Source organism: Lycorma delicatula, chromosome 4 (genome assembly GCF_047948215.1).
Source record: "Lycorma delicatula isolate Av1 chromosome 4, ASM4794821v1, whole genome shotgun sequence".
NCBI classification, from domain to species: domain Eukaryota; kingdom Metazoa; phylum Arthropoda; class Insecta; order Hemiptera; family Fulgoridae; genus Lycorma; species Lycorma delicatula.
Genome location: NC_134458.1, coordinates 44,029,844 through 44,146,130, shown reverse-complemented (window position 1 = coordinate 44,146,130; position 116,287 = coordinate 44,029,844). Strand labels below are relative to the sequence as shown.

The window sequence follows — 116,287 nt, the reverse complement described above, 5'->3', positions numbered from 1 at the left end:
ACTCACTGACATTTCTATACATGTCTGGCTTGACATGAATTTGAATTCATGAAACAACATTCGACTGTTATGTATCAAATATAGGTCTACAGCATGCATCACAATATAAATCATATGTGAATAAGCAGACATACAGACGTACGTACTAATTTGTATTGTTTGTTCCATGAATGATGAAACAAATAAATTTAAAGGGTTGTAACTTAACGTTACGTGATGGGTTATTACATATTCAAATTCAGCATATAAAATTTTATTTAGAACACCTACTCAATTTTCAGTTCCAAATTTTATGTTGACCAATATAATTAAAGCATTATTTGCTCAATCTTTTACGAATTTTCCAAAAATAATCATCTATTAATAGTACATTATGCAACGAGCTTATAATGATAGCCTTTGATGCATGAGTGTAAAGTAAGTTACGACACGAGCCTCTTGGCGAGTGTCGTAACTTACTTTGCAAGATTTAATTTTTCAAAAAATGTATTAAACAATACATTTTTATAGTAAAAGGCTATTAGTCATAAGCTCTGCCTTTTCTTTAATATCTATCGATGTTAAAGACATTTCTTCCTCAGAATCCGACATAATTAACCAAAGGATAAACAGTCTAATATAGAAACTTCGTTACCTACTGGTGTACTTTCAAATGAACCTCTGCTTGCTAACTACTAAATTGGATTAAAATCAAAGTAAAAATAAAAAACAGTTGAACACTAAACAAGCCCGCTTCTGATTGATCAGTGGTGAAAAGAGTAGGATTTTGATCTGTTGAACACCTGTATCTTAATGAAAATTTGTTTCATAATGATCCATAAACTATCCATAAACAAACGGCTACAAAATAGGTCCAGAAAATCTAATTCACGAAAAAAATGTAAAATTTGACATGAAAAAGTTAATTTTTGCTTCTTTTCAATGTAAACATCGAAATTAATGTGCATTTTTAAAAAAAAATGTCACGTAATTAGCCGCCTGTGTCTACTGACCACATTCTTGTAGTCTGCTATCACGCAAAATCTAATGTTCCGGTACTGGAAAATTAATACACAAAAAATTAAGTTAATAGGGTTTCGTATTCTTCAAGTTTTGGACTTTTTAATAAAAACAGTAATACTACTTGACTGGCGAAACTTTGACATTAGGTAGTCGTTTATACATTTCTTTCAAAACCTGACTTAAAATTGATTTGAAAGCGCAAATTTTATATTTATTTACCGGTACAAAATGATTTTTTTTTTAGTTCAGTAGGTTAAAGACATGCAAAAGAGGTAATATATTTCAGCATTTGAGTGCTAAGAGCGGGTACTTCAGCAAATCGAATATTAGTTTGGAATTATATCGTCCTTTGGGATTCCGCCTTGTTTATTTATGAACTAAGTTACTCGGTACACTAAATTTATCACGTATAGAACTTTTTTTAATTTATTCCTCGCCTAAAAGTTCTACCCACACTTTGTGTTACGAACTAGTTAAAATTACTATAACGACATTCTTGCTAGTTAGAAGTAATTATCGTAGGAACATTACGTAATGGTCTTTTTCACGCACACGCGCGCGCGCGTGTGTGACAAAGAAAGAGAAATAGCGTATGTGAAAATAATATTTTAATATGCCTTAGTTATGTTGAGGTACATGGTAGAAGATACTAGAAATGAAGTATTCACAGTTTCGGCTGCATTTAAAACATAAATTTTAGCGAGCTCATTGAGACTTGACAGAGAGCTTAAAAATAACTAGAGAGGTTCATTAGAATAGTTAGCGCTAAATATAAGATCGGGTGTCATTAAAGTTAGTATTTCTCCGAGTAAATCTGTTTAGTATAAAAATCAACTATCCTTTTAAACTACAATAAAAGTACAATAAATAACAGGAGCCCGCCTCTATAATTCTATTGGGTCGTTAAATAAGCCACACCTCCTTTTTGGAACATGTGTCCTTAAAATTCCCACATGTGTTCTTTTTCATTTTAAGAACTCTTCAGTTAATTTTTAGTTTACGTGTCGGTAAGTTTGAGTCGCGTATTTGTTGTTATAAAATATCATTTTTTTATTCGAATTCAAACGGTGGTGATTTTTTTAAAAATATACATATTATTTTATCAATAAAATTTGTGTGGTTTGTTTTTATATGTATATATATATTATTTTAATAGGTAGAACGTTACATATTTTAACCTAAGGTTTAAAATAATAACCATTTTTTATATTTGTAAGAATCTTATTAAAAAGATTGTATATATATATATATATATATTTATATTTATAATCCATTGATTAGATAGTGATATTGTAAGACCCTGGTTCATAAGCATTTAAAAATTTAATTATTTTTAATTGATATAAAGAACATACGTTTTACCCTGATTATTTTGACTACGTGCGAGTTCAAGTTATAATATTATATCTCAGGGATCGACACATAAATTTAGTTAAACCAAATTCTGAAAAAAAAAATATATATATAAATGTATATATCGACTGTGGTGGGAAAAATTTTCAGACGTTTTATTTGGGTAAATAACAGGAATTGGTAATGTAGAAATTAAGAAACTCGGCTAATCGTGTATAATCTAAAAACACATTAATATTAGTTTTTTTAAAGTTATAAAATATGGGCTGAAACATTAAAATCTAAATCAGCAGTATTTCGCTTATAAATCATTTTTTTCCAGTTGAAATGCAGTGGAGAACCGATGTAAATTAATTAAGTACTGTATTTAAAAAAAGGATGTTAATTTTTTACTAATTACGTATTCAAATGGAGATGTGATAATTTAATTCAAATTGAAATTGATATTATTTAAATTAATTTACATCAAGATAAGAACCCGTAAACTTTATGTTGTTCTTTATGATCTTTGAAAGAAGATCAAAAACTATTTATTTATTTAAAATACGGACTTATCGCTCATAAAATATCAGTTTGTTTCAACCATTATTTTGGCGATGGTATAAACTATTTAAAATTAATCTTTTCACCTCTAGTTACAAGGATTTTTTTAATATTAAAACAGTTTTAATAGAAATTTTATTTGATGTACCATAAGAGGGTATTAATATTTATTCAAGAAATTAAAAAAATATATATTTTTTTTTTATAAATTCTGATATTTTATTTAAGTATAATGAGAGAAGTATAAAAGTTGACGACATCGTGTATTGTTTTCTATAATTACAAAGAAAGTTAAAAAAAGAAACTTGTAAAAAATCGCTGATAATTTTAAATAATTAAATTTTTGTTTTACTATTTGATAAACCACATAGTTTTATTACAATAAAATATAATTTTAGCCAAAAAAAGAAAAAAACTGAATTAATTATTGAATTAATTAATTAATTTTCAACATTTACTTTTGTAACATTTAAATAAACCTACCTATTAATTAGTAAAAATTATTAATATTTAATCATGAATATTGACAGGTTCGTGTAATCGTAGATAGTCAATTTTATGGGTTTTTTTCAATTACAATTACTCTTTTTATTTTTTGTTCCTGTAAGACGTAACATTAAGTAACCACTTTAATATTTTATTAAAATGCACTGAATTCTATTCCAGACTGTAATATTAACCGTACAAATAATGTAAGTTTAAGAAGTAGCCGTAAAGTAGTCTTATATTCCTTGCAATTTCTATTTGTAATTCTATTGTTAATGTTTTACTTTTCAAGCCACCTGTCGGTAAAAAAAAATATATTGGAAATGCAGACGTTTTGCAATGGGGGTAAACAAATAAATAATAACAAAAAAGTTCTGCGAGTATGAAACACAATATTTCCATTTATGAATGCGCAATCATTCAAAAATTATAATAAATATTAAAAGAAACTTAAAAAAGTAACAGTAATGCGTAATGTCATAGTATTCAGCAGTAAAGTAAATAATTATAAGCCGTACAATTTTTTATTTTATACCAAAAACAACTAATATTTTATTTTGAAATACTCAGAAATGGATTTCAGAATATATTTAATTTTTTTTTTTTTAATATTTAAATTATGGATTGATTTGTAGCAAATGAATTTAATACATTTTTTTCTGTAGATTAGTGTTTTGATATCGCTATAAAACGAATGATCTGATAAAACTTTACATTTAAATTTAATAAATTCATAAATAATTTAATTTCCGCTTTAAAATTATTAAACGACGTGATTATAAAGTTAAACGAAGCGAAATTTGAAGAAGGTAAAAAAAAAAAAATCATATTTTTAACATATATGATAAATACACTTTTTTTTAGAGCTGTTTAATTAAAATTACGTTTTTCTGAGATTTTTTTCATATAAAGGTAATATTATTTATTTAAATGAATTCTTAATAAAATAATTTAGAAAAGAACAGGAGTTTGGTGTCATATTGACTAAATTCAGGTGTTTTTTTTTTTTTTTTTTTGGTAAACCAGAATATAATTCAATAGACATTAAGTTGTTAAAATTTTAACAAAAAAAATGAGTGTATTAGATGTGTAATCATCTCTCATATGTAGAGTAGAGCAAAATAATTTGTTTACTTTTAATTGTTTTTAAAGTAAAGTATTAAAATTACTACTTATAGAAGCTTTTTTTTTTACAAAATGTTGATTAAATTAATAACTTCATACTGATAAAGATTAAAATAAATTTTTTTATTTTTTTGGTCTTATATTTTATTTTTGATCTTTAAAATCTGTATTAAAAAAATAATTATTATATTAAATTTTGAGATTTGAGAAAATATTAAAATTTGATTTTGAGGTTTTCAAACGATAGCCTAAGAGAATACGTACGCGATTTTATACACTCAAGGATAAGAACAAAATGTCAAATATTTTCTATATCTTTATCTCAGTCAAGTAAAAATAAAATTAAAATTACGTAAAATATCCATAAAAAAAAACAATTTTCGAAAAAAGAGAAGAAAATATCTCTTTATAAATAATAATAATAAATATATATAAAATATGTATTATAATCTTACAAATTATTTAAACAGTAACTTTCCTTTTTTTAATAATTTTTGAACGATAAATTTGATAATTTAAAGAAGAAAAAATACAGTTTGACATTACTGATATGTATGTAAATAGAATTAAACTAAATAATGATTTTAAAATACAATAATATAAAATAAATAATTAATATTTTATTATAAGTCATCAATCAGTAAAAAATATAGTTATTACTCAGGGAAATAGTTTAGCATAGTAAAAAGAGAAACCAATTATCCATTATAGCAATTGTTTAAAGATTTCACAGTCGTTAAAAAAACAAAAGAATAAGATAATAAAAATAATTATCTAATATAGAAAATAGAAACAATAATGGGGCAAGGTAGAAAAAATAACGAAAAAGTAAAATTTATATTAAAATTAAAATAAATGTAAAAAAAGAAATAAAATAATGACGCAGTGTTTTTCACCAAAAGGATAATTACAAGTGATATAAATCAGAGTTGGTTTCCAAAGAGTAATGGTGTTCATGAAATAGCCGATCCCATTTGGTGAAAAAAATTGTCACTTGTAGAGCAGAATTTTCGGCGGTTTGGCATATATGATAAGCATAGTGTATTTAGTTCATCGAAAATTATGAAGGGAAGACACTTCATTCCTCATTCTTCTTAATGTAAGCCTAGCATGGGTTTCTTGTTATACTTAAGAATAAATTATATTATTTTAAGGAGTGACTTATCTTCTGTCTGATTGCCTATAACCAATACGGTTATAAGACTCAATATATATATATATATACATACAGACAGATATTATTTAACATTACAAAATAAATAGATATAATATTTATTTATTTGTAAGAGAAAACATAAAAAATTTCGTAGTCAAAGATGAATCTATAGTTTTTTCTTTCTTCGCTTTCTCTTATTCCAGTAAAAACAAAATAATAAATACGTAAAACCTTAAAAAAACGAGGAACGTGTCATTTAAATCGTAGTCCACGAGTTTTTGTACCTTAGATTTCTTGTATGTCCGCCGCAAAAATACTAATAATAATTGGCTGCTTTAATAAAGAAATTAAATTCTTTAAATGTACCGTTATCTATTTTATTAACTAGTCATCGAATTAGAAATAAAGAACGTTCAACTTGATAGTGATCCAATATTGCGGATTATTTTTAATAACAAGCGTTTGATTTGAGAAAGTGTTCATAAAAATTTGACTTTAAAAAAAAATAAGGAAATTTTTATATTGCATTGTTAGAATTTATAGTTTGTTAAAAAAATATACCTTTTCATGATAGACCCTACCTGTAAATAGAATTTTAGGTATTGTTCTTTATTTCTTCTCCAGACAAGCAAATACAGTTTATTTCCTCATAGGAATAATAATTCATGATATATTCCATCTTTGACTAATGAAGATGCATTTCTATTTATTTTTATTTTTTAAGCATATTCTACTTATAACAGAAAGTAAATTATCATATAAATTATTATACACTAAACACTTAGTGTTTATTAAATTTATTAACCTATAATAACCTCTTTTCATTAATAATTACTAAATCGACTGATATTCCAGTATTTCTAGTATTTTAGTTGATCGACTAATATTCCAGTATTTCTTTTTAAATATACTAAATATCTTCAACATTATTAGTTATTTGTTAATTACGTGCGTTATGACGAATAAACTGGTGATTTATATAATCAATAAGTTTCGGTTTAGTAATTAATTATATCTAATCTTTTTTTTTTTATACGACTGCCCAAAAAGGAGTGTAATGTTTTTAGGGTGTTTGTATGTTTTTTCCACCAACGGCCGAACCGATTTAGATGTATGACACCGCGTTAGAATGCTTACGCTACGGGGAGTGTCATTGGGTATATAAAGATGTGTGTATATATATAAATGAATGTATGTTTAATTGTAACTAAAAGGCCACAAAAAATCATATATGCGATTCTAAATGGATAATCGATAGTATTTTCAGAATCGATTCATTTGTGTCGAAAACAGTTGTGTTTTAAGATCTGCCACGATACTGAATGAATGAATTACGGTAGTAAAATTTATTAATTTATTATAAAATTATTATTACTGTTGTTATTTATTGTTTATAAACATTTAAAAAGAAGTCTTATGATTTATTGACGGACAGTATGTTCGATCATGTAAGCATGTTCTTTATTACTAAATATTAAACCTTCCTTTATTAATAAAATTAATAAATAAATAAAAATACAATATGAAATATAATTAAAAATAAGCTATGCTTAGAAATTAAATAAAATAATCCGTAAATTAATTGACAACGGAGTGCTTCTAGCGGGAGAGAGTCGTGGAGGGAGCCGTGTGCAGCCGTCCGGCGCACCACCATTGGTCTTTTCTGCGCCATAATTTTGTTGCGAAATATTAACTAATAATCCCTTTCTTTTATTAATAAAATTAATAATTACACGACTGCCCAAAAAGGATTGTAATGTTTTTAGTGTGTTTGTTCCACCGTAGCAGCTCAACGTCCGAACCGACTTAGATGAGTTGCATTGGAATTCCGCGTTGGAATCCTTACGTTTCCGGGAGTGTCAATAGGCTACAAAAATATGTATATATATATATATATTATATACATGTATTGATATTTATAAAAATATATGTAGCAGTGAAGATTTGCCGGTTGAAGCATAAACTTTAATGAATTGAATGATGAACTGTGAACTGTGAGCTTCTGTCACTATGTTACCTGGATTTGAATTGAATGATTCAAATCAATCGAATAATAAAATTGCAAAAATAGTAGAATTAAATTTACGTTAAATAAAATAAAATAGTATTAAATAAATTTAAAAAATGTCTGTTTAATAATAATGAGCTTCTCGTGGGGACTGCGTGTGATGTTAGGGTGGTGAGGTGATGCGAGTACCTGATCCGAGGCTAGACGAATCATCACCATTAACTGGTAACAATTGGAGTACCCCGTTTTTGGAAGGTGCAGTGGGATGCTCTTATAATATCTCTGCAAACAATCGTCCGATTTTCAAAATTCCAACGGGGTATTTGCCAGTAATACAAGATCACGATGCAACCAAACCGGAACAAAAGAGCAATGTTTGTCAGCAATTTTTTTTTTGGCAGTCGTGGTTTTTAATATTTATTTCTTGTTTACTTATAATAGTTTAATGGTTTTACTTCGAAAATAATATTGATGATAAAATATTTGATTTAACTATTAATTTTTTTTGCGTCGAAAATATAAAAAAAGACAAAAAGTTTTGTTGCATGCTGTAAAATTAAAAATAAATTATTATTTAATATACGCTTTTTTTAAGACGAGCATATATAATTTTACTTTTAGCGTATATATATTTTTTATGAAATATGTTGCATTATTTTATTTTGTGTTATAGTAAATTTCTTAATTTACGGTACTATACACATAAAAAATATTATTATCCTGTTTTGATATATTTGAAGAAAACGTTTTATAGGGTATATATTAAAAAAAAATATTTTGTTTAAATTTAATATTAATTCAAATCTATACTATTATATTTATATAAGAAGAGGGTTTTTATTTGTTCGGGATAAACAAAAAACTACTCGTTCAATCGCAACCACATTTTTATCCATGTTTCTTGCCTTAATTGAGAAGGTTTTTAGAAATATTTCATCTTTAATATGTATATATATATATATATATATTTGAAGCACAAACGTTAATGAATTGAATCAATGAACTGTGAACTGTGAGTCTCTATCACTGTATGAGCTGGGTTTAACTGAAAGGTTCAAATCAATCTAACGAAAAATATTACAAAAATAATGAATAGAAATGATGGCCGCCCTACAGCCCAGATAATTGATCTCTGTGGATCTACATTGTTATAGATATTATCTCTCTCTCTCTCTCTGTGCGTGTGTGTGTGTGTGTGTGTGTGTGTGTGTGTAAACTCTAATAGAATTAAATTTACGTTAAATAAAATATGGGTTTCCCGTGGGGACTGCGTGTGAGAGGCTAGAGCGGTGAGGTGATCCGAGCACCTCGTTGGAGAGTAGACTATTATCACCATCAACTGGTAACAAACGGGGTGTCTCTGGGTCGCTCTTTTGGAAGGTGCAATGGGTTGCTGTTATAATATCGTTGCAAAAAATCGTCCGACTTTCAAAATTACGGGTTATTTGTTAGTAGGTTGAAGCCTAACCTTTGCATCCATCAGGTACACTCTCGATCTAACAGATTTCTATAAAGCCGAATACTCTAATTATTATTTATCAGTATTATTCTCACAACCGTGAGGATAACGGTCAGTGCGGGTTCCAGGGGGTGGAGCCCTCTGGGTAGATGGAAATGACGACCAAAGCAAGCTCTGCGGTTGTCCAAGGCCCCGTTCCCCCTGGCAAATTGGGAATGGCGAGCTCTGCGGCCATGGGAAGACCCTGAGTTTGTTCCGGGATTCGTCTGGGCTGACCTGAACCTCGAGGGTCCAGGTTCTATATCTATAAATGTTGTATATATGTACGGGCCAGCTAGTATATCTATATAAAAAAATTATTTACAGACAGCCATTTTCTATTGTGTTTCTTATATTATCAAATTCTACTACTGAATGTTGTATACTCTTTAAGCTCTTTTAATATAATCCATACATCATCAAAACTTGAAATACTCATTCAAATATTAAGTAAATAGATTTTTTATTCTGATCAGCTCATTGTAATAAATTATACAGAAAATGTCAGGAAGGGGTAGATATGCTGATATACGATAAAAAAAGGAAATACCCAATCATTTGTCTAGAAAAAATAAGCAAAATCATGGTAAAACCGAAATCAGAGAAGTATAAAAAAATACATTTAAAATAAAATATTTAAGTGGTTAAAGTCCATATTAATAATTTAAAATATATATATATATATATTATTATAAATAAGTTAAAATAATATTAAAGTAAATTTATGAATATACGAGTACTATATTGTAAAATACGTGTAACTACAAAATAAATACTAATTCTCAAGGCGATAATAAAATTATTTATGCACATCTTAAACGAAGACGCAGAAAATTCAACTTGTTTAATCTTTTAATTAAAATTATTTACAAATTCATCTTTAGAGAAATATTATTTTATTGTTTATACAAGAAAAATCGTTTAATTTTATTTCAAATAAACTGGTAGGAGGGTCTTTGAGATGTTCGATAATTTATTAAACATTAATAAGATTTAGACCCTTTTTCATTAATAATAATAAATTTGATATGATATTTTTTTGCACGTAAAGTACCAGCAGTTTATTTAAAACAAATAAATTTAAAAAAAGTTAAATTATGGTTTTAATTACTTTAAGAATTTCACTTAATTAATTTATGTTAACTAAATTATTTAAATAATCGTTAAAAACTTAAAAACTGAGTAAAACTTAAAAGAAAAATTTAATGTGAAATAATTTTACGATTTTTTATTTTATGTTAAATGTAAACAAATTTATAATAAAATGGAAAAGAAGTAGTAATTTTAAAACATTTCAGTAAAAATTGTAAACATGCCTGCTGTTCAACAAACCAGTCCACTAGTGAGAATAGCTTCCACAGTTCTATTCTCACTCCACTGTAAATTAATTTTTCACTAATAACAATTCTTTTTTATTAATTCGTATTTAGTGCAGTTCAATAGAATATACCCACAAAAATTACAAAAATGATTGATTTTTTACCTACTTGAATTTTGACAAAGATAAAAGAGTAGTAATCCTTTTGATTAAAAGAAAAAAACGTATATATAAATATATAAAACTTGAGATCTATGTCTATTAAGTGAATTTATGTATTTCAGAATATCATTTTTATATAACATTATAAATACAACGTATGTAAAAATAAAATTGAAAATAAAACCATAAAATAAAAACAGTAATACACTTTTAAAAAATTTGAAATGTTCATGTTAATAAATTTAAAAAAGTAATATAATTGAAATACGAGTAGAATCAATGTAAAGTTTATACTCGTAAAATAAAATATACTAATAAAATGGGAGGTAAACCGATAAAGATAAATATTCGTAAAATAGTAACTTGAGTTAATAATAAAACTGTTGAACTTTGTGTGAAGCTTAATTTTAAAATATCTATCTAAAAAGTACACTTACACTTTAGTCTTTATGTAATAGAAAATGCAACCGGTTAAAATGAACTTTAAAAATCTAAATTCTAGGAAGGGTTGTGCGACAATTGTGTACAGCAAAAATTCTATACACACCAGGTTTAAGAATATATAAATATGTGGAAGGCCGACTCCTTGCTCTAGCATTCATATAGAGACTATGTAGATTAAAACAAAATATAACATAATTATGTAAAAATATTATTAACCCTGTAACAATAATATGAGCCTACTGAGGAATACAAATTAGTTCTAATAGAATGTGCGTAATTATTGTTGTGCGGGACTATCGCTGAGCATAATTGTTACGTAAATTAGAAAGATGATGGGTGGATGGAAATATATAATTTTTTCCTGTAAGTGCTCTAATACAAAATATATATAAATATTATTAAATTTATAAATGAATATTTGTTTTTGAAAATTTATTGCAATAATTGAACGCTTAAAATAGATTATATCCGCTTAAAATTAAACCGACTATCGGCAGAATCTGAACAACAAACTACCAATTCAAAAACGTAAAAATTAAATAATATAATACGCTGAAAATGTGCTGTCTTAAATATTTATAGTTCAGTTATAACCTAATTGGTTTACTGGTTAGATCTGAAATAGTTATAATTTTTTCTATTATTTAAACTGTCTTTTAGATTTAAATCTGAATATTAATTTATATATAGGGCAACGATTGGATTTAACAGCCCAAATTTAAAATTAAATTACAAACCAATAAAAATATATTTGAATTGATCAAATATTTGATCATTGACTATTTGTATATTTATAAAAATATGCAAATAGTCAATGTTTTTGTATAAACAAATGAATACAAATAATTCAACCATGCTCATACCTGAAATGTATTTTACAGCTCACGCAATATGTTAATAAATAGTTAAAACAAGAATTAAGCACGTTTAACAACGATTTAGCACTAAGAGCACGGAACAAATTAAAAATATTAAACTGTTTTAAAAATATATATTGAGTGTATCACGAAGTTCACCCGAGACTTTCATAACCTACTCTACGCTTGAAAATAATGAAAGAAGTACATATAAACATACATCCTAAATTGCTTCGTTTGCCAGTTTAATTTTTTAGGACGTTAATTAAGGGACAGAATTAATGATTTCTTATAGTCTTTGACCTGAAAAATATAATAAAATAGGTTCCAGAACCATATCTGCAGTAGTTTTTGAAAAATGTAGGGTGAAAACCAATAAATTGGGGGTAAAAACCCCGTTTTTTATGGTAGACGTAAAATAATTTTGTTATATGGGTTATTAATAAGTAAACATTTTGTAATAAGTCAAAATTAGTTTTTCTAACTTTTCTTTGTTTTATTCAACTTACCTTACAGCATTTTGTTCTGAATTTTAATTTCTCTACAACTTTGTCTTTAAAAGTTTTGTATGTTTATTAAACATTTAACAAAGTCTTTTTAACAGGGTTTTTTACCCCAATTTATTGGTTTTCACCAAAGATTTCTCAAAAATTTTGCAGATACGGTTCTGAAACCTATTTTTTTCGATTTTACAGGCAAAACCCATAAGAAATCCTACTTCTGCCCATTAATTAACAATCTAGAAATTTCAGTGCGACCTTTTCACCAGGGTAGCTGAAATCCGAACGAAATCTTTCGCTAGCCGTAACTCCCAAGCGAAGTATTTTAGGACATATATTTATAAGAACGTCTTCCATTATTTTCACAAGTAAAATACGTTATGAAAGTCTCATAGAACTTTGTGATATATTCGATATATTATAAACACTGGAGATTCGATAAAATAATATATTTTTATTTTTTTGATATCAATTAAAAAAAGATACAAAATAAATTAAGATGGGGTATATATTGAAAATCAAAATTACACGTAACAATAATTAATGATTTGATTTAATCCCACACATTCACCCCATCGAAAAGTAATTTACTATGGTATGGAATCCTAAACTAAACAATAGAAAATGGTTATAATAAGAAAATATAAATTAACTAATTAATATATGCCAATTTAGATATAAAAATATAATTAATAAATTCAAAAATTAAAAGAAACAAAATATAATTTTTATATCCCTTTAAAGTAAAATGCTAATTAATAAAAAACATTTAAAATCCTTTTAACTGACCATAAAATTATTTTTAAAACTAAAGCAACAGAATAAAAAAAATTAATTAATAATAGTAAATATTATTTAATGTTAATAAAGAAGCAGATATTTATAAAATGAAATTCGTTGAGTAAAAATGTAAAAAATTCTACATAAACATGAAAAACAGAACGTTTACAAAACTGTTTACGGTAAAATTTACTATATAAAAATACAATAAACAGAAATCTAGTTATATGGGTCATAGGAAAAACAACAATTTTTTTATACTTCAGAAAACGTGTCACTTTAGAAATGAGTAACCACAAAAAAATACCTACACATAAAAAAATGTACATAATAAAAAACAGAAATTAAAATTTAATTAATGGTTAAATCACATTTGAATATGGCGAGTGGCTTAGGAAAATGTAATTTAAATTCAAAATTCATAATTTATATTTAAAAATAATAATAATTATTCCTACAGTTCTTAAGTTTTAATTACGTATGTTATTAATTTATTATAAAAAAATCCGTTCTGAAGTAGTTGATGTCTGAGAAAGTGCTTAAAAGATAATAAAAAAAAACAATAATTGAAAAAAAGTTTAATTATTTTAATAAATGAGTATACATTTATTTAAATCGGTTCCGTGGTTCTCAAACCAAAATTATTTATAAATAATTTAATATACGATTGAATTAATAACGGTAACATTTTGAATTAAGTAAAAATTGTAATTAATGTTTACACTTACTAGTTGTAACTATTAACTGAAAAATTAAAGATCCAAAACAATCAGGATTTTTTATTTTGATTAACGATCGATCACTATTTGCTTTATAAATATAGTTTCTTATAAGAAAATTGTTTCTTTTTTTCAATATTTAGCTAAAATTATTAAGAAAAAGTCGTTTTAAAAGCTAAATAATATGCTTAAATTAATATAAAGATACTGGAATTTTAAAATTAGTGAAAAAATATAAAATATATCAATTGAAATGGATACTGACGGTATTAGTACGTCGTTGGCATCAACATCAACAGACACTTGTGAAGATTACAATAAAGTGTTAACCGAAGACGATTGTGATGAGAACGATGATGATGTTGATGAGGACGGTGATGAAGAAGACGTCGATGATGATGAGGATGATGAAGTAGATGATGGTAGTGAAACTCGTGTGCAAAAAGTGCCTCAGATTCCGTTTTCTATAGATACTTTGTTGTCATGGAAACCATCAAGAGGGAATGGTGTATCCTCTTTAATTTATTCAACACAAGAAAAAGTTAAACAGTGGTCATCTATTCCTAGACCATCTCATACTGTTGAATATATCACGCCGATTCCAGGTAATTCTTATGTTACTTAATTTATTATTATTATTTTTTTATTATTACTGTTATTGTATGGAATTATGATAAGAATTGCTGAAACATCCTGAGTGCCAGTAAAGCCTCATATACTGTAGAAAATTTATTATAAGCTTTCGAGCTTCCATTAAATTAAAAAAATTCAACCCAAGATATATTTACAATACGAGTATACTACCTGTAATTCAACTTCAACTTACCTTCAGTTCTTATGACGTTTATCCTTTAGGAACTAACTTTCTATCCTGAGATAGCTATTTAATTTTTGGATAAAAGAAGTATATAGCGTGTAGTTTTTTTTAATAAAGAGTGACCTTTTCAATCAGATCAACGCAAAATGTGATGATTTCTAATATACTAGGATAAAATTTTCCTAGCTGCTTTGAGGGGCTTGGACTTCTTCTATATGAGGTTTTTGTCTTGTACAGCTTTTCTTCATCGTCACCTCTCAGCCCTTTTCTTAATCTTTAATTTCTTATTCCCCATAATAATAATACGAACAAAATAAAAAATATCGATGGAATCAAAGATTAGTTTTTATAAAATCAATAAAATAACTTTAATTTTTCAACCATAAGTTAATTTTTTTATTTTTGTTTAAATTTATGTACACTTTTTTCAAAAAAACATTCATCAAATTTTTTTTAAGGGTTCAAAGGGTTTACATGAAACTATGGAATTTTGATTTATATTCTAAATAGAGTTAATTGTTTTTACACGACTGCCCAAAAAGCAGTGTAATATATTTAGTGTGTATGTATGTTCCACCGTAGCAGCTCAACGGCCGAACCGATTTAGATATATGACCCCACGTTGGAATCCTTACGTTACCAGAAATGTCACATGCTATATATGTAATAGTGAAGATTTTCCGGTTGAAGTATATAATGTAATGAATAGAATTAATGCACTGTGAACTGTGAGGCTCTATCACTGTGTCAGCTGGGTTTGAGCTGATTTGAATCAATCGAATGAATAATATTATAAAAATAATAAACTAGATTTACGTTAAATAAAATAAGATAATATTAAATAAATTTAAAAATTTTGTATTTAATAATAATGGGTCTCCTGTGGGGACTGCGTCTGAGGCTGTAGTGGTTAGGTGAAGCTGCGAGCACCTCCTGCGAGGCTAGACCTATCGCCATCAACAAATGGTAACAAATTGGGTAATCCTTAGGCGGTGTTTTCGAAGTTGCAATGGGGTGCTCTTACAATATATCTGCAAAAAATCGTCTGATTTTCAAAATTCAAACGGGGTATTTGCTAGTATAATAAAAAAATCACGATGGAACCAAACCAGAACAAAAACTAACTGAATATTTAGAAATGGACGTTATTTGGCTGTCATGTTTTTTTAATTTTTAATATTAATCAGAAATGCGTTGAAATCGGGGGTTATAAAATGTAGAATATTTAGTCAGGAATAATCTTTTAACATAATACTTCCTTATTTATTTGATTAAAAACAATTAACTTTTATAAACAAGTAAAGAAAAAGAATTTCACTCTTTTAACGATTTATTTTAGTAATATATAATAATATATAGGTAATAATAGGTATTTAGTAATATAATATATATAGGAATTAATAGTTCTATAATTTATATTCGGAGTATTTAAGTATTTAAATTAAGGGAGTATGTATTTTGTGAGTGAACGGCCGTCATGTACAGGAGAAAATGTTTTTATTCCTGTATATTATTTTATTTCCTGATAGCCACAATTACAACTCCATGTAATATCTTCATATGCTCTTTATAAATCTTATTTACCAGCAGTAAGTTTATAAATTATTAACTGAAAAACAGCATTAATTATGATTATTTTTATCGAGTTTTTTAATACTACTGAACAACTTCACATTGTAAATAAATTTATAATAATTTTAAATATTCGGCAACGCCTACGGAAACAATAGTTATGTTTTAAAATAAATAACAAATAAAGGGTAGGTAAAAGTTATAATAAATTATAAACATTTCCAACAAAAACAAATTTGTAATACATTCTATCTTCTTTCAAGAAAGAGAGCGTATGAATTATTTGACTCATTATATATTTACCAATGAGTTTGAAGCTTAATTACTCACTTCATAATTTTGATTTATACCAGTTTATTATTGTTTACCGATAGAATTTAATTTGAACATCAAGATTTTTTTTGAAAACCCCGGGAAAAATAAGAAAACATATCTTATTTTTGCTACTTTTAAACCAAATTCGACTTTACTTCCATGTGAAACCCGTAAAATAAGTCTAAACATATACCCTATTAATTCTGTAAGAACTAATCCTATTTAAAGATTTTTGAACGTATGATTTTCAATTATCGACCATTTTTCAAAAAAAGTTATTTCATTCAATCAAGAATGGTTTTTTTAAAAAAAAAGAAAATTTTGTTCCTTATTTTAAATGTGCTGTTTAAGAAAATTTAGTTACAATCCCTATCCACTTTATCCCTCAACCACTTTAAAAACGTACCACGTAGTGTGAATATTATGTATTATTGCATATGATTAAGAAATTTTTATGCGGTTTATCTATCCATTTAATTACTATGAAAGTAGAATAGACGCAATCTCAGTTAGAGTGCAGAAAGCAAATCGATGTTTATAGGTTGTACATACCTGAACAGGACCAACGGTGTTTTTTAAAATCATATTTTCGCAATAGATTGCGTACTCTCGACGTGTCGAGTATTAACCCCCAAAGAAAATTAAAAAAGCTTTCTGAACACTAATCGTTTCATTAGCGTAATGCATACAAACATTTCTAATCCATTATATGCACACCGTTTATCTGGAGTAATTTTTGATACAGGGTGCAATTCTTTTAATAGATATCGGCATTAAAGTTTTAGCCGTTCTGTTTTCGATTGCAACAGGAAATATTATTTTGACTAGTGACAAATTCTATCGAACACCTGTTATTCACGCGTCATACGTCCCGCATCGAATATTACGACCAGCGAAAAGCAATTTATCGATTTCAACTGTTATTCCCGGAGCATCGATACCCCTTCGGCGTTCAAATGTTTGAATTTGAAAACTTCCCTAAGATTATTACTCCGATGGTGTGATATATTCCTATTTCACGCTTTCAAATTGTGACAGACGTTAACTCGACCGACCAACAGTATATAAACAAAAATATTTTATCCAACTGCAAACGTGACAATTCTAACCACGTATTTTGAAGCACATCGCGCGTATGTTTGGACCGAAATTATTAACTTCATTGTATGTCCATTTCGACATATTCTAGCACGATGAATGCTACACTGCGTTCCGAAAGTCGCTGAGTAGTATGCTTTAGAATTGTGTCGTGCATTCTGTTTCTTCGGCGTTATGTTGGTCGCCCAATGGGTTCTTTGGGCATTGATCAATAATAAAGTTTTTGAGTCGTGATTGAAAGAACTTCGTTTCGTTTCGTGTTTTTTTTTTATTTTATCGTAATCAATAGTTAAGAGAAGCGTAATGGTTCTTTCGGTAAAGAAACGAATTTTTCTCGTTGAACACGTCTTTCATGAAGGTGACAAGTATACTGATTTAGTGAAGCACAAGTTTTCTGAAATGTTTCCAAATAGTCTTCTACCTCACCGCAATGCAATTCGAACTCTTACCTAAACATTTCGGGCTCTGTTGAAGTCGCTGATCGAAGTAGAAGACTACCTAAACTAACTAACAGAAGCTGCTTGATATTTCGGATGCTATGGCCGAAAGTCCATCAAAGTCAATGCGATCATGCATGATCATGCCTAAAAAATAAATTATTTTAATTGGTTTAACATTTTATTGACCAAAATTCTGTAGGTATCCTCTACATTACGTTTTTTTTTTTTTACAAATGAAGCGGGTTTCATCTGGGAGGGTATATTAATTCACAAAATACACGATTGTGGTCGACATCTATCCTCCATAAATTACAAAAACAATTTTTTCATAAAGCGAACACTGGGGTCTGGGTCGGTGCGAGTAGAAAGCGCATTATGGTCCAATCTTTTTTTTAAACACAGTTAATAGTGATCGTTATTGTGCTGTTTAAACAAACTTCCTTAATAAGTTAACTGAAGTGGAAATCAATCCAAATCGGTTCCAAAAAATGGCGCCACAGCGCACACAACTAATAAGTCAACGACCTTTTTACGAAATGTCTTTGGTGAACGAATCATTTCGAAAGATTTGAGGCCTGCACGATCGTCCGATCTGATTCCTCCAGATTACTTTCTACGGGTGATAGCGAAACAAGCTATAGCTGCATACGTACGAGGCATTTCAGTACATCGACTGGTTAAAGTGTTTGAAAACAAATTGAAACGTGTGCAGTGTTGAATTGATGTAGGAGGAGGTCATTTTCAACACCTTTTATAAACTATTCCAGTTATTGTGATAACCGTTTCTATAAAATAATGAAATAAAAAAATTTTAAATAAAAATTAAGAAAGTTTCGTTATTACGCTTATAATTCCAGTGCACAACTTTCCAGATGCTCTGTATTATATCCTTGAAAATATTTAATTACGTTTTGCTCGTTTTTTACAAAATTTATTTATACTAATGAAATTATGCCACAACTCAATTTTGAAATAATCAGTAGAAAAGAAAATCAGCGATCATAAAAAGAAATTGAAATAGTAAATGGAATAGTATCAAAATGGTAGCAACAAATTAACATTTCAATACGTACAAGTCTGAATAAGTACTGAATCAAAATTTACTGACTACAGTTGTATCAAAAATAATATATCTTACCATGTCTTAAGAGTGAAAAGAAAACAAATAAAAAATAAGTAATAAGAGTGCGGAAAACATAAAAGAATAGTAAATAGTAATGTAGAGGGACGTAACGGAATATAACTGAACATGTGAATTATAATTAAAAATAATCTTTATTTCAACGTGGTGGTACTTAAAATAAAATGTAATTAATTATTTTAGGCCTGATTAGGAAATAATTAGAAATTCTTGTAAGAAAACTATTAACCGACGCTTAACCTTGTAAACAGCAGCGCACAGTATCATTTATAAAAATCACAGTACTTTTCTCACTGCAGGTGTTATAATAAAAAAACTTTTTTTTTGTAAATTTTCTCCCTTCTTAATAACGTCTAGTTGATTTAGCTCTTTCGAAAAGTTTCAGTAGATTAAGTGTTCAATCGATCATTTTGTTTAGAGTGATGGACTAGAAATTCCATCATCGGTATATATTTAAAGATACGATAGACTAGTGCTGGCCTTCTTAGCGCGAGTGGTAGCGTCTCGGCCTTTCATCCGGAGGTTCCGGGTTCGCATTTTCACATTCTACAAAATTGTCATTTCATCTCATCCTCTGAGGCAATGCCTAACGGTGTCTCGGAAGCTAAAAAAAAGACTGGTAATGAACCAGTGATTGAATATGTTGCCGTTTTGAAAAGCATTAACAATAATCATATGATGTTAATTACTCTGAAGCGACAAAATGTATGAACGTATGAGATACTGGGCTGTAACTTAATTTTTTTTTATGTCTATATTATTTTAAACTGATTAAATTAAACGTACTAAAATATTGCAGACATACGATAAAAATTAAATAAGTAATTTCGCCAATTAGAGTTCATTACAACATGTGTTTGACGAGTAATTGTGCTCCCCACCCTAAATTATTAAAAAGATTTCTATGCTTTATTAATATTATTTTCAATTTTTTTGTACTTTTATATCAAAATATCCATTATCTTTGTCCCTAACGGCAGTTGGCTGTAACTAATTAACACACAAATAACTATGTAAAAAATAACAGTCGGTCTGGTAAATATTATGAAAGTCCATTATTTTTTATAAGTGTTACGGGATAAATATTACGTTATACAATTCGACCAGTATAAAATAAAAAATAGTCGTATTTACGTTAAACCTTATTGGTACGCTGGATTTTACCGTAGCCTACCATAACCTATAGATTTTGAGAAATGAATGTTATGCTTGTAAAAAGAATTGGATTTAGATAATCGGTCTGATAGGACAGTCAACCGGTCGCCATTTTATAATTTGTATTATAAATTTATTGATTTTATTTATATTAAAAAAAAAACAGTAGAAAATATAATTATGCGAATATATCCGATCTCTTGATCATGATCGTCAATCGGTTAGAAGTAACCGATCACTATCCTCAAATATTATAAAATATTTTCTTAAAATCTTGAGTTGCTGAATTTTATCACAGCATATAACTTTCTACAGATCTTGTGGAAAAAACGGTTCGCTTTTATAATTATAAGCTGCGGTCTTTATATAGCCGGACGATCATTAAGGATTCATTCATATCATTTATCACTGAACTCATCGAAAATATTTAGAAACAAAAATTTCTCATCTGTTGCACTGCTCGTTTTTTATCTGATTAAAAATATCGGTAGGAAATTTAGATATCTACTCTCTTGAGCTGGACGGCTTATTGGTTGATATGTGTAATCTAATATTTATTAGAATAACATTTTCAATTACAAATTCTTAAAATCGTATTCGTTATTTAATTTTACGATATTATTTTTCACTAGATTTTATAGAATAAATATTTTGCTTTTAAAATTCGATTGAGCTATCAAGGTTCCGTAAGCTTTCACTGAAAATCGAAATATTTAATCAAGAATATCAATTCAACAAACTCGAGATCTCACCTGCCTCGTATAGAAAATAGATATCACAAAGGCCTTAAATAGAATAATTGTCATCGCGATAAATTTCATCTGGTTAAAAAAGTATCAGAAACGATATTAATAAAAGAATTGAAATATTTGAGCAAATTAGAATTGAAGAAAATCAAAGTTTATTAACGACGTAGATTTTCTGATAAAACATATTTTATGCTTATTAGATAATTAAAAATAAATATTTTTAGCTGTTCAATTCAGTTAGGTCTGATAGGTTTTTTTTTATAAAAAAGTTTTTTTGTTTTTTTTATTTGATTTTTTTAATTTAGTTAATTGTACAGTAATTGTTTTGTAAATTAGGTGACTTTAAAGTGCAATTAATAGATTTTTTTTTATTAAAGGAAAGATAACAGTATTTGTTGGGCAATAAAATAATTACTTCTACTTAATTTATGATTGAAGTTTTAAGAATATATAGTATATTCTTCCGTCAAGACAGAGTACCATCTCACTTTATTTTGAACGTTTATTAATTTCTGAACATTAACACACCGATGAATAGCTATCCTGACTCCCATAGGAGAAGAAATCCGCTTTGTGATGATGCCACATTACCCTCTCCGTTCCTAGCCCAGATGGGCTTTACCGGAGATCGTCTTTTAGACTCTCTAAAATTGATAACAACACAGTTATCAATTCGGCCTCAGGATATCAACGATGCAAATGCCACCGCAGACATTTTCATCACTGCAATTGCTCAACCTACTATCGCCTTCGTATGACCTCGTCCAACCACCACCACCCACCATAACTTACAAGCCTATCAAATTAACCGATTTGCGGAAGCGCAATTCCCGCTCCTTCATCTAACACCGAAAGTTTCACGCAAAACCTCTTCCTATATCTAACTTCAATTAGAATAAGCATTCAGATCATTATTTATTTGATTGAGTCTTTAAAGACCAGAAATACTATCCTCATACCAACAAAACAAGTGTTGGTATGAAAGTGTTGGTAACAAGTGTTGGTAAATTCAATTTACTCAAAGTCCTCTTGGATGCTTAAAAAACAAGAAACAGATTTTAAATTTAATAAGCCTCTAGTGAAAACACATCCTATCTCTCTCTGCTCTGATCCGCTTTCGGGAGCGAGGTCAATGACTACACCCTCCGACATCGCAGCTCCATCATTGAGTTCTCCACACATCCATTTTATCCTAACAGCGAATATCTCAGCTAACCGGGGCTCAATGCCAAAACGCCTATCTTGGCAAAGTAAGCACCCACGAGACTCTTAGCCTCCCGGGTTGCTTTTCTATCTATACATCTACACATATAACAGCATCAGGGACCCTCATCCATCCTCCACAAGGCTAAGAATATAAGGAAGCCAGCAATTATGTTCTATTCCCTTTCGGTTTTCCAGTTAACTTCTAGATCAAAACAAGAACTGATCTTTGCAAGTTCTCTAGCTACTTTGGTACGTTCAACTTCGTATCTGAGGCAGATATATAAGACAAGGCGCATATCATCAGTGGCCCTACACTTCGGACACCAGCCTGAATTAATCAAATTAATCAAACAAAATCTGGCCAACCTATCTCGAAAAGCACCATGTCCAGAAAGAAACTGTTTAATATGCCGATTGGGGGAAATCCACCTAAATACCTGCATACTTCTCAAATCAGGAAAATACCATGCGTGTATGGCATCGGCCATCGGACGATTCAGTCCGATGAATAGCTAGGAAAAAAGCAGCCATATTCCCACATTTCATTCCATTCAGCTACCTTCTCTGAGCTTGTACTGAAATTAGGGTTTACAAAACAAAGCCGCAACGTATGTATGAACTGGACAACGTGTAATTCACTGGGTGGTCATAAGGAATACAATGTAGAATGAGGGGGAATTCAGGCGTATATTATGTTGTATGTAGATTGATGTAGTTTATGTACATCTACATAATATATTCGTACATCTGTATTATATTATATAATATACATCTATTGAAGATATTGTAATAATAATGTAGATTGATAGATTATATCTTCTACGTATATAAAAGAAGAACCTATCTTGACTGATAATCAACGCCCAGCAAAAACTATTGAGGATAAATTGATGAAAATTTGTATACAAGTTCTTTTTACGGTGAAAATGCACACTAAGAAAGAATTTTTGAAATTCCGAGTTTAAAGGGTAAAAACGGAATAACAATGAAAATTACTATTTTTTGAATTTCTCGGTAAAAAATGAACACATCAACTTTTTCTATGTGTATGTAATCTTCATTTGAATATCTAAAAATAAATTTATATTTTTTTTTAAATTCGACCTTGAAAGGGGTGAAGAAAGGTAAAAAAAGTTCGAACAATTATTGCAAGTTTTCCCATTTCCAATTGTACTAAACGAGATATTTATTCGATTTGAGCTTGCAAATACTCTTCAGATTAATATCTAAAAAATATTTCTTGATTTTAGAATTTTAATATTTTAAGAGATAAAAATATAAGTAGCTTTTATATTTTTGCTTTTTTATGCTAGCGCTATTGTATCAATCTTTATGAGATTTGGCAACATTGTGATAGTAATTTATGTTTGTTTGATTATGTATTTCGCGAGCAAAGCCGCGATGGAAAATTTAAAACCAATTAGTGGGTCCTGTACTGACCAAACTGTGGCGCTGAAGAAATTACAATTAACCGATTGTTATCTTAATTTTTATTTATGATTATTATTCTTACAAGCTGAGTTTAATGAACACAGGAGGTCCAGGGGGCAGGTCTGCTGGATAGACAGGAAGGGCGAGCGAAAAGAGCCCTAAATGGCTAAACATCCCCAGACGGCGACGGGGATGCTAGTTATATAAAGTTTACCACAATGCCAAGCTATGGAGAAAAAACATTTTGAACGGTTGTGCTAGAAATAGCCAATTAAGATTTCGTTTACTCGTTAATTTACGATGTGCTAACTGCATAAATCTTTCTTGATTTAAAAACAAAATAATTGTAATTTAAAGTCAGCATTTTACTAAGTGTGTACTCTAAAATACAATGAAATAATTGTTAAATAGTAATTACCTATTTAAAATTTTTGAATAAACAGTAACTCCAGTATATTTTGTCTTATGACTTTTTCATTTTATTGAAAACTTATCTAAAAAAATTAAAGTAAGTTAATGAGATACTGAATATTTGAAACCTTTAAAACAAGTTATTATTCAATTAAAGTTTATATTTAAAATTTTTTAATTGCCTTCAAAAAGGTGATTAAGGGTAGGAAAATTATTTGCTTCGGCTTGATCTTGATGTAAGATCTGATTGTCGATACAGCGACGGTGTAACTAAATTCACGGAAAATTCTTAGTTTCAGTGCGGTTGTTTTTTAGAAGAAAGCGGTATATTGAAGAAACCTATCGAGACAAATACCTTAACATCAGAAATGTTAACTTGTACCACAATGAGGTTAGAGGATTACTAATTTAATAAAACAAAAAACAATTAATTTTATATCTATCTTACCAGCAAAAAAGATGTGTTTTCTCGAGATCTTTCGGTTTATTTCAAACCATCATCAGGAGATAAAAATAATATAAGTAAAAATTAAAATAATACACAGTCATGACTAATTGAATGCCAAAATTATGACTGAAGACAATATAGTGAATTCTTGGGAATTAAAGGAAATTATGTCATCAAAAATGATATTTTAGTTGTTTATGATTATTATCTGTTTGAATTTGTATTTAAGACGTATTTGAATAATTTATCTTCTTTAAAAAGTTTTGTTCGTTAATTAAATTATTATGGTTACTATATATGTGAAATTTTTCTAAATTATGTGTATTAAAATGATTACAGGAAATATCTAAATTTTTATAAAGTTATTTTGTATGTATGTATGACCATTATCTAAGACGCGTTTAGCAAAATTAGAATTTTCGGGTTTATTGTTTTTAATACTATCAATGTGTTCTTCCGCGCGTATGGAAAATTTACGGTTGGTCATATCGATACATATCGTATCACAATCTTTACAACTTAAACTATATACACCTTGTTTATTAAATTTAGAATCGTTATTACTTAATATTTTATTATAATTATTATTAATTTTAATTAATTTATTATTTGTAGTATACACCGGTGTTATGTTAATTTTTTTGTAGAATTTTTCAACTTTTTGACTAATGGCGTGAATTCATTTTTATATATATTTTTCTGGTAATAATTTTATTTTGTTTATAATATTAATTTTATTATTTACTCTATTATATAATGTATATTTTATTCGGCCAGAATTCACTATATTGTCTTCAGTCATAATTTTGGCATTCAAATAGTCATGACTGTGCAATTATTTTAATTTTTACTTACATTATCATTATCTCCTACTGAAAGATCTCGAGAAAACACATCTTTTTTGCTGGTGAGGTAGATATGAAAGTTTTAATTATTTTTTATTTTATTAAAAAAATTATCAGCTGAAACCATGTTTAAGATTACTAATTTATAATGCAGTTTTTTGTGTCGGTAAATAGAAATGAAGCAATTTGACTTAGGGAAATAAGTGCTTTTGATGTAATATTGTGGAAAAGCTTCCGTTGTTTCTTCTTCTTAGAATTAATGGTTAATGATGGTTCCGTGGTGGTTGAGAAAAATGAAGAATGCTGACCCACGGCGACTCATATACCCTGAGATTTGGGACTCTAATGCTATTTCGTGCACAAAAGGCTCACTACTTTTTAGACTACCTATTATTAAAAAACATACACTTCAACATGTATTTTAAAGATTTTCACCCTTTTAAAATTAAACTAAAAATAAAAAAGTGGAAAGGAATGATTTTATTTATTTGTAAAATTGTAAACGTTAAGAAAATCAGTAAGAAGAATCAGTAAACATTAAGAAAATCTTTTTTTTTATTTTTGTAGGCTTAAAATCTACTTTAATTTTTTCCGGACTTTTCGGACATGCTGTATATACTCGTATTTTATAGTCTTCTTCACCTTGTATTAAAAGAAGGTTTATTCTTATATAAGAAAAGAAAGATTTTGAAAATATTTCCTATTAGTCCATACAAAAGAGATTTGTTTTAAGTAAAACAGATGCTTTAAAAACTAACAAATATATTTTATATTTACAGGGTCGTTGCAAGAGAAAAGCCAGGAAGAGTGGACAAGATGTATACAAGTAACATCCCCCTGTGCCAGCTCTTCTGGTTCTAAAGACAGCGATAGTAAGTGCATTTTAAAAATTACAGTCCAGCAAGAATAAAATTGCCCTTGATTCATATAAAAACTGAGCCGAAGAAAAAATATTTAGGAGTCGGAAGTATGATTAAATACTGTAATGGGTTTCCTTCTCCTATCTTCGCTTAAATAATTCTTATAGAAATCGTTGTAGTCAAATGCAATTCGGTTCTTCTTGGACTGTAATGTTAATAAAATTATACAATTGTTTTATAGTGTAGTTAGAAAATGTTTCTTTTATTACACAAATAATCCAGGTTATAATGTAGCTAGCTTCTAGCTAGTCATAATTATAGGCACTTCAGTGACGCAAATCAAGTATAGATCGAGAATGGGACAGATATTTCATCCTGGGTTAGGAATTAGTGCCACACTTTTTGCTTGATGGGAATAAATCACCCGGTGCTAACATTATAACAAACTATTTTCTGTTACCGAAGGCTCATACATTACGCACCTCTGCTAATTATGAGACTGGCCAGTCAAAAACCAGCATTTCCAGCGTTTTACCGTAAGTTAAGTGTATAACGAAAGGCACGATCTTCTCAACACACGCAATTGTTTTTATATCACTTTTATATCAAAGTAGTATTAAAACTAACATTTTATTGAAGTATATTGTCTTCAGGAAGATACGAGTAATGTACAGAGTGATATTAAAATATGGAAACAGCGTCATATTTCAGAACTGAATGATAATAGGAGATAGAAACAAATAGGAAGCGGATCTACATAGTTACAAAATTAGTATTTTATGGTGGGTTTGAAATGTTTGTCCACTATTTTGGATCCGCCACATTGAATCATATATTTTACCGTCTTTTCGAAGGAATATAAGATATTACTTTCGGTCGCACGGTGAGAGTGAAGGGAAAATGAATTTTCCTTACATTTTGAGATATGAGGAGCATGAAACTACCGTTCACTTAAATTGCGGTTTCCTTATACATTTATTTGTTGACATATATAAAATTTTGTGGCTCGAAAACCTCCAAAACTATTCTATCAATTTCATTAAAATTTAAATATACTGTAGCAGTGTATCTGAAGTTGTGCATGTAAAACTTTGATGAAGATTGGTTGAGTCATTCTTGAGTTACGCTCAATTTAAGGTCGAAAAAATTCGAGCGGGGCAAGTTAGAAGTTGTGATACTGCAAATTGGAACGCTGACGTTTCTTTATCTGCGTTTTCTATTTTTAGCAATATTTTTCGGCGTATTCAGGTAGGTTTATCTACTTTGAGGGTTATCATAACTGGGTTTGTGTTTTTTATCTAAGGGTTATGTTGACTGTGTAATGGTATAATTTACATTTGCGCTTATGCAGTGAGTCACAGTGGTGAGTTGAAACTTGATACTTGTTTGTAGGGTCTACTGGTTAAATGAATGTATATAATGCGTTGTACTCTGAAAATCAGTGCATTTCTGACTGCGAAATAATGAGGGTATCGGAATTATTAATTTGTCACTGATTTTCTTATTACAGTATATTATTATTATTATATATTTGTGTATAATTTTATTTTATTTTAATTTGTTTCTTTATTGTTTACTTATTTCTATTTCGTATTTATTTCTTAATGTTTAAAAATTTTAGATTAGAATGAGTTGATTCTTTTTGAAAAGGAAACAAAATAAACTAACGTCGAAAAGTCGGTCTTCTTGCGCAGAACTACTGTTTTTTTTTTTTTTTTCTAAATAGGAAGGAGGACAAGTGAAAAGTGTTTTAATGTAAAAATTTACAAGAAAAACGATGGTGAAAAGCTTTACTCGATAAATGTCTTCGTTTTCGAGTTATAGGCAATCACATTTACAAAAACGGAAAAATCGTTGTAGTAATAAAACGAGGTAAAATGCCACGTATAAACTTTTTATTTCGTATTACTCTCAGAATTACATCCAATAACAAAGTTAAAAGGTTAATGTTGGAATTAATGCCCCAAAAACTAATAATAATAATAGATAATAACTAATAATTTGCAATACTACTACAAATTAAATGGCTAGATCAACTGATATTATTTATTTTAATTATCGCAATATTTAATTTTGAAGTTTAATAAATGTATTACAAATCTAGTAGTAAATCAACTGTAACTTTACAACAATGAAATTTATATTACGTAATAATGTGGTGGAAAAGAATTTCAAATACACCATAAAGTAGTAGTAATTTTATAACTATATAGATCCACACTTGATTCTACCTTCCATGAAGCCGTTTCTATACTTTAATATCTCTGTATATTTTAAAGAAATAATAACAATTTTTTATTGAAGTAACTATAAATGGTGATATAATAGATAAAACTAGAAAATCATTGATAAAACTAAAACACCCTAACTAAGCGGGGACAATCAGAAAAGATTACGCAGTTAATAGATCATATTTTTTTCGAATTACATATACACATAAATCGGTGTAAGGTCGAATTAATACTTCCTGAAAGATGTATTAAGGTCGAACAAACATCTTCAAAGAAGATAATTTTCTTTGATCTTTCTTTAGTGATTTTTTACATTTTTTTACAAATTATTCTATAATGAAATGAAATTGCCTTGGTTAGCAGAAAAGTTATTGGAGAATGAAATAAGATTGTCTTCAATTTTTTAATAAGCTTTAACCTCATTGGCTAAAATATAATGCTACTGTTACAGGATTCTAAAATCATAACTGTCACTGTATTTTCGATTATTTCTCTAATACGCAAGATTATTTCACACAGATACGAGATTAAGTTCAGTTAAAAGAAACTCTTTCCTGAAACCTGTAATAGGTGTAATAATTTACGTTTTTATTACCATATTATCCCAATTTAGATTAAGTTTTATAGCAAATGTAGATTATTTTGCTTTATTACACTCGTTAACTGGGAGTCGCAATCGCGCAATGAAACCAAAAGGTTATGTTAATTTCAATCTCCATTTAAAACGGTTTTTAAGTTGGTTACACTAAGTCTGTTTTTTTTTTTTTTTAATTTAACTTTCAAAATAGCGTAAATTCTGTTTTAAAGGAGTAAAATAAAGTTTGAAAAGATTTAGGAAAAAAAATGTTTGGAGGATAAAATTTTAAATAATTTTTAAGTCAACTGCAGTGCGGTAGGAACCAGTTCAGACCAGTTATTTACTTCATAGCTACTATCTATAGTTTATCGATTTGGTCAGGGGTGTACTCGTAAATTTTCCAGTCTCGGAATGTTTGATTTTATATTATACCAGACGGCAAATAAATGATCCACAGCCACAAGCGGCTGGCTATATGATAATGCTATGAAAAATGGACATTCATTTTCATGTTTGCTTTGATAGGAACCAAAATTTATGTTTTTTCCTTTCAAATGATGAACTTTTTTCTTTAATTTAATCGGTTATTAATTATTTATTTTGTTTATCTGTGGATATCCAAAAGCAAGAATCATTTTCTTGCTGTCTGCTTTTTATAATTTATATCATCATCATTTGTCACACACGCAATTTAACGAAGTGCTAATATCATTCATTAACAACGAATACTTAATGTTAAAATAAAACGTAGCCAGAATTTAAGTTAAAACCAATTTTTTCGTGAAAGGACAATTTTTTATTTTTCCCCAAAAGCAGTACCGGAACAGCATTCTGGCACCATTGCAGCCCTGAATTTAGTAAGAACATTTTTGTAATATCAGTAAATAACTTTGGTAAGAGAAAATTGTAAAGTTTAGCTAGCTGTATAAATTTGAACTGTTTTACAGCTTTCCTTTAATTTTATAAAAGTAATAACAATATTAGTTTTAATGATAAATATTGTCTAAATTTTCAATATCCTTTACAACTCTCGGACTGTAATAAATATGGTTTAAAATAGAAAAAAAAAATAGATAAACTAAATAAATTTAATTCAATAACAACAAAAATGGATGATATTGACGAAAAAAGGAATAAGTTAATAAGGGAGGAGGTGGGAAAAATTTAAAAAAAGTCCAGTGGAATAGAAATAAAATTAATTCCGATTTTAGGAGGACTAAGATCGTAATTTTTGGTTTATGGTATCACAGCATTACGAGATTTAAAACGAAAAAGATGATACCAGTTTTAACTGAGCTAACATCTACACGTTTTAGAATTGATATTTTAAGGAATAGGTGTAAACTAGTAAAATAGAAAAATAATTTTATCAATTTATATTTTAATTATTTATTGAAATAGAAAAAATTTAATCAGGCGAGAAGTAAGACAAATGTTGATATGGAAGCAAGGAAAACTCGAATAGAATTATTTCCGTATCGGATTGAACGTAAGTAGAAGAGCTTTAAGATATCGATATTAAAGGAAATTGGTCGCTGGTAAATTCTTTAAGTTATCAGATGAGATATTGCTGAATAAAAAGGCAATGAATTGAGGGAAATTTCCCCAAATGGGATGTAGTAGAAAATATGGAAATTAGAAGATCAAAACCAATTGGGAGTGATGGGAAAAGATGAAGGCATAAATGTTTGGAAAGGAAATGATGGAATAAACAGTAACGAAAAATAAATAAAACCCGGACCAATAAATATAAAAACAAACAAAGATGCAGAGAAATCAAAAGGTAAATAGCATATAAAGGAGCGGCATAGGATGAAACTACTAGTTTTATGAAGAGAGAATATGGAAAACAAAAAGTTTGAATTAATTAAACGGAAAACTTCAAGAATTCGCATGTCAATTTACGATTGTGAGAGAGGGCAAACCTAAATCAATCTGATGGAGGTTTGTGGGACGCTAGGAAAAACATTTTTGTATTTGAAGTATTTGTAAAAGTGATTGATCAGTGGTATATTCAGGTAAATAAATACAGTTATGTTAGAAAGTTTTATTCAATTTAAGAAAATACAACTGAATAATATACCCTCTTTTGTTCAGATATATTAATTATACTTCAGCCCTACAGGGAAATATGATAATAATATTTTCCAATACTATTTCGATAATTCCTTTAATTTGTTGCAAATATTGCTAAAATTCCACATCTATATGAAAAATGCACTAGGGGTCCAGAGGTACGTGATGCTCCGGAACCTTCGATATCGTTTTTGCCGGATGGGCTGCTCGGTGCGAGGCTGGATCTTTTACCTCTTTCGGGAAGATGTGAACAAGTGACCGGTTCGCGGTCTTTTCAGTTCTTGTCATTTATGATTCTGGCTGGAATGTGGGGATGGTGTATTTATAAATGATATTGCTCCAGTATGAATTTTCCTGGACACAACTACCTCGGCCCTAGAAACCCAATCGATAACAGGCCCCCGATCGACATTGATGATTAGATCGCGTTTGAGCACTACCTCGCCTACCAATCAGCTACAGAACATTATTATATGCGTGCGGTTGATAGACAGGCGATCGGCGATTTTGCTGGGGATTTTTTCTGTCGGACTGGGAGTCGGCATAGCCTCGTTGGTACAGCTGGTTTATCCACAAAATACAGAGTTGTATCAGTTACTGGTGAATTCTATCCAAGAATTTTGGGAATCCAATATAACCAAGAACATCGGTCACTGAGGTAGTTGATGAACCTCAAGCAAAGCTAGCTAAATTAACTAGTAAAATATCAGGTCATGACTCGGCCGCTGGAGCTGCAGATCTTATACACCGACCGATTTCCAACTTTAAGACCGGCAAGCTGACTCAACCGTCATCGATTTATGTGATTCTGCAGTTATCAATTCAAATTTTACTGACCGGTAAGATACAATGGACATAAGTCTTTCCAGATACATCTAAGGCGGCCGCTGTTCCATCTACTTATAAGAATATCGTGTACATGACAACTCCACTGGCTTACATTCCTGTCGACATCATACCGTGATGTATGTCACCAGGAGAATTTAAAAACCTCTTACTTCTGAGGTGCGTAAAGTGAAGTGTTGTGTTAGCCCTATCGGTTTCCGTTTACCGTTTGCTACAAACAGTGCACAAATAACTAACGCAAACAGTGAACAATTTATGCTTGTGGAGGTAGCATACGGATCGGGTAACAAATATCAAAGTGTAAACTGTAAATATAATTTTTCAGATAATCCTACGTTGCCCACGGAATTACATTTACATAATCCGTGCGATGAAGTTTTTAATTGGGACGGAGGACAATTGGTACAGAATTCAATGGATAAATATGATGTGGATTCACGTTATATATAACGTGAATCCACGTTATATTTATCCACTCAAGTTTTTATTTTTAACGAAAGTATGTTTTTGAAACAATTTATTTTCATTGGTGTGATGGTACATTAGATGAATTTAAAAAATTTTATCAGTAATTAGGAAAGAAAACCTCTACTTTTCTCTCTTAGAAAGCTCTACCGTGACTTTTAACACACACGCATTAGGGTGTGTTTTTATGTGTGTGTGGGTAATTAAATGCATTAAACTGCACACTGTTAACACATTCCATCTTAATATTAACTCATTTAATTTACACAACATTAACATGGATATACATGACCCAATCTTAATCTATTATTTTAATTAAAAAATTACCTAAAATCAACTTTTACATGACAATTACTCAATTACAGTTTACTTATTTTAATTTTGTTATACTATATATACAGTGTAAGAGTATACATATACATATATATATAGGCAGTGTGTGTCTGTGTGTGTTAAAATATAAGTTTTAGAAGCTGTAAAAAATGGAATGGCGTTTAAAATGAAGTTAAAAGCGGCGTGGTAGTAAACGAGCAATAGATTGATGCGAAGTTGGTTAGAGTTGACGTGTTTAGAAAACATGCCACTTTACGGCTCGTAAATCTCTTGTCTCCTGGCGCCCTGACAACACGCGCATTCGGATCCATCACCCCAAACCTCTCTCCACACTTGTAGAAGTCTTTATACTTTACAACATTATAAATAATATTTTTGTTTTAGATTCATCTCGTAAAGGTAGTTTTTGTGTGAACGACATTCACTATTAAAATTTGTTTTGTGTAAATGTACAATCTATTACAACTTAATTTGGTAAAAAAAATATAGAACAAATTTGAAAGTGCATCGTACATCTTATCAATTACTAAGTAATTACAATAAAAAATATGTTTTACTACTATTATTTAGAATTATGTACTAAGTTAGATCAATACAATGATACGGCATATACGCGTAACGCAGCTTCTGAGTAATGCAGAAACTGAGGAATGTTTTTATTCACTAGAAAAATGATGAATGATGGACAATGCAATACAAATATGAAGGGTTACTTATTACAAAGAAGACCTTATAATATACAATGCAACGTTTCATATATAGTTTCATACATAAGTTTCATATATACATATGCCTAGAAAAAGGATTTTTCTAATAATTCATTTCTTAAGGATGTACTGGTACTCGTATATTTTCAGTTAGGAGCAGTTTTTACACGACTGCCCAAAAAAGAGCGTAGTATGTACGTATGTATGTGTGTGTGTGTGTGTGTGTGTGTGTGTATATATATATATATATATGTTTGTTCCGCCATAACAGCTAAACGGCTGAACCGATTTAGATGTATAACGCCGGGGTGGAATCCATATATATATATATATATATATATATATATATATATATAAATATACGTAGTAATGGAGATTTGCCGGTTGAAGCACAAACTTTAATGAACTATGAACTGTGAGCCTTTATCAATGTGTGACTGGGTTTGAACTGAATGATTCGAATTAATCGAATAAATAATATTTCAAAATTAATAGAATTAAATTTACGTTAAAATAATATTAAAAAATGTTTTAAATTTCTGTTTAATAATAATGGGCTAATCGTGGAAACTGTGGGTGAAGCTAGAGTGGTGAGGTGCTGCGAGCACCACGCACGAAACTAGACCAATTGTCATCATCAACTGATAATAAACGGTGCCCCTGGGGGGGGCCATTTTGGGAGGTGCAATCGGGTGCTCTTACAATATTTCTTCAAACAATCATCTGGTTTTCAAAATTCAAACGCGGTATTTGTTAGTAGGTTGAAGGCTAACTCTTGCATGCTTCAGGTTCACTCTCGATCTAAGATATTGCAGTTATTCGTAAATCTTCGCAACCAATCTAAATTTAAAAAAATTGAAAAAATTATACTTTATACAAATACTACATACAAAATTGTTACCCGCACGCTCTTTAACATTATCCAATATTAACAATTAACCTATATTAAAGAGCAATGTTTGTCAGCAATATTTATTTTTTGGAAGTCGTGTTTTTTAATTTTTAATATTTATCTCTAGTTAGTTTCTTCGGTTGCTTTATGGGTATAATATTCCGTTGTACGAGATATCTATTTTAAAGTGATTAGAAATATTAATTTAATGGTGTTAGAACATTTTTTTATTTATTTTAGAACTTTTTGCAATTGATAACTTGTGAACTGGCGGTCGGTTTTACGACTACTCGATATTAAATCTTAGAGGAATAATTAAATTTTATGTTCATACGGAGATATTTTGCAATGTTCAGTTAAATAAAGATTTAATTTTTTTTCTGTCAGTAAAGAGTTTCCGATAGTCAATATAGGTAACAGATTCGAAAACCCAATAATGAATTTTTAAAAATTAAATATATCGTTTTTTATTTTTTATATCATACATGACGTTAAGTAACATAATGAATGTAGAAAGATATAATCTGCATTTTTTACCGTTTGTAAAAATAAAATTTTGACAATGATAGCAGAGTAGAACTACAGGTTGGTGTAGCAAAAATATATTTATTTGGGAAAAAATTCGCCATCAAATACCGACGGTGTTAAACATCAACCTCCATTAAAGAGCACTTTTTTCTGTAAATGGTGCTCTATGGTAAATTTTTTTTTGCGTCGATAGGCAAAACTAGTATCAGATTTATCGACTTAGTTTCACAAAAATATTTTTGAATGGTAATAAGTAACTTAAATTCAGATTAAACTCCTGTACTCTTGTAAATATAATGCTGTGGCACGTAATATATTGAAATAATGCAGCTAACGGCTTCACTGAATGTTAATTTACTAATAATTACTTCTACTTTGTGTACAATGCAAATAACTTACAATGAAAAGATAAACAAAGAAATTATATAACCTCAAAAAATATATAATCAAGTAACGCTATCTGTTGACTAATATCTTAAATTGAATTGACACGTTCTTTCATATTCAACACAGTTTAAATCGCTTCTATCGTTGCAGATCATTATTTTATAATAACGTTGAATATTAAATTAAAGAACATAATATATTCTTACATATTTCGGTATATTTATTATTTATCATATGGAATGTAAATAATTTATATTAAATTAAAACATACAATAAAATAAGTGTAAACAAACTCAAAATTCCTTTTATGTACCTCTACCATTTAGTGCTAAGCTCCAAAATCGCTTTCCGACAGCTACCCATAAGATAGGGATGCCTCTTAAAAAACGTTTTGACCATTTTGAACTGAAAGGAAATGCAGCTCGATTGATGAACTGTTTAGTCACATCTTTATTAATTCTCAGCCAACCGAAATTTTACTAAATTTTATAGCACGGACTGAATCCAGCCTTTCCATTCATATCCTGTGAATAACCGTGATTCGTTGTATAAAACTTTTCGGATTATGAAAATCAATTAGCAGTAAAGGAGTAAAAGTCCTCGATACGGATATTCTGTACCCTCCGGATTCTTGCGCACCATTTCAGTCTAAGTAGAAATTATAAAATTAGGATCCAGTCGTTATATTAAAAATAAAAAAAAAAAATATCTAAACTGAAAATACAGTATGGCAGAGTTTAGAAAATAGACTGTCAATTATGATCTTATCTACAATACGGCGAACCGACTGTATCCGCATCGCAGCCGCATTGTAGAGATGAACAAATAATCTCGCATTTAAAATTCTTTACATTTATCATGATCGGTCCTGATACAGAGTATAAAGCGACCCTCTTTGTAGTCCACCTTGAGTAAAACTAATTGAACTAGTAAACCTTTTAGAATGGCATTGGGATAAGATGGCAGCCTGTTGCAGACATGGATGTAATTATAGATGGGAATTAGTTCGAGAGTTCAGTTATTAAGATTCTAACTAAAAATGATCATAATGTTATGTATGATAATGCAGCAATATTTCACCTTTTTAGTTTCAATATTGATGGCAATGATATAGTTTTCCAAATGATTCTTTCTTCATCAATTTGCCGCAACATCTCTTCATTTGTCACTTTATCCACCCAATTGATTTTTATCATTCTCTTACAGCACCGCATTTCAAAGTCTTCTGATCTTTTCTTCTCAGGTACTCCGATCGTCCAAGTTTCACTTCCATATAAAGTTACGCTCCGAACATATACTTTCAAAAATGCTTTCCTGATGTTTAAATTAATTTTTGATGTAAGCAAATAATATTTCTGACTGAAAGCTCGTTTCGCATGTGCTATTCGTCATTTTATATCGCTCCTGTTTCGTTCATCTTTAGTAATTCTACTTCCCAAATAACAAAATTCTTCTATCACCGTAGTCTTTTCTCGTCCTATTTTTATATTCAGTAGTCCATCTACTTTATTTCTATTTAACGTACTTTATTGTTATTACTTTTTACTACATTACTATTTTATTTAACGTAAATTTAATTCTACTATTTCTGTAATTTTATTCACTCGATTGATTAGAATCATTCGGTTCAAACCCAGCTAACACAGTGATAGAGGCTCACAGTTCAGAGTTCATTAATTCAATTCATTAAAGTTTGTGCTTCAACCGGCAAATCTTCACTACTAATATATACATACATACATTTATATAATTTACATACATTTATATAATTTATATACATACTTATGTAGCCTATGACACTCCCGGAAACTTAAGGATTCCAAAGCCAGGTCATACATCTAAATCGATTTGGCCGTTGAGCTGCTACGGCAGAACAAACAAACATACATACATACATATATACCTACATACATACATACACCCTAAAAACATTACACTCCTTTTTGGGCAGTTGTGTAAAAAATGATGTATGTAATTTAAGGATGGGGCATTTGCTAGTATAACACAAAATCGCGATGGAATCAAACCAGAACAAAAATTAACTGATGTACTCAGAAAAATCGAGTGGCCTGCGCTACGCCGAGACTAGCTTGAGGCCCGATGATATACACGCATGTTGACAACACTGTCGTTGTTTGTATCAGTGTGTATATCATGTATGTTTCTGTAGACGATTTTTTACATGGGCTACTTTTTTTGTGGGAATACCCTATTTTAAATAAAAATAAAACAAAAAATTAAAATTAGGTCTACAAATTTCCCGCAAAAAAAATATATGACTAACTTTGAAATCCCATCTGAACTTTTAAAAACGCTTATAAGGGAAACAAAAAGTCAATCAATTCAAATACATTGGGAGATAACAGAACAAAATGAACCGGAAAAGAAAATTGTTGAAAAAGAATAAGTAAATAAGCATTACAAGCCTTTTAATTTATTTCAGTTTTAAATTATACATTATGAAGGATTTTATACATTATAAATGAATTTTAATTTTATATAAATGAACAAAATTATACGAACTTTTTTGTACATAAAAAATAATGCTTGAGCTACCTATTAGATTATATCTTCATTTATTTTGGTGTCATTCGTTAAACTTTTTCATTTGAAGTTAGGCCTATTATATTACTGAGCATAGGCCTCTCCCCCAATATTCCATGCTTCCTTGTCTAATGTTGTTCTGTACCAATTTATTCCTGCAGCCTGCTTCAAATCATTTTCCCATCGTTTCTTCTGTTCTAACTTTTTCCTTTTCTCACAGAAAGGTTTAAAAAACGTAGAATAATAAAACTAAATAAAACCTATGCATTACTGAAAACCTTTATAACACAAAATCCTTAATCAGAAATGAAAAATAGACGCTATAACAGTATATTAAACCCAGATGTTTTATTTCCCTCTGAATGCTTATCTGTCCTTAATAAAGGTTTAGTAAAAAAAATATGAAAGAAGAATCTTGTGGAAAGGTTTTCCATCTATAAAAACCGAAGAAGGGTGGAAAATACAACCGATGAAAATTTATATGAACAGAATGAAAAATCTCTAATACAATTAAAAGGGACATTTCAATTTTATAGCCCCTTTACAGAACGAATGATAATAGATTAACAAAGAAAATATTCCAACCGTCTGCAAATAAAAAAGCGGAACTAAAATATTTGAAGAAACCTCTAAACGTTTAAAGGAAAAACAAATAACGCAGAAGATATTGAAAATAGAGAAATATGTAGAAAAATTATCAAAAGTATGAAAGATCTATGGAATAAATCCACTGCCAAATAAGAAGGAGCAAAATGGACACCAGAAAGAATGAAAACAATGTGGGAAAAAATTAAGGGTAAAAAAGGAAGGTAAACGAAAATTAGTACGTGGTCCATTAACTAACCAAAATGGAAAAAAAAAACGAAATGGTCAAGCAAAAATTAATTTGATTATTTTGCATGGTATCATCAAAAGCTGATAAAAAATTGTTACAAATGTTCTATAGAATGAATAAATATCTACAAATGATTCAGATCTTGATAGAATTAAAAAACAAAATTGATATAAATTTGTTATTTTTCCCATATAAAAATTTCACTCTTTCATTTACTCTTTTGGAGGCTAAAGCCAGCTTTAAGATTAGAATCTGTTCGAATATATATATAAATTTATCATTTTTTCTGCACCATATATTATCCCATATTGGGAATCCAGAAAGTCCCTTGGCATTCCAATTAATTTTTATTTTGCCGATTGGCAACACATATTCTCTACTTATGAGTCCCATTAAATGGGTTAACGAAATGGTTCACAGTTAATTATATGAAGTTCATACCAGGAATGTTTTCAGTTCCATGATACGAAGCACACACATCTGAAATAATGGTCGTATCTGTATTCGCGTGCCATATTACGATGAGTATATATGTCTATAGTAGAAATATAACGTTATTATTTTCCTTAGGAATTCATTCAAACTAATTTCACTCTTCCGCACAATAAAATTTTAAGCTTTAATTGTATCATACGTGCTAGTAACTTGTGTATCCAGTAATGAATTCCCTTATGTATTTATGTTTAATTAATAGACACGAATCGTGCTGAAAATTATTCGTTCGGAAGGGGAAACCGGGTTTAATAACTAGCGTGCATAGTCATAGCATGCTCATCTAGAAATTCAGTAGTTTCACGCTTTCGATAGACATCTTCAAGCTAAGGCAGAATAACAATCCAAAAACAAAACGTATTAAAATATAACTATATCTGTATTTAATAATCTAATCAATTTTAGTTGATTACATGTACGCAATGAGTAAAGAGATTTCACAAAAAGTTCATAATGATTAACAACTTATTTACATATTTGATACGAGTTATTAACTTTTTCGTTAATATTGTTCTTCTTTAGAAGAGTGAAATTTCTGTATTAGCTAGCAAGTTGTGGTGGCGCAGTTACGGAGGTAGAAATTGATTAGTGAGGGGATAAATTTACAAAACGATGCGCATGCTTTAAATAGATGTATTAGATAAAACACTAAACTGATCGATATTACCGTGAACTTTTAAAACGGTAAAGTTTTACTTTAATGGAAATTACAGAGAAGAAATTAAAAACTATATTAATTATATACTTCACATGTGTTTCATAAAAATTAAAAAAAAAAATAAGTATATAAATTGGAAAATCAGAGGCTGTTCGTAGATCGTAGTGTCGCTTAATAAAAACCATATGCCAGTGATACTAACAAAATATACCTAAATTAAAAGTAATATCCATCTAAATGTCAGCTATTATATTATTTTGTCATGGGGACATTTGTTTTAAATTAGAGACCTACAGTTAAATTTATATAAATAGAAAGCGGTTTAAAATGTAGCCGTATTTCTTAAGTATAATTGGCTTGAAAATACACTATATAAAATGGTTTTAGTGCCAAATTATAGGTCGGGAGGGAATCGAAAACTGTCAAGACATTAACGGTGGGTGATACAAGAGTACAGGCTATGTATCTTCTGGCTAACACAGTAACGTCTTTTGCTCCACACTGTTATTAGTTGCCAACTGTAATATGCAGTATTTAATAACCCAATTTAAATAACTGGCAAAAAAAGTTCTTTACAGTTAGCTATTTAAATATTAATATACGGACTACTCCGTGTTATGAAAAGAAAAAAATAACAACAGTAAATTATAAATATATGTTAAAATACATAAAACGATGTATTTATGCTGAACTGGTAGCTTTAGACCGTTATTTTTTAAACTGGGTAAATTAAATGAATTATAAAATAATTTTTATAAAACTGAAACGTATTTGTTATTTTACTTTATTTTTTATTATGATATTGTGTATATTTGGCTTCACGTCAACAAATAATACTGTGTGAATTATTACGTAACAATTTTAGCCGCTTAATAATATTTTCTTCAAGTTAAAAAAGGACAGGGTTTAAATACAGGGAAAGAATATATATTTAGCATCTATACAAGAACACTGAATTGTACATAAATTTCTCGAACAAAATGCAATTTTTTAGAATAGGAACATGATAATCATTCAAAAAAGGTCCACACCCAGCTCTAAAAACAGGTAACATATCGAATTAAAAGTGATTTATCAAGAGAAAAGTTGTGAGGTATCTCGAAAAAAAGGGCTTTCGAGTTCTGTAGTTATCAATCTTAACAGTACCCTTGATAAAAATCCCAAAATGGTGAAATATTCATATCGGGAGATTTAGAAAGTCAGTATATTTGTTCCACAACAGCCTCTTTATTACAGAAGCATTTTAGTAAAGCAGTATAGATTTTTGGGTCATTAATATTACATTACAACAAAATTATGCTTTCTCACAAAACGATCTTCCTAAAATATTCGCAATTTCATGATTCGTCACATTCTTTGAAAGTTCACTTCAATGTTAAGCAAATGAATCTTCTGATTTTTTTTTTTACAAATTTGCTAATATTGTCCATCGTTCGAAAAAGAGCTCACATTTCTTCCTTTTGGTTGTTTAATTTTTAAACTATCTACACAAAAAATTACTCACTTTGGTAAAAGACAGATGAAAACCTCTTCGTCCTAATTAGGAAGACGTAATTCTAGAACCGTATCTACTACCCTTAAATGCTTAATGTTGATTTTATGGGTTTATTTTCCATAAACCCACATGGAAGGTCTTCAAACCCTACTCGTGGCACATTTTACTCTCTTTCATGTTAAAGATCGTGAAAAATTCTTCGTCAATGAAGATTATTTCGTTTCTTCAGAAGAAAAGTATAAGTTGTTAAATTTTCTATTAATTAATACTTACACATAGATCACAAGAGAATTGCAAAATCTAAAATATTAAAAATCGATCAAAGTTTCCATATTTTTTCATTTTTACTTTCCTGGCATCATAGCTCTAGAGCTATGCTGCAAGAAGGAAAGTATGGTAATCAGTCAAAAAATAGGGTATGGGTTTTTTTGCATTTCTCGACATTTCATGACCCAGAACCCCAAAAAACAAAAACGTATGTATGTATAGTGCGTACAATGACAATAAAAGCTTATGTTGGAGAAGGTGGAGACTGCATTACTACCGAACCTGAAAACATTTACACCCATCTTATAGGACAACAATAATAATGGTTGCACTTTTATTCATTCGCATTTAATATACTACCGTTTTCATGTTTTATTGGTTATAATTAATTATTACGTAATTAGTATTAATAATTCAATACGTGAAGATTGCAAAAACAAGAATTTTAATTTAGGTGTATTTTTAAACTAAAAAAATCTTAACTAGTCCAATAATCCTTATGGTTTCCTTACAGGTTTCCAATAATCCTTATTCATTTCATTCATCTTTCCTCAACGAATTTTAATATTTGACATTAAAAATGTTTTATTATTATTACCAACGTATCTTTTCAGAGCCGACCTTACCATCTCGAATCGGATTTAAATCGGAATATAAGGGGGAAGTCGCAGAACCTGATGTTCGTGTTTTTTTAAATAATTTATCAAAATGTTACTTTAATTTTGAATATCTATGTGATTTAATTACGTTACACAATTATGGTTTTAACTCTGCTTTATTAAACCGAATATTTTCCTTTTCTAACCAATTAATCATGACATTTTTCCTATCGTTTGAATTCGGATGTTTCTCTAAAAGTGAATTGTGGTTTCGCGATTACTGACTGAGTGGAGGGAAGACTAGGAATTAATTTTTCCGATGCCCACGTCATGAAATAGTTGTTGACACTGTCGTGATAGTCACCGCTTTTTGAACTCGTTTAATGAAAACTCGGCGAATTAAATTTTCAATGTCTATTTTCTAATATTTTTGTTTAAATTTTAGATATTTACTGGTATCTTTCGGTGTATTTTTACATAGTTCTTGGCTGTTAAAAACGTTTGTAAGTAATTTTTTTTTTTTTTGTACAAAGAGAGACGGCTTTAATTCCTATTATTAAATCAGTAGCTTGAATGGGATCACAAAATGTTTTTCTGCAATCACAATATATTATTGGTAATTCCTTATTCGAATTGAAATGAAAAAGATGTAGAGTTAAGAGATTATAAACCTGGTAACTAGCTGGATATGCGGATTTTTACGTAAATATTCTGATCCTTTGGTGAAAATACCGTAATTATTTACATTACATGCACGATTCATAAAACAGATTACAATGGGCTGGTATTTGAGAAGTTCCTGAATCCATGTAGCCTGTCTTTTTTCTGAGAAGTGATACTCAAAAATAGTCCGAGGGATATTAAAAGTGATACTAAATTGACAATTGATATGAATTTGAGAAGAGAGTATATGAAAAAATTATTAAGATGCGTGGGTGTTTTTCTGCCCCCTTTTTTTCAATTAAAGTCATCTGATAATTTATTTTTCCATTACAATTCACGACAGATATGAGGCTTGATTCGCTGTTATGCTATGAACTGTTTTGGAAATTATTGTACAAATGACAGCAAACGAGAAAATATTTTAGTTCAATTTAAATAGCTTTCTGTTTCGATAGTGTCTCTATTCTTTTATTAACGTAAAATTTTAAGGGTTTTATAAAAACATATTTTTTAAGAGAAAAGAAAACCACCAAACTGCTTAAATATTAAAATATATCGAATTGGGGGTCTTCTTTAATCGATCCTTTTATCTTTCCTTTTGTATCAAAATCTAAAATTTGCCACAAAATCTCTTAAACTGATAATTACAGAAGATTTCCTGTTATTTATCATTATAAAATTAATCCCCTTAGTAAATTGTATGCATGCACTCCTTCCTACAACATTTGAACCGAGGTTCGTATTCTAGCCAAGAGAGAATAGTAGCTCTGATGTCAAATTGTGCAATTAATTTGTTCATTTACACGGAAATCTTGATAAAAAATAAAGATTCCATACAAGAGAATCTTTAAGCGGGTATGGCTGATTTTTAAATGATTATACAATATAAATGATAAACGGCAAAAGAAATAAAACCAAAAGAAAGTACCTTTAAATCCATATTAACAAAAACACACTAGAAAACCAGAAAAAATGAAACAAAAGATGTAAAAACACTCAAAAGGTGATTCAAGACTCTTTCACGGCAGAATTATCGTCCTGCAAACGTTTCCAGTAGTATTTTAATGGTAGAAATTATCAACAACAGTTTTCTAAAGCCTATTGTATTTTTTCGTGTAACGAGCTTTATTGTTGATAATATAAGTAATATTATACACTAGCATCTCCGATTGTGGCTTCGTCCGTACTCTATGCGAATAGAATTTAAAACTGGAAATAGCTTTAGCAATTATGTTGGTGGGCTGTTGCTCTAAGAGATATTGCTATTCACAACTTACCGGATAATATAGATTAATTTGAATACTCTTATTTTATAAGAGTACTATTTTATCATGTTTTATGAAATTTCTATGTAAATTATATTTCCTGTTTTCTTTACCTTTTACATAAATTACATTACCTGTTGATATCAAGATTATTTGGTTGTTAGGATTTCCAGTTCTGAAAAATTCTGGATATAATTGGGCAGTTGGGAAACACTTTCAACATAGATCCACTCCAACATGAATGAAAGTTTGGACTTGCGACTTGTTAATAATAGCAGAAGAAACTCTTTTGGGGAACTGTAGAAGTCTAAATTGAGATGGTAGTTCTGTAGGAATCATTAATATTCAAGGAGTAGATGCAATTTCTTGTGTCACTAGTTTGGTAAGAATTATATCCTCAATGATATTGTTACCCATGCTCTGATTTGTTGTCTGGTACCACTTCACAAACTGGAAGTTTGAAGTTTACATAACACAATTGGAAAACCAACCTTAAATTTCAGTGTATGATTTGAAAATCATCCTTAAATCTAGTAAAACAGATAATAACTTTGTGAAGAAGTCGATATTGATATCGAAATTCAATATTATTCAGACCATTAAAACTTTGTTAGATATGTAAATAAATAAATAGTCGTTATTCCCTTTAATTTTATTATCAAACTAATTTGTTTGTAGGTACGATATTACTGTAATAATACAAATTGATATATTATATATAATATTAATAGATTTAGTAAATTATATAATAACTATCTGAGGAAGTCGATATGTCACCGTGAAAGATCTATATTCATATGTCGATATTTTCCGGTGAACTTTAACACATACCAAATACGTCGGTGAAACACCCAAATATTTGTTTATTCGGATATTCGCCGGTATATGTTGAATTCAGCATGAACTGATGGTGAAAGTTGAATAAAAATATTTTTATAAAAAAAACTGAAGAAAGGGCAAACCATCTGACCATTTATTTGTTCGTTATCGTTCATCGATGCAGTTAACATATTCTGTATATCCTGATTGGCCCTTTCAATTTAGAAAATGCTTAAAATTTGATTAAAGTTTTTTATAATGCGGTGAATTTGATTAATTTCCTCCAATACTGAAGAATAACATATAATTTGTATATTTAACGTCAATTAGACAAGGTTAGCGTGCGAAGCGAGGGTAGGTTATGTTTGGATTAAATTTCATTAATTTAAATATAAAATACAAATATAATAATAATTTAATTAGACGAGGTTAGCGAACGAAGCGAAGTAGGGTATGTTTCGCTTAAATTTAAACTTCCTTTTTTACGAGGGTTTCTCGTAATCTATTTAGGTTAGAAACCGGTATCGGGTGATGTTTTTTTAATTTTTAGTTATCGTTTCAACCCCCACTAGAGCTTATCTATGTCGACATACATGTACTGGCGAAGGTCCGAATGTATAATAACACAAGCCATTATTTCGGTCTTTCACCGACGTATGCCTTTCGACGTAAGCTTTCACGGTAACAGATATAACTATAGAGAATTACATTAAATTTGATAAAGAAAGATCTAGGTTATTTATTTATACGTCTCTTTTTTAATATAATATTTATGTAGTAGTAATATTGGTGAGGTTTGAACTGTAGTAAACATTCATAGGAAAACATTTTATAATTTTGTAATTGAGGCACTGGCACGGGAAAGGTAGTAGTTGTCAAAAATTTAATTTTACAGGGGAATCAAAAAACAGTTTTGACGCTGCTAAAAAAAGATTTTATTTGCAAAAAAGTCAAAGAACATCCACATTAATTTCACAAATTATGTTTAAATCTTGTGTTACATTTTAAATATTTTGTCGTATGACATTTTTATAAAGAAAATTACATGAAAAAATCATTAATCATAAAAAATATTAAAATTACTAATTACAAAATGAGTATAAAGAAAATTACATTTTACAAAGAAAAAATATTATATATAAAGGTTACAATAAAATTCATGGTATTTTGGAGATATGAATTCCAACATAGAAAAGAGGTCCTTTTTAGAATCGCTAATGATTGATCTTCTTCCAAACGGTGAGAGACAGTGAATTTCATAGATGCCTTTAACAGATTTGTCCTTTTTCAAAATGTTGTACTCCCTCCGTGACTCCATTTTATTGAACGATTTACTTATTTTTATGACAGGCAGATAATCCCTCGAAATACTAATCCAAGAAGAAGAGCTGATCTTTATCGGTGATGTATTTAAAGTTATCAGATAAAAATGAGAAATCTTAGAAATCTTCTTCTTTCATCATTACAACATTGAGTGGTTTCACATTCACTGCCTCGCTAATAATTTGAACTATTTCTTCAGGAATCATGGTCTTAGAAACATTTTTCCTCTTTTCGATAATGCCGAAATCTCTGTCGCATGGCCCATATGAATGTCCCAACATTACAAGTTTCAAATCGATATTATCGAAAAAATGTTTTACATTTTTACATACATGTTTTACATACAACGGCGTAGATTAAAACTATCAGAACCATCCGGTTTTTATTTTGACCGGCGCATTTATCACAGTCAATTTATCAGAGTCAATGTTCTTTTTATAGTTATATTAGATGTGATCGCCTTTAGAAGAGAAGAGGCCACTTCATTCCCTCCGCGACCAGCAATACCCTTATGTCATAAACACATGTTACTTTTAGTAGTATCCCCGACGTGAATACAAAGGTTAAAATTGGACAACTGACGAGGATAAAACATATTGGAGTGTATGAACGTGGGAGTAAATAACAAAATAACACCTGCGTCATGTTAATGTTGATGGTGGATGCCGCACTTGAGGGCATGCGTGAAGAAGCATTGTAACTATGCAAATGTTGCATTGCTTTCTCAGCTTTCCTGGATGTAACTCTTTTTTTTAAATAAGTTGTAGTTTTTCTGGTCCCACTGTAATGTTTATTTTATTCTTCATTAGATCACACGTTGAACAAGTGTGAATTTTCTAAAAACCCTTCGTTAAAATCGCTCGTTAATGTTTGATTCGGAGTAGGCTTTTATAAAGGCGCGATACATCCACTGGATATTAAGATCCGGACTCAAATATTGATTCGAAGATTTTTGCCGCGAGTTTCTTCAGTGGGAAACGATGAAATGTGTGCCTTTATGAACTGTCTGTTTATTTAATTTTATGGGTATGGGATCTGGAGTTTTGCCTCTATGACTTGATTAAAACATTTTCCTATCTTTTTTCTCAATCACGGTGTAAACACGCTTTAGTGATACTCCTAAGATATTTTTTAATGTCTTCGCGCAAACTTGAACGTGCCCGTTCTTTGATGGTAAACAGTAGGTTGTAGATATCTGTATTCGGTTCAAAGCGGGATCGTCAATTTTACGAAACCTCCTTCGCTTTACGTTCACTATGTTCACCAAACCAGACAAAAAATTACCTTGGCTGTCCTCACTTTGGTTCCAAAAATCTTAGTACAACTTTCGTACTTCATTCTCCTCAAATCCAGGGCAGCCATAATTACATTTATAAGAAGCCTGCACAAAAAGAAATAACACAACGACGGTAAACAAATCTATCAGTTACCTCTCACTGTAAATAAATATTATATTTCATAACAGAAAGAATTAAAAGACTTACTAATTTGTATGGAAAAGGTTTTGGAGGCATACTGCTCAACACTGTAACTATAACTATAACTATAACTGATATAACACAATAAACGCACAACTAATAGGGGTTAAGTTGAGTTTTGATTTACTTCCATCTCAATGCCAATTCATGTGTTCTTGTTACCAGTCCCATCTTCTGTCATTCATAACAACTAAATTACTCCCTAATCTCACGTAACGCACTTTCTATGCTATTGGCATATACGCTTTTCTACAAAAAATCTGAAATTTCTTTTTTCAATTTTACCTTTCCCTTGTTTGCGTTTCAATTATTACTTCAATATTTTTCACGGTATCGAGAAAAAACGAAAAAAACGTTTCTTTATGTAGCAGTGGTGTCTACCTAGATGTAGGATAATTATTAAGAATACAATTCTCTTGTTAAATAAAATATTTGTTTACTTACTCGTGTATAAGATTATGCAATACAATTCTTCTATGAAGAACTTAGCTGTTAAAACCTTTATCGATGCTAATACAAATATTTATGAAAATTCACGCAGATTTGGTAAGTGTACAGTTATAGGAGAGAGTGATTAATTATGAATTAAAGAAGTAAACGTTAGCAGGATACAATTAATACAGTTACTTCTTATGATATCCTCTCATGGAGGTTGGCCTTTAATCACGGTAATTTTTAATTCATTAATCACCATCTAAAATAATTAGACGGAAAAGGACAGAAACCACCAATTGAAAACCAAAGTAGGCATTATTTCGAATTTCTTAGTTTTTAAAGCATATTAATTTAATATCTCTAATTAGTAATATCTCTTAATCGTAATAAGTATTATTACCGTTATAAGATAGTAATTTTTGAAATAACGAAATAAAAAACACAACGGATCATCGAGTCGTTGTTTGGGCTTAAGTAGATATCACCACATGTGTTTGCCCAAATAGTGCTTTTTATTCCCTTATTTCGAAAGATTAGTATCTTTATTCTGGTAACTATACTTATTCTGATTTCTAATTAGCGATATTAAATTGATATCTTTGAAAAAATAAGAAACTGTAAATGATGCCTATTTTGATTTGCAACTGGAGGTTTCTGTCCTTTAAGGACAGAGTAAAATATTAAGAAAGCAATGAATATTGTTAGTTTACTTAAGTATAGACTATTATTTTTAATATAAAATATAATAATCACAAAATTATTTAATTTTAAAGCAACACAGCGTCATAGTGACATTTCTATTTGGAAAAAATACGAGAAATTCCTTAAATACAAATACTGGTATTTGATATTAACTAAAAATTACATTAAAAAATGATAAATATTCTATAATCAAAATTTCAAATCGTGACCTAAAATCCTTTAATTAATAAAATAAAGTATGATTTATTCATTCGCCCGTCGTTTGTCATGCGATTTTATAAATCAAATGCTAAATTAAATCCAGAAAATATTTTCTTGTTTTAAACTAATACTAATAATTTTCTGTAATAAAATACTAATAAAAAAAATATTATTATTAATAATATTAATATTTTCTGAATTTTAAATACGAGATAAAAATTTACTTTATATTTTAAGAAGGGTTTTTACTGAAGCATTTTAATAGTAAAAATAACACTAACGATAAAAAAGAAAAATTACTTAAGCATAATTCACAAAGTTGGGCATTCAAAAAAAAACTACGATGTTAAAATTTTAACATTTCAAATAGGACATTGAAATTTGAAATGTTTCATTCATCAAAAATTACCTTCTTAACGTTATAAAATCCGAAATGTTTTAGTGTTTTAATCCAGTATAATATTAAAAAAAACATCATAATTGTATCAGGAAACGATTATAATTATCTAAAAATAAATGCTTGGTCATAATATTTCTTTATTTCCGTTGTTCAGAAACCTAGGACATGGCTGGTGTAATGCTGTGTCTGTTACATTAAAGACTAATAAAGTTTTAATTCCAAGAATGACGTCAGAAGTCGGTTGTGGTTTTATATAAAAAGCTAATATATGTAGTGTATAGCCCTAGGAAAAATATTTCTCTATATCCCACATAACTTAATGTAGATTTTTATTTTATAGTAAGCAAAACGGAAATAATTATTTGCTTAATTCATTACTTAATACGACGGTTAGACTATGAAATCTATTACTGAAAAATTTTACGTTGATTATATACATATTAATTTAAAATTATTTAGATTAATAGTTGTTTATCAATAAATTCTTCATTTTAAAAACTGTTTTTTTTTTTTTTTTTGTATGTGTTACAGCGTATACACATTACTTTTTCGTTTTTTCCTCATGCTAATTTCATGACTCATCTTTTAATATTTATAATATTCTTTTGTTTACAATAATTGTAAAACCTTTTGTGGCCGATTAGGTTATTAATTAGCTAAAAAAAAAAAAAAACAAACAGATTTAAGAAATCTTCGTTTTGGTTATCTAATTATTCTTGAACAGTTTTGTCGTCAGCTTGTCTGAAGATGTAGTTAACCCGTGTTAAAACTAAAAATAATTAGACGGTTAAAAGTAAAATAGTAGACTGCTACTGGTATCGTTGTTCCCTTTGATCCAAGGAAGCACTAGATCACACAGTTTAAAATTCCTTGGCAATAGTACAATGATAGGACTGCCTTCTTAATTAGTCAGGTAATCCTTCAAATTGCTGCCTGCAATTAGGAACTAATTTGCGACTGTTTATTTATAAAATTTGGCTGATTTCCAAGAAAGAAAAAACTAAGTGACTCTTCTTAACATGCAGGTAATGTATAATATACAAAAAAAAGGAAATGTAGATTTTTCAAATAATATTTTTTTTTTTCTCTAATTCATTAATTATCTTATGATTTTAAAAATAAATGTATATGTCAGTGAGAAAAATGACACTAATAACATAAGTAACATCGATAACTTCATGGAATAAAGAATTGTTCATGAAACGAAGAGATAATTATAGACTTCTTTAAATATGTTCGTATAAATAAACTAAAATACTGCGTCTGGATTTGCTCTCTTTTTCAGTTAGGTTAAAACTTTGAATAAAAGAATACCCTGATAAAATTAAAAAAGAAAAGAAATACTTTACACTTCATATATCACCCGATTAGTTTATGAAACAGAAATTTTATTTATTTACATGAAAAATTTGTCGATTGAAACTTCCCGGTTTTATATATATAAAAATCGAGGGGAACATATTTATACTAGTCAGAAAATTACCTTCCCCGGATTTTTTCTTTGGTACTTGTATTATCAGAATTTATTCTTATCTTCCCAGTATTTATAATAAATAAGTGTTTAACGGATCAATTGTACCCTTTATCTACTGACTAAAAAAAAAATCAAAAATATCGGTTATTTCTTTTTTATGCTAATTATGAAAGGATGAAGAGACGGCAAAATACAAGCTACTGACTGGAAATGTAGCACAGGATCTCTTTTCTGAATACAAGCACGCTACGGTAACAATGACTAGTCCTTGATCATTGCAAACATCCTTCAATAATAATACGTCTTTACTTAATTATAAGGCTTAATCCAATTTCTGACTTCTTAACAAGTATTACTTAGGAAAACACACGTTTTCAGAGATGAATAATCATTCTGTGCTGTAAATATACTTTTCAAGTGGTTAATTGCGTTTAAGTTTTATATGTGGTAAATATCTATCAAATTCCTCAAAATCGTCGAGAAATACTTTCTAGATTAGACCCTATCAATTTGTTAGGTCTATTTCTTCCTACAAGCTGCATGTATATTAATCCAATTTTTCCTAATCTAACTGTAGATGTAATGAATCCTGGTTTATGTTTTATAGTTGTTTTTACCTACACTCGATCCTGAGTTCTAGATCAGCAAAGTTGATTAAGCCGATCAGCAATCTCCACTTTACAAACTTCCGTATTTTTTTAACTCCTGGGGAAAAAAAGTGAAAATTTGAAGAAGTTCTGTTTTCTTCAAATTTTTCCTACAATATTTTTTTCCCACCAACTATCTCAGCTAAGACAGCAACCTTGCTATGAACTCAGAACAATACTTACTACTCGAGATGTAATTTTATCCTTAAATTTTAAGCATACAAACTCGTTTTCATAATGACGGTAAAAATTGAAAGTAGTCATTTTCTTTATTATTCAATTTTTTGTTTGTTAACAATTTCATTTTATAACTAAAATTTTACTTAATTTTTTCTTTAAAAAAAACGAGAAAAGTATGAAAAAATGAGAAAATTGAGAAAAGTAAACTTTTTAATCTACCTCAAATTTAACTATAAAACAATTCTAAATATACGTGTCTAATAAAAAACCTTCTCTCTCTCTCTTTTTTTTTTACCAACTGTATTGTAATAATTGACCATTTCCACAAGTAATCAATTATAAATTTCCTTTAATAGAAGTCTTTTTGATATATTAAGTAAGGAAATATACACAGTAATGAAAAACAAATAATAATTATTTCGTAAATAAGTGGTGTAATTAAATAAAGTTTTAAATATTTATTATGCGGGCGATAGTAAACCTTTTTAAGGAATTATAAGTTATTTACCGTATCATTGTCTACGATAGCAACTAAGTAGTCTGTATTAGTAAAGTGATCTACAATACGTTTTTCTTTCCATAGCAAAATGAATGTGGTAATATATTTTTTCTTTTTATTTATAAAAATCAATTCGATTCCATTTTAAACATAGTTGTTTTGAATTTTGTACATATTTCTTTGTTCATGTTATAAAACAATATACCTTAAATTTGTTTGTTAATTTATAATAACTACTATTTCGATTGAGTTATTTCTTAAAATAATTTATAATTATAATTTCTTTAAATAGTTATTTCTTTTAAACTAGTTGATAACGGTTATTCCAAATTGGATGCGGATAATCAGAAAAGGTTAGTTATTAAATATGGATATCATTATTTGATATCGATTAAAATTTAAAATACATTAAAAAGTTAAAAGAGAAAATGAGGTAATCGCTTTGTTTTATTTTTAAATCTGTTTCATTTTTACAGAAATTTTAGTCGGTAGGGAAATCTTTGTTAAATTTTAAATCTGCAGGTGAGGAGATTATATAAGTAATCAGGATAATTAAAGTAGATTAAATTTATCGGTTTAATCAATGTTATCTCTATTTAATATTACGTCAATACTTGCTTATAATAGTATCAAATAATATTTATCGTATTTAATTTTATTATGTATATAACTTGTTCATTTTTTTATGTCATGACTACGATTACTCGCGAATAAATTTTTTACTTATGAGACTGTTTGAATAAGTTGTTTTTCTTTTTTTTTTTAAATAAATAAACATTTATATTTAAGTATTTTCACGGAAATTATTTTGTTGTATTATTCTCTTCAATTGATGTTTCGCACATTTACAGCCGCTGATGTGAGATGAAGTTTTTTAACGTATGAAAAAGCCAAAGCCTAACTGGGACTCGAACCCAGAGCATACCGTATGTAAGACAGAGATACTACTATTCCACCACGGTGATCGGCTAATAATAATTGTGAGTTAAATTTAACTTTCACATAAGACATGACCTATAAGAGTCGTCTGCCGGGTTGGTAACTGTCTAGAAAAAAGAAGCTAAATAAAAGTAACAAAATAATAAAGAAATATTTGCATCACACATCAAGCCATTTACTAAAACATTATCAATATAAATTTTTCAAACAAACAAAATTATTTATAAAATGGTGAGAGAATATTCTATTTAATGCAAGAAACAGATTATAATAAAGCTTTAAAAATAGAAGTAAAAGGAAGTAAAATAAAGGTGCTCAAATCTAAATAAAAAATTAATCTTATTTATTAGCCTCTTTCTAAAAGATAAAATGTGTCTATCAAATAACCAATTAATATTTCTTAATTTGGACTACTCAGGAGACCTTTTACTTTCTCGTCTAGATAGCGCTACAGCAGAGCTATTGCTCTAGAAGGGAGAATATTGTGATACATCCAATTTTGGCATATGCGGTTTTCACCGGATCTTGATGTTTTGACTCCTAACGAACCCAAAAAACCGGATGGAAATTTTGCGGATGTTAATGTTCGTATGTACATGTGTTCGGTGTTGGCTTCTAAATTACCTTATAATTTTTCTAGTCCAAATCTCTGTCAAGTCTAGTAATTCTTAAAACTAGCCGACCTGTTTTTCTGATTAACCTATCCGGCAGTCTGAATTCTTGCATGTTTCAAATTTTATTTACATATTTAAAGTTAATATCTAACGTCTTACAAGACTTCAATTTTGCATTTACTTCTAAGTGTAAAGAAAAATTGGATGTCGAAACATTTTTCTTCGTGCATTTATCGTTCATTTATTGCTAGCAATGTTATTCACCGGGACACACAATTTTCAGCTGTAGCCGATGGGCGTCGCAAAGAGAGAAGTGTACAGAAGCATTGGGAGCGATAACTGCCGACATTGTCGCCAAGATGCTCCACAGTCCGGAGAATTGGTCGACCGTAACGAAAATGGTGACCTCGATCATGAAGATGAATTCAGAAGAGGAGGTATCGGCGTAGCCTGCGGTGCTAATAAATTGGTACCCCTGCTTGCGAGGGTAGATGAACACACCGTCATGTATGTTTCAGTAGTTGACGGAGTGCGCCTACCCATTTTAGTGATATATGACAACTGGGAGGTGGGACACGCAAGTAAGTGGTGTATGGCACCACGCTTCTTCCGCTCACGCTTTTAGGTTATCTCTAGGAACACTATTAGGACACTGTTCGCTAAACTGTTTCGAGGCTCAGTAGCGGTTTGTGGCACAGACATTTGGTCTTATGGTTTAGGGCGACTGAATGGGGTGGTGGCGGGAGAAAAGCCAAGCAAACACCGCAACGGAGTACCGTTATACACTCACGATGCTGTGTAATAACAGATATGGTGGATCCGGTATCTTGAAGGTGATGTGGAGGTTTTAGAGCCCGACACTAGCGTATGTACGAGCATACGGTGACTGGTTGAGCTTTTCCCTCCTCCAACGCAAGAAAAAGTACGAAGAGAGCTGTCCTTTTTTTCCCTATTTCAAAAAAAAAATTGAACATAAAAAATACAACATAATTTTGCCTTTCAACTTGTTAATATTAACTCAATCTTACTGGATGTTGTCATCTTTAGATATATGCCCAATAATAGGTTTGCCGCTCTAACATTTTCCTCAAAGAGTGCGCATTTTGTATGAAAATTTCTGGACTAGTTTTAAGAACATAAATACAAAACTCTGGAACATTTCTGGGGTGTACTATACTTAACTCTCTACGGCTAGGGTTTCCAACCCATGTCCGCGGGCACAATGGTACCCGTCAACCAATTTGTGTGTGCCCGCCGCAATGTACTCAGGGGGCCCAATTCAGTAATGGTGCGTAGAAATAGACAGTGTCAAATTCATTAAAAAATCGAATACGAATTCGATATTCGGATAGTGTATGCGATAATTTTTATTCGAATGCTTCCGATACACAACCCGATATGACTTAAAAAAACGGAATTCACAATACAACTTGGATTCGTTCTGATAGCTATACGGTTCTATGTTATTTGAACGCAGCTTTCCGGCCGGTTCCCCGTATCTTACGATATTTAAAAAAAGCGTTATCTTCGCTATAAGGGCTTAGGAGAGGTATATGCTGGGCTAGGAGAGATATGATAACGGCTGGGCTGATAGTTCAGCTTGATTGTAAAAATAAAAAAATATCTCAACCCACAAAAATGAAAATTTCGATGAATTAACTGACTCTTGCTGGCTGGTGAACTTGGACTTTCTCACAGACAACATAGAAAAATTGGATTCTTTAAGCTTGGATCTGTCAGGAAAAGACAAAAATGTTGCTAAAATGATAAGCTCTGTAAACTCATTTAATACAAAATTGCTTTTATGAATATCACAGCTGAAACATCTTGAAATACTTAGAAATCAGTTCGAAAATAAATATCACTAGTTAGTTTACTGTAATCGAGCCAATAGTATTTTTTTTACCAATCTTTTTACTTGCAAGTAAATATAATAGAATCTACGCTTCGGTACACTACAGAGCTGGTATTACCTGGCTTCGTACATGAAAGAGCTTGTTGAAGTAAGGACTGAAGAAATGGAACTAGAAATTCTGGATCTTCAGACTGACATTACGTTAAAGTCATGTTAAATCATTGTTTTCAACAAAATCATATATTAAATCAAAATATACATCTCGACTCATTGATGAGCAACTTGATTGTTTACGAACAGGAATATCATACTATCCTAATTATGAGACACGGACCATTGTAAACTTTGTATGTATTTATTTAACACAATAATTGTTATATTTTATAGATAGAAATAAATGTTATTTTGTGTATTATATACAGAGTAATTCCAAATTGCACGGCAATCACTGGAGATGATTCTATAGCCGAAAAAAAAGAGTTCATTTAAACACAGGTCAGAAAACGGTTCATTTTCATTAGGTTGTTCAAACAATGATGAAAATTGTTCTGTTTAAAATCGTAGCGCTTTTCAATCCAGTTTATGTATTTTGTTTCTAATTAAACTTTAACTTCTCAAATTTGTGTTTAATTTCAACGAACGTTATTTATATCAATTTTCTCAGGATTAAATTTTCTACAAATTTAATTAGAAATTTTTATTGCTTTATCGGTAAGTTAACAAAGTTATTTTATTCTAAATCAAAAAAAGAGTATTTTCAACAAAACGTTTTCGTGTCTTACCCCGTTTTTCTTAAAACCTAAGTGAAGTAGAGGTCTGGAAACACTTTTGTTCAGTTTCTTTGATAAGAAAGCACCAAATTTACCCTCTTGATTTTTACGTCAAGAATTTTAGTACGGTTTAATTTTACAGGAGTAGAAATAAAAATACGGCTAAAAAATAAAAATACGGGCTACGTGTTTCACGAGTCGAAACTTGCTAACTAACCGATTTCTGATCTACGTTTATATGAATTTTTTTCTTATTTTCGGCTATAGAATCATATCCCGAGAGACTGCCGTGCAATTTGGGATCACTCTATGTATTATTAACTATATCCAACCTTAAATTTTCTTTGAAAAAGTAAATGGTGCCCGCCGCTCTTCCGGTATTTATAATGTTCTCTAGGGTACAAACTGGTTGGGAAATATAAGGATATAAGATGACTTAGATTTCTCGTTTAGTATTTCTGTTGATACATATGTCCTTTTTTAGTTATTTTTTTTTTTTTGTAATTATTTTATTCTTAACCTTTTGATGCGGATGGCTAACGGTAGTTTTTTTTTAATTTTTGTTACGCCAGAAGGATTTTTTTGCACTCAATTTTGCTTTGTGGTTTTTATAGTTTATACACAGTTCTTCACATAATCTTAATAGTTATATTTTTATAGTCTATATCCGTTGTGGGCCTCTAAACCCACGCTGGTTTTGCCTTTTGATTTTTTAAAACCTTATCTATGATACTTTTGTTTTTCATTAAAGAATAAATTTATTGTTTTTTATTGCAAAGTTTTTTTTTTGTTATTTACTTTATCATTTATTGTTTAATTAAATTATTTGCCTCCAATAGATGAAATAATGGTCAATATTTTTTATCGTTGGAGTGGAAAGGTTTTTGTATTAGGTAAATTATTATGCAACTAAATGTAATATAAATAAAAAAAAGATTACAGTTTCTCTTCAACAGTAGTAGTATGTTATTTCATGAACCCACCGGGTTGGTCTAGTGGTGAACACGTCTTCGTAAATCAGCTGATTTCGAGGCTACCACGGTATTAGCTGGAAAGGGAGGACTCTGATAGGTCACGTTATTTAATAACGGAAACGAAAAAAACAGGAAAAGGAAATTTTTTTATATAGAATTCTAAGAATGTTTAAAAATTATAAAATGTATTATATGTATATATGTATTTTTAAACTTCGATAAAAGAAATCAACAAACATATATTTAAAAATAGAACATATTGAGTCATCCAGAATACTACTCGTATTCGTAATATAATCTATAACTGAGGTGAATTTGTTTACAGAATATCATTTATCGTTACTAATAATAATATCGTCTATATAAGCACTGTATATTTATCAGAATATAAAACCCAACACACATAAAATTAAGCTGTAATTTTACGTAAAAGAAAGAATATTAAACTCGGTCCAATTTAATAATAATAAATATTTTTTTTAATAATTAATAATAATAATTTTTCAAGATTACTAAATTCAAGATTTACTTAATTTTACGAAAGTCAATGTAAAAAAAATCATAGAGAACAAAATTACTCGTTCTGAATTAATCCAGACAATGCTGCCAACTCTTTTTGAAAAATAGTTTTTAATCTTTCGTGCTTGCTTTACTGTGTTACAGTAATAAGCCAAACTCCTCACTAACCGCAATGTAAATTTTTTGTTAGTCCCTTCAGGACAATTATAGTTTTCAAAACCTTCATTTGCCAAGATTTCCATTTCTCATAGATATTTCACTTCATTCATTCAATTCACCTAATTCCCAAATAATTACATATTCACCTGAAAAATTAAAGAACTGTGCTAAATGGTCTCTGAAAAAACTAATATAAAACTAGAAAATGTTTAAAGTTGTTTAAAGTAAAAAAGATTACTTAAACTTAAAACTAGATGGTCATTTCAATTGTTAACATGTAACATCAATAAATAATGAGAAAATGACATGTGGAAAAGTAAATAGATAATACTTACGAATTACAATACACGAAAACTGACAAATTAGTCAGTTTTGTGCTACATATTATATTTAGCATTATAGTTATTTATCATCATTATTATTTTTTTATGATTATTACTGTATTATTATTCTTTTTATTAAAGTTTTAGATGAATATCTTTAAAAAAAAAAAATTGATTAAAATGTTTCTAGAAACTTGATTTGATAGTGTTCTGTTCCACTTATGCCGTCGGGTACTGCTATCTAGCGAAGGGCTAGGGCTCAAGCTTGGTCAGGCGATCTGATCACGGGATGTCCTACGCCATAATACCGCAAGGAATGGTCATTGTAACGTTGTGGCTTCTATCTCATTCGGCGCTCGAATCTGACCCAGAGAGGTCGTGTTGTACATGCAGTCCAGATGGACATGTTCGGATGAACGATTAGTTTATTAGTATAAGTTATATGTCATTAAGTTTAATTATATGTGTAAAGTTATGTATTAAATGTTCAATTACACGTTATCGCAATTTCTAGACGACAAGTAATTAAATAACAATTCAATAAGCAACAAGGCGTTGTTTAAATTTGTCACCTATGAATATACAGTTCAACCCCGCTCTAAAATCTACCACGTATTAACGGTCTTCAGGCGAGATCATTCATAACAGATAGCAAATCTGTCAAATCTTTGATAACCATCGGTCAAGATCCAAGAATTTATATGTAAAACAAATTTATTTAACATCTTGCCGATTGAAAACTGGTGAGAATATCGGGTCGTAGATGATTAAACGTGTAATAATATCACTAGTCTTCGTGCTTGCAGGATTACGTTTTTTAACATACCCTAATTCATTGACTGGTAAAAATCAGAATAAAATGAATCTTGTGATACGCCATAATTTTATACCACGTTACCGATATGCTGTATATGCAGAAAAAAAAAATACAAAGTTTAGGTTTAAAGAAAATATATTTAATACAACTAGTATCTTTAAACAGAAAAAGTAGTAATATTAAACGATTATTAAAGTAAATTAAAAAATATATATTTAAAAAAAAACTATTAACAAAGACTTTACTTCAAAATTAAAACTAGATGATAATTTCAGTTGTTAAACAATTTTATCATCAGTAGATATTGCCGAAGTAATATGCAAAAAAGTAAATAAATAATTAAATTAAATAAAAGATAAACAATATTTACAAAGAAGAGTAAAACGAGTACTTCTAATAGCTTAAATACAATAAGACACTAATAACTATTTTCGTTTTAGAAATTCCAATCGATATCTGAAGAAAGAATTATAGTTATGAAACTTTATTTAACAATATTGCAGAGATTTTCTCAATTTCTGTGATATGAAAATCTTTTTGTGAGAATTTTCCATTGTAAGAACATTCAAAGGGTTATCCCATCCTAAATTTTGCCGTACTTTAGGGTGTCTGTTTGATTTAAAGTTCATGCTATTTCTACCTTTCTTGTGAAAAATTTTTATCTTAACCAACCGTATAAGGAGCTTGCATTAAATAGTGGTAGGCACACTAAGTTAATGATTTTTGGTATTTTTAAGCTTTCTTTTGGGATTGCCAAAAACGATAATAGTTTTTTGCATCAACTCTTTGAGAAATATTCGTCCTGTAGTGTTTTATAGGTATTGTTTTTTTTAAATTTATTTTCGTTTTTTAATATATTATTTCCTCAATTTCTACTGATGATGGTTGTTTAACAATCAAAATTACAAACTAGTTTTAGATTTTACCATTTTAATTTTTTTATATGGTTTTTAAGAGTTTTCTTGTTTTCTAACTGTTGGAAATGACCCTTTTGTTCGTAAATACTGATACACCGAAGAATGCTTTAAAAAGAATGTTTATCAGGTACAGAAAGAATAATATGATTTTCTGTCTATTTTCTATTTTTCGTCTGTTTTGCTTCAAAAAAGTATTTATAAAAGTTTTTATTTACGTTTTATTGGCTATATTTACATTAATATTCTCAAAACTAAATTCTCTACAAGTTTTTTTTACTGAATCTTCCACATTTATTAGTCATTTAACAAAGCTACTGTACTACAAACCTAAAAAAAACTGAGTTTTGACACCGAATTTTGTGTTTTATGTCAGATATCTTAAAAGCTACTGGAGTTATAATTCTGAGACCTGTTTTATCCTATTTCATAGCTCAAATTACATAAAAAACCATCAACTTTTCTCTTTAATTTGATTCCTAAAAATTACAGTAGGGCTTCTTTTTATTAGAAGAGCTGAAATCCGGGCGAAATCATTCGCTGGTCGTAACTCGAAAACAAATCATTTTCAAATCTATGTTAATAGAATTTTTTCATTATTTTCATCAGTAGAACATGTCCTGAAATTTCTCCTTTTCTTCGGAGGATACTGTATAATAAAAAAGATCAAGTATTTAAAAAAGAAATTCCCGAAAGATGTTAATGTTAAAATCTAGGAAAGGGATGCTTAAGTTATGGAGAACTTTGTCCCCCCCCCCACAACAAAAAATCTTTATGTATTTTTTTTTTTTTGTTTTTATAAAGTTTTTAATACTAATTTTTTTTAGGACAAATTCCTCAAGAAGACCGAAAGAAACGTCCAAGAACTGCATTTACAGCTACACAAATAAAAGCTCTTGAATCAGAATTTGAAAAGAATAAATATTTATCTGTGAGTAAACGTCTACATTTGAGCAGAACACTCAAACTTACAGAAACCCAGGTAATTTGATTTTCCTTTCAGTATATTTTTAAATAATAATGTATAATACTATTAAAATTTAATAAATAATATTTCATTTCTTCTTTGATTTTAGATATTATAATTTTTTAGCTTTTATATATGAAGAAAATAAATAAATAAATTCAGCTAATGGGCTGAAAATAAACTTTATTTGCTACTTTCTATTTTTTGCTACTTTTTTATGCTACTTACTAGCAGCATGATAAAGGTATAAAAAAATATATATTTATATAAATTGCTCAAGATCGAAAGAAGAATACTAAGGGAAATCCATGGACTAGAGGTAATAGAGCAATGATACAAACTAAAATCTAAAAAGGAGATCTAGCCAAATCAAGAAGACCTAGAAACAGATATAAGGAAAAGAAGGTTCAATTTCTTAGAGCATATGATCAGGATGAACCCAAACAGATTAAATAAGCAAATCTTTGACAAGCTGTAAAACATGAAAAACAAATAAAATTATCTGAAACAAATGGAAGAGGTCCTCCAAAGGATAGGCTTGAAAGAAGAGGATTGCTACAATACAGATAACTTCTGAATAATAATTTATAATACAGAAATTTTTGTGGCAGAAAAAAAAGGATAGGAAGAAAATGGACAGTTGAATAAAAACGAAGCCATACTATTTTTTTAATTTTTCAGTAACAAATGTAGACATCAACTTGATTTTTGGTGTGTGTAATCCTCACGTGAATATCTAAAAACTAATTTATACATTTTTCGAAATTTTACCTTGAAAGAAATGAAGAAAGATAAAAAAATGTCGAACAATGATGGAAAATCTTTCCCATTTCCGACTATACTAAACGAAATATTCACTCGATATGGAGTTTGCAAAAATTCTTCGGCTAAATATATTAAAAAAATATTTTAGGGTGTTTTTAATTTCGATTTTTTAAGGGTTGCGACGGTGTATGGCGTGATAGCTCAATCAACACAGCCACTGACCGAAATGGCTGTGCGAAGCGACTGGCTGCATACGGTTACTGCCTAAAAAACCCTAAACCCTAAAAAAGGGTTGCTTGACTAAAAAACATAAAATATATTTTTTTTAATGAGAAACGAAGTACGGCGACCTCCTAGTGGGTTTTGTTGGGTAACGCTAAAACCGGGCAAAACACATTTTTACTCGTACGAAGTACGGGTAACCAGCTACAACTAATATTTTTTAAGATGGAGGCCGATTATTTTGAAACCCACATTCTTCAGACCACTGAAAGTTTGGGGTCCTGTACTGACCAAACTGTTGCTCTGAAGAAATTAAAGTACACAGATATTTTTTATAAATTGAACTAGTTTTTATTTTTTTCATCATTATTATTCTCACAAGGATGAGCTTAATGAACACAAGATAGGCAAAGGGCAGAGCTCCACGGTTTGACGGGAAGAACGAGCGAAGCGAACCCTGACTTGCTAAATATCTCCTGACCGCGACGGAAACGCAAATAACCAAATAGTGCGGGCGAAGCTGCGACGGGGATGCTAGTAAATGTACATAATATCCAGTTAATTGGATTTGAAGCTACAGCGTCTTATATTTAGAACAAAAATTATCTATTAATAAAATTAATTTACTTCACTTAAAGAATTTATATCATTATTATTATTTTAAATCGTATCTATTCTTTTGAGAACGAAGATCGGTGAACGAACCGAGCTGAATTATACGTATATAATAATACAATAACAAGAATAATCAGCATTACTACAAACAATAACAGGAATAGGGACGTTCAATGCAAGCTCCGCCTCTGTTATCTCGTAATTCCATCAGCAAAAGCTTGGTATATTTTCATGAAATAGGGAGTAAAGAGGTGGGAATAAAGGCGGAGCCTGGATAGTATATCTGTGTAAATAACCATATTCTGTCTTGTGAAGTCCCTAACATTCCGTGCTAATAAACAATGAACCTTTTCGATTTTCCAAAAAAATATAGATTAAAAATAATAATTAGATTATAAAACTTAATAAGTGTTATATTTCTATATTACACAGATTCATGATATGCATCTACATTAAGCGATACTTATTTTCAGCGATATGCCATCTGAATAACTCGTTTTTACCATAAAAACTGTTTGAGTTCTATATAAAAGTATACCGGTTAGATATTATTTGTTGTACACGACTAAACAAAAAAAAAGATTACGTCATCTTTTAAAAGTGAAATAAAACCTAACCTACTATATGATATTATTTTTGTTAAAGTTCTTTGTGCAGATTTTATATTATGAATTTTAATGTCCAAGTAAATAAGATATATTTTAATATAGTTTTGTGGAATGTATACTATTCATAACAAAAATTAATCGCTATTAAAGGTTACGTTACAAATTAACTACGAAAGCAGTCTTTTTAATTTGCTGTTTGATTTAAGCTAGATAATTAGTCACGACGATTTTCTACCATACTCGTTTTAATTTATAATTCCATTATTATCAGTGATATTTTCATGAAAAAGTAATTTGACACTGCTGATGAAATAATCTTCGTATTACAAGTAAATAAATGAAATACCGAATTGTAAACTTTATTTGTTTATTATTATTATTATAAAATAAAATAAAAATATAATTATTAAATAACATTTATCCGGTTCTTAATTATCTCAATTATAAAATTTTCATTTATTTTATGTGATGATTTCTTATTTATTTTTTCATATTACACAATTTTTATTTCCTACAAAAGATTTACATTTTTCACTTCTACATTTACTATTATTCTTTTTTAAACTACATCGACTGTTAAGGTCATCAGATTTTATTGATGCAGAAGGACGCAATGAAACTGCATCCGACGTTGTTTAAATTTGATAATTTACCGGAATCAGTTTAACCAACCGAGGTTCTACAACTGGAATCTTAATAATTAGTTTTGTACCCTCCAATTTTCCGGATGATACTCCCCGAGACGTTCCAGGTTTTGCGAAATAATCAGTTGTTCATCGTCTTTCTCAAGATCCTGTTTTTACTATATTATCACTATTTACCAATTGATAACTTTTTGGTAAAATTTAGCATATTTAATCTAATTTTTATTTTATTTTTAAATCATTACTCTGCAATGAATTCATCATCCAGTTACAAATTCATCTTCAGATACATCTTCCAGTTAAATTATATAAACGATATATAACTTTTATTTTTATGTTTTTACTTTTTATTTTTTATTATTAATTTATCAATTTTCCTTAATTTTACAATGAATTATCTAACATAGTAATTGACAAATGTACCCGTACCAGGAGACAACGGTGTAATCCGTCTTAAAAACTAAATGAACATTAAAGAATGGAAAATGTGTAATTACTGAACAAAAATTCAAGTTTTAGATTTATTCAGAATTGAAATTATTAATAAGCTATTTATTTTCCCCCCCTAAAGAACTCGTAAAAACGTAATCGTGATTAAAAAAATAATAATTACTAAGAAAAAATAATTTAAGAGATTGTTTACTTTTTCTGATTTATCTTTTGAATACTCTACACAAACATATGTAAAATACAGAAATACGTTCACATATAAGAATATTCCTTAAATACTGTATTACGAGAAAAAAGCTTTTGGTCGCTATTATTATACTCGTATGCTTAACATATATACGTAGTCATGGCGGCACGGTTAGTGATTAAATTATAACAATAAATTAATTATTGACGATACATTTATTTATTTTAACTCATTTATAGAAAAAAAATATCGTACAATGCAGTAGACTACTTAAAACTTGCAAATAAGGGCTTGACAGTAACTTACCAGTATATAGATACATATTAAAGTTTTTAAAATTTTAATTAAAACTTAAATATTAGGACATATATTAGGAGATTCTGGGTTAAATAATTTAAATAAACAAGAAAGTGTAGAAGGTTAAAACTGTAGAAAATAAAGAATATTACAAAATATTAAACAAAAATTCTCAAACAACTTTTAAATATTACTGAAGTACAATCAGAACCGCAAATTGGAGAATTCCAGGGAGGTTTCAGAAAGGATCGTTCTTATTCAAAACAAATTTTTAGTTTAAAAACAATTATTTGAGGTTATAACAAAAGCGGTAAAAATATTGTAATCATTTTTGTGAAATTTAATAAAGCCTATGATTCAATAGATAGACAAGCTCTTGTTGAACTTACAACAGGAATTTTGAGATGAAAAGTTGAATCTAGTAAAAGAAGCCCTTATAAATACTTTCTCAAAAATAAAATTTCAAGAACTAAGCTCTGAACATTTTAAATCAAAAGAGGTGTGAGGTAAGTGCCAATGATGGCAAAGTAAATAGGAAATGGAACAAACAGATGGAGATTTCAAGGTTAGAAAATGTGAAACTACAAAGCAAGGGTAAGAATCTCAAAATAAATTGTTTGGCCTTTGCAGATGATATGGCTATTTAGTCTCCGGATATTAAAATTGGAGAAATTCAAACTAATCTTTTAAAAAAATGTTAGTTTGAAAAAACAGGTTTACAAAAAATATTTTCAAAAACCTAAATTTATAAAAAATATTAAAAATGCTACAAAGACTTTAAAAACCGAATACGGAAAAATTAATAAATTAATTGAATAACTTAAAATATCTAGTTGAAATAATTAAAACCTAACGCTTTAGGTAAAGACTCAAATAAAGTTAAAGCTAGTAAAATGGATCTTGCGTATCGTTTAACAAAGCATTTATACAATAAAAAATCAGTTTCCAGAAACACAAAGTTATGCATTACAACACAGTTATGAGACTTGAATTTTTGCATGCCTCGGAGTGATTATGTATGAATAATATAGGCGAAATTGAAGAGCTGTAGAAATAATAAATATGTAAAAAAAATTTTAAAACACCACTCTTAAACGCACTAAAAGGTAAAAAACAATTTTAGGACGGTATCTCAGAATGAATTTGACAACAGGCTTTGATGGTGACATGTGTGAGTATGTGAAAGTCGTAGCTTCAAATTAAAAATTTAATGTTTTTATCAATTTTTTCATATGGGCGATGAATTGTATAAACAGTGGGGTGTAAAGATTTGTTCTTTTACATGAGCTCTCCACTCTTTAGGTCATTCATCACGCATACGAAAAAATTGACAAAAACATTAAATTTTTAATTTGAAGCTATGACTTTCACATAATCATACATATCACCATCAAAGCTTGTTGTCAAATCCATTCTGAGACACCGTCCTGAAATTATTTTTTACCTTTTAGTGCGTTTAATTTAAGAGTTGTATTTAAACATTTTTTTAATATATTTTTTATTTTCTACTTTTTAGAGCGTTTAATATAATAGTGGTTTTTAATTTTCTAGTCTTCATAAGTTTATACTTTACAGCTGCGCTAGCCTACAGGTTTGAGCGATCTTTCGAAATTTTCATGCCTCCAACTTCCAATACCGCAGACAAGAGTATAGGCAGCTCTAAAAGTTCATATATCTTAAAATATTACTGTATATACTTATATACACTTCAAACATCACAAATCTTAGGTCTCTGGTCTCACATATTAAAATTTCTCATGCACTAATACACTGAACCAGTCAGTAATGTCACTCAATACACCAAAGGAAATTCCGGATTTCCAAACTCCAGCCATAATTTAAGGGCAATTTTTTTTCACCCTGGGTGCGTGCGGTCGCGTGTTCAAGTTCTGTCGGCAGCAAAATTACTTTTTTGATTTTTTTTGTACATTTTCGAACATTTTTGATGTATTTTTTTTGCAATTTTAAGGTGATTTTGATCTTAGTTTGTAATCTACGCGGGGAAAATGAGCACTTCTCACTTATGGTCGAAGAGGAGTAATGACTTTTATTTACTAGCTCATAAGTATCATGAATCATCAGACATAAATATTGAATGTAACCGTTATATGAAATTTGAATTTTTGCCTCAGCCGCAGAAAAAATATTTTCGTTCAATTTAATGAATCGAAACGACAATATTACAAACATGGATAATTCTTTCACTCAGAAAGCATGCATGTAAACGAGGTTGCACAAGTTTGAGGGACATTTTTTCACTTTATTAAGAGGCATTTTTTTCACTCATTAACAAATTCTGCGACTTGAAAATGTTGCTAAAATGTGTTGTCATCTGGAGGAAACTTGTATGCAAAATTTCAGAGCGAATGGATAAGCGGAAGTGCTTCAAAATTCGACTAAAAGGTTCCGCACCATGAATCTCATATACGTAGTCCAAGAACGAGTTAATACAAGTGGTAAAAAGAGAGGAAAATATTTAGAAAAATATTAGGAGCAGTTAAAATTGAGGAGAATAAATGGATGATTAGAAAAATTGAAAATATTTATAAATTTAATGACGGACTTTCAAATGTTATTTGGAAAAGAAAACTGATATTTTAGACATCTTTTCAGAACGGAAGAAAAATCTGACTAAAATAATTTTTTTATTTTGTCTATAATAAAAAAACTAAAAACACCTGGTTTAATGAAACTTTAAAGGATATGAGAGAACTTAAATATCGTGGAAGAAATAATCTTAAATAGAAATAGTATTTTAAGAAACAAGGGTTTCCAAGAAAACCCCCCAAAAATATGGCTACAGATAAAACGGAAAGAAAGAATGAAGAAATATTGGGAAGAAAGGAAATCAAAAGAGAAAAAATGATTAAGATATTTATTATGGTCCTAAGTCGGCAATACAAGAAGAAGAAAAACAATAAATTACATTGGATGTAGAAGGTTTGATGTTGAGGATAAGAAAACACAGCTTATGTCTGTTGATAGTTATTTGTACAATAACTAATAATGATTCACAATGTCTTTTTTCTTACATCTAAAATATTTATACTTGTTTTGTAATTTACAAGACATATTTCTAAAAAATAAATAAATTTTATTAAAAAAAATTTTTCATTTATTTTTGTAATTAATAATTCAGGAGTAATTTTATTATTTTTGATAGTTTTAACTTTCCTTTTTTTAAATTAAAAAAGATCATGTTTTAAATGTAAGAACAAGAGAAACATCTAGAAATAGGAAAAAGGGGTTGGAAACGAGTGTCTGTCCTTTTAAAAGGCAGACGAATCTCTGTTAGATGTTAGTTATGTCATAGATGGATGAGGGCGGTGAGATTTAAACCCTCATTAGCAGCTATTTGATTAACATTCTTGGTTCCATAATGTTTTTATTTATTACATCTCTAACTAATAAATGTCTACACCAAAAATTGTAATTATAGAAAATATACATTTAAAAGAATTAGTACTATAATATTACAATAATTTTTTTTCTAATTTCGTAAATATTATAAGGGATACTTACTGCATTAATACGTTCAAAAGAAAAAAAAATAGTGAATTTTATTATCAATCGTTCGGCTAGTTTAATACTAAAAAAATATTTCATTTTTTCATTTCACGTATGAATTAAGCTTACCCATTCAATCTCATTGCTTTTACTTTATCAGAAAAAAAGACATTCTTAATTATTTACTAAAATTTCCACTACTTTATTTATATTCTCTAAAAGATTAAATATACACGGATACTTCAGAGTATGACCCCCAGTTAACTAACTTTTTATATACAAATAACACGTTATAAAAACGAAAGTATCATTAACATTACTGCGATGAAGGTGGTAAAATAAGGCAACATGATTTTCAATGATTTCTTTGCCTGTAGAATAACAAAGGCTTGAATAAAATACATTTAAATTAATAAGATTACTTCATTTTTCAAATAATTCGTAAACCTTTTCCTTTTCAAAAGGTAAAATCTATAGTTACTGTGTAAACGATTCGACAGTAGAGGATCTCGTGTTTAAAAAGCCATGTGTAAGGTATTTCTAAATTAGAAGTTTGTAATTTTTCATTTATAGGGTAAAATTTAAACATATGTTAATTCAGTAAGAAAAATCTGCGAGACAACGGTATTCTCACGGAACTGTAGGCGCCTTTAAGGAGATGGCGCCAAGGAAGTCACAGCGACACATAAGTCACGTGTTCTAAGACACGTGTCAGTTTAAGAAATAAATAACAAGTTAAAAGGTGTTAGTATATATCTTACCATCATTAGTATGTAATTATATACTCCTTGCCACCCAACCACCCCCCCCCCCCCCAAAATACTTTGTTCATATTTAATTAAGGTAAATAATCTTTTTTTGTTTTTAACTAGAAATGAGAAAGATTAAAAAAAATATTGGATAAAATTATAAGATTTAAAATATGAAGGTAGATTTTATGAAAAAAAAAAATCTCTTCATTGTTTTTCATTCGAAAAAAGGATTTTGTAAAGCTTTTGTCAGTTCCTTTCAGTTTTTCACATATTTACTTGCTAATTATTATTTAAAGTATTATAAAATAATTTCGAAATATCCATGTAATAATAATAATCTAAAAATGCATAAAACCGAAAAAACAAATACTAAAACAGAATCAGCCGGAAGGGTTTTAGTTCTTCCCTCATTTTGTAACTTATTTATGTATAATTACTCTCCTACGAGTTGAGACGGTGAACGTATCCCTACTGCCAGTTTACTTTTATTGAATCAAGACATAATGATTTCGTCTCGTAACAAATAAAAAACATTAGTTTGTTGCTTCACACTATCTGTTCCAGTCAAAAATATGATCAAGCTGTATGTAAATCATCCAAGAAACAAGATGCATAAGTGATAGTTCCTTTAGAATAGAATGAGGTGTGATTTACACGGTTATTTTTTTAGGCTTGCTATGTCGGTGTACTAAAGTACACTGGGCTCATTGAAGAAGGATTAATTTTTGCAGTTACCTTGACACGTTATATTATTCTTGAGAATGGGTTCACCGTTTTCAGGAATAATTTTTAGTTAATTTTAGGTCGCGATCACGGCACCAAACAAACATAAATCATACTGTATCACATGTTTTTATAACAGCGGATAATTTTAGATATATTTAAACACAATAAACGTTAAGCGTAATTACAGTCACATTTTAGTAGGCAGATATAAATGTCCTCAACGAAGAAATAAATTACTTCCTTCAAGTATTTACGAAGTCAAAAGTACAAGAGAAATTACGGTCCCCGTAATAGTTACTAGATTTTGAAGTTTATAAAATGTTTAATAAATATATTTTTATTAGGAATAATCTTAAACCACAATTTTTTTCTTTGTTTTTCTGTCTGGGTTTTTGTCTTTTGTTTTAAATTCATCCTAAAGGTAGGATTAAAATATTCAGCCGAAATTCTGCATACGCATTTAAATCGACATTCTCTAAGAAATGAATAAATAAATTTTTTTATGTTTTCAAAATTTCAAAATGGTGGTAATTTTAACTGTCGAACCATTAATATCAATTCGAAGCATTTTAGGATAAATGTTTATATGAACTTTTTCCACTTTGGCAGTGAAATATAGACAGAAAAATCAGAGTAAAGGCTCTGCTGTTAGGTACTATAAATACTATGTGTTAGGTTTTTAATACATTTAATAATAACCGTAAAAATAGAAATCAAACTATTGAGAAGTTTGTGGCAGAATTTTTTATAAAGGACAAAAGTAATTGCTTATTAAGGATCTAGGATTATTGAATTTGGTTCTAGAAGTAAGTGTAGAAGTTAAAAACAGTAAAGGAGGTTAAAGAATAGCATATGTAATACAAATAATTACGGATGTAGGGTGTAAGAAGTATTATGCGGCTTTTTAGGCTGAAAAAGTGCGTCTAACCGAGAAAAAAAATTGGAGAAGTGTATTGAAGTTAAAAATTTTATGATTTATTTTCAAAACAAAAATAAATAATTAAAAAAATGTATTTTCCAATGTCCTTTTTTAATAACAGGATTAATCCATTAAAGTTTAGTCTAACTTGTGTAGGCGTGACACATACAGCATCTAAAATTACACACACACACTCAAAGAGTGAGAGAGAGGCTGACATGAACACACATGTCAGTAATTACTTACCAACATTCGAATATTGACTGATTAAATATTTCGATTAGACTATAAGGAGTAAACATATTGAAAGTATGCAACAAGGTACATAGAAAATTATAGAGGCTGCTAAAATATTGGCAACCCCTAAAATATCAGAGTAATATTACCGATGTGAGGACGTAGTCTATGGTAACAGGTTTTATCAAATCCTCGGTTAAGATCAAACGAATAAGTAAATGAATATTAATTTTTCAAAATCATTTTTGAAACTGACAGAATGCAACAAACTGGTTTTGTATTTTATCAATTATTTCAAATTTCATGTAGCGCGATTTGAAATTAATGAAATATCAACATACAACTATCCGATCAACCGACAATTCTAGCAGAACAAGGGAAGCCGGATATTGATGAATCTCTGGAAAACTTAAAATCATTCCTCCTTATGACTAAATAGCCAATTATCTCTTCACATCCTCTTAATGGTCGCTCCCAAAATATTGGTTGATGTCTTTATAGGTTCGAACTTGAAGTTTGCGATATAAATGTTTTCACTGCTTACACAAAATTCTAAATGGAGTTCACCATTATAAATAAGATTCTCCTGGCTATGCTTTCCAACAACACCACCAAAGTCCTCTGTATTGTTAACCACGTGTGTATGGAGATCATGTACCAGTTTCGTATATCTTATTTCATGTTTTGATTTACTAATACATCCACTCTAACTCTTTTCTCGCTTTTATTTACTTTGCTGTAGAGGAGAATAAATTATAACTCATCTAACTATTGACATCAGCTATTTTTTCGACTCCATTCATGCAAGATCCTTAAAATCCTGACTGTACCCTTGATTATCTTTTATAATTCAACCTTTTCTCTGTCGGATTCTAATATTTCACGATCAAAAGATTTTTAATTGTAAACTTCTTTGTTTCAGAAACCATGATTCCAGTCCGGGATTCTTTTCTTTTAGTTTTTAATCCTTTTTAAAATGGTTCTTTTTAAATACTTAGAGTTTTAAGTATGGAGGAGAGCCTGTCTCCGTAAGACCTCAATATATGTCTGTTTATGAAAATGGATAGAAAGTTTCAACTCCAATCCTCCATTAGCTACAAGACAGGAATAAAAATTATGTAGGGACGACAGAAATAATAGATACATACGACATAAATAATAAAAGTAATACTAGCTCAGAAAGAAAGTTCCAAAGTAAGAAACGTAGATAAAAGTCAGGAAAAGCCGATTTAACTGTCATAAAATTTATTATTCAAAGGAAGGAGGGCGTTCTGAACGCTACTTCTTTATTGCTCCCATAGACCGGCGAGGAATATTTGCAGCGTTAAATTCGTGAGTGTCTATGTATTCGGCGGATTGTGTTCTTGATCAGATCAACTCGGCTGTTTAACTATAAGAATAAGAATTTGCAACGACTAAAATTGCTGTAGATTTATTTCGTCGTTAACACCGTTTTTATTGTTGCGAATATTTTTGATACTTAAGAAGCCTTGCTTTGAAAAATAAAAATGTCTGTTTGTGGAAAAGTTAATAAAGTTTTTACGTAAATGTCTAATTTTATAAGATAGATCGCACAAGGATTATAAGAATGTAAGGAAAAAAGACAAAGTCTTAAATTTCTTTGTGATTAAATTTAAAATTTCATTAATTCAAATATTGTTCATTCTACATCCTTTCTTAGCTGTGACATCAAGCTGAAATTATTCATATTTGTTTCTTTCTAGATTAATATAATCGACCTACTTCCGTTTATTCCTTAAAACGATCGAAAAAATGTCAACACTTTCTGTAAATGTTGCGACAAATTGGTATAAATTTACAGATTTTGTTGTCATGGCAGCTCGGAATTTTTCGTTGCCGCTATTTACCTGCGAATATTTCGCGCCGTCCACGGATAGGTTTTCACTAATATACTACTTCACAAATATAATATGTAATATTAAATCTTAAATTACATTATGTTATATTTCATCACATATTGAAATTTGTAATGTATTATAATCCGTAATCTATTATAATTTTTTTCACTATCAGTAACATTTATTTAATATACATTTCAGAACTAGTGATAATTATCATAATAGTAGTAACTACGTTAAGAAATTATAAGGTTAATTCATAATACGAATTAAAAAAATAAATTATTGCCTTAATTTTTAGTTACTGATTTCCAAGATTATTTTATGATTTTCACCTTTATTATAATTATAAGTTTGTTGTGTTATGTACGACTTAAGTTATATTAATCAGAAAAGAAAGATGGTAAATGCTGAATCAGGTGATTTATATTTTTATAGGTTACATATTGTAATTGATATGCGTTTAGCGTTGGTCAAAATATATTCGGTTCCCTTGTTGCGGTATTACCAAAGATGATCTACAACTAACTTGAATTTAAACATCCATTTTTATGTAAAACATCACACAATGAGAGTGTATACACCGATGATTTTTTCCCTGCTGGAGCCGATTTCCTACCTAATTCTAATCTTCATTATCACTACCATCCTGCTTCGGATCCGGCCGAATACCAGACCGTTCGGCGCCCTCGACGTAATGACATCAGGGTGTGATCGACTTACTAACCCGTCAAGAACAAGCTCGTCGAACTCGAATTAATCGCTGAAATTGTGACAACTCATAGGGTAAATGGATAAAAAACGTTTTTGCTCATTCATATTTTGGAGTGATAATACTTGTCATTTTCGGAATAATATGCAAGACATGGCAATTGAAACGAAACAACCCCCCCCCCCCCCAAAGTCCGATTATTGTTTGAGGTAAAAATGTACATATACCATCTCTGTTATTATTTTCACTATTCTTTAATGTAAACCCCGATTACAGGTTATATTTTCGAAATGATTGAGGAAATATCGAGAATTGACAAGGAGTTAACGATATAATTCCGATATTTATTTGAAGCCTTAAAATTATTATTAACTATTAATTATATAATGCATGTAGTATTATTAATGTATTATAAGCAGTAGTTGCTAGGTATCACATGAGATGGCTATGACGTTTTGTTTTTTCCTGTGATACCGATGGAATTTGCTTTGATTGAAACTGATAATATTCAATAATGTTCTCTCTTTTGCATTTTTATAGATAATATTGTTTATGTTTTGTTACATAATTTATCGCTACATTCTATCGTTTGTTAATGAAATATATAAATTATTCGTTATTACTTTTTACACTATTTTGCAAAACAATTTTCCGATCAATTTTTTTATATAAAAATAATCTAAACATAATTTTCAAATTTTAATTTATGCGATTTATTATTTTTTTTATATCCTTATGATTGATGTACATATTTACTGCAATAACTATATTTGAATTATAGTTATTGTTACATTTTTATAATAAAGATGAATTTTATAAAATTTGAAAAATATCATGCCTGAACAAGATTCAAATGAAGGACCTTCTGTTTAAAAGGTGGAAATTGTCATACCTTAATGGAGATCAGTGGAGATGAGATTTTTAATTTATCATTCTATTTCCCTTAATTTGTAAGAAATTTTATTTTGGGTTGTTGAAATCTTTTAAGAAAATATTTTTAAGAAAAAACAATTAAACAGTTGAAATGGAGATGAAAGATTTTTCCCCATTTCATCCCTGAAACGGTTTGGAGTAAAAAACTGAGATTGAATTTAGTGGCTCATTTTTGGTTGTGGTCTGGCTTAATGGCTTATAGTTAATTTGGACAATTTTTTTCAAAGCACGCAGGTCTAGCAATGGGCTAGGTCACTGATCTAATGACTGCACTATAAGCTTATGTTGAAACCTGGTTTTACCGTTACAGAGGATAAGAGAGATTAAAAGATTTATAATTTTTCTTTACTGGTGTCTAAAAGACTTAGTTGTTTTGATTCGTACAATGTATAGTAAAACACCAGGTTGTACAAAATTTTACGGGAAACTCATTTGGATTATGCTGCTTTATAAAAAGTGAGGACTATTTTTTAAATAAAAGTTATAATTTGCAATATATCATATATAACTTATTGTACCATAACTAGGTTGTTCTGGAATAGAATCAAATTTTCCTATTATTTTTTGGCTGTTTCCCATTAATATATCAATACAAAACAGATGGGGCTTGTTTTTGTAAAAGTTTTCATCATTAAACTCTGTGATGCAAGAAGTGAAGATAAAAATGTTAGAAAAAGTAAAAAAATGATGACAAACTACTATTTTCCTCCCTTCAATCAATGGTAATTTTAGCAATTAGGCTCACTGTTGCCACAAGCAATAAAATGTACTCCAAAACAGCATACAGGTGACCACTCCAAAGATGTTACCTGCAGATCCCCATTCTCATGTATACCGACTAAATATCAGGCCCAGGTCCACTGAATCCAAGCAGGAAAGTAGAGATCAGGGATTAGACAAACGAGGTGGCAAATATCTCCTTTGCATGTACCTAATCAACCCATAACACTTTTGGAAACAAAAGTGTTTCTAATAAATTTATAAATAAATTGTGAATAATAATAATATTATTATTCATTTTTTCTTGTTTCAGATAAAAATTTGGTTTCAAAATCGTCGCACAAAATGGAAACGAAAATACACAAATGACTTAGAACTTCTTGCCCAACAATATTATAGTTCACTTGGGGTAGTTGCTCCTCGACCAATATTTTTAGGAGATCGTCTTTGGTAAGATGAATAAGTATAATTACAATAACAATAATACAGGATAAAGTAGTACCGACCTTGAATTACTTCAGTATATAACAAAATAAAAGAATATGATGAAATATATCTGTTTAATATGCAACAAACCTCAGAGAAATATCAAACATAATAAGCTTTTAATCTTTTCTTCCTGCAGGGGTTACGTTCAATGGTATGATAGCAGTATGTACCAGAGAATATGTCACAATAAGTTTCATTTGTGACTATGAACCCTATAACATAATTATTTCAATTTCAGGTTGTTTTTTACAGTATGCTCCTAAAAAGTAGATTAGTTTTTCACAACACTGTTTTTTTTTTAAAAAGAACTTAAAATGTACTTTTAGAATCACTGTTAAGATAATGAATAAAGGAAAACAAACTATTAGTATTACAGTAGATACCTTTTCTAAGCAAAGGGAAAAAATAAAATGGGTCGTTTTAAAAAGAGATATATTACCCCTCTATTGCTTTACATATTATCTCTTCTAGTCTTATTCTTTGCTTTAACTACGTAAAGGATCTGATGGAAAAGAGGGGGCTACTTGTAATTTTTCTTTCAAAAGGTCATTAACAGCCAGTTTCTGTAGTGAATGAATAAAGGTGTCTTGTGTAGTGCAGAACATCTTTTGAACTTCAAAAGAAAAATACCAATTTCAGTGAAATTGGTATACCGATGAACACAGTATGTTTGTTTGGTTCGATGGAAGCAGTAAGAAATAACATCACTTCTTGCATTTCTCTTAGTTCACATAACAGGATACTTGTCTTAAGAAAAGGTAGGCTAATTTAAGGAGTGAGCTATGAATATTTGGAACATATCACATTATGGCACCCAATATGGATACATTATTATTATCAAAAAAAAGTGTATTATAATACGTATGTATTAGAATACACTTTTGCACCATTATAATAAACACTTATAAAATACTTAAACGAAACACCATAAAAAGTAATAATTTATCATCCTTCAAGTATATTGTGTCTAATACCTTCGTAGTTCAAAATCCTGTAAATGAAAAATAACAACTCTCTCATACTGATACAAATATAATAACTACTTATCCCTAAAGTAGAATGTTTTCAAGGAAATCTCATCATGATTACACCTGTTTACACCAATGCGTAAAGCAGTTATAAGTTAATTCAACTTGTTTGGTATTTGACTTATTTTCATCTAAAATTTAACAGTATTTCGATGTAATGAATATTTCAATTATAAATAAAAAATTTGTCATACACTGAAATTTATGCATTCCATTCAACATACATATAAATATATGCTCAGCTGATTTTTATTTATGCCTTTTGTATTGATTATTTATTAAGATTTAACTCTGTATTATTTCATCATGTATTATTTCATAATGTTTAAAAAAATAAATAAATAAAATAATAATAATAAATAAAAATACGTAAACATGTTGCGTGAACTCGGCTCCTGATGATTCACTCGGCTCCTGGTGGTTCACTCGGCTCCTGGTGGTTCACTCGGCTCCTGGTGGTTCACTCGGCTCCTGATGATTCACTCGGCTCCTGGTGATTCACTCGGCTCCTGATGATTCACTCGGCTCCTGGTGGTTCACTCGGCTCCTGGTGTTTCACTCGGCTCCTGATGATTCACTCGGCTCCTGGTGGTTCACTCGGCTCCTGGTGGTTCACTCGGCTCCTGGTGTTTCACTCGGCTCCTGATGATTCACTCGGCTCCTGGTGGTTCACTCGGCTCCTGGTGGTTCACTTGGCACCATCTACACTATAAAGCCGGCTCCCCACTAGATTCAGTCTTTCTTTCTTTTTTTTCTTTCTTTTTCCTGTTTAGCTTCCGGTATCTACCGTTAAGATAATACTTCAGAGGATGAATGAGGATGATATGTATAAGTGTAGTCTTGTACATTCTCAGTTCGACCAATCCTGAGATGTGTGGTTAATTGAAACCCAACCACCAAAGAACACCGGTATCGACGATCTAGCATTCAAATCCATGTAAAGATAACTGGCTTTACTAGGACTTGAACACTGGAACTCTCGGCTTCCAAATCAGCTGATTTGGGAAGACGCGTTCACCACTAGACCAACCCGGTGGGTTACTAGATTCAGTCTGTCTTTCTGTCTCTGACCAGTCTCTGACCATCAGTCTCTCTCAGTCTCTCTCTGATCGTCAGTCTCTCTCAGTCTCTCTCTGAACATCGTCTCGCTCAGTCTATTCTCGTCTCGTCTAGTCTATCCTCAATCTATCATTTGAAGACTTGTATTGTTCAGTCAAGATTTACACATCATACAGTATACAAGTACATACATTAAATTATATATATTTTTCAACAATTTGTTAAGCTGTCTTTGTGAACATTTCGTTTGTAAGGTACATTTCATTTTTTGTTTCGTACGTTTAAAGATTTTATAAGTTTTCTAGTTAAAAAGTGTATGTTTCAATTAACTCTGAAAGTATCTTTTGTTATGTTATAATACCTATGAATCTTTGTTGTGTGAACTCGGCGAACATTCTTTATGTTTAATACTTATGAATCTATGTTGTATGTCAAAAATCCTTTAAACATTATGTTTGTGATTCTTCGTCTCTATAATTGTATGACAAAATATTAAACTCAAAGGAATTTAGGTAGACATATATAAAATCCACAATTGTAAGATTATATTTTGTGCAAGTGAATATCAAGATGTCAATGTTTTTCATTCTACAGTAATCGTCTGTTAAACTCTCTGTTATGATAATCCAGATTACATCCTGCGTAAAGTGAATACCAAGATATTAATGTTTTTCATCCTACAGTAATCGTTTGTTAAACTTTCTATTATGTTAGTCCAGATTACATTCTGTGCAAGTGAGTATCAAGATATTGTTTTTCATTGAACAGTAATCGTCTACTAAATAATAAGGTAATCCTCTGTTAAATAATAAGATATTATCATTATACTCTGTATTGTTATCATATACTGTGTGTATGTAAAAGAAATATTTAAGGTAACAAGTTTACCTATACTTTACCTAAGCATTGTTGTATATAAATTTCGCACAAGGAGATTTTGTGCAAAGCATTTGTCTTAACAAAATAATAATATGTAATAATGTATTTATGCATTTTTCTTGGTTTTATGAATATGGTTATATAATTCTGATTTCATTCTGTAAAAAAAATAAAGTCCAATATTCTTTTGGCAAATACGAGCTGTGTAATTTTATTTTTGTAACTTTCCCCAACAACCCCTCATAATGATTATAACGAATGTTTCAAAAAGGACGCAACTTTAAGATTAAGAACTTAGAACTGTCACGCATAGGTAAATTTTATTTCTCCCTAGATGATAACTGGCAACACTATACTCAAGGTTAGCAGCTTGTATCAGCTGAAATGTTCTTCTTATGCATTAGTGCTATAACAGTATAAATTCGTCTCTCTTCTGTTAATCATGTCGTTTTCCAAGGACGACCGTGTGTTTATTATTGAGACTTATTGCGCGTGTAAGTCTTACGAACGAGTGAAAGACGAGTTTCGGATAAAATTTTTCAATTCTTCAGTTTCTAATATGTCTACGATATCGCGTTTGATAAACAAATTTCGTGAGATTGGGAGTGATGATCGGAAAAACACAGGTCTATCATCACTGTTAGCAATAGAAGTTCTGGAGGGTGTGAAAGAACGTTTGATTCGCTCATCCAGAAAATCGCTCAGAAAGTTATCTTCACAGGCTGGGCTTTCACTATCAGCTTTCAGGGCTACTAATAAATTAAAATTGCATGCTTATCGTATAGGTGTCGTTCAAGAACTGAAGGAAGTTGACCGCGGAAAACGTTTACATTATTACCGTCGGTTTTTTTCTCTTGTTGATGACAAAGGTATTGAAAATTTGGATCGTGTTTATTTCAGCGACGAGGTATGATTTCACTTGGATGGCTACATTAACAGCCAAAACAACCAAATATGGAGCGCTGAAAATTCTCACGTGTTTCATGAATGACTATTACACGCACGTAAAATTGATGTTTGGTGTGCGATCTCCCGGCGTCGTACAATAGGCCTTTATTTTTTTATAAATTTGTGTGGTTTATCGGTATGGTTTATCGCAACTTAATCAAACAGTTTATTGCCATGATAGATTAAAGCGAACGTGAATGTTGGTTCCAGCAGGATAACGCAGCGTGTCATACTGCTAATGAAACGCTGAAGATGCTACGGAAATTTTTTGGCCATCATTTGATATCAAGAGGGTTGTAGCCTCCAAGATCCCCAGATCTTACATCAGCAGAATTTTTCCTTTGGGGATGATTAAAAAGTGTATATTTAAAATATAATCCTCATACACTTAGGAATTGAAGGCTAACAATGAAAATAATATTTCAAACATTACTGAGAATACATTACGAAAAAAGGCTGCAAGTGTTATGAAACGTGTACGAACCTGCATAGGGATCACAGGAAATCATTTTGAACATCTTGTAAGGTTATTAAAGATAATTTGAATGTTGTTGAATAAATATTTTATTAACATTAATATTTTTATAATAAATTCATGTCTAAGGGGTTGCGTCCTTTTTGAAACACCCATTAGTACAACTACCAATAATCTAAACTACACCTACCTTATTTTTTGTTCATTTATAAATAAATTTGAGAGAATATATTTTTCCTTTTTTTTTGTTAAATTTATTTATAATTTTTCTAGATTTCCCCCAACCTCATTTGTCCCAATTGTCCGCAAATGTGCTTCAGTCTCCAAAGCATTTCCAGAGGTGCATTACTAATCCTGCCTCAAATTCTTTCAGTAATACATTTTTCTAGTACTATCTACTCTTCATACAGCAGTTTATGGTTTCATTTAGAGGTATCAAAGAAATATTATACCGGTTTATAAATACCAGCACATAGTTAGAAATCAATTTTTTATATTTTTATTTCATGTTCCATCTTAATTGTTGGTTATTTATTTTTCAGGTTCTTCAACTACCCAGGATTTCCAACAGCACAACCATTACCAAGTAGCGTCCCACATTTTTATCAACCTATGCCAGTTTTTCCATCTCACTGTAATCAACTAACTCATCAGTTAAGATGAATTATCATCAAAGAAGCAAAGCAACAATTTTTTTTTCTTTTGGAAACATATTTTTTATTTATTTTTAATAATACATATTTTCCCTTTTTTGTGACAAATTTTGTAATTGAACATTTGAGAAGCTCTCTCTAATAAAACTCTTACGACACAATTTAATGAGTATTTTTTATGAATATTTTACAGAGAGGCAACTCTATTAATATATTTTTACGATTTTTCTTTTTATATAAGCATGCTATTATTTTAATTTTTTATTACCATCTTGTTCACCAATATTTTAGTGATTTCCATAGTCTAAAAAAAGTCTCTTCAATAAATTCATAGAAAATAATTTATAAAATGTTATCTTTGTGATATCTGTTGCTAAAATCACAATTTTTATTATTATTATAAAGAGATTAATGGAATTTTATAAAAAAAACCACATATCCGTTTAGAAAAAGAATTTACTTTCAGAAAGTGTATCATACAGCATTATTCAGAGGGTGACTTCAATTTTATATTTTTGAACTTATGAATTTAGAAGTCTATATAGGCAGTATCTTACATTTTACGTATCTTTTACAAATAGTTACAGCTATTATTTTCATATATGTTTGATGTATTTGTGTTAAATATATGTTTTATTAATATTATAATTGATGTTCATGATCATAACTGTCTAACATTAATACAGTAAAGCAATTTTCATTAATTGCTATCATGAAAGTTATTTTTTTTATACTGTTCATTTATATTTTTATCTATATTGTTCTTACATTTGTATTTGCATTTTTTGTTCATTCTGATTTGTACTTGGTTCATTTGAAAAATAAGAAAATGTTTTTTAAAAAAGTCTTTTTTGACTTTTAAAATCTTCTCATATTGTTTAGATTGTTCTCAGATCTTGTTCACTAACTTTACAGTTACTACAGAAATTCCTCTAGCCGCATATTACAAGTGTTGCGCAGGGTACTCTTAATAATGGGACTGCCATCTTTGTGCAACAAGGCAAATATGATTTTTATTCAATTTCCACCCTTCTTTCTCTTTCCTGTTTAGCCTCTGGGAATTACCATTGAGGTATGACTTCAGAGGATGAATGAGGATGATATGTATGAGTGTAAATGAAGTGTAGTCTTGTATAGTCTCAGTTTGACCATTCCTGAGATGTGTGGTTAATTGAAACCCACATCACCAAAGAACACCAGTATCCACGATCTAGTATTCAAATCCATATGAAAATAACTGACTTTACTAGGATTTGAATGCTGGAACTTCCAAATCAGCTGATTTGGGAAGATGCATTCACCACTAGACCAACCCGGTGGGTTTCAATTTCCATCCTAGATTCTTCCGCCTTATTGATCATTTGGTTTTCCCTGATCTGTTTAACCTTCATCTCATCTCTTTAATGTCGACTAGTTTTCACATGTAACTCTAGGCAGGAGCTGTATAACTGGGTAGGGATTGATATAACTATCTGAAGCCAGATGGATCCAGTTTTTTAATGAGGTGATACCTCCTTCACTGCATTTCTCCATCCTCTTTAATGAAGTGTGCTAGTAGTGATTGTGTTCTATTCATCAGATCTTATATAATAGAAATGATTTTATTGAATTTTTATATTATTTTAAGGCATATGGAAGAGAATATGACATCAAATTTCTAATCTCACATCACTACAGTGCTGCCAAGCAAACTTTAAAATGTTGTTGGTTGACTAAATTATATAAAGTATAATCTTTGATTGACTTTATTTCACTGCTATATTCATTTTACTTGTTAAACTGAGATGTAAAAAGTAGAAAAGGTAATCACACATAAACAACCTTCTTCATTCTGGGAACATAATTTAATACAGATTTACATGATGAAAAATATAAAATTTTATTGTGTTCTATTATTTTCTTTTCAAAAATGATAAGTTACAATAATTCGACCACCAAAACAGATATTGTCTATACTTGTACTATATTATATATTGTATTATATTGTACTATAAGGAGAATGTGATCTCCCACCCAGTTTATTAACAGGATAAATAACATCATCTGTTACTTGCATGAGAAGGGTTATGGGAGAAGATCATTTAGTATTTTAGCACATTAGTGTACATGTCACTGGTTGACTTAATATTTTACAGAGTATTATTGTAGCATTAAAATTACTTTTATTCTATAATGTTCAGCATTATTTTTTTAATAATATTAATTTCTACCTTGCTCTGACCCTGATCTTTTATCATAGGTAGACATTGTAGACTGAAGGACCTGTGGCTCTGGTCATAAAACAAATTGTTGCGCATGTAGGAGGTATATCGAAATGAAACGAATGGTACTAGATATGGAATCTTGGAGAACTGCATCAAACCAGTCAAATGACTGAAAACAAAAAAAAAAAACATTGAGAGGTTGAATTCCATAAATCATTTAATGTTCTTTAGTTTATATCAGTGAAATACACATAGTAAGATACATAACACATAATAATTTAGTAAATTTTTATGAATCTATTATGCATGCATACATGGTAAAAATACCAGAATTCTTTTGACTATTTTTAAAATTACTACAGTTGGAGGGAGTGATGTGGAAAATATTTTATTACTGACACTAGTGCTCTCAAGCATATTTACAAATTTCCTAACTATAATTTAATTTTTTGGCATTAGAAGAAATAATTACTGATATACATTGTGAAACATACGTGGTTGACCTTGAATATTAATTGGCTGAATAATTTAACACATGTCATAAAAGTTAGGATCCATATTTATTAAAATCTTGCTGATTCACTCATTTTATTACTAATTTTTTTTTTTTTTTACAAAACCTTACTGCTTTATCTATGATACTTGATACACTTAAAAGAAAGCTTTTTGTCTGCAACTTCCTCACTCAAAAATAAAAATACAAATTTTTTTAAATGTTATTTGTTTCTCATAATTAGATTTTGTACATTTAAAAAAATGTTTACACTGCTAGAACTAATGCAATTTAAACTAATGATAAAATTTTTACTAATTTAAAATAAATTTGAAAGCAAATCAACAAACACTATTAAATTATGTCTAGCTTTGCAAGTGTGGAACTATAATTAGTGAGTTGAAAAGGTTTCACTTTAATCTTAAGGTTTAATCTTCTCACTATTGCACTGTTATCCAGCAATTGAATGGCTTCACCATTAATATTTTAGTTGGTATTTTATTAATCTTTTAATGTTGTGCTATCAGATTATCCAGTTCACCAGCCAAAAAATATTTTTTCTTGTTCCTACAAACAACTAGGGATTACACAACATAATGATATAATTAATATTTATAAATAGTAAAGAATAAATGAAATAAAACAAAATACTCAGAGAAAGCTTCAACCAATAATTGACAAACAAAACCAGTCATAAGTTATCAAATGAATGAAAGTCGTGAAATAATTCCTGATAGGGGAAACTGACAGGTCTTGGCATCTATCAGTTTTTATACATAATCATACTAATACATCACCTGGTGTAGTATTTTATAACTGATCACGAGTCCATGGATTTGAAAAGCTTATTATATAAAATGGTAACTTTATATTAAGCTTGATATTTTGATGTGTTCATAGGTTAGTTTTTGTTAATTATTAATTACAGCATACAAGACAAAATGTTCAGCAACATTTTTCACAATAGACTTATGTGATAAAAAATGTTTATAAATTTTTCTTTTTATTAAATTTAATCAGGTTTTTTATAACAGTAATGATTTTTTATTCAAATATTATCAAATGTCAAGGAAGAAAATATAGTACAAGGAAATCAGTTGGTTGTTTTTAACTGCCAATTTTTTATAGTATCTTCACATTACTATTAAAATTTCTACACATATTCAAATATTTTTTGAGGAAAAACATTCTCATACACTTTTTGAACTGATTGTGTATTAAAAATACATGATAAAATGTGTTCCATATAACTATAAAATTTTTTTTCCTAGCTTCAGTTAAAATCTAGAGAATTTTTATATTTAATACATTAAATCATTTGCTTGTAATGATAGCAGTTCATCATCAATTGTTTTTTTTTCTTTGTATATAATGACTGCAAAAAGTCTTGTATTTTGTTATTTCTTGTTAACAAAGTTAACTTCTGACTCAACAAATACATCTTGGTGCAATACTAAAGTTTTAGGATTTTAGACTCTTTTCATAGAATTTATGTAGTAATAATAAATTTTCAAACAGACCAGTAAAACTAAACCTGAGGTAATGGTAGTGGGAAGACATTCTGATCCAACTGGGATAAAATTGGATGAAAAAAATTGAAAAAAATACAACAGTTTTCTTATCTCAGAAGCAATGTTGCAAAGAATGGCTCAGACCAATATGAAGAGACCAACAGAGATAATAAAGGTTCTAATCTCTACCAGCAAGTTAGAAAACTATTATAGGATGAAACGGTACCTAGTAAAGAAAAAAATGCCAAGTCATGTTTTTTACCAATAATATTCCACAGTCTGGAGACCTGTGCAATAAACAAAAGAGACCTGTAGACTACAGTCGGCAGAAATGAAGTTACTAAGAACAGTAATACAAAAAACAAGAAGTGATAGACTTAAAAATGAGGATGTAAGACAACAAATTTGACTCACAACACTCTCTGGCATCATAGGAACAAGACTGATGTGGTTTGGTTGTGTTAAAAGGTGAGTTGCAGTAGAGCACAGCAAATATGGTTGAATAAGGAAGTACCGGGCAAGAGAAATGTAGGAAAACCAAGGCAGAGATGGATTGACCAAATAAACTGTGATCTTAACCTAAGGGGAACTTCACTTCCTGAAACAGAAATGGACAAGATTTACCTGGACAACAGATTGAAATGGAAGAAGCTACTAAACAACATCCAGGAAACTGGAATTATACAATGATGATGATGCATAGTAATAATTCATTTTACAGAATGTTCATGACCTGTTCATTTCTGCCTTTTTTTAAAAATGGTGTGATTAGATTAATTTATTATATTTTTATTCTAAACATAATAACTGAACTGAATTTATTACATTTGACTTAGATTCATAAAAATATGTTTTTTAGAATAGAAACTCCCTCTTATATTTGGCATGATAGATTTCTATTTTCTTAGCCTTGTTTTCATTTCCTGTTACATGTGATTTCCTAATGGGAAAAAAATATTTTTGTGTTATGTAAAAAATAGTCAGGTCAACTCTCTGTTCCTCTATAAACTCTGCACCTTCTAATACCATACTGTTATTCTACTTACCTACCACATAGTCAATAACAGATTTAAGTTTTCTTGTTGGCTATATCCAGATATACTTATGGATTTAAAAAATTATATTTCAACTACAAACTGTGGCTGAAGAAATTATTCTATATATAGATGTACTGCTACCGGGCTGGTCTAGTGGTTAACTTGTCATTGCAAATCAGCTGATTTTGAAGTCAAGAGTTTTAAGATTCAAATCCTAGTAAAGGCAATTGCTTTTATATGGATTTGAATACTAGGTCATGGATACCGGTGTTCTTTGGTGGTTGGGTTTCAATTAACCACACTTCTCAGGAATGGTCAGTCTAAGATTGTACAAGACTACTCTTCATTTACATTCATATATATCATCCTCATTCACCCTCTGAAGTAATATCTTATGGTTGTTCCAGAGGCTAAACAGAAAAAGAGAGAAAGTATTACTCGCTTAATTCTATTAATCTTTCTTCATAATTATTTACAGAATCCTCTAAAATTTTCTCATTTCTTTACCTTTATACCATTTACACACTCTCCATTTTAAACCATCAAATAAATAAACCATCAATAAACATCTGTCCTATTGCTAATTCCATCAAATATATTTGTCAAATATTTTCAAATACTGTTTTATTTAATTCTTTAGTATTGTCTATAGAAGAGTAGGCATCAGCTAGAACTACATCATATCCTTAAGGTAGTAAGGCAGCTCATATTAGGGGTTTGTTTGCAAAGTCCAACTTCTTAATACACTTCGATTTTTTCCAAATTGCTATAAATGCATCTTTTGCAGCTTGAAATCCTTGTTTCATCTACTGAATATATGATTATAATTCTGCACTTACTCTCCACCTTACCTCTTCTTTGTCTCTGACAATACTGACATGTCTACCTTGAAAGTCTCAAGTTTTTTGAACATCATTTATCAATTAAGGCCAAGCCTTGTACATCCCAGACACTGAAATGGATAGCCTTCTTCCACTTAACGTATTGATGATGCTTAAATCAGATTTTAAAACATTTTACTTGATTCACTTAATTCCCACATTTTACTTCAATCCAGAGACTGTTTGCTCTCTTCCCAGTAAACCCACCGGGTTGGTCTAGTGGTGAACTTGTCATCGCAAATAAGCTGATTTCAAAGTCGAGAGTTCTAAGTTCCAAGTCCTAGTAAAGACAGTTACTATTATACGGATTCGAATACTAGATTATGGATACCGATGTCCTTTGGTGGTTGGGTTTCAGTTAAGCATATATCCAGAAGTGTTCAACCTGAAGCTGTACAAAACTACACTTCATTTACATTCATACATATCACTTTCATTCATCCTCTGAAGCATTACCTTAAGGTGGTTCTGGAATCTAAACAGAAAAAAGAGCTGGATTCCCAGTAACAAGAGAAATCTTCTGGCTGCATTATTAGCTCTGAGCAGTAGAGGTGGGAATTTCTCTTATTTCTGCCAAACGAAAACAAACTGTTTGCTGAGGAAAAAAAAACAACTGTTCGTACAAACTGCTGGGATAAAGCAGGTTAATTATTAATTCGTTAATGTTCATGACTCATTTCTCCATTACATTGCTAACTTGCTTGTTTTTTGCATTTAAAAAAACAGTTTCATTTTAGTATTTTTCACAGTGCTTTGGCTGTGGGCTGTTTCAGTCGATTCCAGTGAATACCATAAATCATTTTGTCATAGGTTTTTAGTTTTATGACCCTTTTATTATGTTACTTTAATATTACAGCATTTTCATGAATAAGATTATTTGATTAAAATTGTTTAATCTTAGCAGTTAGCTTACAGCATATTTAATATTGATAAAACAACAGTTTTATCAAATGACCGGTTTTATTGGGCAAATGACCTGCTCTCAGCAAACAGCAAACAGTTTATTCACTTCATCTATTTTTGTTAACTTAACTTTGCTAGAGTAAGCTGACAACTCTGTTTGGTGATTCAATGTGTTTACTATGCAGTATTATTATTAGGCAGAAAAAAATATTTTATACTTAAGTGAGACTACAATTAGTTTTTTCCCTGAGAAACATCAGTTTAATCAAATTGATGTTTTCCGATACATCACTATGGAGCAGGGCACTCGTAGTGATGCAACAGCCATCTTTATGCATCCAGGTTAACATGATTTTCACATATGTTTTTCCCTAAGATTCTCCCAACTTATTGATCATTGGGTTTTCTCCACATCTGCTTAACCTTCACCACATCTGATTAATGTTGACTGGTTTTCACCTGTAACACTAGGCAGTGTTATAAGTTGATGCTATATCAGGAACCAGATGGATCCAGGATTTTTAATAAGGTTGATACTCCTCCTTCTCGACACTTTCTAATCCTCTTATATGATGCAACCAGGTTGCGGCACTGTTACGATTATTGCATCAGACTATTAAAGAAATGAATTTAATAAATTTTTGTAGTATTTTAAGGCTTGAGGGAGAGAGTAAAATATCAAAGAAAATTTATTTGACTTCAATTGCGAATTGGATTGAATGCATCCCTTAGTGTGTATTTTGTAACTGATGATGAATCTGTGAATTTGAAAAGCTTATTCTATAAAATAGCAAGTGTAGCTTGATATTTTTATGTGTTTGTAGGTAATTTTTGTTAACTATTTATAAGAGAATAAGAGACAACATGTTCAGTAACATTTATTACAATATAGATGCATGTGCTAAAAATTATTTTAGTAAATTTAATCATCAGAATTTATAAAACTGTATTGATCTGATTAACATATTATCAAATTTTAAGGAAGAGAATACAACACAAGGAACAAGTTGGTTGATTTTGACAATCAATTTGCTGTAGTATCTTTATGTTATTAATATTATGTTCATCAAAAAATGTTTTCTTCATGTGGATGAATATACTATTTTTTTAGTTAATACTAATATTATGTCTACGTAAACAGTAATGTGTGCTCTTGAGTAAGATCAAATATGTGGAATTTGTACTTTTAGGAACAACATGACTGTTGGAAAGGCATGAATGTAATTACATAGTTAAATAAATATTCATACAATTAATATGAAGTATACAATACCTTGAAAAGAAGGTACATCTTGATTACTAAATGGAGAGGGCTCTGATCTGCTGAACAGACTATAAAGATGTGTCATGCAATGATGCTGCTACAGTACTCGCTTCTAAATAGAAACAAATTTTTTTATTGCATCAGAGGTGTTTATATTGATAACCCAACATATACAACAACACATTAAAAGATTATTGATATGAAACTATATTAATTTTTATATGTTTATCTCAAATAGTAATTGTTTATACATTTTAGAACTACATTAATTTATAGATATTATATATAAATATATATAAATTATAATATAAATAAGACACCTAGGCGACCTAGCTGTCTTTTGACTTCGTAAAGAAAGAAACTCAGACTCTATTTTTGCTTTTTCTGGCGAACTCGACTTAGACATCTTAATATCAATATCGGAAACGTGTTACGAGTTCCTAATTATGAGTTCTTAGAGTACCCACAAGCTCCAAAAGGAGGGGCGACTGGGGGTGGGGGGGTCGGGAAACCAAAATGTATCAATCCAAAAAAGGGTCGAAAATTTAGTGGGGTAATTTTGGGAGTGCAATGGAAAGTAAATCCTCCAATTCGCACAGAACCCATATCGTTCCTGGTTTGGGTCAACCGAAGTGGAGTTATTCACCAAAGAAGAACTCCCTTATAATCTCTTCAACGACTTTGAAAAATTCTTGCGAATCCCTCTTAGTAGAAACGGAAAAGGAAAATTTCGGAGTCTTTTGCGATTTCGAGTTAACGCTAGTGTCATCAACTTGAAAAATCATCTTATTAATTCTAAAAAGAATGAATACTTCTTACATAAGTCCTGACATTCAAAACGAGATTATCGAAACAAGTGCTCATCAAATAATACAAGAAAAACTTATAAATAAATTAATTCTGCTGTTTTTTCTATTTTAAGTGATGAAACTACGGATGTTTCAAATACTGTGCAATTGTGTTTATGTGCCAGATATGTTAATTTTGAATCGCAAAAACCTAAATTTCCTAATTTTCCTTGCAGGAAATTTTTTTATGTGTTGTCCCGCTTTACGATGTAGGTGCTGAAAATGTGACCAAAGTGGTTTTATAAAAATCTGGTATTATCGGGCTGGTGTTATTGAACATTGTGTCGGCCAAGGTTACGACGGTGCTAGAACATTTTCTGGGCATTTTAGTGGTGTTCATACCCGAATTAAAAGGGATTATCCTAACGCCATATATGTACACTGTGCTAGTCATCGTCTTAATTCAGCCATTATGTATGATATGAAAATTCTCGCAATTAAAAATAGTATGATACTTATTGAAGAAATAATTTTTTTTCACAGTAATTTACATACAACTGATGTGCTAAAAAAAGCAGGAAGTGTGTATGGACCAAATGAGAAATCAAAAAAACGACTTATGGGCTTGTGTGAAACTAAATTTATTGAGGGTCATACGAGTATTGATGTGTTCGTCGAATTATTTGAATGTATTTGCGCGAGTGTAAAAGAATTCTCACAAGAATCAAAAGCAACGCATCGCCTAAAGCTTATGCTTTTCTCGCAGCAATAAAAAAATGTGTATTTATTGTTTCATTACTGGTTTGTGAAATACTTCTTAATGTTACACTACCGTTGTCAATACTACTTCAAAACAAGACTATTGAATTAGAAGTATCGATTTAGAAGGGATTGAAATACTGGATCACTGCAATAAAGAATATTTTCCGAATATCCATTATCTCTTGCAAGTTTTAATGACTCTTCCAGTAACAACATGTATTAATGACCAACGCTCGTTCTTCGCAATGAAGAAAGTCAAACCGACTGCGCATAACAAGTCGGGCAATGGAAGATTAAGTTTGTTAGTTTCTTTGTCAGTGCATAGAGATATTACTGTTAATCCTTATGAAGTTTTAGATATTATGGCGAGAAAGAAAAATCTACCACTACCTTTCTAATAATTCATAACTTTTATTGGAGTATAAATGTCTGAGCGTGAAGTATAAACGTGGATTATGAAAAATATTATATACTTACATTATGATTCTTATTTGTATAGTAAATGATATATTAAATCTATGCATATGTTTTGTATTTTTCAAACGCAATAAAGTATAAAAAACCGTTTCAATATAAAATGATTTTCATTATTATTATTCTATCATCAGCCTCCTTAGCCCCTCCCGAAAAAAAATCCTAGCGACGTGCCTGTGTAGTGATGGTCAAATGCAACGTGTGTCTGAGTTTCAACGTTCTTTATGATTCTTTACAATATCCCCTTATGTTTGAAGGGTAAAGATGTTTATTATCTAACTATTCCGCTAAATAATAATGAACAAAATAAAACAGTTTTCTGCATTGCGTGCAATTTGATGTTTATCGACTTATGGTTCGAGATAACATTGACAATTTTTTACATTATTACAGAAACTTATTTAATCAATACTGTGTTGACATGATGGCCAAAATGATCACAGAAAGTTTAGCCTTTATTCGTTATAACGAAAAAAAATTACGTGCTGGTGATTACATTCATCTTGGAGATACTGTGAGACAAGGCAAATGTTAATGCTTACAACGACGGTCAAAGTGTCATACTTCTCTCATCTTTCAATGGTTCACCACCGTATATGCATGAGAAATCTCAAGATGTTATTACATACGTGCGTAAACATGTCGTCCAGATTTATTTATAACTTTTATATGCAATCCTGAATGGTCAGAAATAAAAAAAAAAATGATTCACTGGTAAAAAATTTACTGACAGACACGATATTACATCCAGAGTTTCCATTTGAAAATGAAAAAAATTCCTAGACCTTATTAACAGAAAATAAATATTTGGTTAGGTCAAATGCTATGCGCTAAGTCCCGAGTGACAAAAACGAGGCTTACCTCATTGTCACATATTGATATGGTTAGTAACTAAAGTACGACCTGACGAAATTGATCTTATCGTATCTGCTGAACTCCCTGATAAAAATGTTGACCCATTATTATATGACACTGTTTGTAAACATATGTGTCACGGAACTTTTGGTGATAAATGCGATTTGGTCATCATCATGCAAGATAAGTACATTTGCAACATTCTCAACTGCAGGTGACGGTTGCTCGACTTATCGCAGGAGAAGTTTAGAGGACGGAGGTCGTACGGCAACTTTAAACATGCAAGATAAAATAATTGATATTGATAATAAATAAATCGTCCCACATTGTCCACTATTGTCACGTTGCTTTAATGTCCACATAAATGTTGAATTTTGCAACTCCGTGTAAGCGATTCGATAAACCTGCAAATACATTACCAAAGGTTCAGATCAAGCAACTTTTTCGGTTGAAAATAAAAGAGGTGAATGAATCAGTACTTAACGGTAGATATAAAGGTACATCTGAGGCAAATTAACGATTTTTTTGACTTTCCAGTACATCTATGTTATTCCACTATTGTTCACTTAGAAAACTATCAACGTATTTATTTCACTGAAGAAAATCTCCAACAAGTCCTTGAAAGTCCACAGACAACCACTCTTATTCCTTTTTTTGAACGTTGTCAGTCCGATGACTTCGCTAAGGCACTATTATATCTTGAAGTTCCTGGATACTATACCTATAATAATGACAAGTTTAGCAGAGGAAAGCGTGGAGCTGACATCGAAGGATTTCCTGGAATCGAAAAGGATGCTGCTCTGGGTAGAGTATATACAATTCATTGGCAAGAGGGCTACCTCCCGTCACTACACGTGCCACGCTTCGAGACTCCCATATACATGAAGAATTCCTCTTAGAGATTCTTTAACACAGCTTTAAAAATTTCCAACTTTTACAGACTTCTAAGAAGTCCACTGGCGTGTAAATAAGCAACTATCTTTTCTTCATTTCCATTATCCAGATCAGCAGTAATGTCATTTCTTAGACGGAACCTCTTTCTGAGGTCCTCATATATTGTACACTCTTCTATTAGATGGTTAATTGTAAGTGTTTTATTGCAAACACAGCACATTGGTCTCTCTTCGTCGGTTAACAAATATGAATTTGTCAATCGCGTGTGACCGATTCTGAGTCTGGTCACAGCTACTTGTTCACGGCGAGTCAACTTAAAGTCGCTTTTCCATTTATATGGAGAAGTTTTCATTGAGTTTAATTTTGTATTTAAACTCCTCCAATCAGTATTCCAATTGTTTCTTACTATGTTCGTTTGACAGTTTTTAACATCTGCCACTCTTACAGGAAATGCATCCAAATCATCGCAGACTGTTGCCTTTCTGGCAGCTTCGTCTGCCCTTTCATTACCTGTAATACCAGCATGCCCTGGAGTCCATACAAATACGCATCGCTGTCCTCGTTGGTTTAGAACGTACAAGATGGACAGGATATTTGAAATTAGGACATCCTTAATGTTTTTTTTCCGAATTGCAACAAGTGCACTTAGAGAATCGGAACATATTACCACTCTCTCTTCGCAATAATGTTCTATGTAGCGAAGAGCTTGCTGAATGGCAGTAAGTTCTGCCGTATAAACACTAGCCATATCTGGCAGTTTCCAACAATGGGCTTCTCCATTTACATATATGGAACATCCAACACCATGTTCGGTTTCAGAACCGTCAGTATAAATTCTAATATATTCTTCGTAACTACTGACGGTTGCCAAAATTCCTGTTGGATGATAACAGCTGGCTTCTTTTTTATTTCTCCCTGAGAGAGATCCAACCTTGTATTTAACGCTGGCAAGAGCCATGGTGGTATTTCTCTTGTGGAAATTGCTAGAGTCTCTGGAATAGCAATTTCGTATTTTCTTCTTAATTCGTGGTACCTAATTCCGGCTGGTCTGGAATAGGTAGCACGTATAATGCAGCCATAGGATGATTGTTAAGAAGTTTGTTATTTATATTGACAGGAAAAGCCCATATATTTGCTGCGTATCTTAGCAAAAGGATCTCTCTTCTACAATGTAGTGGCAGTATTCCGGCTTCAGACATTAGACTAGTCGCCGGACTTGTGCGGAAAGCGCCTGTCGCATATCTTATTCCGCTATTGTGAATAACGTCTAACTTTCTTAAATGCGACTTCCTAGCGGATGAATATACAATACATTCGTAGTCTAGTTTTGATTGAACCAATGCCTTATACAATCTCAATAATATCTCTTTATCTGAGCCCCAATTAATGTTTGATAAACATTTAATAATGTTTAGGGCTTTTTTGCATCTAACACTCAAGTCCTGTATGTGTAGTCCCCACGTAAGGGATTTATCCAATACTAGTCCTAAAAATCTCACGTTGTGTTTATATTGTATTGGATCATTGCCAATTTTCTACATAGGACTTTGATGAGGAATTCCTCATCAAAGTGGATGGACAGCCAATATGGCTTCCGGCCTGACAGGAGTATGGAGGACGCTATAATGAGAGTAATGAATATTGCCTCCTCCATTGTATGTAAGTATGTGCTAAGTGTTTTTATGAATATATACGAGGCTTTTAACAACTTATGGTAGCCCTCTGCCTTGTTTCAAATGCAGAAGCGTGGTTGTACTTGGAATGAAATAGAAATTGTCTCTAATTACTTCATCCATCTAACTGTTGCTCTTCGTGATGGCAGCTCAGAAGTAGAGAAGACCCTGTCCAAAGGATGCCCGCAGGTTAGTGTACTGAGCTGTTCATTTATCTGAGATTCTCAGGTTGTTGAGTCTCCAGCATAAGATGATTTTCAGTCCGAAAAAACCACGATGATATTGCTGAAAGGTCATCTGGCCAATTAGTGTCGAGCGCGAGCTTCAATGGCTGTCAAATATGTTTCTGTTCAGTAATATTTGGGTGTAATCCTTGATGAAAATCTTCGGTTCAAGAAGAACCTTCAATATGTTGCCAAGAAGGTCATTGATGCCTTTTTTGGAATTCTTAGAGTTACGCATCCTGATTGGGGGTTAAATTTCCATACCATGCGTATCCTTTACAAGGGTGTCAATGAGGCTACTACAATGTTGTACGCTGCGTCTGTTTGGGCTCATCGTATGGTCTTTAGGTATTATAGGAAATTTCTCTTAACTCGCATCAGAGCCCAGCGTCTCCTTTTGTTGGCTGTTGTCGGCGGTTACAGGACTTTCTCGCGAAAGGCGGTCTGTGTTATTGTAGGCATTAAGCCGATAGATATTGTTGCCACTAAACGTAAGGAACGTTATATTTCCAAGAAGGATAATCTTCATACTTCAGAATGTATGCAGGTGATTGAGAACCAAGGTTCTGCATCTTGGCAGGCCAGGTGGGATGACTCTCGTACTGGCCGTTACAAGCATGATAATTCCCAACTGTGACTGATTTGCATGCGGTTAGGTGGATTTCCCCCAATCGGTATATTACACAATTCCTTTCCGGGCATGGTACCTTTAGGAAAAGTTTGGCTAGGTTTCGTTTAATAGATTCGGGCTTGTACCCGGATTATGGGGTTGACGATACAGTGAACCTTTAATATGGAGCTGGTGGGAGTAAGAGGTCTGACCTCGACTCCCTTGTGGACCAGATTGGAGTCCATTTTTCTTAAATCGGTTAATTGGTGTATGTTGTAGTGAGTGATGTAATAATGTAGGTCTGAATTTCGTTGTTACGTATAAGAAATTTTTGAATGATGTGAGTTTAGCATTGCATTTGACTCGTTACGTAGTCGATGTTTGAGACATTTACAGTCACAAGCGTTTATACTGTAATTGGGCTCGGCGCGGGGTTCGTGCTCCCGTTAACTCGGTTACCTACTTCAAAGATGATGCTGTAGGATAGGAAAAGTGAAGATGCCCGAAGGAAGCCTAAAGCGAAGGCGTTGCTGAGTTATTAGTTTTTACTGATGTAGATGTCTGTCAGGGCATTTACATCTAACCGATGTCTTCAGACCCTTTAAGACAACCTCTGATAATGACTAGGGGGGTGGTGTGGCGACCGGAATCGCCACAAGCTGGTTGTATTCCCTACGGGTTTGGGATGCCCCTTTCAGTCCGACGATCATGCTGATCGCATCATGGCGATGAGATTATTGTAGGGAGAAGACAAGACTGGGATGGAGGGACAGCCTATGGTGGGGAGGATGCGTTCGTCCGCGACCGGTCGTGGATGGGTGTAGCTCCGTTGATGTAGAAGAAACTCAAGTCCTCTCGATGTAGCAGGCACCAGGACCGTCCACAATCACACGGTAAATACGTAAACGTTTTACGTGTAGCACATTACAAATCAACGATTTTGAGTGGACCGGCTTAAATACATACTCTTATTGCTTTTTGTAAGTATGCGATATGTATATTTTTTCACCAAAAATTAAATAGCTACCCGGGATAGACATGTAGTTTCTAAAGGAAAAACGTCGCTCGTTCCAATAATTGTATGATAAATGGAAGTTGAATTATACACTACAAATGAAGGTTCATAATCCTTATGAAGCTCTAACGATCTTCATAAGAGATGAAAAGGTGATGCAAAATGAAAGGTGATCTTGTACTTTAATTTTAAGAGTGCAAGTAATTAGAAGAAATTTTGCTAGAAAACATACATGTTTTTCAGTTTTTCCTGTGTTTCAAAACAGAAACCTAATTTTTTTTATAATTTCCCTTTTTAGAATTTTGGTAAGTTCTGTTTCTAAACTAATACTTACTAACTTCCGATTTATTAAATGGATCACGATTAGATATTTTTATCTTTCCGAAACGGCTACAAACTTAACCAATAAAATTAAATCTTATGAAAAATATATTAAAAAATAACCCAATTATTAGGTCAGGAATTAATTTAACTAAGAACTGGCCATCTTTGTACTTCGAATTTTTTTTGAAATGAGACAAAATTGCCATGTATTATATATATATATATATATATATATATATATATATCTTCGGTTGAGTATTTTTAACTTGATGATATCTTTAAAGCAAATGACAAGTTTTTACAGGATAAGAGTTTACTCGCACCCAGAAAATTTCCACGATTTAAAAAAAATTCTTAATAATAAGAACAATAATAATAAATTAAATACATGTAATAAAAAAATTACCTGGACTCGGCGTGATGTATTCAACAGTATGATCTAGTCTGGGAATAGATGATCGCTGTTTAACGTTTTCTTATGCTGAATAACTTAAATAGGATACACCAGTTTCTCTTTGGTTTCATGATAACAAAGTATTTTCATAAAAAGGAATCCGCACTCGGTTTCACTACCATCATCTACTTCATCATTGTCTTCACAATCACCATCTTCATCAATACATTATAGTCTTTACCACTATCGTCCTTAGAAAACACTTTATTATAATTTTCACAAATGTCCGTACTACTAAGTTTAGCACCCATTTTACTTCATATATTTTAATTTTTTCACTAATTTTAAAATTTCAGTTTTTTAATATTAATTTAAACGTATTATTTTGTTTTAAAATGGCATTTTCTTAGTAATCTTAGCTAAATATTAAAGACAGAACAATTATTTACTAAAAATTACATTTATAAAACAAATAATGATCCTTAATTAAAATAAAGATATATGATAGTTTTTGGCCATTAATTTTTCGGGTAAATATTCAAACGACTATATAAATTAAAAAATATTAATTTCAATTCTTTCTTATTCAAAAGATTACCATTATTGATTTACCTGTACTTTTAATTATTTGTAATAAATATTACTTTGAGAATCACGGAATCGATACATACAGAGTGTCCCACGAAGAAGCAAAGAAACATTCAGGACATGAAAGTAATGAAAAACGTTCATATTAACATAGGTCTGGAAACGCTTTTCTTCCAGTTAGATTAGCGAAAGATTTTGCCTAGATTTCAGCTCTTCTAATAAAAAGAAGCCTTACTGTAATTTTTACGAACCACATTTAGGAATAAAGTTGGTGGTTTCTTATGCAATTTAAGCTAGGAAATAAAATAAAGCAGGTCCCAGAACTGTAACTCAAGTAGTTTTTAAGATATCCGACGTAAAAAACAAAACTCAGTGTCGAAAAACAATTTTTTTTTTTAGTTTTGTTCTACAATAGCTTTGTTAAATGACTAATAAATGCGGAAGATTTAACAAAACTTGTAGAGAATTTAACTCTGAGAAAAGTAATGTAAATACAGCCAATAAAATGTAAATAGAAACATTTAAGAATCAGTTTTTTATTGAAGCAAAATAAACGAAAAATATATAAGAATATATATAAAATGTATCAGCATTTACGAACGAAAGGGTCATTCCAAAGCGTTCGGTTTCTGTTGAACGCCAAGTAAATCATCTTATTAATGATAAAGATCACGTGATTCAGCATATACAACGTAGCCCAGGCCCTAGTACAAGGATAATTTCATGTCGCACTCGTTTGTCTAAAAACAAAGTGTGGCACATCCTACGGAAAGAGAATCTTTATCCATTCCACATGCAGAAGGTTCCAAATTTGCGGCAAACAGAATACCCCTAACGATTAAACGTCTGTCATTGGCTTCTAGACAATGTTGATAAGATAAATTAAATTTTATTTACTGATACAGCCACTTTTACGAGAAACGGATTCTTCAGTTCCAAAAATACTCATTTATGGAGAGAAGACAATCCACATGGTACTGTGGAGACTATTTTCCAGCATACATTGCACATTAATGTTTGGTGTGGCATTAGGCAGTGGCAGGCACACTAAGTTAATGATTTTGTTATTTTTAAGCTTTCGTTTGTGATTGCCAAAAACGATAATAGATTTTAGCATTCACACTTTTAGAAATATTCGTTCTGTAGTGTTTTATAGGTATTTTTTTTTAAATTTAATTATTTGTTTACATTTTTTAATATATTATTTCCTCAGTTTCTACTGGTAATGATTGTTTAACAATCAAAATTACCATCTAGTTTTAGATTTTAGACCATTTTATCTTTTTTATATGGTTTTTGAGAGTTTTCTTGTGTTATAGCATTTGGAAATGACCCTTTCATTCGTAAATACTGATACACCGAAAAATGTTTGAAACGAATGCTGGAAATAATGCTTTAAAAAGAATTGTTATCGGTTACAGAATGAATATTACGTTTTTCTGTCTATTTTTCGTTTGTTTTGCTTCAGTTAAAAAATTGATTTGTAAAGGTTTTTATTTACTTTTTATTGGCTGTATTTACATGAATATTCTCAGAATTAAAATCTCTACAAGTTTTGTCACTAAATCTTTCGTATTTATTAGTCATTTAACAAAGTTATTGTACAAACCTAAAACACAACTTGTTTTCAACACCGAATTCTGTGTTTTACGTCGGATATCTTAAAAACTGCTGGAGTTACATTTCTGGGACCTATTTTATCCTATTTTCCAGCTCAAATTACATAAGAAAGCATCAACTTTACTTCTTTAGTTGGGCCCCAAAAATTACAGTAGGGCTTCTTTTTATTAGAAGAGCTGAAATCTTTCGCTAGCAGTAACTCGAAAAAAAGCGTTTCGAGATCTATGTTTATATGAACGTTTTTCATTATTTTCACCAGTAGAACATGTCCTGATTGTTTATCCGTTTCTTCGTTGGACACTCTGTATATATATACACCGGTTTGATTTTTTTGTAATAAATTAAACAAAAGCATAATTATAATTATAAAATTGCAGAGATAGCTGTTCTATTTCACTCACTGAAATTATTATTTTGCTCTATTACGGCCTATTGGTAGATAACGTAACTATTATTTTCGTACCATTTTTGAATATAAATTAATAATTTAAATTACATTTATTATTTAACTAAGGTCATCATGTACAAATTTTACTCTTTCATTAAATATATTTACATTACGTCTTACTATCTTGTATATTTCTTCAAGTGTAAGAAATAAAATTTTCTGTAATACAAAAGTAATTTTACTAACTGCTATTAATTTTTAAAACTGATTTGTTTCAGAGATTTAAAAATACTCATCTATTTTTCTCTAATGTTATCAGCATAATTAATTATTGTTTATTGTATTTATACAATTGTAAATTTTTTAAAAATATTTTTTTAAGTTTAAATTATATTACAATTTTAGTACCTTATTTAAAAATTCATCCAATCATTTCCTACGATAGGTTTCATTACGGTTACATGATAAAGTTTTCCAAACATAGATTTACAGTTAAAGGTTTAACTCGATTTGAAACCAATTTGTATTATAATTATGATGTCATTTAGGTTCAATTAATAGCATTGTCTTAGAAATAGTCAGCTTGAATATGGATAACAAACTTTTGAACAGAAATAACGTTTGATTATCTTATCTGAAAATAAAAAGGACTAATACTCACTTCTTAATGTCATAGCAGCGGTCATTTCGCATAGAGTTTGCGAAGTATTTATATCGGAAGACGGACGAGCGATGCTCCATTCGTTGGGTCCCAATCGACGCAACCTTATCGGAGATACTTTACGTTGATCGTTTTGTACCATTATAATCGATTTAATTGATCTTGGAGAATTCGATTTTACTTCATTAGATTTTTTAATTTTCCGTTTGGTTTTGTCAACCGTAAGGGGCAATTTTTTGGTGTAACGTCGTACGGGGAGCTAAAAATATAATCGTCAATTAATTTTTCTTAATTTAAAAATATACAAGATATAATAAGAGGCAATTAAAAATAATATAATTTGATTTATAACAACAACAAAAATATTTTACTTACTAATATTTTTAAACAGAAATTCTTGATTTCTATCTTTAGTACTGTTTACCTTAAGGTAAACAGCACTCAACATAGAAATCATAGTTTTCTTAGTAGAAAATAAAATAATAATTATTTTCTTAATAACAAGAAATTCTTGATTTAATACCCGAGTAAACAACGTATGTTTAATTCAATAAAAGAATTGTCCTTTTGATTGTAATTCCAATTCTTCTTAAACATTAAGAAGGAAGTTGGTAAAGTTATACCTCTAATTGTTATAGAGATTCGTTAAATTATAAAGAAATATGATGAATTTTTACATATGAAGTTAAAGATAAAAGTGCAATTTAATTTATGCTCAAAATATCCAAAACTTAAACAAAAAAAAATTTTTTAATTTTCTATTATCCGTAAAATTCTTTACTGTACTTATGAATTTAAATTTCCACTTTCATTTTATGAAACACTTAATTCATGAAATGAATTTGAGTATTCATAACACTCAAATTTTGTTTCAAATAAACGAACTCACAGATTTCATACGACGATAATAGATAAAAGACGAGGCTGAAAAATACCGAAATACTCTGAAAAAGTGGTAAAAAAACTCATTATGAATGAGCTCATGTAATAAGATATATTAGGAACGCGATCGGTGTACCACTGGTGCAGTAGAAGAAAACTTTTGGCAAGTTATTAATGATTCTAACGTCGAAGTAGATGAAACTCTTGATACTTTATTGAGACGTAAAAAATTTGAAAATTATACTGAGAAATAGAGCACACTACATTTTCAGTTAAATTTAGTTGATTAATTAATTTATAACAGCAGAAATGGATAAATTAATTTTTTGCTATATACTATCTGTTCCAATTTATCTTATGACCGTAACAATTTTGTAAAGCAGCTAGGACACAAAAGTTACGGGTGAGTGTTATTTTCTTGAAAGCAATGATGCCTGTTATACAGTCAGTTTCTGTGGTGAATGATAAAGCTGTGTTACAAGTCGGGCTGAATATCACTTGCATTTCGGTGAGCCTGACGTGCTCCTTGCAACCTTATATTTAAAGAAAGCAACGGAAAATCCTGTCACTCTCAAATGATCATCGTAGTAATGGTATGAAATGTTTGTTATTCTCGAAAATTACATTGTTATTTTCTGGAGCCTTTTGAACGTATCAGTTAGACTACAATAACATACATGCAGTAAATGAGGATTACAAAGCAAATAATTTTGTTTATAATTCAAGAAAAATTAAATGGTAAAAGAAATATAGTGAGGAGAAGAAAATTCTGATCTACAAATGTGAGAGAACGGTCCCATTTTATACATAAAGCATAGTTTACAACAATAACTAAACAAAGTTTTTTATTTTGCCAGAATGACCACCACTACAAATAAAAAGGATTATGAGTATTAGTTGAATCCAAGATCTTCAACTTCCTGCTCTTGATATTTGGGATACTTTAACGGGCCATTCAAACGCTCGTCTATTTTTATGAGTTTTATATTTTAATTCATTTCAAAAAAAAAAATGGTGACATAAAATTTATGGATATTTAGGAGAGGAATGATTTATTGAAAAAATTATTTCTCAAATTTATTGAAAAGTTAATAAATTTTATTGAAAAAAGAATTAACAGGTAAGAAAAGAATTACTTTTCGGGCAGTTTTACCAAGATAAATATTTAAAATTTTTATCTCTCTACCCCTAAATGTTTTTAAAAAAAAATTAGTGATATCAACATCTTATTAATGGAAGTCATCTTGCCAAATTTCACGTTTTGGTGTAAACGCACAGTTTGGATATATAAGCGATATCTGAAACTTGTTACCTTCTCCATTACTTTGAAATATCTATCAAAATAACTCTGAAGTATATTAATATATTTTACATTAAAAATTAACTACTGACTACAAAAAAATTAGAAAAACCCGACTTTTGATCGAAATTTCCTATATTTAATTTTTTTTAGAAAATGGGTATTTTTTTAAAAAAACAAGTTATTCTAAATATATTAATTATACAAAAAATAAATAAATCAGTTTGAAAAAATACCCCCTTCGGACATTTTTGTCGAGATGTGACATTTCCTATCCCTTTATAATGTTCCCACCATGAACAATATCTCATATTACCACAAATTGTGTTAGTATACGTTTTCCTCAGAAGCACCACATTTAATAGTTTCCTTCACCTTTTTTTATTTCCTTCGAAAATTTTGATTCAGTGTTTCAATCTTAGACTTTAAGGTATTTAAATCCGCATTTTTTCCAGTCACGAGTAAATGAAAGTTTAATTGCTCGTCGCGCCTTGTTCTGTTCTTGTAGTAATATTAACTAGAAAAGTAGATACTGCCGATAGTAGCTACTTGTTTTAGTACTTTTTCCATGAATTGAATGTGATATTTTTTTTAGTTTTCATATCAGTATTTCTGATCCAGAAGTAAAATTTATAAAATAATATCAATTATTGGGATTGTTTTTTTCGATTCAAATCGTTTACAGTTTTTTCTTTTTTTTATGAATCCTAGCCATAGTTAATTTTAAAGTCTTTTTTAAATAAACAACTTGAAAATAAATCAATAATTAAATAAAATAACCAGAATATATATATAAAATAAATTATAAACTCTCAAAGTTTGAATGTAGATTTACTTACAAGAAAAGTTATTTTGTTTGTTTATAATATATTTTGTTGGAAACAAAAATGTGAATTTTAATATCAAAAACTTTTTTTAAATTTAATTCGTGTACTTTGCTGGATAATATTTTTCTATTATAAAAAATAATAAACAATGAAATTTTTTTTTTTTGTATATAGACCACAAATTTCATAATTTTTTTAAATCTTAAAAACACTATTTATGTATACTATTTTTACTGAAAAATTTCAGCTTGTTTTTTCTTCATTTTGCATATTAATAATTTAATTTAAAAATAATTTACTTACCTGTTTTATTGCTTTTATAGTCGTCTTAGATTTTTTGTTATTAATGTTTAAATGTTTTCTTCTTGTCATTTTAATTTCCTTAAATTTATACAGAGTATGTAATTAATATGAGTAAAATAATAATATAAAAACTATATATTGAAAATACCCTTCTTTACTCGAATAAACAACGACGAAGAATGAACTGCAACTGAACTATATTTAAACGCTATTGTATTTATACTATAATTTGAATGTTTAAATTTTCTGATAACATACCCTGCTGACTCAGTAGACAAAACAAACTGTGACTTGGTGATTTAAAAACTGTTATTAATTTTAAAAAAATCTCATTAAGTTGTTAATTGGATAAATAATATTATGAAATCGATATAATTAGTGTAGTAACATTGGTGGAGCGGTGAGGGGAATGCATTCCATTACAGTAGGTTCGAAGATGTGTAAAGAAAAACTACAAACAATGCGAAGAAAATTAAAAAATTATTTTAAGTAAATAGTATTTATAAATTATAGCAACGGTAGATAGTATTTGTGCCTTGATTCAAAAAATTAAGCCTTTTTTACGTTTAAGGTATGAAATTCTCCTGTAGAGGTAAAGCAGTGTTTTATATTTGTTACATAAAAAAAAAATTGATTAATTAATTTCTTGCTTTGTACTATCAAACCCACTCCTCCTTATGATTCTTTTTGTATAAATCATGTGAATTACAAGCGATCCGTTTTACTTTCTATGAGAGTAATGATATTCATTGCATTACCGGTCCTTGTGATGAACAGAATGAAGGGGTCATTTGTATAATCGGTGGTAGATAGAAGTAACCCACCGGGTTGGTCTAGTGGTAAACTCTTCACCAATCAGCTGATTTAAGGTTCAAATCCTGAAAAGACAGTTACTTTTATACGGATTTGAATACTAGATCACGGACACCGGTGTTCTTTTGTGGCTTGGTTTTCAATTAACCACACATCTCACGAATGTTTGATCTTAAACCGTACAAGACTACACTTCATTTACATTCATACACATCGTCCTCATTCATCCTCTAAAGTAATACCTTACGGTGGTTCCGGAGACTAAATAGAAAAAAAAGGCAGATAGAAGTAAAAATAAACAACCTTGATTAACGTAAAAAACAGACAAATGTATCTTTCAATTTCCGTTATTTACACGTAAAATACTGTAATACTGCTATCTATGAATAATAATTATTAAAATTTATTAATAATCAATAGAATTTTAAGTATTATTTCATTAAGAGAGTAGTTAAAAGTAACTTTTTATATTGCAAAAGTGGAAAATTATTTATTCTTTTATAACTAAGTACTAAAAACTTTAATTTTTTCGGGTGAATCGAATTACGATAATAATAAATTGGATAAAAAAATCGAGTTTAAATCGATGAATCAGAATTCATTGTTACTAAAATATAACGCAATTAACTTCTACTATACGCCTGAATACCACCAATGTTGCACTGGCAATGCTGATGATATTCATGGTAGCAATGAAAGTGGTATGTAATTCAGGCTGTTATTCCGATAATAACATGAATTCACATTATTCCTCATTTCTTTATTATGCCTGAATTAGGAAGCGGTTTACGTTTGACTCGCTGAGCCTTTGCTGAAAGAAGTTTAATCTCATTTCTCGTAGGCTTTAATTCTTAATTTTTGACATTTAGCAATGAGATGTACCCATAAAAAGTTTCAAAATTTGAAGAGAACACATCCTGAAAAAACCCAGGCTGACTTCAGTATAAAAATATGTCAGTATAAATAAAAAGTTTCAAAATTTGAAGAGACATCCTGAGACATCCTGAAAAATCCAGGTTCACTTCAGTATTAAAATATATCAGTATAGTTAAAATATAACTAAGGAATTTTAGTAGAAATCAAACAATTGAAGTTAATAAGGAAAAAAGTTATAAGCTACAAAAAATAAATTGCCAACTACGAACAAAAATTAAAAAAATAAAAATGTACCTTAAATCTGTAAATATATTGTGATGCGATATTTATAAATTCTCTAAAAAAAAAGAGATTTTAGCATATTTTTTAATAAATTACATTTTATCGAACTACATAGTTATAAACGTATGATTTAGTCGGCTACTCAAAATACTAAGCAAGAAGGAATTGTTGTGTTTACACATGATAGTGCCAGGAATTTTTTGAAGATTTTAAATAAAACTTATAAAGATTTTAATTCTAAAAAGAATAGTGTAAGATAAGTTAAATAATACAAAGAAAAGTTAGAAAAATTCGAATTTTATTTATAAACAGTACACTAGACCAAAGTGCGTTATACGTACCAGTTAATAAATGTTTAAAAATGAGCCCACCATTTTGAGCACATTTCTTAGCACTCTTCTGTATTACTTTTGTTGCTCTTTTTAGTTTTTTAGGGCTGTCTTTAAGTTGCTCAGCCGCATCCATAATGCGGAAAATTAATTCAAGAGAATGTATTTTTGTTTTGTATACAATATTTTTCATCCATCGCAAGACGTAAAAATCTAAAGGTGTTAGATCAGGCAATCTCGGTGGCCAGAAATGTGAACCTCCACAACCACAAGTGAGTACCACATGTGAACCTCCACAAGTGAGTAGAAACGGCGCAAGAAAAATGAATATAACCGTTCATTTGAAAAAATGAATGGTTATAAGGAAAATTGGGGAGGCGCGCCATCGTGCTGGAAGTATACTTTGCATCTCAGCACTACAGAAACAACTTCAAGCAGCTGCAATTTTTCTTGCAGAAAGTGGAAGTACACCTCAGCATTCAAGCGGTCAGGTAATATGAACGGTTCAAACAACTGATCGCAAAGAAGGCTGCACCATACATCAACGTTAAATCGGTGTTGAACACTACCTTCGACCGTTTCATGAGTATTTACTTTTGTCCATGTATGTTCAGTGCGTTAAGTTGTTGAAACCTGGAGTGAAGTTGTGCCTTACAAATGATATATAAATATTTTATATATATATTTATAGAAGAAGAAAGTTTGTTTTGTAAATATCTCGACACCTAGCGAGTATAGTTTTTGCAAAAAATTTATCTTTCCACGTAACTAATTTATGTTATGAATATGAGCCAAAGCGAACCAAAAATGCAATTTTTCGAAATATCTCGACACCAGCACCACCTAGCGGGTCCAAACTAATTCAGAAATTTTCGCGGGCGTGCTCACAACGCAATTGGATGAATGGTATAGTAACGAATACGGTACAAACAAACATTCATTTATATATATATATATATATATATATTTAGCTCTAACCCAGCAAAGTCATGGAATAATTTGCCACCTTTTTTTTATAAGTATCAATAAAATTTATATAAAAATAGACTATCCACTTACCAACAATTGTAAGTATTGACTACCGTTTTCGAATTATTCTTCCATAATCAAGGATTACTGATTAATTATGAATTTTATAATTGTGCATATAAATTTTTATAAACGGGAATTAAAATGAAAATAAAATTAAAAATTATTATTTTCATAACAGTTGATTGTCAATAGTTAAAATAAGTCAACGTTAAAAGAAAAAAATCTTGTCAGTAAGATGTTTACTGAGATAGCCGTTACTGTTACTGTGATAACAGTTCTAAATGTGGTGAATTAATGAATTAATTCATCTATAAAGCTCATTCTAACAAAATTTTTGTAGCCACTCTAAAACCCACGTGTCAGTCACTAAAGATTGTACACAGTATCTCTCGCCCATTTCGTTAAATAAGTCCACAACCACCAACGTTTTTGATTCTTTGAAAGTTGAAAATGGGTTCCAGTTATATCTACAAAAGCAGCAACTACAGCAATAATCTCTTCGTTTATTTACTGAGAATTATTGTTGCAGCTTAGAAATGACGACCATTCTGCAAATTTTGCTCAATATCTTTTCAAAAATAGTTTCCAGAAAAGCGCATACAATTTTCCAAATTATGCATGCCTGAAAGCGAGGATAATTCAGCCTATACTTAAATAAAAACAGAGATTAAGAAGAAATGTATTTAGAGGTCCACTCATGTCTCCTTGGTAATTATAAAATTAGTTTTATTGTAAATAATTTTTTTTTAATTAAAGTTTATATTTTTATACTCTTTTATGAAAAAATTAATTAATAAATACAAGTACAGTATCTGAAATATATTAAACAAAAACAGTTAATTTGGCTCTTTTTCAGAATCCACTCGCATTTCTGACATGAGGCAATTTTAATATTTCTTTAATTGTGTAAATTTTAACTTTATTTTTATTAATTAATTGTTTATATTTAATTTATTTCATTGATTTTGTATATTAATATTTTATTAATTTTAATTTTATATTTCATTTCTATTTTTAATTTTATCCGCAATTTTGATATAAAATGCTGTTTTATAAACAAAATTCTATTTCTATATGCTATTTAAATTGCATTTTTTGTATACGAGTTATTTACGTAGTAGTCTCCGGTTACTTAATACTTAATGGATTACTCATTTCATATTGGAAGTCGCATTGTTCAATGTGCATTTCTTTTCTGCACTAGTTATAATTGTGTTTCGGTTCGAGAAACATGTTCTTGTATAATGCTTGTAGATTTGAACCCTTACTAAACCGTAAAAAAAATAGAATGATTGTGGTGGAAATACGGGTTGTGGGCGAATTTTGAAATACCACATACGGTAATTTTTTTTTTTTAAAGAAAAGTTATAGTGATGTTAAAGATTTATGTAAAAATAAGTTACTTTTTAATACAGGTATACAATAAAAAAAATTAAATTAGAAACAAAATTCGTATTTTTGTTTTAAATTCAGATAATTGACCCTGTATATTATGTCAAAGTAATAATAAAATTAATATTCACTATAGTAAATTTACAATTCTTGTATTTGTCACTGTATTCATAAACTTGTGAAATAAGAGACTTAAAAATTACGAGAACATATAACACAAAATAACGATATCAATGTATAGTAAAATATCTTACAATTATTATAGAAGGCTCTCTATCTTACAACACAATAAAAATTAAATTTTGACCGTGGTATTATATTAAGTGCTATATAACTAGGTGAATGACTTATCTGTGTTAGTGTCGTCAAAAAAAAACTCATAGAAAAAGTTGAATTGTACCGTTAGAGTTATCAATATTTTTTAAGTAATATCCGCATCCTTTTCAGTTTTATTTTTATCGACTTAAAAATAGATTTAAAAAACATTGGTTTTCAAAATATATTCGGGAAATAAAATTTCAACAGCTATAAACATTTACCAAAGGGGATAAGTATTTGGTTATCTAACACGTTGTTCATCTAACGTCATTTGTCATCCTGCAGAATCCAGTTCTAATTTAAAATTTTTAAAGTACAAATTACTGTTTTTCGTTCAACTACAGTCCGGTTGCAATGAATTACACAGTTGCAATTTGTTATTATTAAGCTGTACATTATTATTTATTTAATTCTTATTTTACTAACAGCGTAAAAATGTATGTTCAGTTGAAAATATGTGTTCACTTGAACGTGATAAATGGCATTTCACACACGATTATAATCCATAACAGTTTCTTTTTTTTTGCAAAGTAAGCGGATTTCGGGATTTGATGGGCTGTTTAAATTTTTTTTTAAATCTGAAGTCGGTAAATTTGGTATTGTTTTAATAGACGGTTTATTAGGCATTCGACTATAACAATTTCAAATCGAAATAAAGTAATGTAGATGCTTAGTGGAAGCAGATTAAAAGTAATGTGAATTAAGAAGGCGCCTATAGAACGACAGTTTTTTTTTTAAGTTCAGATAGTTTCTACTGAACATATTGTCGCGTGTTCGCGGCTCGACCAAGATATTGAGAGACTAACAACTAAAAATGTTTACATAAATACAATTTTTTAGTCTAAGAACATAGAAAATAAGATGAATAAATAATAATAGTACGAGTAATAATAAAAAACTACAATAATAATAATAATAACCAACAAAATTAATAATGACGTAACAACAACAATAACAATAATAATAATAACAGTGAATAAATGACCTAAAAAATAGGATTTAAAATACGGGAAAGACTTGTTTAAAGATAGTTAAATCGTAAAAAACAGAATACAGTCCAATTGACTAAAGACATTATAATCACCGGTGATATTAAATACCTAATATTTCATTAACAACAAGATGAGATTAGACAAGAATAAAGTTCATACAATTCCATTCTCTGCACATACCTTTATTGTTTACAGTTAATCTACCCTACACTTTATGAATGAATTTAATACTGTCACTTTCACTACTGTTTACCAGTAACTCACCAAACAACTTTCTGCACTCACCCACAGTCCACACTGGAATGCTTGTATGTACTCTTCATTCGTTGTTATCAAACATTGATTGATATACAATCGCGTAGTAAACAGCATTGCAGATCTACTAACAGAACTACTCATTGTTATCGCGACTACGCTGAACACGGCCTCGGAGAAACTACTCGCTTAATACTGACTTAACTATTGGTTCTACAGTACTTATATTCTCTGGCCTGCAGAGGACCAGTACCCGCCTCATTCCTTAACTGTTGAAGAGTAATAATTTCAACGTCCGCGCACTTACATTTTCCCATAAATTCATATTTCGGCCAGGTAATCTTCTCGTCGAACAACAGCTATTGAAGGTGTGCCTATTGTCAGTACTACAAAGAACAGATTAATTTCTCATACCGCTGATATGTTATATAAATAAATTAACAATTAATATAATCCACCTTACCAGCACGTTGATACGTTCTCTAGAGCTTTCGGCTTACTTGGAAGCCATCATCACGAATTAAGATTAATGCATTAACGTCAAAGTTTAAAAATCATAGTTAAAAGTTAAAAACATTACTAGTAGGACCGGAGCAGTCATGACTGTTTTTAAATTTTAATTATGATTTTTAAACTTTGACTTTAATGCATTAATCTTAATTCCTGATGATGACTTTCAAGTAAGCCGAAAGTTCTAGAGAACGTATCAACGTGCTGGTAAGGTGAATTATATTAATTGTTAATTTATTTAAAGAACAGATTGTTAAACAGACATGTTAGCCTGAGAAAATGATCTCTTTTAGTTCCTTTCTATATTCCTTTCATTATTATTCTCAAATAGTTTCTTCTTAATTGGAAGAATCCGTTACCTAATTCTGTTATACTGGTCCTATTATAATATATTTTATTAAAAAAAGTAAAATATGAATTTAATAAAATACAAATTAATAGTAGTACGAAAATAAAGATACTGCGCCATCAGCCAATCAGAGCGCAGTATTCAATCACGTTACCCCTTCCCCCATTCCCGCCTGGCCCACATCCGGCCCCCACCCACTTACGGGCCCCAGCCCTATACACTTCAGGCCTCCACTCATGGCTCCACCCATTCCGCCAAGATGGCGACCCTTGGCCTCACCCGCTTCCGCCCCCAAGGTAGCAGCGGCTAGACCGATGTCCCACCACTATGGCGGTATGGAACGATGGTGGTCGATCTGGCTTGAGAACCGGGAGGCGACGTCGTCGTCCTCGTTGACGACCGGACGAATGTTGGCGTCCAACTGAATGTAATATATTGTAAACCACAACATTCTGTTAATTAGCATTTCTAAAAACACTACAACATCCTGTGTATAAAAAAATTAATTAACAACAATCAGTAAAAGAAAAACAATCAGCTGATAGTGATGTATATAAATATAACTAATACCCACCACCACCATACTATGTATAATGAATATAAACGTTAAAGAATTATAAACACTTTCCTTACCATTTGTAACATAATCTGATAGTGGATAAATACAATATCAGATCATGTCAAGGGCCTGGAACCACTGCATATAGTAATTGTAAAAACTATTAAAACAATAGTAATACATTACTGTATGGGGGTTTAACGTGTTTCTGTTTAGTGTAATTATATGTGCAATTTTGTGTTGTGTGTGTGTGTGTGTGTGTGTGTGTGTGTGTGTGTGTGTGTGTGTTGTGTTATTCTTTATAGCGTCTTCCGAATTACCTCTTCTTCTTCACTCAACGAAAACTGGTGCAGCAGCAGCAGCAATCTTGCTGCTATTTTACAAACTTAATTTAAAATCTTTAAAACCATAATAAGTCAATTTCATCGGATGATGTACGATTCTCAATTCTTCTTCCGTGAATCTATTAATGCATTTTTTTTTTTTTGCAAATAGAGCCGAAAGTAAGATGTTGATCTTAAGAAGTCATTAACATTGCTGGTGTACTCGTATAAGATGACACAAATACGAAATTCACCGTATTTTGTAAAAATCTTCTTCATATCCCACAACCTGTAGTCGCAACCGACTCGCAGATCAGTTAATTTCTTACGCGTCAGTTTTGACGTGTAACCTCTATCATTGAAAGTATTTATGAATGATATGACATCCATTCTATTACAGAAAACGCTCTAAAGTGACGCGATCCGCTCGGAGACTAGATATTTATTTAATGACTTCTTTCTTCCTCCCCAACATTCAGAAATTTCACACAATAACTGATAAAGTTCGTTTACATCATCTTAAATGATTAACAACTGTCACACACCGCTTGTACGATATACCCCTCTCACCCTAACACCGCTTGCCAGTGGTTATTGAGGTATGGTCGAATTAGTTCCTTCTTCTGCTAGTAGAAAACAACAGAAAACAACATTCGTTACATTGTAAAGAGAAGATCAGCAAATATATGCAGGAGTTCTTTTGAATCGTTATTACATTCAACAATACGCAAACCAATATTTTTCACATCTAATGCCAATATAAATTCTTCAACGTCAGCAAGATGTGTTGTTACATCCATGACTGAAGAGAGACTGATAATACGAATTATTTTGCACTATTATTAATACTCAAACGTTTACACAAACCATGGTCAGTAACGATCTTTAAGCCGGAAAGATATTCTTGCAAATGACTGTGAATTTCATCGTAGGTGGCATTATAATTGAAAATTACTCTAACCGTATTGAATCGATTAACATCTACATTCATATTTAAAGCGTGCGTAAAAGCTTTGGTCTCAATCTTAATCAGATGTTTTAAAGTTCTTACACAATATAGTGGGTAATATCTAATCAGTCACACCGATGATGATAAATCTACATCCATCGTTAAACTGCGGCCCTGTCAATCCATCGTAAACCTTATATAAAATATTCAATAGTTTATTTTTTACCTGAATCCAACAGCTTTATTTATCTCGCAACAGTTCTGCCCAAAGTGTACTAAGAACTGTTGGAGGGGGGAAAGAGTTTTCGTTACCGTTCAACAACAAGAGTGATTTTGTATATTCGGGTATACCATCACGATTTATATTATCCATGTAATTAGAAAAAATCGGCATCACTTCCGTTAAATGTTTCCACTCTACAAATGTGAAATGAATTCGCATACCGATATCGTGCATATGAACATACCATTTTCCGAAAATGGATTTTAAATCGATACAGATACAAAATTCACCTTTATCGCTTTTCAACATCAACTGCTTCTTCTTCTTCTTCTTCTTCTTCTTCTTCTCCTCATCGTATAGTTCTATATAAGCTTAACGTAGCGTTATAACGTAGCGTCTATATAAGTTGGTAGCGTTATCTGAAGATAACGCTACCAACTTGTTCCAGATAAAAACATGTAGTATTAAATGTTTCGATCCATTCGTCATTATTACTCCCGCTTTAAAATCAAGACCACCAATCAATATTTTATTCAATGCAAGTATAAATAATATTCCCAGCATTAAACCAAATGGAAGGCTACAACTATAATTGAGACCTCTAACCAAATATGTGGACACATCAGCATTTTGCAGCAGAATGAGTTCTACAGCAGTAGTCTTCTTCGAGGTGCAATAAACTCAAATGAGAGCGGAATGTTCTCCTTGATGCAGTTCTTACATTGTGGTAAATTGTGTGAGTTAATTGGTTCGTTACACCAACAACATCTTATGCACAAGTCATTGAAAGAATAGTAAAAACCGTTCTTGGCTATTTTTTCTGCGTTTGTGTTTTCAAACGAGCGCAAATGATCCGCTTCTTTGACCAGATCCAACGGCTTTCTACATAACCTCAACCACTCCATGTAGAAACAAACGGTTTGTAAAGCGCATTTTCCACTCACATTGAGGTGGTTGTGGTACGGACAATTTACGATGCAATTCGAACTCGGCTTCGGTGCGTTTTCCGGAATCATCCGAACATCGGTATGAAATCGACGCAGAAATTCGGCTTTCTCCAGTCCCTTGGTGTATATTGTAGCAAACTGTGAACAGAACGCCTTCATAACAACGTCACTGAATACAGCGTCACCATAATCCCAATCAATTTTGTGAAAATTCCTCTCTAACCAAGCGGCCATCCATCGGTATTTGGATTTCAACTCGAACCTTGGGTACGGTGAACAAAAATGAAGAATCGTATAGAATCCTTCGCTGACAACGGCAAGTTCGTTAATTATGAACTCACCGCGGTTGCCGAGGAAGCCGTGATATTCAATAACTCCTTCCATGACGAACCCTAAACTGCCAATGAGGTCAATCACGTTCTTTATATACCTTTATTACATCACAAAAGCGGCGGTGGAGTGGGGGGATTTTCACCCACTTCTTTATACAGAATATTTATAATAGTGTTAAGATAATTCAAATTAATTGTAATTTGAACTATTTTAACACTATTTAACCATCACCATGATGACCATCTTCGTGAAAATAATTTTTTCTTCTTCTTGTTCAAATTTCATCATTACAAAACCTTTTTCACTACTCCTGTATGTGGAATGTACGTGACAATGGTGTCGAGAATAATGAGATAATACGCAGTCATGTTGGTTGGTACATTGATTCTGGTTTCAAAATCTATACGTACACCTACGGTTCTTGTTTTCAGAGATTCATTCTGTTTGGAACATTCGATTACAATCAAGGTACTTCCGTTTGGTAGTCGTTCAAACTGTAAGCGGGACACTCATCTTCTACCCTGTTGTAATAACACGAGCGGGATCTGCCGAACATTTTGTACATCATATTCACGTCACCTTGTAAGTTGTCGCACGGGTAGTATTGTGAATTCAAATAGAGACGTATGTTTTTCAACCCGCACATATCGAAACGAGTCATGGATAATATATTTTTTGTCTTTTCTTCTCGTCTGCAATTCGAAGATGTATCTCGGTTTCTCCACTTGCGTACAGGTTTTTACCGTCCACGAATCTATGTTTGTAAGTGGTAGAGCGGGATACTCGTGGATCTGCTATGTACCAAAAGCGACTGTCAACCGTCTATCTGGTTCTACTATTTTTAATATTTGCAAGCGCATAGTGTCGGTGACATGAACATAAGGAATTTCCCGTACGACTTTCAATATGTTCAACTTAGAATCGGGACCATTTTTTACAGCTACAAGCGCATTTATGTTGGACGAAGAACGGAGTAAAACCAATTCTTGTTTCACGTTCGATATGATGTGCTTATAATCTTCGGCGAATCCCATATGCATAAGTAGTGGTACGTAGAAGCAAAACTTTCCAGATTTTTATTCAAAGGTAACTCATCTGTCGATTCAAATTTCCAACCGGCGTTCTACAAGATGTTTTTGTCCCTTTTAAGCAGAGAAAGAATATTCTTTATTATTGTGGTAATTCCCAATTTTTGTACCCGACACACTCCCATTCTGTTTATTTCATATCGTATTTCCTCTATGAGAAACGGAACAGCGTTATTTAACAGATGTGTATCGATCGCTTTCGTAGTACCATCCTTTTTCGTTAGTGTCTTCGATAACCAGAAAACCTTTATGCGATAACGTGTACAGATCTTGTTAATGAATTGGTATCCCAATTTCATCGTTATTGGTTATTGTTGTAAGCTGATGAAGCGTACGGCAGATGAGTGTGATATTCAAATTGAATGATTGTGTTGTCAAAGCTAACACTTTCACCAACGTTCAGTATATGCGCCATTACGATTTACTGTAAAACCGATTTTTCGAAGATAAAACACGTTCTTTGATGTTAACACCTTGGAGTTTGATCGTCAACTGACCACCGGTGGTGCTGAAGCACGAACTGTACTGCTACAATTATATATTATCCCCATATTCCACTTTACAACGACTTAAATTTAACCTCACAGTTATAGTCTCTCGAAAATTTATCAGTTTTCCGTTCTGATTGGTAAACTTTAATGTGTTAATAGGGGGGAGGGCTCGACTGTGTCCAGAAGTCAGCTGAAGAAAGACGTTCAGGTTGCCCTTCGAGGTGATTGGAAAGGTCTCAAAATCAGAAACATTAAAGAGATCGACAAGGGATTAATTGTGAGGATGATACAGAGACCATTCAGGCAATTAGAGATTCCACGGCGATTAAGCGATTAAATAAGAAAATAGACCCTAAGAG

The 116,287-nt window shown here is 30.3% G+C and overlaps 1 protein-coding gene across 1 annotated transcript; it reads left to right on the top strand.

The window, feature by feature from the left end:
* Nucleotides 1-2,009: 2,009 nt before the first annotated feature.
* LOC142322840 (uncharacterized) lies at nt 2,010-81,135 on the top strand. Its single transcript, XM_075361915.1, has 6 exons — nt 2,010-2,121; nt 14,095-14,556; nt 26,359-26,451; nt 61,169-61,323; nt 75,775-75,911; nt 80,882-81,135. Exons 2-6 carry the CDS (start codon nt 14,205-14,207, stop codon nt 81,000-81,002), a joined length of 858 nt encoding a protein of 285 aa, XP_075218030.1. The 5' UTR covers nt 2,010-2,121; nt 14,095-14,204; the 3' UTR covers nt 81,003-81,135.
* The last annotated feature ends 35,152 nt before the right edge of the window (nt 81,136-116,287 follow it).

Excerpts from the sequence above, each read along its gene's own strand:
- LOC142322840 (XM_075361915.1), top strand. The coding sequence starts at position 14,205 with ATGGATACTGACGGTATTAGTACGTCGTTGGCATCAACATCAACAGAC. Across the intron at positions 14,557-26,358 it reads ATATATCACGCCGATTCCAG|GGTCGTTGCAAGAGAAAAGC; the intron begins GTAATTCTTATG and ends TTATATTTACAG. Across the intron at positions 61,324-75,774 it reads TCAAACTTACAGAAACCCAG|ATAAAAATTTGGTTTCAAAA; the intron begins GTAATTTGATTT and ends TTCTTGTTTCAG.